Source organism: Dicentrarchus labrax, unplaced genomic scaffold, assembly GCF_905237075.1.
Source record: "Dicentrarchus labrax unplaced genomic scaffold, dlabrax2021, whole genome shotgun sequence".
In the NCBI taxonomy this organism is placed as follows: Eukaryota; Metazoa; Chordata; class Actinopteri; family Moronidae; genus Dicentrarchus; species Dicentrarchus labrax.
The window spans coordinates 16259288-16398330 of NW_026136707.1; the positions used below are offsets into that span (position 1 = coordinate 16259288).

The 139043-nt window shown below is 38.8% G+C and overlaps 4 protein-coding genes across 7 annotated transcripts; all 4 read right to left on the reverse strand.

Moving 5' to 3' along the window:
* Nucleotides 1–3564: 3564 nt before the first annotated feature.
* On the reverse strand, nt 3565–14604 carry LOC127367757 (secretagogin). The gene is made up of 11 exons (XM_051407862.1): nt 14424–14604; nt 13904–13974; nt 12067–12159; nt 9325–9414; nt 8342–8398; nt 7780–7857; nt 6978–7033; nt 6665–6710; nt 6505–6564; nt 4825–4893; nt 3565–4089 (listed from the first exon to the last, which is right to left on the reverse strand). The coding sequence occupies exons 1-11, from the start codon at nt 14491–14493 to the stop codon at nt 3961–3963; spliced, it is 819 nt and encodes a 272-aa protein (XP_051263822.1). The 5' UTR covers nt 14494–14604; the 3' UTR covers nt 3565–3960.
* A 155-nt stretch (nt 14605–14759) lies between these two features.
* LOC127367748 (F-actin-uncapping protein LRRC16A-like) lies at nt 14760–84173 on the reverse strand. Of its 3 annotated transcripts, XM_051407846.1 has the most exons (39): nt 83665–84173; nt 79342–79439; nt 58339–58389; nt 51721–51780; nt 50315–50436; nt 49542–49639; nt 49231–49301; nt 48808–48881; nt 48533–48608; nt 44004–44092; nt 42867–42961; nt 42016–42102; nt 39954–40057; nt 39320–39397; nt 38639–38715; nt 37003–37107; nt 36613–36682; nt 34979–35060; nt 34749–34848; nt 34539–34593; nt 30562–30734; nt 29981–30049; nt 27998–28091; nt 27734–27832; nt 27450–27578; nt 27182–27313; nt 26563–26738; nt 26358–26445; nt 25885–26025; nt 25195–25212; nt 24198–24264; nt 23751–23971; nt 23426–23535; nt 23072–23326; nt 22762–22972; nt 20658–20694; nt 20141–20407; nt 19811–19960; nt 14760–18116 (listed from the first exon to the last, which is right to left on the reverse strand). In XM_051407846.1, the coding sequence occupies exons 1-39, from the start codon at nt 83702–83704 to the stop codon at nt 17938–17940; spliced, it is 4248 nt and encodes a 1415-aa protein (XP_051263806.1). In that variant the 5' UTR covers nt 83705–84173; the 3' UTR covers nt 14760–17937. The 3 variants fall into 3 exon arrangements, with proteins under 3 accessions (XP_051263806.1, XP_051263807.1, XP_051263808.1); XM_051407847.1 differs by lacking the exon at nt 25195–25212 and having other exon boundaries at nt 83665–84172; XM_051407848.1 differs by lacking the exons at nt 48533–48608; nt 48808–48881; nt 49231–49301; ... (4 more) ...; nt 79342–79439; nt 83665–84173 and adding an exon at nt 44852–45036.
* A 580-nt stretch (nt 84174–84753) lies between these two features.
* LOC127367244 (tumor necrosis factor receptor superfamily member 6B) lies at nt 84754–91969 on the reverse strand. Of its 2 annotated transcripts, none has more exons than XM_051406935.1 (5): nt 91724–91969; nt 86980–87326; nt 86580–86759; nt 86386–86467; nt 84754–85729 (listed from the first exon to the last, which is right to left on the reverse strand). In XM_051406935.1, the coding sequence occupies exons 1-5, from the start codon at nt 91951–91953 to the stop codon at nt 85501–85503; spliced, it is 1068 nt and encodes a 355-aa protein (XP_051262895.1). In that variant the 5' UTR covers nt 91954–91969; the 3' UTR covers nt 84754–85500. The 2 variants fall into 2 exon arrangements, with proteins under 2 accessions (XP_051262895.1, XP_051262896.1); XM_051406936.1 differs by lacking the exon at nt 91724–91969 and adding an exon at nt 88296–88451 and having other exon boundaries at nt 86980–87370.
* A 1127-nt stretch (nt 91970–93096) lies between these two features.
* Nucleotides 93097–113041, reverse strand: LOC127367241 (tumor necrosis factor receptor superfamily member 11B). The gene is made up of 6 exons (XM_051406934.1): nt 112821–113041; nt 102966–103193; nt 102336–102480; nt 97016–97213; nt 94565–94789; nt 93097–94478 (listed from the first exon to the last, which is right to left on the reverse strand). The coding sequence occupies exons 1-6, from the start codon at nt 112833–112835 to the stop codon at nt 94084–94086; spliced, it is 1206 nt and encodes a 401-aa protein (XP_051262894.1). The 5' UTR covers nt 112836–113041; the 3' UTR covers nt 93097–94083.
* Nucleotides 113042–139043: the final 26002 nt, after the last annotated feature.

Below are 139043 nucleotides of genomic sequence, written 5' to 3' on the forward strand. Positions count from 1 at the left end.
GTTGAAATGCTCTGCTGAAACCATGGCAACCAGTGACCTGGAAGATCCATACATTGTGAATTATGTTTACAATTCAGCTAATAGGTCCCGTGAACTGCATTTATCACTGGCATTTTGGGGATGGGAATGTTAGGTTTCACCTAGGAGAGGGACAGAAACGCAACCTTAAAGAAGGGCAGAAGGAGAGTTTTAAGGGTTACAATTTACAGCACCTTTCTTATTTGTTGTTTACTTAGTGAGAATGCCAGGAGCGGGAGAAGAAAAGAAGAAAAAGGAGGAAAAAGAATGAAAAAGGTACTGGGGGTCAGTCGTCTCCCCTGTGAGGAGCCTGGTGCCATGGCCTTTATAAATGTAACTACTACACTTTCATTTAACTAAGCACAGACAGATACCAGCTTCATGCAGCAAGACAGCTATTCTTTCATAATGGCTGTAACCCGTTTAACTAAAGGAATTACTGTGCTTAGGCAATACAAATGACGTGGTAACATACATATTTTCTTTTTCCGGACGAGTAGAAAAGTGGTTCTTGATACAGAAACGTTTTAGTATCATGGAACATTTTGTTGGCCATCCTGTATCAAGTTAGCAACAATTGCAAGAAAACAGCCTTTAAATAGTTCTGCAGTCCACTCAATTTAAGTGTTTTTGTTTGTTTTACTGTCATTGTACTTACTGTATTATTAATTTTTTATCAAACATTTAATTAACTGCAACACTTCAGCCTGACCACTAGAGGGCAGCATTAAACAGTAGGACCTTAAATGATGCTCTGTATGGGAGGGAGGGTCTCTCTCTCTCTCTCTCTCTCTCTCTCTCTCTCTCTCTACACACACACACACATACACACACGTAGTTTAACCTTAATATTAAAAGGGCCTCCAGCAAACAGTGATACAGACACATTGTCTGTTCAGGTCAGGTGTTGATATATTCATTCTCCCTTCAGCAATTTACATTACACCAACATGTTTGTGACTACAGAGTCCAGTGTAATACTGTTACCAGGTTCAAATGTAAAACACATCTTTCTTTCCCTTTGTTCCATCAATATTTCAAGGTGCTTAGTAAAATGCAATTCATCAAAGGCAGCACAACTTAATTTGTTAAAAGAAGGAAGAATTTTCTTCGTTTGGTTTTATCCATTGTTCAATTTCTTAGTAAGCTAAGTGATCTATTATTTATTTTTCAACAATGAACCAGAGCCTGGTTTGAATAATTGTTGCAGAATTATTGCAAACTGAATACTAAAAAACATATTAAGACACATTTTATGCAGAAACAAGTATGCATAAAGTTTGAATGTTATTTTTACTATAAATGGATGACATGAGGAGTAGATAGGGAGTGCAATGTAGCAAAAAATAAAGTAGTGTAAAATTCTATTCTTGATCTGGCCTTGCCATTTCGTTTGACCATTTGTAGTTTTTCTTGATTTGGATCATTTGTGCTTTGTTTGTTGCTTCATCTACAGCAGACCATGCACTCAAGAATTTACCTCACCTAACTGCTTAATAACCTGTTAAGAAGGCTTGGAGCAATGCAGGTTCAGGGCTGTTTGACTGCGAGGCCACAGTTCACTAAGGGCAACATCAATACTAAATAAATGGAAGCAATTTTGTAGGCTGGAAATTATTTAAATTGGAAAAAACACGGATGGGTAAAAAAGGTTTGTTGCACATGCAACTATCCTTTTTTAAATAACTGTTTACATTATCAGAAGCTGCTGATGTGCTTTTGGGTATCAGCGAGTGCGTTTGTCTGTGCACCAATCCAATACCACCCTCTTCATTAAACCTGGACCCTGCTACTTCCCAACAGTGCCCAGTTTGCCATTTTCCTTTCCCAGGATAGTGAAGTCATGACCCACCCTACACTGACACTGACAAAGTGTTTAACCTGAGCCAGGCTATACAAGAATGCTAGCAATCATACAGGCTTAGTAGTATGCACTTGTTATAATAATATACTGTGCGTGTGTGTGTATGTATATATGTATATTTGTTTGTATATGTGTATGTACTGGATCTGTACTCAGCTGATACGCAGAAAGAGGAAATTAATATAACATAGTCCAGATTCAGTCCGTTATTCATTTAAAACTGAGCTCAATTTAACAAGAAACGTTTCTCCAAATATAATAAAAACCAGAAAAAGTAACTCCTCACATCTTGCTGTCACTTTGACTAAAATATTATTGATTTCACATTTATTAGAGTGTTTTGAGAGAATTATCATAGAGTATTTTTATTGAAATTTCCTTTCCCACATCCAGCGTTAATGAGGCCTGTGGTAGGGCGGGGAGTGAAGCTTTCAGCCTAAATGGGAAACTGTTTGTTTTGTAGCAGCTGTGTACCAGCCACTCTGCTCACACAAATACACACAATCATAAGCCCTTCACTGTAGAGCACAGTATATACATGCAAACACTCACAGAAATGTACCAATTTACTGCATATAAACACAATGTAAAGTCTCTTTTATGTTTGTAGTTGGGCCTCCTCTGTTTAATGAGCACATAGACAGCCTGAGATAGAAACAATATCAAACCACACACCTCAGCTTTGTGGGGACTCAAAGGGCAATCGGGTGGTCTTAGGCAAAATAAAGCTTTTAGGTCCGCACCATTAGCTCCCTTTTAGTGCCTGGAAGGGTTTCCATCTATTTAACCACGTTTGTTTTCGTTCTCTGTCTTCTACTGAAAAAACAAAGACTCGCCCTGTCAGCTTGTTGCTTCTCACAGGAGAGGAGTCACAGTGACCTGCATTAAGGTTTATCTGGTGGAGATGAAGCTGTTTAGTTTAAATGTTTAGACCCTAAGCTAACCTCTTCATTTCTAGATATACATTCATTCATTCATCAGTCTAGCTTACATGACATGAAGCATTGTTTTTCATTGTAAGATGTGAATTATTATATATTTGTTAAATATGGAAATTTTCAGTTGGCAAAATCATATTACATTATACTGTATGTCCCCCATAAAAAGAACCATCACTGCCGGTGACTCATCGGCCACTTGAAGTGTGTTTGAAAGGGAAATATAATGAGTCATTGAAGAGTTCGAAATCCAAAGGAACAATTGCATTGTATTCATTCCTTGCATTTAAATCAAAAACATCAAAAACAGCATGATTAAAATGAGTGGATGCTTTTTGAAAAGGACTCAAAAATAAAAGCTACACAGCTTTTTAGTTTTGAATCATTTACATGATTTATTTAATATTTCTACAGCATTTCTGCTCTATAGTAAATACCAGGCAATAGAACGGCTTATGAACACTGCGCTTATTCTATTTAAATACTACTTCATAATATATTAAGAAGAATGTTTTTAAATGATACAATTATGATTTGTAATATAGAATGAAATCTTTAGAAATATGACTAATACCAACTTATGTTTTATGTATGTTTCTGTTATATCATCAGATCAAAACGCTACTTCCCTCAGTAAGTGGAAATAGTAGATTCATTTTTTTGTTTGATTTACACATATTTAAAAGAGCTGTCACATTATAGTAACAAAAAAAGAGAAAAAGAAAAAAATAGTATTCTCATCACTTGTCTTCATAGTTTTATTTCCTCAACAGAGCAGTATATTAAAATTACCACAGCATACTATACTTAGGCCTTCTTTGGCAGAGAAACATGCAAACAGCCAAACGTCAGTAATGGCCGACGTACTCCAGCACCAAACTAAAAGAAGAAAACTTTATATTACAATGTTTTCACCATCTAAACTTACATGTTCACTGACTAACAAACTGATTAGTATAGCACATTCCTTACAGCACAGACATACATCATTTCAGCCAAAAAAACATTCACATCTCATTCTTTTCTTTTGGCCTACAGCATGCACAAGAATCACATTAAAAGTCATTTAATGTACATTCATTTAATGTTGTTTTTCATGACACAGCATCAATTTGTGTGTTTCATCATATAACTCTCTAACTAAGGTTTAGGTTTGACTCCAAGACACAGAGCTAGCTCGTTTCTCTGGATCTTCCCGTCCTTGTTGACGTCACAGTGACGCAGCAGAATGCCTCGCAGCGTGTCCAGCTCAGTGCTCGTGATGTCGGGCTGCGGAGGACAGAAGTGGAAGAGGGGACGGAAAGGCATTAAACTCTAAATGTGTTTGTAAGCAGCACAAATGCCTTTTAGTCTTAATGAAGTTAATTCAGTCAGATCTAGTTTGTGTACATCGTCAGTGTTCAATATCGACACACTACCAGAGTTTATACACGTCCACATCCATCAAACTCAATTAACATCCGTCCCAAAGAATATCATCTCTTACTATCTCTTTTAGTTGAAGGTTATACTCGTGACTGCAAAACCATTCCAGTAAATCTAAATTTGAAATAACATGACTTCAGTTTAATCTTGAAATCAGCTGTGGTGCCGCATTGCGTGCACAGCTGAATGGCCTGTGCTTATATCAATATATCTCAGTTTTTCAGTCACAGTTGATGTAGTTGTATAGAGAGTTGTAGGGCTGCAACTATTGTTTAATTATATAATAATTTGCTGATAGTATTCTCAATTATTCAACAAATAATTTTGTCTAAAAAATGTAAAAAAAAAAGAGAGCAAAAGGCTGAGTATGATTTCTGAGAGCCCAGCTATCAGTCCATCAGTTCATTTTGGCAGGTACTCAAAAACTATTTAGTTTTTTTGCCTAGCCAGAGACGGAAGGAATGTTATCAGCAGTGTTTGGTATGTGCACAACAATTTGTGCTAAACAGCAATCTATATATATATCTGAATGTCAGAAAGGATGTTCACACAATACAGTAGCAGCATACAGAGTCTTACCCTGACCAGCCCCATCATGTCTTTGACAAAGCCGTCCACCTCGGGACCCTCCAGTGCTCCTGTCTTACTCTGAACAGAGAAAGAGAGGCAGGAAATAAAAGTGTGGATTATTTAATCTAATTTACATCCTCCTCACATTATTCAGTCTTCCTGTTCAGGGTGTGTTCCTGGGTGTAACACATCCCAGCATGCATTGGGGATATCCATAGTAAGCATTCTGGAGTGTTTGACTGTTAATCATATCACTGCTCACATAACATTTATTTCAAATATCCACCTTCAGGTTACATACAACATGATTTGAAGCAGACGTTCATCAGATACGGTCACACTGTAGGAAAAATATGATGTTTCTGCCCTTCCTTCTCACTGCAGTAAGTAAGTAAAGTAGCCTAAAGCTCTTCAAAGTTTAAATCTTTAACTTTCTGCGTATTTTCACCTTCTCCGGGATCAAGAGATGCTGTGTGAAAGCCTGCTGTTAACTGTTAAAACTATCTGTTAACTTAAAAACTGTGTTTGCAAAACCTGAAACTGGTGCCACTTGCTATGTTGTTAGTTTCAGTGCTTTAAAATGCCGCCATGGTGTGAAACATGTGACTGAGAGACTCTCACTGTAGATCACAATGTTTCAATAGTGTTGATTCTCCAGTCACAGTAAAAGAGCCGTCCTTGACCTTAAAAATTGATCAAAATGATGTGCATATTAAAGAATTTCAACTTTACACTATTAACTATAATGGAACTTGGAGAATTACTTCATTCCCCAACTAATAGCTTGAGGAGCCAGAGTTGGCTGGTATGACTGTGACCACAGGACACTTCTCACAAAGCTTCTATGAACATTAAAGTAAGTGCAGGCAGAATAAAAAGGGTCCAAATGAGCCATTAGTTAATTCACCACTTGACAATGTAGAAGACATAAATAGGATTTTATAGAATAGGGGAAGCTTATCAGTGACTCCTGACTATCTGGAGCTGTACTGTGAATGAGTCTGACAGAGTTAACTCATCCTCCCAGAGTGTGACTTGACAACATAATGGGTACTTTATTTTATTATGTTTCATTACAGAGGTAACAGAACTAATTGGATTTACTGTTGCTGTACCAAGTCCTCTTCTGCACATCACCACACATTATGCAAATTTGTGGGAGTGAACTGGACTGGAAAGCTTGTAAAATATAAAGAATTACTCCCGTTGTGCTATGAAGGAGTGCTGTACTTTCATAAGACATTTACAAAAAACAATTTGAAAAGAGTCTTTTTAAAAGCCATGTGCCAAAAGCGGATAAAGACACAAATATGGAAACAGTCCACTACAACCACAGGCAGTAAAACCTCTAATAAACTTAGCCACTGGGTAGCTTTTTTTGGCACTAGGGGCTGCTTTGACCATGAGCCCCTTGAAAGGAAAATGTTGAGTGCAATTGTTGTCAACATAAAATTTGCTACAGGGCTAGCTGATGACTCAAATCTGCAACTTTTTGATCAGAAGCCTGCTGTGTTAAATGACATGCTGCTTTTACCACCCAAATTACTGAAAAAAACACAACAAAGTGCAGAAGTGCAACTGACTCTAGAACAGACATGTAAATGGGCTGATCATACTACAAACTGATATGATAAGATTATGAAATAGCAGTCATCATTTGTGTCCCCCCCGGTACATTATTGTACTTACAACGTCATAATGGGCAAAGATCTTGTCAAAGTCTCTCTTTCTCTCCTCTTTACTGCAGGCCTTGGGAAAAAAAGAGCGAAGTTAAAAATCAAGAACATGGAGAGAAATTGACTGACTCAGTCAGTCAAATATTAAAGAACAAAACAAATAATATACTTACATCCATTTGGAACTGGAGCAGGAAGTTCTCATCTAAAGCCAAGATCCTAATTGAGAATGAAATACACATATTCAACGAGTATTCATATCATAAAAGAGAAAACAATTCCTTGTGGTGGAATTGCCTCCTTCTTTCTCTTGTGGGAAATTTAAGATACACTATAACACTTTGAATGAATGAGGCACTGAATGTATTTCCATGTGTTTTATGTACATGTCTTTTGATCAAATCTCTTTTATGGCTCTCCAACCATCTGAAAACAGACACATAAAGATGAGTTGTGACTTGTATTCTCCTGTTTTTTGAAAAGTACCTGGCCAAGTCGTTCAAATCCAAACAGCCGTCCTTGTTTTTATCAAAGATTTTCATCTGCAAGAAAAAGAAAAAGATGAAGTGAGAAGCATGAAAATAACTTCAGCCACTGTGAATCTCTCGGCCTGTTGTTTCCTCATACCACCTGAGCCAACTCATCATTCAATCTGACTTTGAGCGTGAACCAATCTCTTACAAACTGAAATCTTTAAACTAGTAGGAACAGGCTATGTCAGACTCTGGGTTTCCAAAGAAGTAACTCAGAGATACAGTCAATTCATTTAGTCACTCTGTCTTGTGACAGCTGCAGCAGCACACACAATCTAAAGAAAATCATATCACCCTCTGAACAACTGTTGGTTTTCTTCTGAAGAACAATAGCAGTTGGCAGTTTGTCAGAATAGTTTATTGCAGCTACTTAAATCTTTTCAGTCTTAAAATGCAAAATGTACAGCTGTTACACACATACTGTTTCATTTCAATTGATGTGAAATATCCTAACTAGCGCTTGCAAGCTATCTAAAAAATTGCAAGATGTAACCGCAAGATGTGAATCCAGCTGCACACAGAGTTTAAAGGGGAAAAGGTTTGGAATAAACATGGACTGATTTTAAGTCACATCGCCACACCAGCTGAGACCTGCGTTAAAACACCACCTCTAACTGTTTTTAAAGCTAGACAAAGTCGTAGTAGCATTGTACAGACACGCATACACTACAGATACTTGCGTGATCATGTGCATACCCGGTTTTACTATGCAGTGTGTGTTTGTGTGTGTTTGAGAGAGTGAATGGTATTACTACCATTGCGTCTGTGTACTCCTCCAGCTTGTCAGATGACACTTCCTTGTGATGCTGTTGGAACAAGTCTTTCAGGAAGGCCTAAGAGATAAACATTTATTATATAATCAGACAACAGAGCAATCAAATCCACTGGGTAATAACAATTTTACACACTTCTCTAACAGAGTCTATTAAAATGTAAAAGAGAAAGGACAGAAAACCACAGCAAAAACATGCTACTTAACTATTAAAAGAGAAAGAGAATGCACATTGCATTATGTCAGTGTGAGGAAGAGCAGATTCCAAAAGAAGATGGATATAACAATAATATTCAAATTGTTCATCCTACTGGTATTTATTTGCTCTACCAAGCATCTCTGTTCTAAGAAAAACATCTAGTGAGGAGCTGAAGCTGAAAAAGGGCAATCATTTTAGTGTGTGACAGAACAGGAAATAGTGGCTGAGGGTTACAGTCATTCTCTGCCAATGCCACCGCTGAATGTTGCTCCTTGAACATAAGAGATGTGTAATTGGTTCTCCTGTGTGAGGGGGAAATGCATTTTGTTCGTGTTGACAACCTTACCTTGAGCTCCTGAGCTGATATGTAGCCACTGCAGTCAACATCATACTTCCTCCATATCTACAGTGGGCAGGAAAGGGCACATTGGCAAATGCTTACATGCAGTGGACAGCAGTTAATGAACACAGCTAACTTAATATGACACCAAAAAAAAAGTCATCATAGCTATTGGTGCTGTTCTGTTGTGTGTAAATTATGAAATATTATAAATTGATGGATATAATAAATACAAACCAACTTGTAATTCAGATATTATCAGAGTTTAAAAGTACTATAAATGTTGTCACCACCACTTGAACCACAGTTCAAATTTAAATGGTCACTGTTCCAGTCAGGTTACAATTCAGAGTTCTGAGTTTTTTGGAAGACTTCCTCATATTTTGCATGTGTTACTCCAAGTCATCGTCATTCCTCTCTACTTTGTTGGCCAGTTGCTGGTTGATCTGGTTTTACCAACTGGGCAGGAAAATGTTAACGTGTTGCATCTTGCTGTTGCATCTTGCTGTTGCTGTTGTGTGTTGCATCTTGCCTTTTTATTTTCCCTGAATATATCTGTTGATCCAGTTCCTTGTTAACGTTACAGACTCAGAATCAATAAACTATTGCCCTACAGCTGAAATGTAATGACCTGGTACTCTGGTTGTTTACTTGTTGTCTGAACTCATATGTGCCTTTTTTGAGTCCCAACCATACAATCAGTGTTACCAATATACAATATACACCAGGGAATAAGCAGTAACATACCACAGTGTTTCTAGTCAAACTATGAATGTTGCACTCACTTCATATCTTAGACCAAAGGCCCACCAGGATATTTCTGTAGTTTTTGTGGTTTTAATGCTACTATATAAATTGACTCTACTTATAACCTTTCATTGAAACACTGTAGTTGACATATTCCCAATAGTTTTAATTATTGGTGGATGTGTCTTGTCTAATGTAGTCTTGTCACCTCTCATTATAATGTTTGTTGTCTGTGACCTCACCTTTATGAAGTCCACACTGTTGTCCAGAGGAGCTTCTCTGCGGAAGACTAACAGGAAGTTCTCATCTTCAGGGAGGATCATATTGGCCAGCTGGAAAACATGTCAGAGGACAGAGGTCAGAGCAGAGAACAGTGATTGGATAAGACATAGTCCATTTTATTTTTGGAGAGAAACAGTTGCCATCAAGTTTATGGTCTGGTCTTGCAGTCTTGATCAGATCAGGGATCAGTTGTTATTAGATCTGTTCTCTACAGAAATGGATCCAATGAAATCATTGACAGTGAGATTTGTGGAGCACCCTGATAAGCTGGGACACTGTATGGAAAGTCTTTGCAGAGTTTTTAAAATAATATTCTTATTTTCATGCACCTTTACTGTATTAAGGTGGCAGCCGCAGATATCTCAGAACCTCTGCAAACTGAAACTACATGCATGGACACAAAGAGTGAGTGAGTGAGAATTTATGTCTTATGATATACGCCAGCTCTTCTTGGCTCCTCTCCAGTTCATGTTACTCTTCTCTTCTCTGTCCTTTTTTAATAGTATCAGCCCTGCATTAGCAGATTAAACTGGTCCCCATCATCAATCTGGTTAAAATACAAGATGATACTGCAGCCATTTTGATCACAAAGCAGAAGAACAGTCAGAAAAAGCGCAATGCACCAACAGAGATGCCAACTCCAGAAGAGCTAGACGTTCACAAAAGAAATGCAGATCAACGCACACAAAGGTCTTGCCTCTCGCCTCAGTTAAAGCAATAAAAAAGGTTGGGCTAATAAATTATATAATTACCTGTTGATTGTTTTCTGCAAATTGCTTCTTTTGTTACACCAGTGGTACAGAGATGCTTGTGTATTTGTTTAGTTTTATGTCTATATGTGTGTGTAGGTGTCTCTGGATGGTAGTTAAAACATGGCGACATGTTGAAACCCTCATTTCATTAAGCATCCACCCACTAAAGTGTCCTTGAGTAAAACAGAGTCCCTGCCAGATCCAGGACTGCTGTGTTGTAAAAGGCTTAATGAGAGAAGGTTTCCCAGGTTTCATAATCTTTACTAGTAAATATGCCAGAAGTACAGTAAATGCATGGCATGCTGCACAGTTGCTTACCTTGCACAAATAATATTGAGTTTGTATGTTTTTTACTTTTTGACAGTAAGTGAACACTGTGTCTAACAGACCAGCCATGTGTGATACTGAGCTAGACGGGTAACAACTCTTCATGCAGCACTCTCATCTCACAGGATACTTTGGCTTACTGATAGGCTTGCTAACTTCCTTCCTAATGCCGCTCATAGGGCAGATTCAGAATACAGTATGGGGAAATGACATTACAAATTACTTAAAAGTCAAAAACTAGTCAGTAGAAGCATATTTGGCGTATACAGTATGTTTACTACTTGAGTCTAAATTCTTACTGCTGGCTGTAGAGATGCACCAATCCAATTTACTAAATTGGTACCTGGTTCGATACTGTCTTCGTTAAATTAATTCAAGTATTGGCAAGATACCAACCCACACTTAATATAGTACTGTATATATTGCATGTACGGTTTCTTTGTCACTGTCATTTAGAATGAGTGTGTTTGTACATACAGTACATAAAAATGATCCAAATTAGTTACACACAGTGAGATATACAGCATTTAAATTAGGAAAATATAGAAAACTGGTATTGGATATAAAAAGTCTGATGAGTGCATCTCTAGTCAGCAGGGTGTGTAGCTTCAAAAGAAGCAGCTGTACAAAGAGTACACAGTTTGAGCTCACTGTCCCTGCACCAGCCACCATAAATGTCTAATGGCCACTTAGGGCAGAGATGTATTGATCTTTTTTCAGTTTTATGAGTAAAAGCTAAAGCATTTGGGGTCTGTGGGTGCATTAAGGTGTTGACCTACTGAATGAGTAATGGGGAGGCACATGTTTCTTGCACTGATTGTTCTGATGAAGCACTGCTGCTGTGTCAAGACCTGCATCAATAATGGACACTGAGAAAGCAATGTCATCAAAATTATGGTTTTAAATTTCTGGGAAACGGCTGCAGCCTGTTAATTTGTCAGTCAAGTTTGATTTAATTAAATGAATTGAATCAATCAGAAAGCCATTTGTAAATCAGCCTTCATTAATTACAATAGATTTGTTTTGGATTTTTGAGAGTCCTACTTGACGGTCTAAAATGATTATTAGGTTCTCTCCCATTTAGAATTATTTTTAATTAAGGTAATGGTTTCAATGTCGCTCTCCTCTGGCTGACTCCTCACTACGGGATGGCTTAGCAGCGCGACCCTCAGCAGTCCCGAAAATTAGTTTCTATTCTGCTTGAATGTAGTACAAGCTGTGTCATGATTGTCATGGATACATGAGATAAATAAAAGATGAAGAGGGAGGGGTAGTGGAAAAAGAGAGAAGGGTGAGGGGAATAGATGAGAGGGAGTGGAGGTGACGGAGAGCAAGAAGATCTAGGATAAAGAGGACTATAGAGCGAGAAGGTGTTCAGTGTGCAGATAGACAGAGAAAGAGAGAGAGGTCGTGTTGTGGGGGAGGTGAAGTGTAGTGTGATGCCACTCTGTGGAACAATAAATATAAAGGAGAAGTGCTCTATAGAAAACTAAAATTTAAATGAATGGTAGGTTAGGAGATGAGTGTATTGAAGTGAATACAATTTTTCAAAACCACATTTTTTGTTCTTAAACAATGATCAAGTGAATGAGGGAGTGATTTTAGACAGAAATTATGTAGTACCTCCTGAATCTGTAGTTTCCCATCAGCAGTGGCATCATAGGCCGACATAAACCTTTTCTTCAGTCTCTGGACTCTCTCTTCAGTCACTTTTTCCTGTTGAGATGCAATAGATTAAAATTAAATTGGTTTTCTGACACCAAAGCCACCATTAGAAATGCATTAGGCGTATTAAATTGGACACAGATATCATGATAGGGCAAAATGTTATGGTATATACAGAAAATTGCAATTAAAAAAAACACAACTTGATGCTTTTAAATCAAGATACAGGTATATTTGTTGATATTGAAAGAGAAATACTGTACTGGTTGAGTCAGTTATTTTAAGAAATGTCACCATGGATACTCTGATCTCTGATTTTTTTTTTTTCCTCAAGGTCTGCTTTCTCAACCCCAGGCTAACTTTTTGTAAAACTCGCTCTACATGTCTCTGGCCTACCCACTCTTTCTAATAAGGAAAATATGATGCATGCTTATCTAAGGGAATCTCATTTTCTTTTCCTGTATAGACCAGTGTCTTTTCTCAACCACAGCCCAGTCTAATGCTCTAAGAAGCAGCTGTTAGAAGTTATTTTAAAATATATTGAGCAGCTGTTCTTCCGCCTCCGTCTCTTCGCAACCCCTCCATTGCTGTATTGTAGCTATAGAAACCTGTTGATCTATGGCGCTGAAGTCTGAATCATTGTTTCATGCAGAGCACACAGGCTGCAGACTACAAGGTGCCACAGCCTTCCTCATTACAGAAAGACAAGCGTTTATCTTCACCATCACCTCACCACACTCGTGTTTGGCCCCAGCAATATCCTGTTGCTAAGCAGAAGTTTTTTTTTTTTTTTTTTTTACGTTATTGACACTATGTACACTCACTGCATCACAAACTCTGTATTCTGTAGGTTTCACTGGTATATTAAACTTCACTATCACATGAAAATTCACTAAGTTGCATTTGAGCAATTGATTAAAAAAATGTATTAGTTTATGTTAGAACATTCTGCATGATTACTGGATGTGTTGCACTAAAGGAGATAAAAGGACCACATGGTTAATGTCACCCAACAACAGCTGAATATAATATAATAGAAGGACTGCACTGTGTTTTTGTAGCTCAAGAGAAATACACAAAACAGTACTTAACCTGGGGGCAATAATGATGGAAAGCAAACATCAGAGGGCAGTGACATATGGTTAGTGGTCTGTTTATTGTAGTACCCCATTAGTATCCAAGGGAGTTCAATCACACACACAAGCACACACTGGAAGATGAACTAATTGTTGCAATAATATTTGGCTTTCCATTATAACTGGTCAAGGAGAGGGCTCCCTGAAAAGTAAGGGATCTTCCTTTGACAGTGACCAGAGTGCTTTAATTGTGTCTAACATCGTTACAGCCACCCCACCCATCCAGATAACTTCATAGAGGTTCAGCTGCCCACACAGCAGACATCACAAGTGCTGCAAAGTCTGTCCAAAGCCAAATGTATCTCCTAGAGGCAGATTCAAGATTTAATTTTGAAAAATAGCATCCTACATGAAGTTATTAACCTAAACATAAAAAGAAGAATCATTGTATGCCAAGCATTGAGTTTAGTGGCAAATTGCAAAATAAATAGTTGCTTGTACTTGTAGAACAGGTGCAACACAATAAATAACATAAAATAAATGAAAGGAAATAATACATCGACACACTAGACACAGTATAGTATGTGTTTGCAACATCATTTCAATCTGATATTGACAATCTGTGGCTTTGTGGCTGTTCAGCAGCCCTTGACATGCACTGTATTGAACTGCTGTCATCACAAGTTATGGATTAATTAATCCAAACAAAGTTGACTTACCTCTGGACCTAGTCTCTTCATCATGTGACGGAAAAATTCATCAAGCTCTTTGCCCTCAATGTAGCCATTATCTGTCAAAAAAACCAAAACAAGTCTTACAAGTCCTCAGGTTGTAAATCCAGTGAGTCAAGTTTGAATTTTCCTCAAAATTCAAATACTGAGTGAGATTTTACAATGAAGTTACTAAGTGACTCTACACAGGTCAAAGCTCAAAATCTACAAATAATTTGGTACTAATAAAGTATTTGTGCTACCTCTTTGCTTTCCTTCTGTATCAAGCCTCTTACTTTAGATTTATATAGGACTTTGCCATTTTCAGACACAGTCAACAAAGTTGTTGTGTAATGACAAAAATAATTAACATAAGACCTTACATTACTACAGGACTTACAGTTATCACCACATATCCGGATTGCATTCTCTCTCTAATGTCTTGTAAAAGCAGGAGATAAATGATAAAGTACTGTACCATCTGTTTTACATATATTTATGGAGAAAAACAGTCATTAACTGTCCTCACCATCTGCATCGAAGTGTTGCCAGATTTCCAGGAACCCAGCTGCATCCAGGTTATCAAAAGCACTGTCCATTTTAACGAAGAAAGGCAAAGTAAGCTGTCAACTTTAACACAAAAATGTGAGAACTGAGGTGACAAACTGTGTTGCACTGTTCAGTTGTCTGCTTGGTTGGCATATGCTTTGTAAAAACCACACCTCCTTTGTGTGTGTGTGATAGTGAGAGAGATAGAGATAGACAGAGAGAGCATACTGTAGCACTCTATTTGCCATCTGGTGGCTGTGTTGTTACACTACAAAGCAGATCTTTAACAAAAGTTACAAAAAAGGGTCAATACAGATTTTGAAGCCTGTAAAATTATTTTAATCAATATTAATATTTGCATGAAGAAATGTCCAACACCAGCAGAATGACTTAGTGAAACATACTGATCCATGACAAAATGGAACAAATCATGTATCAACACTGATAATGAGTAATCATGTCATTTGTATTCATGAATTTTCTTTCCAGCTCAAGGAAAACAGTCATTGTTATGCATCATTTCTTTTTTTTTTCTTGAATCATGATAAAAACATTAAATTGATTACATGTAATAACAAATTAATACATACAAATAATTAATTTCTACATTTATGAACACAATGTACATGTGACAGGAAAAACAACAAAAGGATCAAGACATCACCGGCCACTGTTTGTGTTTTTATTCCAAATAAGTTACAAACAAACCCCTAGTATAGTAGTGTACTTAGTACCAAAACGATATAGGATTTGCTGTGTTCACATAGGCGTGTGAATATATCACAGTGTGTATATTACATGTGCGTATATTACACATACATATACACACACACACACACACACACACACACACACACACACACACACACACACACACACACACACACACACACACACACACACACACACACACTCCTACATGTATGAAAGCACATATATACATACAGTACAACTCACAGCCACATCATGCAGTCACACACACATAGACTCAGGAGTCTAGACTCAATGCTACTGGTTATTTTCACTTTCTCCACTCTGTGCACCAACAGAAATGAAGTGGATGCTCATTTTGCAGAATTGAACAGGAAATCATGACAGAAACACAGCCAGCTGCTTCTGAAATCCCACGCAGGAGAGTGAAAGAAGAGGGTGTCTTTATGATTTCCATGCGTCAGGAAAATGGCTAAAAATGTCTCCAGAATACAGCACACAGCCACGTGTTTGCTTTAAACGTATTGAAAAGTACTGTTTTTTTGTTTGTTTGCGTTTTGGGACTGAGACTGTGAATCAAAGCAGTTGTTGACATCAGAAATAGATTAACTATATACAGCAGAAACAGTGTTATTTCCAAGACATGATTAGTGACAAAGACGCTAAATCTTGATGATCCTACAAAAATACATCGATAGACACCATAGGAAAAGGTGCACCAGTAAGACCTTTGGCCCTGACTTGAATTACACTCTAGCACAGTAAAATACAAGTTCTGCCCTTTTCACACTGCGCATAAAGACCAAGGTCTAGTGCACATTTAAAATTAACTTTGGAACACAGTTTAGCACACAACTCTCACATACAGGTGCTTATGGGATGTAATTGTCATTGTATAATGAAGATTAATGATTTTGAACACAAGATCTGTTTGCTGACTGTGTAGCAGTATGAAAAGGGCATTTCTTGCTCTTGAAAGACAACAATAAGAGGAATCGGCCTGAGACCTGTGTTGTTGTTGTGTAGCATTCAGGTCCTGAAAATGCTGCATACAGAATAGCCTAGAGGTCCATGTGGTCCAAATACAGCTACCCTCAGTTCACTTTCACGTCAGGCACTGCATTCTCAATTATTTTACAAAAGCAATATGATTGCCAACTCCATATAGGTTGAATATCAAAGAAATGTCTCGTTTTGGACAGAATGAAGTGAAAGTGAACTGAGTTTGAAAGCCCTGAAGGTCAAGTCTGTAGGAGATGCTGAGTGTTTGAAAGCTGGAGTTCCCTCAGTGTCGGACTGATGGGGTTATTGTCAAAATACTGAAATGGGAAGCATATGACATTTTCCCCCGTGTTACCTTCAAGCAGTTTCTTTTTGAGTAAGTTCTTTGTTTTTATTACACCTGGGGAATATTATACTTAAGTATGTTGTATTTGAAGATGCATTTGCCTTTAAGAGCAATTCAGAGTGTGTATGACTGTGACAAACACTGGAATACCAAGCTAGAAATTAAGTGTTCGATTTACATTTTTTGACCAAATAACAGAAATATGAGACTACGGTTATAATCACACTCTGTACTGCACTTTAATGATAGACACATACTCCTTTCCCCTATAAACAGCGCATTAATGATATATATTTTTTTTCCATAGTGTATAAACACAGAGAACAGTGTTAGTTAACAGTGCTGAAACCCTATTGATTGGTTATCAGTTAAGTTAAAGTGTACCACAGTCCTCTCAAAGCCACACTTCATATGGTCACTCCAACTCTCTCACACAGAGACAAACTTGAGTCCTGTTGGGGTGTTTGATATTGCAATAGCTATCCTTCAGTCACTCTGTGAAGAGTCCACTTAGTTTCCTCTGGCTGACTGGTAGTTTTACTACAGCAAGCTACATCAAATGTGTATTTGTGATTAATGGTGGGCTGAGATTCTCAGCTGAACCTGTATTTTCCTGAAAAAAAAAAAAAAAGATTTGAACTGCAACAATTGCATAATGGATTCAGTCACCTCTGAAGTCCGGAGAAAAGTTACTTGCATGTACTGAAAATAGCATATAGAAAAATCTATACAAATATATTGAAGGAACAAAATGCCATTGGGTCCTGGTCTGGTCGTATGTTTGAGTTCAAGTACAGTACAGTGATCCTGGTATTATTGTTACATGTGTTTGGTCCCTGGGAAACAAGCTACTGCAACAAATAGCAACAAGACGTTGGATTATTAGTTAAAGAAAGACATAATAGATCTACACTCATAGTTTCACAGTCTCTCTGTCTTTTGAACAAAAAATCTGCTGTTTCCTGAAACCATTGCGTCTCTTTTTTTTGCAGTTTACAAACTTATACTTAAATTCAGATTTCAATATTCATTGGCTGAATTTCCTTAAATCCTAAAAACTTTATTCTTTAGAGACATGAGAACTTCGCCTGACAGCAGAGAGCAGGAACAAAAAAACATTTGTGAAAAGGAAGCTCTTAGGAGACAGTTTGGTTCACTAGGTGACATGATGTGACTGAAACACTGAATGAGGATATTTCCCCCAAGTGTTAATATCAATAATTTCATCATAGACATCCAAATTAAATTAAATTTGAGACTGTGTATGACCTGATACTACAGCAGGTCTTCCTGCAAACCAAACATGATTTGTACTTTGCAGTCAAACAGGACCTGCAGGTACAACCTCTCATATAAACGAAAATATATTGATTAGATTCCCCATTGGTTGCTTTTCTAAAGGAGAACATGTGAGGCTGATCAACGTTTGTCTCACTCATATTAAAATAAAGTCTTTGTCTGCCTCCTCCCCAGAGTCTGATGCCTTCTTGCCCCCTGCCTTGTCCTTATCCAGGTTTGGAGATTGGTCCTTGGTCTTGAAGGAGCCATGATCCTCAGAGTTGGTGCGAAGAGGGCCGGGTCGCTGAACAGAGTCTGACACAGACCCCACCCTCACTGAAAACAAAAGCGAGAGAGAGAGAGAGAGAGAGAGAGAGAGAGAGAGAGAGAGAGAGAGAGAGAGAGAGAGAGAGAGAAAAGATTAACACTTGACAGTAAGTGTTGACAATGCTTAGAGCGAGGGGACGAGAGGAGACAGAAAAGAAAGGGGAGGAAACAAAAGGTGGCGAGGAGTAAAGGGAAACAGAGGAAACAATGAATTATTTATTTGCACATGTAGCTTTTATTAACTATGCTGCTACGGTTGGCTGCCCATCTTCCAATACCAGCCTTACAGTTTTTGGAATAAATAAACTAAAACAGGAAGTTATGTAAAGCACCTCAGTTCTACTTTATCTTTGCATTTTTAGGAAACTCACAGCATTAAGGATACAAAGAGCAGCCCCACAAGGCTGAATGACCAATAACAAGACACATGCAGCCAGCTACCTCTTGTTACCAGCTGTGTGTGTACATATACACAGTAGAGCCTGCTGATGAAAACACCCAGCAAATGTGCAAAGGATGGCATGGTTAAAACCGCAGCAGGAAAGCAAAAGTATAGAAACAATGGGTATTACCAGGGTAAAAATCCTTGCCCAGGGTTTATGTAGGGCCCTGATCTTCTTTGTGGTTTCAGCCCATTCCAGGAGCCCTACATTTCATCCACACTACAAATGATATCCAGTCAGGAAATTGACAAGGATAGGACATGCTGTGAATTTTGAGAATATGCTGATTGTTATCCCTGTGATGAGCTGGTGGTCTGTTAAGAATATCTCCCTACTCTGTGCACAATGCATGTTGGGAGAGAGAGTGACTACTTAAAGGGGATCCTGCTCCACATTCTCTTGTGTATACTGCCACCTTATGGCTCCTGATTTACTATATAATGATGGTAAATTATCCAGGCTAAGTTGATTCGCAAGGGGGTCTTTTTATTTTGCTATGATTATTTGTTAAAGCCCTTTAGATGAAGGAATGAAGGAAAGTTTTACAAAATAATGAAATCTCAAATTATGAGCAACAAAGGTTGTTATCTAGGTTAATGTTTCCCTCTAATGACGCAGAGGTTGTGGGATCGGACTGAGCAGTGCAGAAACTGCCTCTCCAGCTTTTAATTCTCTCTAGAATCATTCAAAATGCATACCAAAAAAAAACAACACAATTTTTAATAATCTTCTATTGAGGATCAACAAAACAAAGAACCAACAAACCAAGTAGCCAGTGGTTTCAAAATGAATTCTCATTTGCCTGAGAGCAAGAATCGTGCTCATGAACGTGAATCAGATGTGAGTACTTCTGACAGGCACCAGAGGGTGTCATTGATAACATACAGGGGGAAAAGGGAAGAGAGGGAGAGACTAGAGCCGAGAGACTAAAAGAGAGAACACACATGAGACAAGAATAATATATAAATATCAGACAGAAGATGGACACTGAGTGAGAGTTGTGACCCAAATCTATCAGCACTCATATCGTACATGTAAACAGACAGCAGGCAGCCTCTACAAGAACAATGCAGATGTATCAGTCATCAAACATCTACCAGCCTGTGTAGGGGAAATCTGCTCTGGCCAAAGGACAGATGTTGGATGAAGGAGAGAAAAAGGCAACTTCAAGTTTCAATGCAGTTGAACATCTGTTTATTTATTAGCATTAACACCATGGCATAAACAGGCTAAGTAGTACTCAAAGATTTTGTGACCCACCATCTTGAGTGGTTTTGTTGGTAGAGCCTCCTGACTGCAGACCGGGCTGACCCTCTTTGTCTTTCTCTGACAGCACCCTCTTCAGCGTGGGAGGAAGAGCTGTAATCTTCGGAGACACACCGCCACTACTGGGGGAATCTGAGCTCTCATCTGTCAGTAAATCACAAACAAATAATATTAACCTAAAGCAAATATTGTCTCATCTCTCATAATATATACTCCACAAACCCAATGCAAACGTAGAATTTCTAACTCTGTAATCTCAAAATAAAGATGTGGCTTAGGAAGATTAAAAAAAGAATCACTACAGATCCAATGCTCCGACTGTACCTATGCTCCTGCTGCTGCTGGGGGTCCTTGGCTTCTGTGGGATGGTGGGTCGGGCAGCCAGAGCAGGCTTTGCTCCCTGTGGCACAGGTGGTTTTGGACTTACTGGTCCCCCAGGGGAACTTGAGGAGGACGTAGCCCTGAGACGAGGGGCCGGTTCTGGCTTGGTCTCAGCACGAGGAGGGGTCTTCTCTGGTGAACTAGGGTCTGATTTATTAATGGAACCACTGGGAGACCTGCTTTCTGAAATGGCGGGCTGGGTCTTGGCAGCTGAATGCAAAAATAAATAAACAAATAAATAAATATTAAAAAGTACCAATTCATAACCAAACTTATCTGTGGAACAGTAGCTGCCTCAGGAAGAACCATGGATATTAGCCAAACTTTAAAACCATTTATAGGTCTCCATAAATCATTAACTTAATTATTCATTAGCTTAAAAGTTAGCTCATTAAAAATTTAAAGTTGCTCTTCTCTCTTTATTTTCCACATGTTTATCTTAACAGATAAAACCGCTTACCTGTTGCATTGCTGTCAGGCCTGTCGGGGCTAGAAGACTGGAGGAGACACAAGGAGAAAACATTCACTCAGTATGAGGGCAGAATGGTAAAATGTATTTGTTTATTATCTTTTAAGGGATTACTGTGTACAAATACAAATTTCAAGCTTTTATTTTAACTGATTGGAGAAGTTTACCTTGTAATAACTGCATGTGTACAGTTAGTTATACACTTTAAAAAATAGTTTTTGCACACCATATTCCTTTTTTACATACTGCATATAGTGTATATATTTTCATTATAGTTTTTATATTTTCTATTATCTTTTTATCTTTATATCAATATATATATATATATATATATATATATATATATCGTTTATATCATTTTATTATTCTTTATTGTATTTTTACACTTCTCTACTTTCTGTACTACATGTGCTGCTGTGTCAAACCTGAATTTCTCCCACGGGGGATCAATAAAGGAACATCTCATCTTAAGTGCTGTGCTGTGATACAAGCAACATTTTAACAGAAGGGGGCGCCTTTGTGATAGAAAATGCAGCTCACACACCCAAGCTTTGTATTAATGACCTGCCTCTTGAATAGTTCTCTCTCTCTCTCTCTCTCTCTCTCTCTCTCTTCATTTTACCTGCATACACAAAGACACACAAGCACACACACACAACTCTGGAAGGCAGCCAGAACAAGCAGATGGCAGGAGAGGCTTTAGTGCCACTGATACAAGGTCAGAAAAAACCCTAATGCTGCAAACACCATAAACCTCTTACTGCACACACACACACACACACACACACACACACACACACACACACACACACACACACACACACACACACACAACACACACACACACACACACACACACACAAACCGTTTGCAGTAACTAGACAGGGACCAATAATACATCTCTTGAACACACACTTACAGGTGCCAACACCAACTCAAACTACTGCACACAAACAGTAGACAAAACATACAATTATTGTCCTTATTTGGTATTTCACTTATTCCATTCCCCTTGACTCACTCTAGGATTTATACATATATATATTATATATATAAAATTAATTAATTACTCTTTCACTTTTTTGTGCTTTTGTGAAAATTCACAAGTAAATGTAGAAATGAGAGGAGGAGGTGGAAGAACTGAGAGCACTCCTAGTTTAAGTTTCATCTTTGTGAATTTGGGCATTAAAAGTAGGTGGAATATTCCCATGACATTTATGTCCTGCTGTGAGTCATGACAGAGAATTTGCATATCAGCCTTCTTTCTTGTCTTCATTCTGTCCATTTGCTGTTCATGCTCCCATCTCTTCCACTCTGCATTTCCCTCCCTCCCCTTTTCACCTTGTCGTCTGGCAGAAAACCAGGGTTGTTTGTGTTTTTTATGTCAACATTCTGACAGGCGCAATTACTAGCCTGAAGATATACTAGCATCTGTGTCTGTGTGTGTGTAGATGTTTCTTATTTTCTGTGTTTTCTCAGCTGGAATCCACAGTAAGTGTGTTGAACAAAACTGTCTTGACAAGTGGAGATTGAACACCGACAGCGCTTTGTCCCCAAAACAAAATCACATGTGTTCTGATTTAAACAAGAATCTCGCTATATCTGACTGCCACACCAGTATCATAAAACCTTCAACCTTATTTATGTAGTTTATCTTTAACAGTCACCTTAAGAAATCAGAAAGTAACTTATAATTAAAGCAATAACTGGCTTAAACGCGGCTCAAATAATGGGGTTTATATCTTCTGTTTTACTAAAACACACTTTTTAGTCTCATATCTACAGATGGAAATCCAAAGTTAATCACTAAACCTTTGAATCTCTTGCAAGGAAAGCAATTACTGAGCTTGAGCTTTTTGGTCAATTGCAGTTTGCAATGTTAAGAATGAACTGGAAAAAAAGCCTTGCAATTTAGGCCCCAACACAAATGTTGCTGGTGCATGACATACTGTATTTAATGTGGGAGTCAGCACAATCATCTTTGAGGTTTGCATCAGGCTCATGATCTTTGCCACATGTTGTCTCCCATCTGTCTCTTACTTTCCCTTGTTTCTTGTAACCCTGGTGCTTACTTTTTAAAATCACACCATCTCACCTTGTGTGCTCTCCTCTCCTGCTTGGCCTTCATCTCTGCCAGGAGGCCGCTGCCCATCATCTGCAACCCCGGGTACCGCCTGCCTCCCTGAGGACTACCTCTGCCGTCCGAACCCTCCCAGGGCTCGTCTATGGAGTCCGGCGTCCTCAGCTCCTCTGAGCGGTCTGAGCTGCTGCTGTAGTCTGCAGGCTGCGAGCGGCTGGAAGTGTCTCTGCATTGAACACCGGAATGATTAGTGAATAAGTGGTTGACCAGTTCATTGGCAGTGACTTAGTGGGTAATCACAAATAATGCTCTTTTTGTTCTTTACCTGGATTTTGTCTCAGGTGCTGGGCTCTTTAATGCCACCTTTGGTGAGGAGGGCTCCTCAGGGATGGTGGGAGCTGGCGTCGAGGCTGCAGATGTACCTAAAGCTGAAGGGGTTGCCTGGTTTTTCTCTGACTTATCCGATTTATCTGATTTGTCCGATTTATCTGATTTGGTAGAACGTTTAATGAGATTAAGGAATCCTCCTTTACTCTTCTTCTTCTCTCCATCCTGAGATTCTGAACTCTTTAGGGAACGTCTGAGAGGAGACAGAAGGACAAAAGACTTATGTATGACTTGCGTATCAAACTTAAGAGATGTAGAGAAGTATAATATATAAATAAAGTATAGTCCTTACTTGGAATCCATCTTGGTAACTTTTGTTGAGAAGAACTCGTCCACACCCTCATCTACCCTTCCCATGAGGCCATTCTGCTCCCCATCCTGAGATGGAGCACTGTTGATTTGCTGAAAGAGGAAGATCAAGAATCTGATACCATGTCTACACCATCTGACAAACAGTAGATCTACTGTTTCTGTGCAAGTTTTTGGTATATAGTCCACTCATGCTTTGTGTCAATCTTTTCAGGTTAATTTGATCTTGCCAGTAAATGAAAGGAAGCCTCTTTGAGGCCTCTAATGTTTTAAACTGAACTTTAAAAGTGCTCTGCCTGCCTACTCACAGGGACTTTGCTGGAATGTGTTTTCTTGTTCCGGCGAGGTCGTAGTTTGGTGAAGTGCTGCAGCTTTTTTTCCTCCTCAGACGGCAGCTCCACCATCGCTCCTGGTGGACGATGCTCCTGTTTTGGCAGAAGGTGAGATGGAGTAGGTGGAGTTCGAGATGAAGTGTCCTCCATGTGGATAGGGACGTCCTCCAGGGCCTTGTCCAGGTCAAACTCCATCTCTGTGGGTAGGACGTTCATTAGGATGTTTGTAATGGTGTACTCTCACCTATCATCAGGTCTAAGTAGCGTCACTATAAGAATTTTTTGAAAGGACAAATACAGAACGATTGAAACCGATCAGGTAAGCTAAATAAAGATAAAGCAGAAGGATAATGTACTGTTTGGTTCTAATAAAGCTCAATGTCATTAAATATAAACTAAAAAAATTTATAATAAACTGCTCACCAAAGGCACGAGACACTGGCCGAAGCATTCTGCTGTGGATACTCTTCCTCTTGGATTTAGGAGTCATCTGAAAGAAGAGCAGATAATCAGATAAAAGGTGGTAATTCAAATATTAAAAATGTCAAAACTGTTATTTATATCATTCAAGACTGTTTGAGCTTTAAGTTTGATAATCCATGTTTATTCTTCAAAAAGAAAAAATCGTGGGAGAACAAATGAACAAACAATATTGTCAAAAATAATACAATCACAAACTGTGGCTGTTGGATTCTGGTTTCCTATTTGGGATTCTGTCCACAGTTTACTTGTAACTACACTTTATTTCATTGTGTGCCAGTTTGCAATAAGACCAAATATGAACCTATTTAATCAAAACACTATAAATATAAATAATTATTAGAATTATTGTATTGATTTTCCCTATAACACACACATTTCCATAAGCTAGAATAACACAGACAACTTGATCTACATACAGACATATAGACACAAGGCACACTGGTTTATTAAATAGTTTTTTCATGATGTATCCTAAAATGTAAAGTGAGACAATTAGGACAGCTGTTGGGTTATTAAGCAAGATACAATCAATTCCACTGTCTCCATACAATGGTAGACAGTAAACACAGTAACACATGTTGCATATTATATTGTGTAAGCTGGGTGATAACAGACGTTAAGTGGATAGGGGCAGTGCAATGTGCCTAAAAGCACAAAAATATACATTTTTAATTATCAGCATTCAACTGTTTTAAATATAATTCTGAGAGTGAGTGAGGAGATGGTAGATAAGTGTGTCCTACTATAGTCATACTGTAGTTTTTCTACACTCTTTACAATCTTTAAAATTAATCATAGGGATCAAGACTCTTTAGACAAAGATACAACACAGAACTGTATAGCAGGCAGGCACAGTGAGGAGGAGAGAAAGCAAGACGAAAAGAAAGTGGAGTGAAAGGAGAGCACAGAGAGAGAGAGAGAGTCCAGAATTACTTACAGTGGTGCAGCACAAAGTCTCCGTGGAGCAAAGGTGGAGAGAGAAGGAAGAACAGAGGAAAAGAAGATTGAAGAGGAAGAAAGACAACACACAGTAAAGCCTAGTGAAGACACAAATAAAAGAGATAGCTGGGACAGTTTGTGTAAAACAGGAGAAAGTAGAGAAGAGAAAGAGAGACGGAGAGGGCACGAGAGAGATGGACAGTCTTTTCTAGTGGAAAATAAAACCCTACACTTCACTCCTACATATATGAAATGACAAATAATCCCATTTTGTCATTCTTCTATCACTGAATTCATAAAGTCTGACACAATTACTCAAGACAGTTGTGTAATACCAAAATCAATCCTCAATTGTCTTTGGTTGTCAATGTCCATTTTCCCCAGTAGCAGCTAATATTAAAAGAGGTGTAAATGCTTGTATTTATGTAATACAAATAAATATATTTATCTTCGGTGGCAAGACTGAATGAACAGGTTATTAATTATTATTACTGTAAATCCAGTAACATACTAGTAGAAGCACTCATCAAACCCACTCCTGGTTACTGCTTTGTTAAGACAACTTGAGCTGATTCTTCACACAAAAAAATCACCGACAGTTATGTACATTGTACATAGTCGTGCACACACACACACACACACACACACACACACACACACACATAATCCGTTACCCATCAAAACCTACCATGCATGTCTCTAGATCCTCCAGCCGTTCAGCCTCCAGTATCTCAGTTGATGCCCGTTTAGGAATCTTCTCCTCTGGGACGTCCAGATCCACCGACTCCTGCCGCACCAAGGGGCGACCTCGCCTCACCAGGTGGTCTGCCTGGGAGGATGGAAGAGAAGAAGAAAGAAGAAACAGAGGGGGTTGTGGGAAGAAGATACGGGGCCAAGGAGGAGAAAGAGAAGATGTCGATAGGCGAGCGGGAAGAAAGGTCAACAGAGAGATAAGGAGTGATAAGATTGGTTGAGAAGAAGGGAGGAATTGTGAGAATTGTGGTAGAAAGAAGAAAGGGACGGATAAAAATACAATAAGGGGTTTTAGAGAGATTTACACAAATAAAAATTATGCTTACGCTACCAAAACGCTAAACTGCAATTTAGAGGGCTAAAAAGTCATTGTAAATAAATCAAGAGCTCTGTTGACTTTAGTCTTACCAGAGTGAGTTGGGAAGTGGAAAGAGCCTCCAAAATCTCATCAACAATGCGATCGGACAGGAAGGACGCTAGACTCAGCTTCACCTCACTGATACACACCAGAGAGTGACGGTCAGCAAGACGTACACAACAAACCCCAAAACAGCCACAGAAAGATCTCAGTGATACATGTGTAGTTAAATGTGTTCAACCCACAAACACACACCTGATCTTGTTGATGATATCCACCCCAGACTGCTCTAGGAGGGTTTTGGTGACAAAGCTTTTAGGTACGACCATCTTGGCTGAGCTGGCTTTCATTAGCTCTGGACGAAGATTACACCTCATCATCACATGAGGGCACAGAGACTCTGCTGCATCCACCATCGACTCCAACAGAGTCTGGAAAGAGTGAAATAAGAGATACATGGACATGAACTTGTGTGTATAATGAGAGAGCGCAGAGATTGATAATAATATACAATCTAATATATTTAATTATTAATTGTATAAAGTCCAGCCTTGTGTGAAGCACTTTATAACTCAGATTTTGAGTGATTTATATTATTATAATAAATCAAATGAAGATTCTATTCCTTTGATTTTCTGGTAACTTTTACAGCTTGTAGGTGGGGCCTATTTTCTAGTTTTCCTTCTAACTATCACAAACAGACAAATGGTGCACTGTACTGTATGTGATGATATGATGTGTATATGATGTACTTTGACTCTTTGGTAGTGTATTTAAGGTAAAAAATAAAAGACAATATAAGTTTCGGTGGCTACAATTTCTAGTTTAATTAACAATCCTTCTGTCATCTTTGCAGTAAAAGTAATGAACCTACCTGTAGCTGCTGGTCCATGACAGTTGTCACTTCTCCAGCCATAGACTCCAGTTTCTCCTGAATGGGCCCCACTGAAGAGCTGTTCACCTCCTCTCTGGCAGCGGATCCTAGGTGGTAGAGGTTGGGGAGCAGCTGGAGGAGACATAGAATGGATGCATGGATCAAATAAAGGATGTAGGAAACTACTAGAAAACTGACCTCCAAATGAGCTTCTAGATAAAACCTTTTAATTTCCTCGCACCACAAAGGCCCGTTTGTCTCTCCTCACCGTTTTAGAGTTCCTGGCATCTTTGATGAGGTTCTCTGCTGATCTGACATCATCCAAGATGAGGTCTGTCTCCGAGTTCCTCAAAGAGTTCAGGTGGTCTTGCACCTTCACACAGATCCTGTCAATCATCTGGGGAAAAAAAACAAGTCATGAACATATAGAAAGATGTTTGGTACAGTCCTACCTACTTTATAAATGATTACAGATTAAGTTTGGTCGAAAATTTAGTTTATAATACATATAAATTCGGTAATCGTTATATTTGCAAATGTTTGTTTACACACCTGTTGTGTGGTTGTGGTTACAATACCCTGCTGCAGCCGATAGGCCTGTTCCTGTAGGTATTTTCTGGTTTCATGGTTCCTGTACAGGTAATTCTCAATCTGGGGAGACGAGCACAAAGCCACCATCATGATAATAAACCAAAGTGATAATGATGTAAATCTGTTCGAAGTTGTTGCATATAACACGTTTTCGACACAATAATCCTGTAACACTATTATAAGACATCTGGAGGCTGGAGCAACCAGTGATAACTCTTTATATACCTTCAGCAAGGCATCCTCTGTTTTCTCAGGGCTGGCCTTCAGAGCCTGGGAGGCATCGATGATGGGGATGGGCATGAAACGAATGGTGAAGTTCCTAATGGAGACAGCCAGAGGACATTATTCCACAGTTAATTCACATTATAGAGGAAAGAAAAGAGTGAGACGTCTATAGAAGACATATTCCAATAAACATGAAGGAAAGTGATGCATTTAAACACACACATATAGTTTACGGTGTTATGATACACAGTTGAGGGTTTGTAATTTTATTCACTGTAGTACAATAGTAAACATAGTGAAATGCATCCACTTATTTTAATTCATTCAAGTCAATATCTGCATATGTCATCATACAATTATGCTTATTGAACTGTAACATATACATAATTAGATGTCATGGTTCAATATTCATAATAGTTCATATATGCTAATATCAGTAACACTGTAACCCCACTGGCAAAAAAAACTGTGTGTGCTGCTCTCACATTGGTCTATTACTGAGCAATAAACCGGCACCATTAAAGAGGTTACTGATCTCGAGATAGAGGTCAGCACACAGTAATAATATGCATATAATGATGGGGGAGAGGAAGGAATGAACGATGAAAGAAAAATAGAAAAAGAAATGAAGATACAGTAGATTGGAAAGCAGAAGGCACGGAGGGATGAAAATGAGGGCGTTTGGAGGCAACACAAAGGCAAGAGTATGAGTCAGATGTTGATGGTTGTCAACCTCAAAGGTAAACCGGTTAATCTCTGCTCAGATATGTATGCTTCACACACACACACACACACACACACACACACTTGACTTCTGTATGAACCCAGCTTCTCTCTTCCCTCATCTCTTCAATTCAAAGATCTGTGGTCAACCTGGCCGAGTTCCTATGAACAGGAATTCTTTTCATTTTACAACTACAACTAAAATGCTGTTTCAATATTGAAACAGAATGAGAAAAAAATACAGCTCAGAAACTGATTTTTTTAAATTGCTGCAACTGACAATAATTTTAATTACTGATTAATTTGCTGATTTCTCAAATAGTAAACATCTCTTCAAATTACCATTAACAGTCTAAAAACCCAAATATATTCTGTTTACTGTCACATAAGATTAACACATAAGATCTGCTAATCAATTAATTGACTAATCACCAGCTCTATTTGGCCATATACGGGATCGACTACACAGTTTGACGCTGCCACATATATCTACAATGCATTTATAATATTTGATCTTAATAACACTATCAAACTTTGAGAGGTGTGTAATGGCATTAAAAGCATTCATAGTGTAACTTTTAATGCTGGTGAAAATCTGTGTATTTTGTGAAATATTGACCTATAAGGAATGTAACGTAACACACACACACACACACACACACACACACACACACACACACACACACACACAAAATTGTTATTTCAATAATGCAATACAGAGACTCAGAGGGGAAATGGGTAGATGTGCTTCTGAGAGAATATGATAAACGGAGAGAAGATGAGAGAGAGGTGCATGTACAGATGTGTCCCAGAAGCAAATATATGGAGATGCACATGTCGTTTCACCCACACACACACACACACCCACACACACACACACACACACACACACACACATACAGATTCACAGACAGAAGAGATGGTAGAGGAAAATCTGATTTATTCAGTCTCGACTTTTTGTCCTTTTTGTCTCTCTTAATCTGTTCTGCTCTCTCCTACTTTCCCTTCCTCAGCATTTTTTCTTCCGCAATTGTTCCTTTGTTGTTTGTCACATTCTGGTTTCCTTCCTCGCATCCTCTCTCCTTCTCTTCCTGCCTACACACACCTCAAGGTTTCCTCCCGCTCAGCACAAATGACATTTATGCTGCAACAGCTAACCATGCATCCATCCCTTCAGAAGTGTTTGTGCAGAACACAAATGTACGTATACAGATAGAATAGAGTCATCATCAGCACACACTGACAGACAGAGCTGCTTACTTTTCCAGAGCAGCTGCGACATCCTGAAGACCCTGAGGGCTGGTGTTGTTCTTATCCCAGATCACAGTCCTGCACAGAGAAATGTGACACAAATGTTTTAAGTAGATATAAGCATTTATTAATGTATTTATCAATAAAATTCCTTATATCAGTACCTACAAGTGTATACTGTAAACAGATAATGAATAACAATAAAGTAAAATGCAGTGGTAGTAACAAAGTATGTCTTCATAGGGTAACTTATATTTTTTAATATATTTTTTTAATTTTATAATAAAATCTAAGTATATCTGCTTACAATTAAATTTTAATGTGTTATAAACAATTTATTAAAAGTAGTAAATGTAAATCATACACACTGTTCCTATTTTTTTGTCTGATTGAAAGTATTTCTTCACCTTATGTGAAGCGCTTTGAATTTCCTCTGTGTCTAAAAGGTGCTATACAAATAAAGTTGCCCAGGGCTGCAGAGGAGCCAATAGAATGTCAACTAGTGATGAAATGTGATTAATTAATTTATTATTGTTATTTATTAATAAAAATCATGTGAAATTGCCATTGATCCTCAAACATATATTCACCTGAGTTTGGAGTTGATCTGTAGCGCCTTGGCCAGCATCTTGGCTCCCATGTCCCCCATGGCGTTCCCGCTGATGTCTAACCTGGTGAGCGAGGAGTTGCTGCCGAGGGCGTTCAGCACGATGGTCAAATCACTCTTTAGTCTGGAGTCTGCTAGAGACAGGGAGGTAAGGGGCTGGGGAGGGCAGGGTTGAGGGAGAAGTGTGCATTTGGGAGGGGGAGGAGAAAAGGTGTGAAAAAGAGGGTTTATATTATGAGAACAATATCTGGAGTGTTTGTGGCAGTGTTACAGTGAAGCAGGGCAAGCATCGGTTTATCTGCCACCTGCAGGCTCTCCAATAAAGTCATAATTGATGAGCTGCCCTCCACTTCTGTGTTTATTCAACTTTGGCATCCCCAGTAAGCATTTTAAAGGAGCTTTCTTGGTCCGTGTTGTATATCACTGCCAACTTTAACAAAAGCTATTATAATTTATGTCACTAGGAGCATTAATATTCTTTTAGGCAGTGCCAGCTTGTTTTCCCATCCAAGTGTCCTTGAATTTATTCACTGTCCATGGATGCTTAATTTTCCTGTATCTTCTATTTATGTGGCTTAATTCTTCCTCTGCTTGTCATATAAATGTAGAGGTTTTTCTACAAATATTTTTCATAAGACATGTATTTGGAAAAAATGTCTTAAGATTTAATGATTTCTAATACCACATTTGGATACCTAATGTATTTCTCATAATAATAAATATAAAATTATAAAAATATAATGTTTTTGAGTTAAATCTATCTATATCTTAGCATAAATTTCTGCCCCTTAAAGTCTCGCCACCCCATGAATGTTTCTCTAGATTCGCCCCTGCTCTATGTTCCTGCTGGGCAAGGGCAATTCCCAATTAAACATTTATCAGAGGACCAGGTGTACTTGCAAGAGATCTATAAAATGTCCGAGATATTATCTTTAAAAACTCCACAGGGCCAAATGAAAAATTCAGCACTAGATCAAGTGGATTTCTTTGTGATGTGAGTGTGATGCCAGAGTTTACAAATGTCCAACAGCGCCCGTCTGTTCACCACAGTTGAGCTGCTCTATGATGCATGCCATTTACACAGCTGGAGACTCCTGGGAACAGTCTTCACTAAACACGCTGAGGCTAAAAGTAGCTCCTAACTGGCTGAGTTTTGAGAAATTCCTTAAAATGTGGGCTATGACAATTCTAATTTTAGGGCTCTTTAGTTTTTGATCAAAGAATAATTAATTTAAAAAATGTTGTGCCTAAAGCAGCTCCTACGTCTGACAGAGGAAATCCAGAGGACTCCTGCCACATCTCAATTTACCAACAAATTGAGAAAATAATGTGGATTTGCAACTACCTGAGAAAGTAACAAAATCCAGTGTGAAGATCACACTTCATATTTTGTACACGTGTCAGCTGGAAGTCACAAGAAAATGAATGGCTTCCTGTGTAGCATCTCCAACAGCACTAAATCTAAATATGAGCAGGAGACTCTCGCCTCCACATGGATTAACACAGTGGATGTCAGGCTCTGACAGTACACAGATAGTACAGAAGCATGCAGCAGTGCAAGAAACACTTAAAGTAAGGCCTGTTATCTGAGTGGTTTTTATAGCTCGACACCAAAGAAATCAAGAGATTAAAGCCAGAGTTCATGAGTTTGTGTGCTTTAGCATAAGCAAGTAGGCAACAGAGTGATGAATGATGTGTGAGTTATGACATTAACTAGTATTTCCCTCTCTAATGAGGCTTTTTTTACTTTGAAGGAGAGTGATGAGTGTGTGGAGGAATAGCATCAACACGGTTATAAAGGCAGAAAATTACTTTTTTATGTGTTGTCTGAGGATGAAGAGAAATTTATTTACTGCCTGCATGTGCTCCTGTGAGGCACAGAGCAGACATTAAACATGCAAATTTAAATAGGTAGTAGTTTATGGACCAGTAGCCACAGTAGCTAATTCTTTCTCCAGTGATGTAAAGTAGAAACAGCTAAATGAGAATAAAAAGAAAAACCTGGGCCAAAATTGTCCTGCTAACACATGAATCCAGTGCACCAATAGAAGAAGTTACAATGGTAGTCCTATCCCTCCCTATGACTGAAGCAAATGACTTTGAGCAGCTACAGCAGCTCGGATTCTCAGCCCTTATTAATCACAAAAATTAGGAAATCATTGCTCTGGGTATGCATACACGTCTTGTTTAATAAAACCGAGAAAATGAGAAATTGTAATCCAAGACACGCAAATAAAAGTGACCTTATAGCAGAGACAAATTAATCTATTTAATGGATGTTCATAAATGATGAATTGTGTTTAATATTCTGATGAAACTCATTTATCCCGCGGTGTGTGTTCAGAAATATAACATCCTGTAGAGGGGAAGAGGCTGCTCTTAGACATCGTTTTCTCTTTCACAGAATCTCCTCCTCTCTCTGCTGTCTGGTGCTTCATTTTTATTGATGTGAAAGTGATATCGACATTCTCATTTAAGTTTCATAGAAGATTTTGCTAAACTATTCCTTTAACGAGGCAGACGTACACCTTCTCACCAATGAACCGCAGAATACAGTTTGTGTATCTGTTTATATTCTGGCAGCCGTAAGATGTCCCAGGTCTAACTGTCTGGACTCAGGCCAGGACACAGAAACACAACAGGGTAAATGTGCTGCCTGGAGCTGTGTCCACACACCTGCTGCTGATTAAAATGTGAAACTTATTATCTCATGTGATGCGTGTGAGCTCTGATTGTAAGGTACTGTGTGTGTGTGTGTGTGTGTGTGTGTGTGTGTGTGTGTGTGTGTGTTTACAGTATGTGCATGTCATCAAGTCTTGCTGCATGTGTGTAAACCAGTATCCAACAAAAAAGTCCAGACTTCCCTGGCCCAAACAAATCTGTGCACCACAGCTTCTAATATCAGCAAGCCCCTGTCTGAGAATAGCTATCCTTGTATGCCACAAAAACCTTTATTTTCTAGCCACCTTCCCTTCCTAACTCCCTTCCTATCCACCCCAACTGAACATCCTTTGACCTACCACCTTTAACCTCTTCCTGTCACTTTTTCAGTAACCATCAATTCAGTTTCTCACGCTTTTTTCTTATCTCTTTGTATCCCACCTGCAAAGCCAGATAACCAGCTCATACACATAGGCTATCATCTCATGCACATAATGACACACACAGACTGAAAGCACCCAAAGACCAATCCAGCACAGAGCAGCTCAATAGGACCATCAATCTAGCACATCCGCCACAGTGGGAGACAAAAAAGGGCAGGCACTGGGGCAAAATTTGTTACGGCTCCCATGATGGAGAGAGAGATAAAATGAGTGAGATTGATTGAGGGACAAGAAGGAGGGGAGATAGTGAGAAGCTGGAGAAAATTTATTTCACTGCAGGTTTTCAGAGCAATTGAAGAAAATGATAGCTTACCCAGCATCTTTTAATAATAAATAATTCCCTCTTTAGACATTGCAGAGGGAGGTAAAATCCAATGGATGGAGGGAATCTAGATGCTAAGCTATTTCCTTACTGCATAATGTTTGAATTCTCAGTAGAGAAGAGACAGTAATACGTCAGGTAATAAAAAGTTACGGTACGTCAGTATAAATACTCGGGCCATAATCCAATGACTTGTTTCCATGATGTGTTATATGTTGGTGGTTTCCCTTTGTGGTGGAATAATTCACCCATAACTCCTACTACTATTTCTAAACTAATTAAATAATATCCAGATATTAGATTGAACAAAAAGTGTTGATCCAACTTGACCCTGAGTGAAACAGCATGAATGTTTGAGAACGGCTCTCATAAACCTGCTGCTGAATCTGACACTTTATTGATTACTGTAGGGAAATTATATTCACACCACCCTCGAAAGGAGGGGTCAGAGTTCAGTTGTAGAGCAGCTGGTGCAGATTCAGTGATTTGCCGTCCCTCACAAAAGCCAGACAGACAAGGAAATTAAAAACTCACCGACTCCTCTTCCTGAATCATATGGACCAGGCTGTCCAACACAGGAGCAAGGTTTCTAAGTCAGGTACAGGAAAAAAAGAATATACAGAAAATATACATCAGGAACATGTTTCTGTGCAATTCCATCTTGAATACAACACTATCTCTGTGGTCATCTCAACTCCCTCGTTATGTAGCAAGTGGCAAGAGTCTCCTATACTGTATTCTTACTTGGACTTGATGTTGTTGAAGTTCTTGCCCAGAGAGAGGTGTCTGATGGATCGGTTCTTGGCTAACCACACCAGCAGAGTGGACAGGTCTGAGTCTAGGCCTGCAGGTAGAAAAACAGGTGAGAAATAATAATAATTGTTGACTGATCTTATAGTTGCATGCTGAGGAGAACTAGGGTTGAAAAGTTCAGTAAATACATTTTACAATATACATGGAAGCAGCCATCTCACCATTGTCAGAGATGTCTAGGCTGGAGATGTTTGGGATCTCTGCAATACAACCTTCAAGGATCTGAGAACCTCCTGACCGCAACTGGAAAGACAGGAGGGCACATTTTAAACACACAACTACACACAACTACACACACACACACACACACACACACACAGTGCATGTGATACAATCTAGAGTACAGTCTGTTCATCTAATAACAGGACAGGTTACTAGAGCTTGTTGCACTGAATATGTGACTCTTTAATTGCCTGCTGCACTACTACTGGAAAAATACAGCTTTCGGAAAGGCCTGCACTAAAAAAGATGAACATAAAAGTCACAGTGCTTGCACAAAGGCTTGCACTGTGCAAATGTTTGTACAATTCAATAAGAGAGTCAAGGACTGTGCATAGTTTAAACCTGTGTGCATAACAAAGCAAGTGGTTTAATATCAACATCTGTATATAGTTCTTGTGAAACATGCATTTAAGCACAGCACGTTTCTAAGACAACAGACAACTAATAATGGAAACATGCAGGACAGACTTATCAAGAGGAATGACAAACATAGTAATGGAAAATGACACCTAACTTAAAATAACCATAGAGATCATTCACAGCAATTGCAGCGGGATGCAGTTAAATCTTTTCATGTGATATGTTAATAGAAAAAAACAGACCACGAGAAGAACAGGATCAGAAGAAAATTATAATATCTGCCAAAACAGACATGCAAATAAAAACGAGGAAGAATGAGATGTTAATTATTAAGAGTGAGCACACTGGTACTTACACAATGGCCAAGCTTACAGAGGCATTAGGGGGAGAGAACAGCATGTCAAAGCCATGCCAACAATTACCAGCAACAAAACACACAGATGCTTAATGATCATACTTCTATTCAAACACACACCCCCCCCAATGACACACATTTGCACAAACACTCTCGACAAGAGTCATACAGGCAGTCCTTATTTTGCATGCCGTCAGCCCACTCAGAGTTTTGGGCTGCTTCCACCAAACGGTTCATTAAGACTTCAAAAAAGGCCGCAACACATCATTTTCCCCCTGCAGCTTCAGTTTGGGAAGATTTCTATGGGAATCTGGAATTGGATTTCCTGTGTAATTTGTATTCATGGGTTATCTTTAGCAATCCCATTGAATCTGCAGCAAGCTGTCTTTTTCTATTTGAGCAGAGGAAGAGATGAAGGCGAGGAGCTGGTGTGTGTGTGTGTGTGTGTGTGTGTGTGTGTGTGTGTGTGTGTGTGTGTGTGTGTGTGTGTGTGTGTGTGTGTGTGTGTGTGAGAGAGAGTTGTGCTGAAACAATTAGAGATGGAAACTAAACCCGACCTCACCCCCACCCCTGAACATCTCTCCCTTTTTACACCCCCACCAGCTGCTTGCCAAGTATTCCATTATACAGCCTCTTAACAGTGTCACTGGCCTGTCAAATGGTTTTGGAGTGGATCCTAAAAAGCTGATTGCATTCAAACAGTATTACCTCCAAACTATTAAAAACCACACTCACCAAACTTTATCTGGAAAAAGGCACTTACATAAATGCTACCAATACTTGAAGCAGGGAGAATAAATGGATAAATATCAATAAACATCAAACCAACCAACGACGATCATGTTCCGTCAGTCTTACCTCACAGCAGCTGAGGTCTAGAGACACGTCCTTCAGATTGAGGTTACTGGCCAGGCCAAGCAGGAGAGCTCTAAAACAATATTATTATATATTACATATATTATATTGTCTCTATTTGTGAGCATAAAGTATATGTTTTGTCAATATCCAAATAATATTAATACCACTTTTAGTAAAAAACATTCAACTGCAGTGTCCTGGTTAGTGCAGGTAGAGCTGCAGCAGCTGTCCTTGCTGTGATATAGGCTGACAAGACACGTTTATTCTTACTGCTTTAAATGGGAATACAGGTGATAAAAGAAGATATGGGGGGGGGTACAGTCACAGAGAATGTGGAACAGAAGGAGCTGCTCCTCAGACACATTAAATGTGAATGAATCGTTCTCTCACTTGAGGGCCTCTGGTGGCAGCTTGGTTCCTGACACGTTGATGGAGCTGAGAGACATGGCACTGCTGAAGAAGTGCTTGAATGACGGAGGAACCTCTTTGCCTTTCCTTCAGAAACAAAAAGAAAGCAGGGAATATCAACAGTGATTCAGTACTATTTACAGTAAGGCTCAATGGTGTTGTTCCTTTTGCTGACCTGAGATTTAAGCCAACATTAACATTTTAGTACTCTTACTTTACTCATGCCCTAAAAGCCTGTGACCCATTTTAGTTTTTATCTACTGTTTAAGAAACTGTTTTAGCTCCACAAAACAAAGGATTCAGAGGAGATTTTCACAAAGGACAATCACTCAAAGTCTCAGGTATAACCTTTAACCACTACTCATCCTCCCTCTCCAATCTCCCCCCTCGTCCCTTGATGAAGTCCCCAACTCCCTAGAGACACACTGGAAAGAGAGATAATAATGGGAAGAAAACTCCACCCACCACCCATCTGTTACACACAAAATCAGCATACACACATGCAGAGGCACACACACTCTCACACACCTACACACACACACACACACACACACACACACACACACACACACACACACACACACACACACACACACACACACACACACACACACACACAGAGGCACTCAAATTCAAACACACCCGAATCGTGCACATTTACAAACCCAAACAAACACACATGCACCTTCATGCCTGTCATCCTGTAGTAGCACTTAGTCACCAGCAGGTGTCACACAGCAGCATACAGACTACAGAGTCTTTGTATTGAACTGTCATTTCAGGTCAAATGTAAATGTTGATGTAGTCAGTACTACAGTGAAGATGGGAAGGAGAATCAGACCTAAGCCTCAGTGGGGTTATAGGCTAAAGAACATTTTTCCAGCAAATACATGATGGATGATGATGTACAGGGGATCCCATTAAAACAGGTTTGGGAGGCGAATCAATATCCAGATTGCATTTAGGTCCTGACTTTACAAAAGGACAAAAGACGGCAGTTGTGGATTAACTCTGGGCTCAACTATGACTTTCAAAGTTTTCAACCTCAGTGCAGACTGATCTAAAACTGCAAAACATTTGAGATGCATGCTTGGTTTTAGCTTTAAAACAACATGTCACTGCATTTGTTTTATGAGAGGAAACAGATGTAAACTCAGTGTGACTCTCTTCATGTATTGAGGATTCAGACTGGGCTGATGGGACAACCAGGGACACAAAAAGATGGCTGGTTCTCATTCAATTATTGAGGTTTAAAGGAAGGGAAATAATGATGTGTTATATTTGTAAGAAAGTTTAAGTACAAATTTACTTTATGAAATTTTATGAAAATAAAGAATTTTGCAAATAAATTATTTTTAACAAAATTATAATTACAGTCTCACTTTTCTAGCTTTTGTTTCCCATTATTATGTAATAATGTTTTTTTTTTTACTGTTATTCCTCTATTGTGCAACTGTCTGTCCCCCATTGTGGCATGTGCTGTACTTCCTGTGGTATTTGGGAAATCTTGGCAAACACACTCTTGATCAACAAACCTTGTAGGAGACAAGCAAATTCATTTGTTTTCCTCATTGTCACTGTGACTGTGACTGTCAGTACAACCCAGATGGGTTCTTACCTGTGAGGGAAGACGCTTTTTGACACGTTAAGAACAGAGAGGTGTTGAACTGAGCCTCGCAGCAGGGCCGAGCAAACCTGGAAAATTCACAGAATATATCACCACCAATTGTCAAGGGGTTTTGAACACATCACGCTGTTATTCTTTGTAACTTCCAACCCTCACTTTTCCCCTCTGACTGTGACAGACAAAGAGAGAAGAAGAAAGCTTTGTGTCTGTGTTTAGAAGTGTGTAAATGTATATATCTGGCTGTACGTGAGAAAGACACAATATGATATACGATCTAATGAATATCTTTAGTGACACACTGACAGCTGGCTACATCTCAGACTAATCAATAAGGTGTATTTGGCTCGCAAACCCACATCAATACATCACATGCATCACATACAGCCTTAACAGCAATGTACAACACAGATTGAGAGGGTGTATAAAATTGGATTACATTCCCTGCAACACATATTAATGGCTAGCACTTCATCTCACAATGCAGTTTAATGAGGCACAACTGTAATTGCATGTTGTTTGTTTTTGTAATTCTCTGATTCTGTAGGGCCTGTTTTTCTTCAAATATGTGTTATCCATGACCATACATCTCTTTACCCAATTATGTTTAAATTTTGCTCCCTTTATCCTGTGAGTACCAGGCAGGATATCATTTGAGTGTTCCTCTTGACTCACCTGGTCCAATGAGCAGTCAGTGTTGGAGAGGTCAAGGGTTGCCAGGCTGTTGGGTTGACCCAGGAAGTGGTAGAAATGCTAAAATGTAAAGCAAAACATAACATATTTTCACATATTTCAAATATTTCATACATCACCACATATGTCCAATCAGTTGTTGGATTCTGATCTTCACACCCAGTGGAGACTCTTCATTTGTAAACTTACAAGGGTAGCTGTCACCAGTCCTTATGCTAAGCTTACTAGCTACTGGTGCTAACTTTAAACGTATTGTACATACATGAGAGTGGTATCAATCTTCTCATCTAAGTCTAGGCAAAAAAGGGAATATGTGTGTTTCCCAAAATGGTAAAATATTCCTTTAAAAAAACCAAGTCCAGCTACAAACACAGTATATCACAGTGAATTCTGATTTGTAACCCCACAGTAGGGTGTTTGTCTCACATCGCTGTTTCTGTGCTCTGAACAGATGTAGAATGTCCTGAATCAATGCTCTCCTACAGAGCGACATGCTAACTGATTTATAACGGCCTGAAAAGGCCCCCACAAAACTGCACCACTGAACTCTTTCAATCAATTAAGTGTTATTGATACTAGCTTTAAGATGGATTAGAAAATGTGTGTGTGTTTGTACCTGCATGTCGTCTCCTCGGAGGACATTCCCTGAGAGGTCCAGATGGACCAGGCTGCTGGGGATGGACGGGTTGGCACTCAGTGACTGGCAAAGGCTATTCACCCCTAAAACACACACACATACACACACACGCAATGTCAGCATTATCACAACCCTCAAATCTCCACTTGATGTTTTGACAGCATATTGAAGGAAATAGCAGAGGAAATGAGCAGTGGGTGAAGACAGGAAAGAACAAGATCAGAATGTAGAATGAATGCATGGAAAGTGAAGAGAGTACACTTTCTCATGGTTTTCTAAATGTAATGCTGCAGCTTTGTCACCGTCATGCTATGTTAAGGATGAGGCATTCTCCTTTTTTATTTGTCATAAGACAATATATGACAATAAACTAATTAAAAGCATGACTGTAATTAACAGTTAACATTAACATCAAGCTCTATACAACCAAATGAAGTGCTGCAATTGTTCAAATATTGGGATGTATCTGAGAGACAGAAAATGTCTGTGAGAGTCAGTGATTTACATTGGTGCATAAAAGTTCAAGATGCAATTACCCCAATTAAAAAAGGTTTCCAACATCTTTGCATTGGTAAAATCAGATTTATTTATAAACTAATTCCTCCTCTTTTTAAGCTGCTTAAAATGATCCAAAGAAATAAAATATAACTATCTGTACCATATTTAATTGCATACCATCATATTCTTTTGCATTCCACCATAACCCGCTGAGCCACATTGGGTTAAATCAAATTGTGTTGAACTGCATTGCAATAGGGATGAATATTGCATTGGTAGTTGCTCCATATCTACCTTTACTGTATCGGATTGTTGGCATTGCATTGTGATGCGTATTGCAGCAGCCTGAGTTATGGAGATGCACATCCCTCGTGAGTTTACAAGTCCTTGCATGCATGGATTTCTATTGCACAGTGTGTGCGTCATATTGACATACTGTGCGTACAAGCACTGACCCATGTCACGTCTATCTCATGGCTGACTCACTGAACTAACACTTTTAGTCTGTCTGCCAGTAAATCAAGGCATGAATGTAAAGTAACTGATTTCACAGAGCTAGACAGAGAAGAAGAGTCGGAAAAAGACAGTAATTAAGTAAAAAAAATAGAGAAATACACAGAAATAATGATGATTAAGAAAGAGAATTTTAAGAAAGAAGATTTTTGTAATAGATTAAAACGTTTCAACATTTTCAAGTTACATTCTGCTGGAATTTAATTTTAAAAGATGAAATGATGATCTGCTAATGTCAGAGCTTCATCAAATAATACCGGTACCAGTTGTCCTCAATCCTCTACGTTTGCTCCAAGCGTTGGGGGCTTTTGGGGTTTGGATTATGGATTGGGCCTTTAGCTAGACAAGCAGGCCGCAGTTTTCAGCAGCACAGCCCTCTCACAATGAAATATGATAGCTCTTTATTGATTGCCTGAGAGCAAAACATGTTTACAGTGGGTCCCTAAGGATGCTGCTTGGTGGTGGAGCGTTTACTTTGGGTGCGAACCAAGAAGAAAATTTACCTACAAGTGATTGCTGACAACGGCCACATTTAATCTAGAAATTATGTGAAGAACGACAACAAATCTTTGCAGTTTTTTTGCACAATCAGTCCCTACAATGTATTTCATTAAAGGCCATTACTACAGAAGGACTTTCCCATACGCAGAGAGGTTACAGCTCTGCTGACTGAAGGGAAATGGTCTAAAGCAGCATTTATGTAAATGAAAACATGCATACTGTTCACAGATTATTTTTGCACACTCACACATTACAAATACACCCTTTTCTTTCCCTCTCTGTCACAGTTAATAGTGTGATAATTGAGTGTCATTAGCATCTCAGCAGTAGGTATGATCAGTTTAGTGGAAGATGTGAATTCATCTGACCACAGGGGAGCATGCAAATTAAAAACTCAACCAGGAAAAACAGCTGTATCACAATATTTATATTTGTATTTTAATCATTCCGACCAACCTCCATTTCAAAATTGCAAATGTTTTTATCCACATGGTTTTAGGAACCGTGTACGAGGAAAGACAGCACATACCTTTGGGTGAGAGTGAGGTTTTGGAGAAGTTTAAATGCTTGAGCCCCATTCGAAGTTTGGCAAACTGAGCACCCAGGGAAGAGATACCTGCAGCAAGAGAGGGTCAATGATTTTCCTCTTCTCTGTTCTCTTTCATGGGTTGCTTTTTTTCACCCAATGTGACCATAACGACTTTTATATTTTAAATACAAACCACCGTGCTTAACTACTATGTACAGTCTATGTTATCACCCAACTTATCACAAGTTTCTGCTGTATTAAAATCTAACTTGCAGTTGCCTATATAAGTTAAGATTTCTGTAACACGCAATAGCCATGAAAAACTGATTATCATTCTATCAAGGAAAAATGAAGCAGAAATGTATTTAAATATGAAAACTATTAACAGAACATTGTGGTGAATTTTACATGAGAACAAATAAGCAAGAGGCTGTTGAGCCCCATAAATCTGTGGTATGTTTACATGCGACTGCCTGAATATTTGGTGGAATGTATCTTTAATTCATGTGTCCTGGATAGACTGAGAGCCCTTAGGACAGAGGTGATGAAATATTTAACTTGTTGCACTCGCTGTCCTGTAACAAGTGAACCTAAACTGTCAATATCATAATACTCTGTATCTGTGACAGGCTGTGGTATATACGATATACAATAAATGAATGTTGCATGTTTACCAATTGGCAGAGACGTCTGACTGCTAAATGAGTACTGAATCTTTAACATATTCAATATTTCACTTTGGTAGAAGAGTTACCTTTGACACCTGATATAAAACAGAGCTGTTTAGAACAGTACAAAGTATAACAGAGCAGACATGAGTACATTAGACAAAATTAGAGCTCATATCTTACCTCTGTCCTCCAGTGGGTTGTTGGCAAGATTAATGGTGGTGAGTCCTGAGCTGGGGTTATGGGCCAGGGCAGCAGCTAGCTTTTGGGCAAAATCACTGTAGAGCGTGAAAGAGTGTATCCATTATGTGGTGTATGACCAATGCACTGCACGTGTGCAACCTATCAAACACTTTAGGCAACATAAATATCCTTTTCTTGCCATGACAGGAAAGCAGAGCAGAAGAGAGGTGATTAGGCCTTTGATATTTGACACTGATATGTCACAATGGGAAAAGCACTGGTCTAGATAATAAAATTAATGATGGCTGAATTCCATTTAGCTGCCTGAGTTTCAGGGTCCTGGTATTGTACATGCTGGCTCATTGTCTACTGGGACACATTCATCAATATGGCAAACTGAATTTTCTTCCTGATTTTTACTAGATTTGGTCTCATCAAACAGCCAACATGTCAGCACTAAACTGATGACAAAACTTGACCCAAAAGTATAATAGGAAATAATTTCCTGCACACAGCTGACATCCAGCAAACATTATTAGTACTCACAGAGCTGCTGAATTTATTAAACAAGTAAGTATAGAACATTTTTATCTTCGTCACTATCTGACAACAGTGGCGGATCTGTAAATTACATTTATTTTGGTTACGGACACATTAAAAACACATTTTATCTTGCTTTGATACTTTGATAAATAGTTGTATTAAAAATATGTTCTGCCAATATAGTTTGACAAAGTATTTTAGAATCTTGTGAGTTAATCATGATTTAATACTGCATTTTCATTAAAGGTTAGGGGACTATTGATAGACAGATTTAAACAAAAATAATAATAAAAAATAAAAAAATGAATGCAATGGGAGAGATACCCAGACTTTTTGTTGCTTGTATGGTCAAGATCTAGAAAGCTTGGATCCTACACCTCCCATAATGCAAGGTAATGTCTTTCATTAGACCTTTCCTGCCTGAAAAATACCAACATCTTTCAAACTCCACACCACGAGTTTGTAACACAGGTTTTATGCTAAAAATAGTCTCCAAGCTGTAGTCATTACACTCGAGTAATTTTCTCTACACTTGACAGAGGCACAGTAATACTCTTCATTATAAGTGACATTAAATAGTTTCCATATTCTCACGTTTTGAGTCCTGCGTTGTCCAGAACCAATTCTTCCAGTCGACTGGAGCGAGACACTACCCGAAGGATCTGCTCGCACACATCTGCAGACTGAAGACACATACATACATGTACACAACACAGATGTCTTATAATATTAATAACTCTGCAAGTAGTATCGTTTCAACAATACAGAAAAACATCTCTATTTGCTATAGTTTTTGTATTTCTACTCTATAAAACAATAAACAGTGAGGGTGATTTGAAATGTGAAAAACTGATATAATGATAATAATCACATATTATGAGTCTCACACTCACTGATCCACAAGTCAAAACCATAAAAACCGAACCAGCTTACTATTAACTTTTATCTAGAACAGCAAAGCTTGGATTGAAACATTCAAGGTCACAAGTATAACACAGGAATTTACTTTTGGGACCCAAGTGTTCCTGCGGTGAAACCACTCATTCATGCTAATTAAAGCTGTACTGCAGAACGTAGCTAATTCTGTCTCTTTCGCTTAAAGACCATTAATGCGTGACAAGAGACTGGGGACAGCAGACTTTAGACACTTTAGAGGGAGAAAAGTTGTCTCGCTTCTGTGGTCTCAACACCACAGGAGACAGAGTCGGGGAAGAAAGAGCACTCACATTCAAACAAAATTAAAAATTCAACAGTTGGACGTCAATGTCCTACCTAGATGTTCACTGACCCAGTTCACTCTTTGCTGCGTCACTACTCAGACTTGGAGACAAACACACATCCTTGTCTGCCGTCCTACAGTTGTATAATAATTCTATTTTTTCTACACTAATTATCTGCACTGATGCATAACACAAACATTTTCCATCAGAACTTTACTGGACCATTGTTTTGTTGATATTCTTGGTAATTGACATTCCTGTTTCTCTCAGCCAGCAGCCCCAGTGTGGCACAAAACACTGGTAACATTGTCCCACACTGTTATCTACAGTGAGGGGGAGAGAAAGAAGGGAGAAAATGAGAGAGGGATAATGGCGAGAGAAAGAGACAACGAGAGGGAGAGACAGAAGAAAGGGGCTGTTGTTCACATGTTTACTCTGTGAAACTGTGAGTATTACAAGAGGAATAAGAATGATGGAGGGCAGCGAGGGATGACACATAATACAGAAAAGGGAGATATGAGGGTAGTGAGGGATGAAATAGAAAAAAAGAGGGGGGAGAGAGAGAGGAGTCGGTCATAGCTTAGCAGACAGAGAGAGGGAGCACAAAGAAGCCTGTATTCACAATAAAACTGTTGGGGACAGCACAGAGGCACTGTCAGCATGTGCACTGCACCATTTACCATTCATTAAATAAGAGCCTTGTCATGCTGTGCTGTTCTAACCCTATGTCCTGCTGAAATATCACACACACAAACACACTGTGCTATCATATCATGAGGTAATCAGAAGGCAAGTCCTCTTATCACTTGCTGTCCTCTCCTCTTATTCTCCTCCTTTCTCATTTTCAGCTCAGCATCTTGATTACACCACAAGACAAACAGCCTGATTGAACTGAGGATGAACAGCATAATATCTCGCTGTGATATTCGACTGCGTGTGTGTGTGTGTGTGTGTGTGTGTGTGTGTTGTGTGTGTGTGTGTGTGTGTGTCTGGGAGAGAGAGGGAGAGGGACGGAGTGTGTGTTTTTAGAATGTGTGTGTTGTATTATCCAGTTCACTTACACTGAGAGATTCCTTATCTCGGTTTGATTGAGATGGTAGATTATAATTTAGACCGGAGGGCTTGTGCTTGTGCTCCATCTGACTCACTTTTTCTTTTTCCTCCTGCTTTATGATCCACAGACAATTCTTTGTGATATTCCTAATGAAACTGTACAAGGTTGCGCAGATGCAGTAGTTCAGGCTGATGGACGGTGTTGCCCTTGAGTTGAACTTTTGCATGCCAATAGATTTGGCAGGAACATCAACTGACTTACTGCTGGATAGTAAAGATGACTTTCCCAAGCTGGAAATGTCACGTTCCTCTTGCTCTGGCTTCATTCTTTAAATCGGATCTCTCTTTCCTGATACCTTCTGACTCATTTCCTTATTCATCGGGCATCTTTCCCATTCACTCTGTCCACTGACCTCTCCACTGACCTTTATGTTGCTATCTCACTGCTCTGTTTGCTGCCATCACTTTCACTCTCTGTTCCCCTCTTATTTTTCTGTCTAACTTGTTATTGTTTCCACTGGCATGGGATCAAAAACAAAATCCATTCCAGAGCACATCCTTGCACCCCTTGTCTCTCCATTATCAACATATAAACCTCCATACAGAGAAAACAAAAGGGAAAATAAGACTGAAGTTTCCTTAAAAATCATCCAATGGATTTTCTGTTGCATTAAACAGAAACCAAACAAAAAATCTGCTTCCCTGCACGACAAACACTGTCCGGAACACAAGAAGTGGTCTATCTGACTAACATTAGTTATGCTCAAGTAACACACAATATAATATAGAATGAACATGCACTGAAAACACAAACACCTTAGGGTCCATTATAATACACACCAACGTGGGATAAGACAGGACACGTGTTCAACACAAGGTGCACATGTGCCTGTGTGAGCATTTGAGCCTAAATATGCACATAGTATGGTGATGGACAGGATTTTAAAATTCAATACAAAAGGAATTGTCTGTGACGGAGGCGTGAGATAATTGTTTGGACTGAGGAAGCTGCATGTGGTAATTGGTGAGACTGAGCAAAGCCATGAGATGGAGAGTTAGTAATAGAGTGCTGCAGGGGGGCAACAGCCTGAGACATTGAGCCCCTTTGTCTGGTTAGGATTAAGAGTCTTATCACACGAGAACATTGGACTGATCCTCAGTCAATAGGCAGGAGTGGAAGATGGAGGAAACAAAGGGAGAAATATTCTGTACAGGCAGATACATACAGCTAGTTAGGCAGAGGTAGAGTGAGAGACATGTACTGTAGTAAATGCAGACAGAGAGCGGACAGCCTATATGTTGTAAATATATGTTACAGGGAGAGAAATCGTAGCTAGCTGTGTGGCTCTATGGATGGCAATTTTAGCCTGTTGGTTGGTGGGTCTGTCAGTCCATCCCAGTCCACCACTTTGGTCCAGGCTCAAAACTTGCTAGCATGCCGACATTAGCATTTAGCTCCAAGGACTGAGTCTATATGCACAGCCCTGCAGAGTTGCTAGCATGGCGGTTGACTCTTTGCCTTGCTTACACAGTGGTTCTCCACGTTCTGGCCAAATCAGCTGGTGTCTGCCCGCCACTTTAGATATGGTATTTGACAGATGGGACAGAGAGACACAGTTCTGTCCGAGCCCTCACCCCACTTTTTAATGCATGGGTATAAAACTAATACTGCTACAGTCTAATCAGAAACTGCTCCAGTGCAGTAAAGAAGTGAGAAGCAGGACCTTAACCTTTATAAAAGTTAAAGGAAGAGCAAACTGGCAGACTGGAAGAGACGTATCCATTTGTCTTAAGTAGTTATTCTCCTAACTATCTACTCTGAGATGGAATTAAATCTGGATTATCAGACTAACACTATTTTTTTGTGAACAACTTTTTATTGTTTTTAAATGTAAACAAGTCCAGCAGTCAGACAACAGTACAGGCACATTGCAATCTACAGACTAACACTATTATACTGTTTATCCACCATAATGCAGTGATGCTTTACAACCTGTAAGTAGACAAAGGAACTACTGGGATGGGAAATTAAAGAGGTAACAAAACAATTCAAAATACAAAATTGCCTTTGTTATATTTAATCGCATAAAGGTGAATCGACAGCTCACAATAATCGGTGTAAATAAATTAGTTTAAATTAGAGCCCGGCCAATATATCAGTCTGCCAATATTGGCCTAGTGCAGACATAGCGGTATTGGCATATGTTATCTGATATGCGGCAATAAGAAGACTGTTTTTTACCCCTGGTATAGAATGAAATTAAGTTTACTGCAAAGTTTATGCAGCAGTGCACTGTGATTTACAATTCTGTGACAAGCAGCACAGAGTAAGAGAGAAGATGTCAACAAGAATTGGTTGATAATGTATAAGTTGAATTATTTAACATGTTAAGGAATATTCGACTTATATATTCTTTGATACCGTATTTGTTTAAGAAAGCAGCCTTTTGAGTGACTTTGTATATCGGTAGACAATCCACATAGAGAAGGTCCATTTTAACTTCAGCTCAAAGTTTCACTAGATCGGCCACCATATCGGTAATCTGTGAGTTTTTCCCTCTAAAATTGGTAAAATCCTATTTTGGTTCGGGCTCTCGTTTAATGGAAGGAGTTGACCTAAAAAGACTACCATGAAGCCCCAAGCAGGGAGCTGACCTGCAGTGACTCCCTGCCATTTTTTCCAAAGCTTAAACACCATTAGTGTAACATGTGACTGAGAATCATCTTGGTCATGGTCTTTCAAGCCTAGCTATCAGAAGACCACAATAATTGTGGTTTTGAGTTTCCCAAACTGAACAGACAGGTTTAGTGTGCAAGCGAGAGAAGGACTTTGAGAAGAGGGGTACTAACCAGTTTATAATCCTTGGTGGAGAGCTTGGTGAACCACTGGTTAAACTCCAGCACTGCTATTATAGCCACCAGATCCCTGAGAAGCAGCAGACAAGGGAGGAAAGACGAGGTCATCTTGGGTTAGTGCTGACTTTTCACATTAAAATTAAATCATGCCACACCTACCTCTTATTTTTAATTTTGTGTAATGTTTTCAGCTACATGGCCTCATCTGTGTGCAACATTTTCCCACATTTTGTCGGTTTTATTTTATCTCTGTAACTTCAAGAACTCACCTGTTCTCCAGATGACTGAAGTCCTGCAGGTTGAGTTCTCTGGTGTCTTGTGTCAAGTAGATAGTGTCCACATCCTGGAAAGGAAACAAAGGAAACACGTCAGTGAATATATATATATATATATATATAGAAACAAGCAATTTCACAGAGCAGATGAAACATAGCCTACAGAGAAAGAGATATTCCATTTTGTACCAGAGGGAGCAAGAGCATGAAAAAGAACTTGAGAAATATAAAGTCTGTCTTATCTTTCTTATATCTTATCTCATATGGGGGGACATGGATAATATATTCATACACAATATATTCATGTGCTGTGCTGTAGAGTTTTACATCATCCAGTCAACAGCACTGATGCTCAGTTCAACCAGGATCTGTCAATGCTGTGAAATTGCACAAAAGAATGTAAATAATCATACTGACCCACTGCACCTCTTCTTTGTAAGGCAGCCCCAACCAGTCACAAACACATCTGTACATCTGCGAAAACCCACCTAGGATTAGACAGAGAACACAACAATGCATATTAATTACAGAAAGGCTTGGGCTGTCCATCTCTCCAAAAAGCTGTGGGATATGGATTGTGCAAAAATGCATGTAATATGCAACTACAACCAGTTCAGTCACAAATGAGTGGCTTTAATTCGCCATGTAAAACAATTATAACCTTGATGTAAACTCACTATTTAACTAACTTTAACAACCTCACACACAAACACAATACAGATTCCTACCACAGGGTCCAGGTTCAGCAGGCTTGTTGTTCTCCCACAGAGTCTGCAGAGAGTTCAGCCTGTCTGGAGGCTCCATGCAGAGCTTCTTCATCACTTTACTAAGAAGAAAAGACAATTAGGAAATAATTTACTCATCCCATTTCTACACTTCCTAAATATTGTGGCTGGTGACATTGTCAAAAGCCTACCCTCACTTTAAAAGATTTTGAAACAAGCAGCTCCAGGCTACTTTCTCACTGTCTTACTTGTCAATGGACACTGTCCAAGCAGGAAGTTGCTGAGTACTAACGAGTACTAACGAGTATTCCAGTGACTTAAAATGAAGTAACTAACTAAACCACGCGATTAATACCTAATGTGAAAAACAACAAAAAACAAAAACAAAAACAAAACATAACCAATGTAGCATTAAATCAACCGCAGCTCAAAAAACCATCAGTCTCTCCGTCAAGTCAAAGACTTTGTCCTGTTCACAAGATATAAATGTTTATGGTTTTACATCTGTGGTCATTTCTGCATTTAGATTCATGCTTCCTGTTCTTAACAAAACATATTCTATGAGATTCACATCCGCATTATAATACCTAAAATAGATGTTAGAGTACACTGAAGATACTTAAATACATACAGTGTAACATGTAAATTAAAAATTTTTGATGTTGTTTTGCTGCTTTTATGTTTTTATGTAAAGTGTCTTTGAGTATTTAGAAATTATTATTAAAATGCATTTGCACACAGACACACAGACACACACACACAGAGGGGGAACTCACCTAGGTGGTAGACCGGGACATATCCTCAGCAGACAGTTTCCTATATGAGCAACCACCTCATTGACCTCCTCTGTAGAGAGCAGCTTCAAAGAGAAGGAGCTACGCTCGTAGTCTATGAACAGCTAAAAGGAGACATCAGATATGATTGATCCACACCAGCATGCACAGTTTCACCTAAACCTGCTTCAACCAACATTGGTGCATTGTGTGTCTATATATGTGCATCTTGTATCTTTGTTTCCATTTCATATTCCACTTTTCTGCCCATCTATCTACTGACTCATCCCAGCAATAATATCCATCAATCCAATAAACCACATCAACATTCCACATCTTTGTATTAAGTACAAATAAAGATTTAATGACATTTACCAAGAGTGGCTAACCATTTCAGCATTCAGCGCAATTATGCAAATGATGATGTAAGATGATACAGGCCTCCTTTATAGGCCAAAATTAACATAATCTTAGCTGATACTTATTAAACATGGGAGACCATCAGTCAAGATATTAAGAGGACTGACATCTCTCGAGATGAGTGGGAGAAAGGCTCAGCTGTAGAAACAGTGTGGTTAGTGACGGATTATCATATTTTGTAGGTAGATCCCGCTGACTGACAGCTACAGGCACCGGTCAAAAAGCCAAATGGAAGCTCTTCCCAGATGGGAAACATCTTCCCCAGAGCTATCATTTCTGGGCCAACACCTCTTTTTGGTGTCTCGCACATATATTAATTACTCTTTAAGAATTATGCAAGCATTCAAGATATTTAGCTGCCCATCTTCTCAGTTTAGTATCTGTTGTGATCACAGGCGCTGTCCTTAAACTGGAAAAGTTGGGTTCAAGTGCCTGTATCAGTAAACATCCATCCTGTTTATGTAAGAATCCTTTAATCTGAATATATGAAACCAGCATAAATGTATACCGTGTGTTACAACACGTTATATTACGGACAACATCAGATTCAATTAAGTACAATTTGAAGGAATAGCTTGACATTTTGGAAAAAACACAGAGATGAGGTTAGCTTAGCATAAAGACTGGAAACAGGGGGAAACAGCTGGACCTGGATCTATCCAAAGTTAACAAATATGCCTACTAACACCTCTAAAGATCATTAATAAACATGCTGTATCTCAGCTCTTTAAGTTGAACACTAACAGAAATGCTTTGGAGGGAGTGAAGCTAGCTGTTTCCCCCTGCTTCCAGTCTTAATGCTAAGCTTAGATAAGCTAAGTTAACTAGTCACCTCTTGGCTCTAGCTCTATGCTTAACGCAGAGAGTGTGGAGTAGATCTTTATATCTATTGGCAAGAAAGTGAGTCAGTCATAATGTGGAACTATTACTTTAATCATTTGTACTTGCAGAGTGTGTGGGACAGTTCATTTTGGTGCAAGCTTCTGTACCTGTGTTGGCTTGTTACAAGCAATCCCTTGGATCTCCAGATAATTAAAGGAGTGTTCCACCTAAAAAAAGAACACAGAAAAGCATACCATTAAATTACTTACACTATGTAGGCCTACTGAACATGTATTTTAAGAAAAATGATGCATGGCAGTGTGCTCAGGGTAATATATATTAACTAAAATAACTTATAAATTATAGTATAGTTATGTTTGAGTGTGCACCAGGCGTGTGGTGCAGATTTAACCCACGTAAACTCAGTTTATCCACTTCAGTGAAATGAGGCTTAGAGTAGAGCTAGAGTTTATTCATCTATTTTCAGATCAACTGTATCAATCAATGAGGGGACAACTCTGTATTTACTACTACACATCCTTGGTGGGTGCAAGTATTTGAATGAATGAATGTGGTGTTCATGTGCTTGTGTGAGAGCATACAGTATGTGTACTGTAGGAGAGTAATCCTGCCTAATAACAACAGTGTGGTACAGTGTCTGTCTAAGGAATGCTGAGTAAAAATATGTCTTTTCCATAATTAGTAGGTTGGGATGCAGTCATTTCCTTTTTCTTTCTCAGCTGCTGTGCAGACTATGTCATCACTCACTCACACATTTAGGTTACATGGTTTTTCAAAGCAGCATTAAAATAGACACATTTGTAGGTTCAAATGAAAACTAAGACTGGGAGCTGAGATGCAGTCACTTAATTGTGGAACTAAATCAGCTCTTTTATCCCACTTATGCCAGAATTTAATCTCTACCAGCTGAGTTCATTTAAAATGCAACCACTCATGCACTGTTCATTTTCTTGCTCATTTGCAAAAAGCATTTGTTCTGAATTGCTAGTAGTTATACATAAGGTAAGACACTTAGAACTCTTACGCATTTGTGTTCCCTTTAAGTGTGTACAATTTGCCTCCTGAATAGTTTTAATTGAAAATGAGTCAATTTCAGCATTCACAATGTAATGTCAATTGAAAAAAGACCCCCTCCTTATTTCTCTAGGCTTTTCAAAAGGCTAAAAACAACCAGAACAGTCTTACATTCTCATTTTCTCTTTGTTTTCAAGAGAGCATTTCAGGACAAAGAAAAGCAGCAATCTGGCCTTTCTATTCCTAAAAAGGACAGAAAAAGATATCCTTTTGTGTGAGGAGGGGGGAATACAAATGCCTACCACTGTATACGGAGCACACAGTTTTCCTTCACTCCCTTTCTATCTTTCTTTATTCTTATCCCTCATACACACACAGACTTACAGTACTGTACAGTGCCTGAGGGCAGGCCAGGGAGCCAGGCCAGACTATTCCAGGTGGGCGCTGTGTTCCTGAGGCTTGGCTCAGAGATGAGAGGAGGGAGAGGATAAGCAGACTGTCTGTCTACTGTCTGACTACAGCTTGCAGTGTGTGTGCACTGCCTGTGGTTACTTCACTCATGTTTACCAGCTAGAAATACTTCCACAATAAATTCACAATAACAGTTCCTTTATTTATGGTACATTTCAAACACACATACACACACAACATTGAGTGGACTATTCAAAAGGAAACGAGTCTAATAGACAATAACACTGTAGAAAAAGAAATCAAAGCTAAAAAACAGACACAATTAGCTAAGATCTTAGAAAAGGAAACGTTGATTCAAAAACAGTAAAAAAGACTCAGGGGTTTTAGCTGTTACAGCCTTACTCTATCTGGTATGCCCAGTTTACAGTATGGTGGCTAATATTGTTGGCAAACTTTAGTTAGATGCTACTGTATAATGGCATTGCTAAATAATGTCACTGACTTTAAGACTTTTCCTATGACTTGTGCTTCTGCAACATTTTAGAATCATCCTGAAGGCAAAGTAACTACAAATTCTCATTAAATCAATCAAATCTATCAGACATTCTATTTGGGGAAAATGTTCACACACCTTTTTCAGAGCGTAGGAGGCAACTAACTTCTGTATAATACAGTTTACAGTATGTGTCATTACACACTCACCCAGGTATGATGGGAAAGTCAGATTAGCTTTTCCAGTCAATCAAATGTTGCAACTGCAACAGTAAAATCCTGCTTTTACACGCAGGCGTAATGATAATCAAACTATATAATATATAATAGTATAACAGTCACAGGGACAATTTCTCTGCCTTGAGTACTTTCACTTTTAATACTTTAAATGCATTAAGACTTTGTGTGGTCATAGTACTTTTACTTAAGTAAAGGATCTCAATACTTCCTCCACCACTGGCTCATACTAAGGTCTGGAATACAGGCTGCTACAGTACTACAGTACATGTTGTTGTACATCACTCTACAGTAACAGCACAAACTAATTGCTGTATGTTACAATATGCAGTTCAACTTGAACTGGATAACTCAGTTCATTTCGTATAGCCAGTAAATGGCATGATAGCATATTGAATGAGCGCCAGCCAATGATAAGTGAGAGTTCTAATAAATATGAGCTCTAGCCAATGGCAAGATTCATGCTGAGAGGTGTGGGGAGGAACCAAACGCCTGAGTAATTGCATCGTTCACTCATTCGTTCACTGTCCGTCTGTCACTTTTCTTTTTGTTGTATTTTCATGGAAAATTCAACTTGTATTTGTGGTCATGCAGAGGATGATTTGTATGATGATTTTATTGTTTCAGTGAGCTACAGTATGAGAGTAAACTGTAAATGTTAGGATTATTGGGATTTATAAACATTTGTCTGTTAATGAGAGTTCAGAATGTAAGACAGCTACATGTTCATGTTTGTTTCTTTGAGATGGTTTGCATTCGATTAAATGAAATGTTCTGCATTTTGTTTTGTCTGTGTATCTTAGTGATGACAGGTATGTTTACCGTAATCTTTTGTTACATAAACTCCACTACTTCTGAAAGAAAGAGTGTACATGTATGTGAAATATACAAATATACAGAAAAAAGAGGCAAGAAGAAACAAGACAATGATGAATGAAACATTGCTTTTTGGGGTGAGCATGTGTGCATGTTTGGGTGGAGACACTAACAGACTGTAAGACCCTGCAGCTTCTAGAGAGGAGCCAAAATCTCTCACATACACACACACGCACAAGCGCGCGCACACACACACACACACACACACACACACACACACACACACACACACACACACACACACACACACACACACACACACACACACACACACACACACACAAAACCCCAGTCAGAAGTGCATGAGAGAGCTAGAGGGGGATACATCTGAGAGAAGAGAGATACATAGTAAAGTGTTAAACTGAGAGTTTACTGCTACTGCAAAACAGTTACTTTAATATTAAGACCTTGGGCTACCCTCAGAAGAGCCTTACTGACGAAATCCCCACCTACTGATTATTCTCTTGTGTGTTTTAGATGGATCTCTTGTATTCCAAACAGATATTCATCTAACATACGACAGATCAAACCCTGAGAGCCTGCAATAAATTCAGATGGCCAGAAGCATAACTCAAGATCCAACACTGCCTCAGCTTTGATTGAACAAAAAACGACTTTAGCAGAAAACTAGACAACTGTATCTACAGAGGACGTATAAAGTCAATAGCTCATGTGTTGGAACAGTGGGCAGAGGCTAATCTTCATTTGCAGTTGACTCATCTCCACTGTAACATAGATTTCACATCAAAAAAATCAATAAAAGGAGAAATACTGTAACAGTCAGCTCTTTTATGGATGTTGGCAAGCTTCAATGACAGTATGCAGCACGAACCAGGAATACAGCACTACAACACTTCTTGTAACACTGTGACAATCTGAACAAAAAAGATCCTTAAGCCATATAAAGTTTGAATAAAATCTGCAATAATAAAATCTGGGAATGATGAGTCAATTAAACATAAAATATATTGAAAACAACTGTAACAATCGATGCATCCCTTTGTAAATTCATTATCTTTGTAAATTGAATATTGTCCATTTTGTGGCCTTTTGGATGCATTTCTGGTTCTGGGAATGTGTAATCTACATTTTTCCCTATTTTCCGACATTTAAGTGATTAATAAAAATATCTGCAGAGTAACTCATATTGGAAATAATCCTTAGTTTAATTGATTACCTTAAAGATAACCCACATTCAATGATTCAATTGGATTTAAGAACACGTAGGTTATCCCTGCTGACCTTTGGCATAGTGGCGAGTGGGGGAGGAAAAACAGATAGATAAATGGAAAGAGACAGGGATGAAGAGAAAAGGAAGTAATCTGGATTGTTGTAAAAGAAGCGAAGGATGAGAGTGAGAAAGCTGAACGGATGGCTTAAAGTAAAGAAGGAGAGGAGAGCAAAGGTGATCTGTGGTTGTTATTTGAGCCAAGCAGAGGAGAAGAGGATGGAGGTGTTCTGCAATAGAAAGATTTGAAAGCCAACAGAGGAGGGATTCTGCTTCCTGTATGGAAAAACAAGGCCAAGACAGACAGACAAACAGACAGACCTACTTCATGATTCATCACCTCACGTCTAAAATAATAGACTTAGAGTCTCTTGCTTCCACAAAATTACCAAAATGCGTCCCCAAAGTAGGGAAGATAAAGTACAACACAGAGACAGAAAGAGACAGATAGTAGAAAAGAGGAGGGTGGTTGAGGGGGGTTGGTTCTTCATAAAGCAGGTGTCTAATCCCTCCAGGTCAGAAGAGAGCACATAGATAGAAAACAGATGCAGAGCCAGCTAAATAAACAGATCCTCAACCTGCAGCTCAAAACAATGGAAACATATGACATCATGTGAAACAGGGTCAACTTGAATGTTTTTTTATAGCTTCTTCTACCCCCCAGTAAACCAATAAATCTGTTTTCAAGCCACCAATCAATCACCTAAACTGTCCCTAGAGGCATCATATTGACTGGGAAGCATACAGCTATTTAAAGGGCAACTGTTAAATATTTCCTGGACCTCGTACAAGATTTGATGTAATGTTATCTCGTGACTTGGGAGAATACTGGGAAGTGCTATTCTTTCCTACCAGGAGGATCATCAGTTCAGGTACTGAAGGTAAAACACTGGTTTGCAGTTTCCATATAGTCACATCACTGTTTGGATTTAATGACTACTGCTGCTGCTGACTAATCATACCATTTAAATAATGAATCATTATCATGGGCAATTTATTTTCTAAAAAACTTGATTAAAAGCTCAAATAATTGAAATAGTTAATAAAGTGCAAACCTATCATGATCAATTCAAATTTGAACAGCTACCACTGATTTCAGTCAAATAAAGTTGCCTAGTAGTTGTGTTCTTTGCAGTTACGATATATTTTGTTTGCACATTAGTTAGAAATTAATATTAATGCAAAGTCTCTTCAGCAGCTGTTCATGAGATTTCTGTGATATCACATGATATTCATCAGCAGATGTTGAAATTGTTGTTTTTTCCAGAGCATTTTAAGGACCTCTCATCCTCAAGTTGTTGCTTAAAAGTTCCATCTGCTGATGAAGATCAAGTGATAAGATTGAAAAGGTCCAATGAACTTTGAAACTCCACTTTTTAAGTCTTTAAAATGCTCAGAAGAACATCTGCATTTCCATGACAACCATGCGATATCCTTGTATGAGACTGTTTTATCAGCTGTTTCAATACAAAAATCAACTTTGAAACCTCTGATACCTACAAGTATAGAGATGCATACAAATATTTTCTTTGTGGACATGTTTTATTAACTTCCACCCATTTTTATATCCACTTATCCAAGTTCAGGGTCACCATGCAGTATCTGAACACATCATCGAAGCTTATAAATTTATTTCCATTTGTTATTGGCTTGTTTTTAAATAGCTACCAGTCCAGACCTGGTGAGTCACAATACAGAAGTTTAAGTCATAATTTTGGCACTGGAGACAGTAACAGTTGTTGAACTGGTGCTGCAGGAAGTTTTCATGAACATCTGCACTGTATTACTGCCCTGCTGCTCTTTATGTGGTAGTGGTGACAATGGTGCTGGTAAAGATGATGACAGATGTTTCAGCGCTGATGATGGTGCAACAGTTACCATCTGCACAGCATTATGTTAAAAATGTTTAAAAAAAAACAGCTGTATAATTGCAATATAACCAGACACACACAAAGCTACTACTTTAACCTTAATCTGCTATATATCACCCTGACCCAAACACACATTCATACAAACTAACAGGGATAGCAAAAGTGCTGAGTTGGGGAAATGTCTAAAAGAAGGCACAAAATGCATATTATTGATAGTCAGTGAAATCTTTAGAAAAATAAAAAAAATAAGAAAAAAAAAAAAAAAAAAAAAAATATATATATATATATATATATATATATATAAGATCTAACACATTCTCCAGTGCTTCGTGTGACAACCACACATTTTGAGTAAATATAATGAAGTTTCAAAGAATTTAAAGGCTGAACCCATTACAGTTAAAGGATGAACCAAGACTTCAGAGGAGAATTCAACAACACAACTTACACATGACAATCACCAAAACTGTTTTAAGAAAAGTTTTCATTTCAACAATGACAGGATGAGGAGATGACATGTCATTCAACATAACTGTGGTGTCAATTAGAGTTGGGATTGCAGGATGAGGTGCCAAATTGTGTTCATTGTAGAAAAAACAAAAAAATGTTGAATTCCACTGAGTTACTGCTCTTACCTTTGTGGGAATGCGTGCTGTCAAGAGGTAGGCTCGGTGAGATGCAAGGGCCTGAGAGAGAGAGAACAGAGAGAATAATGAGTATGTAGCTGTAAATATACACTCTGTGCAACATGAACAAGGGAATGACAAAGAGCACGGAGAACTTGACTGTTGACTCATCAAGATAAAAGGTTTGTGGCTCTAAAGCATCAGTCAGTACGAAAAGAGAGAAAAAACTGAGGAATGACACTGAAACACTTGAAAACAAACATATAAACAGAGAGTGATATTTACAGAAGCGTCCGGTCCACTGAGATGCTTATTACAACATGCCTTTTTATTTATTGGACCACCCCCTGTCTGAGTAAGACCATCATAGGTCAGTGCGTTTTTCTTGATTCTTGTGGCTTCTGCCTGCTGAGCAAACTGGACACCAACTGCCAGTGTTTATTAGAGCACATGTTGAGGTTTAAGCCTGCTTCTGTTGCTGCTCTGTGAAAGAAAAGTCAGGGCTTGAGGAGGCATAACAGGAACGCATAAACTTGACATTCCTATCCAGACGAGCAGCCTTCAAGGGTCATTAGGGTGCTTTATCGAGATGGCTTGCCACAGTATGTGATACTGTTATTGGGATAATTTGCATAACCCTTGCTCTAACAATATCAAATTCTGTAGTTACAATTCTGGTAATGTGGCATAAAAAAATCCAACAGGAGAACAAAGGTCAACACAATGAAAATGTTTGACCCTGTGCAGGACATTATTTTATTTTAGCCGAAATGACACCAACTGTACAGAGTGCTGCTTTCACCTTCATGTGCCATGACACTGGATTTTCTTCTGTCAAACAATATTGCAACACAACCATGGCTGACCTTTAAAACAATTAAAGGGACACTGCCTTTTTCTTGACGAAAAACACCCTGGTTGGCAAAGGCATGTGCCTCCATCATCACAACTGAAATCTCATGACCCTTGTGGCTAGCCATCTATCAGCATGCTGACATAAAACTGTCTAGAAATCCCATGTAAGCCATTTACACAATATAAAAATGAAGGGTAATGGCCACAATGGAAGATAAAATGCCAAAGGATTACACAGGGAAAACAAATAGGAGCTGGGTTTAGAGCAGATGAGACATGGAAAAAGAGGTTTGTTAGGGCAAGAAAGGAAATGAGAAACTGATCAGAGGGAGCAGACAGACTGATCAGAGTTGAGACAAAATCGCAGGTTTTAAAACATAAGAGAAAATAAAAGTAGCACAAAGGAGGGAAGGGGAGATGATGAGTACAGCATTACGAACAAGTCCCAGATAAACAATGACTGGCATGAAGGGGGGGGTGAGAAAGCAGAAAAAGAGGGGGGGAGGAAACACATGAGGAAACAAGATTATGGGAAGCCTGAAGAACAACCACTATCTTTTTAAAAGACATGAAAAAAGAAACCGAGGGATGAGAGACGGGGGTAAAAAAGGATGACAGTGTGTTACAGCCCTCTGTGGCTCAGCTCCACAGGCACGGTCTTTGTGGTTTGATGTGATGGTGGCAGACAGGCAGGCCTGTGTGACCAAAGATAACCTCCCCTAAAGAGCACCAGTCACCACTGCTGTGCTCAACTCTCCCTTTGTTACAGCCCAATTTCTGTACAGTCACTCTCGTCTACATACTGCGTAGGTATGCAGGTGATGGAATCGACGGTTTCTCCTTAAAAGTGAATCAACATTAGTTCAGTTTTGATTATGAAAGGACAACAGACAATTTGGGTAATCATTTTTCTGTTCGTTTTCTCCTCTAAATAAGTTTGGCTAAGCTGGGGGTTGTTGAAGGGGCTCTCCACTGACTTCACACATTAAGTTCAGATTACTCATCACAAGAAGTACAATTTATCGTGTTAAACTCTTCAAGTTATATAAAGTCTGAAAATGACTCTGATGATGTCATTAGGGATATTTTGGACACACTAGATGATATGTATATAGATGGAGTTCTGCATGAAAAAAACTTGTGAAAATAAGAGTCTGGCTGCAGAACTTCTCTCCAGCTGTGTGACACAAGAGAACTTCCTTCCTTTTTATTTTCTTTAGAGGGAGCCCTGCTTGTGTGTGTCTGACAGCATCAAGTCGGGGTTTTAGTTCTACAAGTACTACAAGTGAAAAACACCATGTTTTATCAAAAGACTGTTACACATCAGTGGGTTTCCAGGAGCTGAATAGCTACAGCTGCAGTCACACCCAGTAGCGACCTAGAACCTGCTGACTCTGAGTGAGGGGGAGGCACCAACTGACCACAGGCTTCATATTTTCTGTCCAGTCTTACTACAGAAGGTATTAAATCATTCAATACTTCCAATGCAATAAATCACACTTTTACGACTGCGCGCCAAAATGAATTCAGTGTACTTTGTAACTTGTTCACACAGATTTAAATGTACTCTGATTCATGCTGCCACTGCCTCTCGGATTTCCATTTAGTTTTTCATCCTCCCATCCTCCTCCTGTCAATGCATGACTGCCCCTCTGCACTCAGTGCTCTTTCCATCTGCCCTTTTCAGTGGACAAAGCCATAACACGCCCCCATAACACCCCCCGTTTTTTTTAACTCCCCCTCAACCCCTCTCCATAACTGCTCCCCATCCCTCTCTCTCTCCCTCTCTCTCTCTTAAGTGGACTTAAAGCCGGGAGCCTTCCCATCAGCCAATGATTTCGCAGTGACCACCATCCCGCCTTCAGCTCCACTCAGCCAACCAGATGGCAGCAGCATTGAAGCATGTCTACAAGACCAGAGAGAGCATCTGCTATTACTGTCTCTCTCTCTCTTTTTAACACACACACACACACACACACACACACACACACACACACACACACACACACACACACACACACACACACAGAGAGAGAGAGAGAGAGAGAAAAACTGGAGGCTCAAGATAACTGCCACAGGCTCTGAAGCACCATTTGTCTCCTTGGCCTGCCACACATGCCACACACACACAAACACAGAGCTCTGCTCTGAGCCAAAATCATTGTATTTTATTCATTGTAAATTAACACAGATGTCTTTGATACATTTTTGTAATTAGTTTTTTTTTGTAATGTTATTTTTATGGATAAATAATATTATGTTTAATAGCAATTTAACAAAATATTAAAAACACCCCATTCCGATTTCTGCTTCACACACAGTCAAAACACCATCAGAGAAAGTCGACAAGGTCTCAAATCCCATTAAAGGATCAGCAATAGACGTGTAAATCTGTAAAGTGTACAGTACGTGTGTGTGTGTGTGTGTGTGTGTGTGTGTGTGTGTGTGTGTGTGGAGTCCATTCACTGTATTACTATTCCCAGATTATCTATTTTTTCAATCAACCCCACCTACCCAGCTCCAATCGACCCAACCCACATGTGCACGCTTACACACACATTGTGTTACTATGGCAACAGCTAGCCCATACTGCCCGCACACATTTGTGAATACAAACACACACACACACACACACACACACACACACACACACACACACACACACACACACACACACCGATAGACACTCCCTCACACATGAAAGTAGCACGCTGCAGAGCCAAGTCTTGCTTGAGAATGTCAATGAGTTTTCTCACCCCCCCAAACAACACTCATGCTGGCCTACAGTTACGCTGAATCTCTGTAGGAACTGAAGCAATACAGAGCAGTGTTTCATCTGCAGTCATTGAGCTGTGGCAGCTCTCAGCCACAGGAAATCTGCCCCCACCGAAAACAGTTTTTATTCGTCCATCATGTCCTGGGGTGCATTCATGCTCTATTATATCTATCTATTTCTCATCTATTCCTTTGATTTGGTTTTGTTTGCTCTTTAAAATCTCTGGTGGCTCCAAAAAACATAATTAAAAAGGCTAGCTACAATTTCTTCAAATGAGGTATGGAAATGTATTCATTAATAAAGAAGTTACATGGCAGATAAGTCTAGTATACTCCTGATGTCTTCTCGTGTCTTGCAGCATTCTTGATCGTCTTTTATTTTGTTCTTGCTTGAAGTCCTTTACCATTATAGGAAAAGCAGTGGTTTGCTTTCTTGCTGATATTTAGATGAGTCTATTAATACCACTCTCATTTCTGAACTGCAACCAGGAGATGGTTAGTTTAGCTTAGAATTATGAATGAAAACATAGGGAAATAGCTGATCTTGCTTGGTCCAAAGGTAACTCACTAATTAACACACACACTGTTTAAGGAGTACAAAAAACAAACTGTAAAAACGTCAAATTGTGGTTTTAGGGGCTGTTGTGTACTGGACTATACCCTTGAACTAAGCTAACTGTCTCCTGGCTAGTAATTATAATAATTATCATTTATCTCCTCATCTAATTCTTGGCAGGAAAAACAAAAAATCTCCCAAAATGTCTGCCAATTCTTTTGAACTTTGAACAATTAATGATCTATTGATTAATCACTTGACAGAAAACATGGATTATTCATTTATGAAGGACAAATGCAAAACATTTTCTGGTGCTAGCTTCTTAAATGTGATGTTTTCTTGATTTCCTCTCTTTTATATAATTGTAACAAGCAATCTGAACAAATTTACCTTGAGCTCTGGAAAAATTATGAGGGTAATTTTCCACCAAATGTAAAAAAAAAAAAAAACAATAGAACAAGATGTATTTATAAGGAATATATCCATGTATTGCATCACTAGCACAGTGAAAAAAAACAAAAAAACCTCCAGGATTACATTCATCCCCACACCACTGCTGACACAGACTCTTTATTGCATAACAAATGCCAGAATGTCCTGCATGTGTGTCTGTGTGCAACATTAATGAGTCATGATGTGCTGGCTGCAAACTAAAACTGTCAACGCAGCACAGCAGAACGAGAGTATTTTATGCAGAAAAAAAAGAGAGAAACAGAATGAGAAAGAGGGAGGGAAAGAGAGAGAGTCAAGCAGAATGGACATTAGAGAGTCCGAGTGAGACAGTGAGTGAAGGAGAAGAGATGGAAGGTCGAAGGAAGTGAAATGACTTAATAGATTCTAAGTGCTGTTTTGCTGATAAGGAGCCAAGATTTAAATCCAATCAGAGGGGTAGATATTAAACGAAGGGGAGTGTTTAAAAGCTGTTTCATCTCTGTTCAAACCTGTGCTGCTGGGATGACCCCCATTTTAGCTTTTAATACACTGAAATCAATCAGCTCACCCTGAATCCAATGCAGTTGACTCCTCTTATCCTTCACTTCTTCTTCTGCATCATTTGCTTTTCCTTCCCACTCGCTTCTTACTTAATCTCTTAATGTCCTCATCCTTCTTCAGCCCCATCCTTTCTCACTGCCTAAAAACACACTTACATTACATGATTACAATAGGTGGCAAATGGGGAAAAAAGCCCATGATGCCCATTTTACACCAGTAAAACTGCATGTACTCTATAATGTGAGACTTTACGCTGTGGAATGTATATCTATTGGATAATCGAGCCATCACTGAACAGAGAAATCCATTCTGTGCAAGAAGCCCAGGATTCCCCCCCCCCCACATTCTTGCTCTCTCAGTCTTCCTTATCTCACATTGGATGCCAGGTGGACTGCACCATGAAGAACTGTACATGAGGTACAGACTGTAAAGTGTAAAATGAAATAGTTTTTGTTTTATTTCTTCCTTGTAGTGTTTCCTTCTGTACAATGTCCCTGTTATTGTTTGCCTCTATATACAGTGCATATTAATATGAATGTATTGCATGTGCTTGTGTGTGTGTTGTGTGGGTAAATGTATTAAAAAAGCAGGCAAGCCTACAGACAATGGAGCAGAAGACACACACACACACACACACACACACACACAGAGAGAGAGAGAGAGAGAGAGAGAGAGAGACACAGATCCAGCCCTGCTTTTATCTTTGAATAATTAGGGATGGTGTAACTTTGTGTAAGAGAGGAGCAAGACTCTAACAGCTGCTGTTCAACAGGCAAACGTACAACAGCGATTATACAGGGCAAAAATAGTGTAGCGTAGGTAGATGACTTTGCACCTGTGGCCAAGTGGGATTGGGTCCAAATTATACTCTAATTGGCTGGGGTAGGGTCTCAGGTCTCTGTCAATGTGTACTAAGTATCGGTTCAGATCAAGGTCCGGACTGAGTGGGCATAGAAAATTATATCTTCTATCTCCCAGAATGTTTTATTGTTGGTGCAGAAAGTGAAAATAAGACTCTTACTGTTATTTATATAAACTGGTCTTTGCATATAAACCTTTATGAAAATATGATATGACTTTATATATGTTCTTTGAAATACAACATACTTCTGCTCTTTTTGACCATGGCTTCTTGTTAATTGGTGGCACATAATGCTGCTGCTGGTGTTCGCTCTCTATAGGGTTTGTTTGGGTTGGCTGCATTTTGGATCGGGTCTAATTATCCTCACGTCTCCTTCAGATTGGGTCTCTCTCCTTTTGGAAAATTAGGTTGCATTAGGTTTTCCTTTTCTGTGTCTGTCCTGCGATCCATTTCCAGTTGGGTCCAACCTTTTGTACCCATGAAGATCTCCACTGCAAGGTAGAGATAAAAGTATTGACAATGCTTGAAAAGCCATCTATTGAGCTATTGAAGTCCTGACACAGGTTATTTTAACATCAATAAATGTAAATGAAGCCAGTTTTAGCACACCTTTAGTAGTCTCAGAACTGTATCTTACATATACTTATCAAATATTTCCGATCATACTGAGAACGACCCTGAACACAACTGAAAACTGTTAATCCCCTCAGCTGCAGAGGAAGCCCACTCTTCTGTTTTTCAGCCATACGCCTGCAGTGGGAATTGGCTCCCAAGCCAAAGATAACCACTTATCTGTGATGACAGAGTGGGAAAACTGAGAAAGACCCTCAGTCGGGCTGACACAGAGATCACCATGGTGGGATCTGCTCTAAAACTTGAACTTAATCTAGTTCCAGAAAAAGGCCTCCTGACCGCTCTAAGCTCAGGCAGAGAAATCATTAGTTTTACAAAATATTGATTCTCCGCTGCCAAGACAAGCTGCTGACAGTGCAGCTGAGGTCTAGTCTTGTAATGTCTGCAGACCCACACTGCGCCAAAACTACAGCAAAATGTGAGTTACATGTAGTATTCTTTCATAGTACAGCACAGTTCAGTGATATAACAGCAAACATGACGTGCAGTCTGGTCTTCTTCCGCAGAGTCAAAAATCAGGATATGATTGTCTGGACGGTTCTACAAAACAATATTATACTATCCAGCACAACAGCTACTAGACAGTGTGGTGGTCTGTCTGTAGCATCCTTATACAGCAAGTATCACCTTCCCCTCAAATATTTATTATTTGTTATTATATATATATTATTTAGTTAATAGGATTTATAGGAGGATTACAATATACTACAAAAAACAAAAAAACAAAAGCACACATAAATAACACTGCTTGCAGCACAAATGCTTGATATGTAACATTTTTCTAGGAAAGAGTCCCCAGATAGCCAAGCTGCTAATCAGGATACGTGCCACGCCCCCCCCAAATTATGGATATCCTATTTTGGAGCAAAACCATTCTCTGCAGTGCATATCCTCCTCACACTGCACCAGCAGCCAAGGAGAGCATTAAGAGAGAGACATCAATTTTCTTTTATCACTGCCCTGCTCATCATTATGTGTTTTACTGCTCAGGATATAAGCGTGGTGAGGAACAAAGGCGGCTGACTGTGGTACTTCCTGAACAGATTTGATTGGCTGGTCTCATCAGACCACAGCTGCAGCGAGCTGAGGCATGAATAAATGTGGTGTCTGATTATGTTAAATTTCATGGTTTAGTTGTAATTTTTGGTTTATTGCTACTGTTGCTTGTTTTGTTTTCAATCAGAATATAAGGTATCAGTGAATATGCACACTGTGTTCAATAATAAATGAGACATACAATGTAAGCTTGTTTATTGAAACAGATTGAAATAGCTGCCTTCAGCAGATGACAATTTATCTTCTGAGTGAAAACCAAACCGTTTATCATTAAACTGTGTACAATCAAGCACAATTGAATGCAGTAATTTAAAGCATTTTATCATATATGTAACCTCTGGATGCTGCCCGCTGCCTTAATAACAAGCATGAAATATCAAATAAACCTCCCAAACAAATCTTACACAACAAAGCTGAGGCTGACCAAGCATTCAAAGGGCTGGGCAGAGGGATTAAATGATTGTGCTTTCAGATTAAGATTATAGTCCAGGTTGGCAAAACGCCCTCTAACACTGGATAGATAGAGGGGGTTCCTCGTAGAACGGTGTCAGACTGCAGGGCATCCTCTAAAAACCCTGTGTGTGTTTAAGTTACAGAGATAAGGAATAATCACAAGGGTTCATTCATTCATCAGCATGCCAGCCAGACACAATGGGGAGGAGGTTTGTGTGTGTGTGTGTGTGTGTGTGTGTGTGTGTGTGTGTGTGTGTGTGTGTGTGTGTGTGTGTGTGTGTGTGTGTGTGTGTGTGTGTGTGTGCGTGTGGGTGTTTAGCTATGTGATGGTGAGCCAAGGTTTCTGGGTAAATAGGATATCGCTGCAGACCACAGGGATGAAAAGCGTGAGACAGAGAAAACCAGAGAGAAAACAAACATAATATTTACATTAGTAGTCACATTTTTACAATTAAAGTAACACAGAAAACCAAAGTGGAACAGCTCCTCAATCTGAAGTACAGTGCTTTGTCAAGGAGAGAGACGTACGCAGGTATGACAGAGAGAAAGCGCGAGAGAGAAAAAGAAAGACTGAGACAAAGGCAGAGCGGGGAGAGGGGAGGCGGGAGGAGGGAGGGGGATTTCATTCTGGGCTGGTATTGGCATTACCCATGGTTTCCCTCTGGAGTGGGTAGATAACATCAGGCAGCACTAATAGCACACACAAACACACACAGTGCTGAACACTGATTTCAGTGATAAATACACAGTTAGTGTGGTTTAGATTATGAATGATACTTCCCCCCAAAGTTAAGCAAAGGTCATGCCATGATTAGATTTAAATAATCAAAGTGAAAATGATCAAAAGATGTAGAGGATGTAAAACTAACAGTTTCCTGTAAGGACTCTAATGGGATTCAGAAAAGGAATACAACAGAATCAAACAGAAATCCTGAGGGGTATGTAGCTTTAATTGGGTGGATCATGCTTGACAGGAAAAACTGATGATTTCACAGGAAAAAATGTTTCTCCAACATTAGGTACAGATGGTGATATATCTAAGCACTGTGGTAATCACTGAAGTTACTTAAAATAAGCAATATTACCAAATACCATAATAACCTTCTAAGAATAGGAGAGGAGGGCAGTGCTTTTGTGCATGTTTTACCAATTGCAGGAAACCAGTGTTGAGGAAAGGTATTATATTATATAGAGTAAGGGTCATAGGGTCAAACATCAACACCCAATTCAGCATATTGCTGATCTGTCAAAATCCACATGCATGATGAGCACACCCACACATAGAAACATGGACACACAGGATTGCACACAAAGACCAGAGTGGGTAAAAGGCGGGGTATTTCCTTTACAATGTCATAGAATTTGAACCCGCTACCAGCTCTCTATACTGTATGTAATAACGACAAATATATTATATGTCAACAATAAGATGAAATCTAGCAAAATGGAACAATGAAGGAAAAAGGTAGGGGGTTAGCAGTTTGTAGAAGGTAAAAGTAATGCAACATCAACTGCAAGGACACCATAAAAACCAACCATGTGACAAAAACACAAGACAACGCTGGTAGACAAGTCAGTGCAGTTGTTTTGGTGAGAAATAGCTGCATGTGTGCCAGCAAATGTCTGAAGGCCGAGACAAACTGTCTAATATGACACACATGCTTCCACCCTTTCTGTTATATATAAGTAATATGGGTTCAAAGACAATTTTCATCAGGCAACCAAAATGAGCGGCGAGCCTCTGTGGAAGACACTCATTTTGCAGGCTGGTCTAATTTGTATCACCCAGGCTTCATTGTTTTGACAGAAAAGATCACATAGATTCGACCGTAATGTTTTTGTGGCTGTTTACTATGACATGGTGCACCAATGTCATTATCACCAAATCAATGCTGACTTTTGCTGTGACCTATAAACCCCATTTAAGTACGTCCAATGAGAGCAGACTGACACTGTACCAACCAGGCCATCGCATTCACCAAAGCCACTTTTCCCAAAGTAAGACCAAATAGGACGCACAAGGGACAGGACCAGTCAGATCAGTACAGCATATATGTTTGACAAAAAAATTGCAGATTTAACCAAGACATTGCTTGCTGTCTATTGAAATAGAAAAATAAGTCAAGAAGAGCTCCACAAAATAACAAGTAACAACTAATTTGATCCCATTGTTGAAACCAGACATTGGAAGTCAGCACTATGAGACTATAAAACCAAAACTATCAAGCCAGCGACCTAAGGTAGGGTCAATTATATTACAAAGACTGCCTGAGTGACAAAGAACCTGACCTATGAGATAATGAAGATGAATGACTGTGGGCGGGGCTTGCATGGAGCCAAGCTTTGTGGCTGGTTAATATCTCCCCAGGGAGGCTTTTGTAGGGCATTGTAGGCTGGAAACATGCTACGCCTTGCTATAAAAAAATCCCTATTCAGCTTGATGGGGAGCAATACAACACAGAGTGAGACAGGTAGATACTCAGTCAGTGAGTGAACAGACCATATGACATAATAAGCATGTTCAACCTTATTCTGAAAAACTTCCCACACTGGGAACAGTTTTTCTCCCTCACACAAAAATATAGAGACAATTACTCAATGCATAGACACCACTGTATGAATATATAGAAATAAAATTATACTTTGTATATAAATCCTATGTGGATTTAACTGAGACTCATTTTGAAAGGTGCATGTCAACAATTCCAGTGTTAAATTTTGGTGTTATATAATTACGTTTCCCCATGTTTCTTACAGTGTTGTTGATATTATTGTTATAGAAATAATGTTTTATTTCTTTTACTGGGGAAGTATGCATCTTTTTAGCTTGTTTAATATTCGTGTTTTTATGTGACATTAAGTAATTTAAAACGAGTGTTAAAGGTCCAGTGTGTAACATTTAGGAGGATCTGTTGGCAGAAATGCAATATACTATTCATAGGTATGTTTTTATTAGTATATTTGTTGTATTTTTGTTACCTCAGAATGAGCTGTATTTATCTACATTGGGAGTGGGTCCTCTTCTTCAGAGGCCACCAGGTTGAACTGCCATGTTTCTTTGTTTGTATATAAATGGCTGCAATCTGCAACTTCACCACTAGATGCCACTGAGTCCTACACCCTTGTCATTTCAGTAAACGTATCGATATTTTTACATTTTAGAGCTAAAGGTTTATATATTTTTAAACATAAATCAGCAAATTTTGTCAAGGCATGTGACATCTAGCGACACTACAGTGCAGACCTTCTGTTGAGAATATGTTGACTAATGCGGAGCACTTCATGCATGGCTATTTCTTTTGTTATATTAACACCAAAAGATTTGTTTTGTTTACGCATTCATTTCCTGAGAATTTTATTTATATTTTGTAATATCGCGGTGCATTATATGCATATATAAGTTCATTGCCCAAGAGGGCACATCTAAAAGAGTCCCTGTGTATGTTGTCTCTACAATTGCAGGGAGGTTATACTGTTGCTGTGTCTGGTGCTTTGCACTGAAGTGCTGAAAAACAGTCCGGGAAGTGTACACACACACACACACACACACACACACACACACACACACACACACACAAACATTGTTATCCTCCTAATTAACCGGCTCATTCAGAGTCAGAGTCTTTTCCAGCATGTTACAGAAACCAAACCATTCAGTCTTATAACATGGTGTGGAAAATTAGACTCCCTGGCTAACCTAAACTAGCATCTGCATCCAGCCTGTTCCGAATCACAGCTCTGGCTGAATTGGTCACAGTATGACACAGCAAATCAGCCTCAAGATGAGAGGAATCACGGTGCTTTCATCATATTTAAATGCATGAAGATATAACACAGTGCTCTGTTTGCGCAGAAGCAGAGAAGTGTACCTAATGAGATTGTTTCAGACTGAGAACACTAAATGTTTAAATGGATCTATATTTTGGTCATTACGAGGGAGGAAGTAAGTCCTCACTAATGTCTCACAGCTAGATTGAACCACATTTGAAACTGTCGCCTCCCAGCAAAAGGTGACTTCAATCCTGGGACCTTCCTGAGTTTCCCCTCACATGCTGCAAGCAAAAACTGCCTATGAAAGGAAAGTGGGTTAATTAATGAGTGATTCAAAAATGACATCTAAAAACACTTGAACAAAATTCTCAGTATTGGAACTTCTGTTTTGAGAGGTAACATTGGCCATTTTAAAATCAAAATTCGGACTGAAACAATAACTCGATTAATTCTTGGTGTCATCTGTCAAACATTTCCTGACTCCAGCTTCTCAAATGTGAGGATTTGCTGCTATTCTTTGTTTAATATCATTGTAACTGGACTATCTTTATGTTTTGGACTGCTGGTCTATTACATGCATACTTTTTTGAGTAGAACTATGTTTTGTCTTCCGTTTTGGTGTAGCTGAGCAAAAAAAAGAGTAAAAACTTAATAATTCATTTTCTGTTTCAACTTAACCCTCTGCAGCATTGTAGAGTAAAACATCACTGTTAAATTGCAAGTGCATTAAAGACATCACAACAGTGGAGCGGATACAGGCACTGTAGAATACTGTGTACTCAGCAGGGAAATGGTGACCTATTCACGCATTTTTTCTGCCTGGCTAGCTCACCCTAATTATGTTAATAATCACCACAGTATGGTAGAAAATACAGAGGACTTTGAAGCAGAGTTAACTATGAATATAGCCACAATGATTATGTGCCAAAGAATATTCTAACTGTTTGACCCTTGGTTAAAAGGACAAAGAACAGTATTTCTATGTTCATCTCTACTCAACTATGAGCAAACATTACAAACACATACTGTATATAAAAAAAATGATTCCCAACCTCAAAAATGAAAACAAAACTAAAAATAGATTTATTTAGGCAGGGAAGACCCCAGTAAGATCACTGTGGTTTTTGTCAAACCACAAATCTCAAAAAAGAAACTCCCACTCACTGACTTAGAAAAAAACTAAGAAAGGAGTAGGGAAAGAAAGATCACGTCTCTTCACCATGAACCATGTAGTTTCTTGATATTTTAAAAGGCACAGAAGACCGAAACAAAATGATCTTCTCTTTCCACAAGTGGTGCTTTTAAACATGTTTAACACTATAATTGAATATCTTCCATCATTAACTGTCATTTCAATATAAAAATACTAATGTCTACTTATACTCTCTCTGAAATGATTCTTTTCAGCACTTACTGAGATCATCATTGTGTGATTTCAGGAAAATATACAGCGACCAAACAACCAGTACTAATAGTGCTTAAAATGTAAGCATAACAATACATTTACAGCTATTTTTAAAATATTTCAGTGAAGAAAGTATACCAGCCAAACTAAGACAAACTTCAACAGCCTACAGCAAAGACTAAATGTCATAGTCTATTATCAAAGGGAATTTAAAATGTGACAGATGCTTCCTCTGCAGCCTTCAAGGAAGAGGTTTTAGTACCGCTAACAAAAGATCCTAGAACAGGTTCCCATGAGAGGACATTACAGGTGATCATCAGGGAGTACAGAACTGGGCCACTTCCATTTTCTCACTGCCCCTAATGACAGACCTCGAGTTAAGGAAAAGGACAGAAGGATGACGGGAAAGACAAGTCAGACAAGATTCTAGGCTTTGGTCCGTTCTCAGTTGTAAGCATGACTTTTTAAACATTTCCCCCTTGAGACCATATTACAGTACATTTAGTTTCACTGAGGCGAGCAGAATTAGTAAGACATATTAGTGTTCTTACCAAACATGCAAATGTTTATACAAATTCTGCAATTCATTTGTAATAATATACATTTATTTAGGAATTACTGTTCTTTTGTAAAGGCTTGGGTCCCATCCTTTTGTTAGACTTGGATAGCAGCCAAGCTTTCTGTTGGCATACCATTGTATTATTCTTCAGTAAAATGATTTAAGACCCCATTTTCTTCAGGGCTGTAATCAGCAGAGTCATGTTGGAACAAGCTGGAAGAAATCTTGACGGGAAGAAAAACAGAAGAGTAACTACAATTTCAAGTTTTTTACTTTTTATATTACTGATTTAGTCTTCACAGAGACAAATATGGAAACTGATGAGGGCCAATGTGTGCAAATGTGTAGCCTGCTCCGTCCTAAATTTGCAATTTCCAAACATATCAATAGAATCAAGGTCAAAATCGAGACAATCTGAGGGAGAGAAGAGAAATAAAATAGTTTGTAACTTGTGAAGGGATATAGAGATACATAAGCTACTGTGGCCCTGTGATGCACTGTTAGTTAGTTAACTACACACTGTTTCTTCTTAAATAGCATACAAGTGACTAAAGAGGATTAGAACTGGGACCCTGTTTTAATATGTTGTATGTATCTGTGATCTGTGTGACAAAAAAGGCCCTACTTTTGTGTGACACAAGAGGACTGCATGGCAGATTAATCTGCAGTGTAATAAAATAAAACAATGTAATGTTTCCTGTTGTCAACCTTAACCGTCATCTAAGGACATGTGTTTGGGCGGTGGGACCCAATCTGATTTACAACCAGTAGTTTTATGAAACGTGTGAATGCCAACATCCTGGAGTCAGATATTAGTTTGAGTGACTGTATGTGAAACTACCTGCTTCATCATCTCGAAAGCATAAAGTAAACCCTGCATATTCTGTAACCTGATAGACTAATATAAGCACTGTGTCGTGGCACAGTCAAAATAAGATTAAAATCTGTGCAACTCCAGATTTAATTGTGTTGATGCACAGCAGCTTTGTTTCACACTGTGTCATCTGTGCTGTGTGTGCACTGCCACTCCCACATACAAAGCAAACAATGAGATGCAATAAAGCAGTTAACTATTGGTGACAGTCCCCGGGTAGGACAAACACACACCCATGAACTCACTTTCATTCACACCAAGAGATCAAGAGGAAGTTGGACACTACGCCAGCCCTCCAGTATCTAGTCTTAAATGGGGGCCAAGGATCTGTGAAGAAGTAACACTGCTACATGACTAATGGCAGGACAACAGAAACCACTATGAGCCCAACGCCTGACAAAATCATTGGAGTAAAGCTGTTCTCCTTTCATAATATAGGTTTACAACTGGATGATTTTGCTAAATATTTTTACGTCTGTATTTTAAAATTCAAACCTTCTATAGTATCTTGACATGGCAGTTACAGCATGGTTAAGGTTAGGGAAAGATCATGGCAAATATAACGTGGTTAGGTTAGGCAACTTAAACACTTAGTGGCTAGTGGATACTGTTAATACTGTGAATACGAGTCTACAGCCATACTAACGGCTCTGTGAGGATGCACCTTAGACCCAGTGGTGTTTTGAGCTAACGTAAAATGTCAGCATGCTAACATGCTTACAGTGACAATGCTAACTTGGTGATGTTTAGCAGGTATAATAAGTAGACCACTTTCACCATCTTAATTTAGCTTATTTGTGTGCAAACAATTGCAACTTAGCACTAAACACAAAGTACAGTTGAGGCTGAGTTTTATGATTAGTAGGATTATGATTAGTTTTTGCAGGCATTTGGTCATAAACCAAAGTACATGACACATTAACATTTGACTGGATGAATGAAAACTCGAGAATTCAGAATGTGATTACAGTTCATCCTGAGGGGAACATGATGTCTGTTGGATGGATTGCAATAGAATTTGACACAGTAACACATTTTACAACCACAATTCAACTGTAAAGTCAGGGGATGATCAATGTCGTTAGAATTCATCCTCTAGAAACCATGAATTTCAGTACAACATTTTGTGTCCAACCCATCTCGTAGATGTGGAGATATTTTAGAACAAAGGTCAGGAGATCACCTGTGTAATTAGGGTTCATCCTCTGGGCATCAAAGACATCTGAACCAAATTTCACGGAAATCCATCCAATATTTGTTGAGACATTTTGAATAAATCCAAAAATGTGAACTTCTTGGAGGCACTAGAGAAACGTCTGGGGATCAGCCAGTCAGTATAGGATTCATCCATCGAGGACTGTGGATGTCTGTTTAAATGTTTATGGTATTCCCTCCAGATATTTCAATGTGGACCAAAGTGGTGGAGTCATTAACAGGCCAAACATTACTTACAAGTGTGGATATTGTTTTGAACTCGTACTTCATTTTACAAAGCAATGCCATTAGTAATCTATTGACATTACTACGTTGTGTTCTTTTCAGTGACAATATGTGTGCTGGGTTGTCTCTGTTCTTTTCAGATTTACACTGTGTCACTGATTGTATCTGTCTGTCACTCTGTCTCTGTAGGAGTTTCACAGCTGTTTTTCTTTCTGATTCTTCTATTTTTCCTTCTTCTATCCCCTCTGCCCTGTACAGTATGTCTCATTACCCATTTTCCTCTCTTCTTCCCCAGGGTGTGTTTGATGGACTGATGTTATTATCTCTACCTCCTTCATCCCCCCGTCTTCAAAGGAGGGAGATGACTGTATCTATCAGGCTTTAGTGTGCTTAAGAGATGCCGCAGGCACTCTAGTGCTCCACTCTCAGTCTGAGAAAAGCATGGCAGAAAAAAGAGGAAAAGCCTTGTGTTTATTTGACCGACAAGCAAATTGATAGTGGAAATAACCATATTCCTCCCTTCATTATTTGTGTACTTTACTCTGTAGATGGATGGCCTGCATGGTCTGAAATAAATCAAGTTCTCTACTGTATGTGGCTGCAGTAATCTGACAAGGGAAGTTCAATAAATGTCAACGAAAAACATCATATGTGGACTGTAAGTCACAGTGGGAGATAGATGGGGTATGAGTTTGACATATGATGTGATTTATTCTTGAAAATACCATTTTGACAAGGGCATACTGTCATACAGCTCTTGTATGAGGCTCACTATTTATTGTATAGTGGTTTACACAGATTCTCAGGGAGACTTAATGTCAGACAACTTATTCAAAACCATGAATGTGTTCAGTTGTGTGACAAATACAACCTCAGTGGATTTTTTGGTCAACAGGAGGGACATACAGTGTATGTACAGTGTGAACAAACAACTCTGTTGTGTTAATATGGTCTGAAGTTCACAGATTGAATGCCACACCCACAGGTGTGTGTTACACTCTCAGCCACAGGAAGTAGGTAGCATTATAAGTCAGTCAATTCAATTAGTCACTTTTTATCTCCTATTAGTCACAGATTAACTCGATTACTCAGACAACAGTACTGCTTACACTGCTTAAATTTGCTCTACATCTTTATCTGTTAATAAAGATTTGACACACATTTTGCCCTCCTTTTTTAGTCCTCTGCTCAAACATATTGTATAACCAAACACACACTTTTACTGTATTACACCCGCTGACTCTACAAGTTTATTACCTGCATGATCACAGTTTTGTCATGTTATGTTATTTTATGGCTTGTTGTTCTATCTTTGTTTACCATTTCAAAGAGATTGTATTACCTACTGATCTTTATTCCAGTGTGATTTATATTCTGTGCATACATTTTGTCATTTTGTAATGATCTTTTTATTAGTTTTGCACAGGCACAGTTAAGTCAATTCTAGGGCAGAAAATAAAAAACAAACATGTGCAGTGTCTTTTATGTAATATATCCGTGATATATAATTTTAAATTTACATGTTGTTTTAGGATGTAACATCTGTCCAGGGACTACAGATTTAAAAAGAAAAAACTAATTATGACACATTTTCAGCAATATGTATTAATGAGTACTGTCCGTGTTAAATAAATAAATTCCAGAGTTAGTGTTAGTGTAACTCTGAGTCAGTTATTATTTTAATTCAAAAAGCTTATCCATCCAGAGAAAGAGAAGACATTATACATGTGTTTTCACAGTAAAGTGATCTTCATATATAAAATTGGCTGAATGTTCTTCTAACATTTTGCTGCATTACGCTTGTACGCTTCTCAGAAACACTTGAGACTGTGGCTCACTTACAACACAACGCTAACAATCTGAAACTATATTGTTCTTTCATCATGTCTAACATTAGATACCGTAACAGTCTCAAGCTACAACTCCACGACATGTTTGTGTTCTCTCTGAGCCACTTGCTGCATAATCAGTTTCTCAAACTCTGTTTTTCTGCAGAACAACAAACAGTGGTTTATTTGTTCAGTCCGGTCAAGCAGAACATTTATACAAACTCACCGAGTCATTCTCATGCTCTGCGTCTGGATGAAATACCAGAACCACTCCACTGGAATTCCTCACTTCCCTGTGCTGACTCCCACTTCTTTGCATTGTTTTGTGTGTATGTGCGCACTACCAGCCCGTTTCCAGCACCCACATGGTGACATTGTTGTCACAACCACGTGAAGAGAGTTAACCCCGAACTGAGCACCTGACTGGACTAGATTTCATTATAGAAAAATTGCTTTCAGCTTCAAAAACTGCACTAAAACTAGCATTAAGAATTATAGGCCATACATTATTAAACAATTACAGTCGGTGTGCTGTCCTGCGATTGCAGATCATTGGGTAGAAGCAAATGCTGAATAGTAAAAACATTGTTCAACAAAAAACAAATCAAATCCTATTCGACACTTATGCACTAGTGTACGATCAAGGACACTGCATAACAGTATTCACGTAACATCACAGTTTTCTTTTTTTTAAAACGTATTCTCATAATTGTGGCCGTCCTGACTATGGGTTCATATATACACATACTAGCAAGTTTCCCAGAAGTATTTCCCTGTGCAGTTAGCTACAATTGCTAATCCAGGTCTGTTTACTTTACTGTTTAAGTTTATTTGTAAGGCTTTAGGAGGCTCATGCTGCTTTAGGGTTAGGGTTGCCAAATTTCTTAAACAGAGGGAGATGTCAGGAATAATAAAATATAAATCAAATACTGAAATGTACCTTTGTTTTATGATTAATGATTTATTGGATTTAACTAGAACACTGGTAAATATTAGAAGTCAATATTTCACTATGAAAAAATCATCACATAGAGCTTTAAAGGAATATTTCTGTATATTTTCCTTGCTCATATAACAGTCATAACTCCAGATTGCAGCAGTAATGATGTGTCTCCAATTAATAATCACATTACGTAAACTGACAAGTGTAATTTTCTCGCATAGTAACTCGCTCTCTCCTGCTGCTTCACACCTCAGCATGCTCCCAGATCATTTAGCAAGTACAAGAGATGTGAAGGTAAAACTCATCTTTTCTGTCTTTCACCTCTCTCTCGGCTTATGTCCCTTGATGACATATTCAAGTTCCTGCAGGAACCACAAATGTATTTAAGTCAAATGAGCTCAGGGGGTCTGACTGAGTTCTGTAAATGTCATGCAATATCACATCCTGAAGCACACCAACTTGGTTGTGCGGGTCTATTCACAGAGCTTTTAAAACTTTCTCTTCTACCCAATTTCTTTTGTCTATTCCACACAAAGCTGTATAACTGAAAACTAACTAAATGGCTCAGCCATTGCCACCCATGATCCACATATATTAGACAATGTGCAGATTCATTCACAGTAACTGGAGGCTTTCTGATAACATCAAACTTTATGGACCCTGCTCAGACACCAATTTACTGAGGTAGCTGTTCTGTCTTAATTATCATCAGCTTCTTATCTGTTTTAAGCCCAGAAAGAGCCAATGTGCATTTTTAATGATCTACCAAGTATTAATTATTTAGCATTTAGTGGATTTACCGTGGGCTGCGGTTAATGGTCTGAGCTGCTATTTCCACCTGGCCAATAGACACAATGAGGGCTAATATGGATACACAGTCAGAGGTATGACTGCAATTAATTACCTCAGCATACAGCCAGTGTGTTTATATTTGGCCGCTACTTTTACCGTTTTAGTGTGACTTTTCATTGGGCATGAATAAAGACCTTTGAAAATGGCCGACTGAAAAATACGTTTTTAAACTGTGAGGTTCTTATTTTAGTTTGCCTTCTGATCAACACATTCAGCAGCAGAAGAAGCACACAGCTCATGCAAACAATTAAGTTACTTTAAGACCCTTACCGCCCAATTGCAGCAATTTGCATCAAAACCGCACTCCGTATTTGTAGTAAGTAATAACTAAGGCAAAGTCTGAACACACATACGTAAAATGCACATCTTTAGATTCAGTGTAAATTACACTTTTCACAGATATCATTATCTCTGATAAAAAACTGATAATAAATCTGCTTAGAAATTACAGAATAACAACAGAACTTGCCTGACAATCACCACGTTTTCTTCAGTATCAGAGTAATCCTGTAATAGTTAGATTCTTCATAGTTTTAAATAGTGCCAATTTTCCAAAATGTAAACACATAAAAATGGGGGGAAAGTTGGAGCCTGCAGTGTTACTTATTGAATCCATGACTCATTTTCACATCTGAGTCCGATTCATCAAACATAAATCATGAGACAAACAGAGAAAAATTACAGTCACAATACTGACATTTATAAAACCTGCTTATAAATGAACAAAGATTCAAGTGTATGGAGTATGTTAACAGTCACAATGAGCCTTTTTGGAAACAGTTTTGATATTTTCCCATTACAACTTTACCACAATGCTGCCTCCTCTGAGCTGGCCCCACTCAAACAGTCATCAGACTGAATGAGACAGGAGATACTTAGGGTCAAATCACTTTGATTTGCAGGAAATTACCACAAAATAAAAAAGTATAACTGAATTTGAAAAGACAGAGTAACAATGCAGTGAAGTGATGCTCACTGTGATGGGTGGAATAATGAATGTCTTTCAAGTGATAAGGAGGAGAAAAAAACATGAAGTGTTTTGATTTGATTCTTAAATTAAAACTGTACATTTCAAGATCAGAGAAATGTGGGACAAAAAGACAAAGATTAATTCATTAATGAAGAAGTAGCTTGAAAGCAGCAGGAGTTGACTCACCAAGACTCTGTTCTCCGTCTTGTCTCCTTTGATCTCCAGTTTGACTCTCTTCCTCAGCGACAGCTTCACCTTCCTCCCCACTGCATCCCTTACACTCTCTACACAGAGAAGAGGAGAAAATAGATAAAATGAGGAGAGACTCTGACTCAAATTTGGAACATATCTGTGCAAAAAAGAGAAGCGAAAATAATCGCTGCCAAGTGGCTTATCGTGCATTACAAAAAGTATCTCTTTACTTAGAAGGCTCTGTCTTAACAGAGCACAGATCAGTGCATTTCTTCCACAAGGGAATACTTCCAAGGAGGCACTTGTTATTTTCATTTAATTTGCTCATCATAAATGATTTCTCTGTTTCAGATTTGGGCTCTTTTCACATTGTCTGTGGTGAGATGTGAAACTCAAAAAACTGTGAATGCACACACATTCACTGCCAGTTAGACTAATAAACTGAACAAACTGTGTACAGGTCCTCAGTCTGGCAGTCTTCCCGGGTTGCACATGGGATGCACTAAAGTCTTTCATCAAAACAATAATGCCAATACATACCAACTTATCAATAATAGCCCTGAAAGATGAGTTAGATGAATGGAAATGAATTAAACAAAAATGTTACTAATCAATTAAATCATTTGGGACATTTGCATTCAGAATGCATTTCACTTTCCATTTATCTCTATGTGGGTCAAGAGAAGATGTGCGTATTATTATCTTTGTTCATACATTTGCACAGCAACTGTAGAGACAGTGACAAGGGTTAATGGCACTGTAATGTTTGATAAAATGCTGTATAATTAACAGCTTTGTAGATTGCTGTTGTTAGCCTGCTAATTGCGTTTTAGGACCCATTCCTGCAGCACTCTATCCCTCCAATAGTTCAAAAAATTCTTAACCACAAATGTCAACCATCCAGTACGTCCAATAGCTGTTGAGATGTTTTTGTCTGGCCCAAAGTGTTGGACTGACCTGCCTACAGACAGATCAATAGTGCCATCCATTCTAGCATGGCTAAAAATGCCAAACATTGACAGATTCTTAAATGTAATTATTTGCTGCTTTTCTCTAGCTTTTTTATAATTGTAAAGTGAATATATTAAGGATTTTCACTAGTAGTTGGAAAAAACAAGCAATTTGAAAACATTACCTCAACAGATGAATCAATAATGGAAAAAAAACTTTTGTTACAATGCTGAGTGTGTTGTTCAGATTGATTGTTCACACCCAGTAGTAGCCTCCACTCAGGGAACAGGCTCAGAGAGCAGAACTGGGTCAGCCGCCTCTCCACGCTCCTCATTCACCCACCACACAGCGACTGATGTAGTCTGTGCACATGTGTCTGAGACAGAAAGGGATTCTGTGCGTGTACATCTGTGCTGGCATGCATGTCTCCTCGCCCACGGGCTTCCTCAAACCATCATCAGATCAAAGTGAAACTAATAATTAGGCAAAGTGCAAAGTGGTTGATGTGCAAGCCTTGCTGAATAAACTCCACTGAAAATGTGCACCATTTCCTCCCGCAGTATTTATAAAACTATGGCTTTAGACACCCAATAAGACACAGAAATGTCTCAAGGGGGTTTCAACACAAAATGAAACCTAGTATGTTTTAATGAGCCTGAGCAGTTTTTGGTCCCGGACAGAAAAAGCTCCTGACAGACTCTCATATATCTTTTTTTTTTTTTTTTTACTAATTCCGTTTCTCTGCTCATTCATTAGAACTATGACAGGAGTGGCAATTTTACTAGCCAGCTGCTGTGGTTCGTTTTAGGCATCAGTGGGGACCCGTGTAGAAGGTGGAGAAATGAGACCTATGGCCTAGTAAAAGCTCAAACAAACAATTCACAAGCCCATAAAATTACTCTCCCATTTATTGACCCTCAGCCAATCCAGATGCTTGTGTTGATGATGTCACAGATTTTTTTACTTTGGAGAGCAAACATTTTGGAGGTGTTTAAGATCATAAAAATAACACAATATCATATCTCGTGTTATTTCTAAGTTGTTTGGATAAGTATGAACAAACAGGGGCGGATATAAACCAGAAAAAAGTATACTGGGAAGTTGTTTTATGTGTCTATCAACATGTCTCTGACTGTATGCAAAGGAATCAAGAAACAATGTAAAAACATTGATAGAAAACACAATAGGTTCTTATATTTAACACCAACTATCTGCTTGTTTGGTTGTTCTGAGCAAGTTCAATGACGGAATCACAGAGATGAAGACCAAATTGTTCATTCATTGAGTCAAATGTGCTTTGCTTTGCCCCCCACCTCTGTTTTGACACAACAACACTAAGATACAGTTTGAACTGCCTGTTTCTTTGCCTTATTACTTAAAAGTTTCCCAGACAGCATACAAAACATTATTCAAAATATTGTTGTGTCCATTTTTGAAAAGCTATATTTTATCTATGGTGTTTCCATCTGCTGCATCATGCTGAAATGTCTTGTGTGCTGGATGCTAAGAGTGATCTCGTATGATGCTGAGTCACACGGACCAGTGAATGTTTCCAACAATGGCTGGTTATGCACTCATCCAGACAACACCACATGACAATAGGATCATGACAAACCAAATTCCTTGTGTTGAGTGTTAGGCAAGTTAGTCTGCGACAATCCTGAAAAGTCTTGAACAAAGAGGGTGAAGATGGAGAACTCGCTGACTCTGAGCTTGAGTGGAAGCTGGACCATAAGAAATCTGAAAAGATCTTGGTCTGTGGTCAGAGAAAACATAATGCATCTCATTTGAACAGGTTTTCAGTCTGTCAGCAGGCTAATCATCTTGTTGGAACTGGTTTTGTAGAAACTGATAGCACTGTTATTGAGTTTCCTGGACCTCTCGATTACCTGGATGGTCTGCACATAGCTATAAAAAAGGTTAGGGATGTTAACATGCAAAAACACTTTTCAGAGGAAAGAGAACTCACCGATGTCTGCAACATGGATGGGTCAGACATTTTAAATTCCAATTCAGATCCCAAAATGTTCAGTGATACAAAATGTAACATATGTATGTATGGATCTGGTACTGTCAGACACTGTCAGACATATTATTCCATGTCAGACATAGAATAATATGATTTTAGCAGCCTTAAAATCAACTTAAGGGGAAACAAAAGGTTTATACCAGATGTTAACAGGTTAAAGAAGACACTAAGCTACAGACACTTTGACATTAAAAGGAGTGAAATTCCCACATCTAATTGAAAAAGCTTTGGTTCCTTCTTAACTACTGTAAGAGCTCAAATAACAAGCCAGATAACACAGACACCAGCGCATGATAGAGGATACAGGGTTATAAATGAGACCAAAGCGGCTGACTGGCTGAGAAATTCTGTGACTCAGTGAATGAATGCACGCCTGACCAAGTGACTACGTGACCTAGCATTTTCCTTTAAGCCTCATCTACAGTACAGTATGCAATTGAAGTCTCTTTAAGAAATAAAAGGAGCCAAAAGAACATTGTAGGCTTGTGTGTGCCCACAAGAAAGGAGAGAGAGAGAGAGAGAGAGAGAGAGAGAGAGAGAGAGAGAGAGAGAGAGAGAGAAAGAGCTTGTGCTTGTCCAACATTGCACTGAGGTGTCAAAAACTGAGCAACTTTGCCAAACAAAGAGAGGCTGAGCTTGAGCCAAATAGCCTGCAGGAACTCTAAGGTATGTCCACAATCAGTACAAATAAATCAGAAGACACATGGCAGCGAAAGGGCTGGCAGACTGAGGCTATCAGGCTCAGGGTAGAGATGGTAGTGGACCAAGGTTACTGTGAGGAAAATAATCCTTTTAAGTTATGGATGACTGGGTGAACACTCACATCTAAACTATTTAGCTTTTCTCTCAAATATATACTGTAGTCCACATTACATTAACAGTACAGGCACCTTGATCAACAACAGCAGTGCTTGTGTAAACACAGCTTCAAGTTTTACTGCAGCTAAAGCATTTAAGTCTGGTACAGTTTATACTGTATGGAGTCATGTGTTTGAAATGCTTGATAATAACCCCACTGTATATATAATATGTAATATCACAAGAGTGTAACAAGAAAATGGCCCTTTGGGGTTATGGGTTGGATATGGTATTGGATATATATATATATATATATATATATATATATATATATATATATATGCAGGAGATAGTAATAGCATTGCTATTGTGTCTCAAAACAAGTATGTCTGTATAGTATGTATGGATTATATTTAATTGTATCAGGTCAATAAGGGCACTACAGACTGTGCAGGGGCGCATGGGGCTATGATAGAGGCAGTATCAGTGATTGTTCCAGCATGGACACATGGCTACAAATGATCCGTGTCTGCTCTTACCCAGAAGCTCTTTGGGGACCTCTGACACTTCCTCGCTCATTTTGTTGAAGGTAATATCCAAAGCGACGAGAAGAGTTCAGTCAACGCATCAAGAAGCCTCAAATTATGAGGAAAACAAGGAGAGAGAGAGAGAGAGAGAGAGAGAGAGAGAGAGAGAGAGAGGTGTCAGGTGGTGCCGCCGCCGCCGCTGCCGGTGCGTTTCTCCCGGTTACATGCTCCTCTCCTCCTCTCGCGGTGTCCGGACAATGTATCCGCGGAGATCTGCGCGCATCTCTTTTCGGGTTTAAACAGCGCGGGGTCCAGAAGGGTTGCGTGCTGAAGAAAGAGAAAGAAAAAGCCCACTATAGTCTTCTTAAAATCATGTTGAACGCCAGCAGATTCTGCGCTTCATGGAGATGAAAAGACCACCGCTCGCGCACATCCTCTCCGGCTGTGGCCCTACCGTAAAGCTGTCGGTAATACAGTGGCAGCCAATAGTGGGAACCGGGGCCCCTCCCCGCTCGGTGATGCGACAGCCAGGGAGCCGATGCGATGCCGGGGAGCTGTGGCGTGGCAGGAGGGGGCGTTGGTGGTAGTGTCAGACCGATATTAATGAGCAGGGCTGCACTAGCGGTTCTCAAGCTGGGGACCAGGGACCTCTAGCGGTCCTGAGGGATTCCCATCGGTCCCAATCCCGTACTCGTATTGCAGCACAGGAGCAGGCTGTCCTCCCGATGGATTATACAGATATAACATAGGATATTAGGCCTTACTATAACCAGCCTATAAGAAGATCTCTGTGAAATCACGCCTATACACTCTAAATCCCTGTGGGAACATTATGGGAATGTTAGAGACAGAACTGGTGTTATATAGGCTAGCTACTATTTTATAGGCTATTAAAAATATAATAGAAAATGAATACCAGAAAGTGTACCTGTAGAAATAATGGGAATAATTATGCATTGTAACAATGGGAGATTAGAAATAAATGCACATCTCAGAAAGAATTATTGGAAATATTATTACAATGCAGTTATGCAATTTCAAAACATTTTTTTTAGAATAAGTGTTGTCATTACAATAAAGTATGACACTTTGACAAAAATACACATTTTCTAACTTTTTTAATATTTTAACACAACACAATAAGCAAATTCTTTCGGGTCACTTTAACATTGCATTTGGACCATTATGTGGTGTAATGGTCCATACTGAGTAAGCCAATGAGATAATTTTTATTCTGTAGAAAGAATGAATAAATAGGTTTCAATAACTCACTCTCTGATAGGGTGTGTAAACATGTCAGTATTATTCTCCAATGACCAGAGTTAAAAGAGGAAGATGGCGACACCTTGTGGTTATTTGGTTAAATTACACCCCGCAGGCTGACAGTGGTTATCTTGCTTGAGATGGTTACAGCCATTTTAGATTTCAACATGTACTTTATTTAGCTGCCGCGCATAACAGGTTAAAGTTTCCAGTTCAATATCAGAGTTTTTACAGAACATCATACATTTCAATGATAACATTTAGTTTTAGCTCCCTTTTGTATGACACATATATGTCTCCATGACACTTGAGTCATCCAACAATATTGGCATTTTTTACATTTACTTGAAGGTTCTTCCAAATTTGTAGGCTGCTTTTAGTCATTTTTCCTCTTTATCAATCTGAAGCACAGTTATAGTCTGACTCCAATTAAAGATACACAAATAACATTGATGGCAGTACAGTATTTTTCAACATGTTTTTCATCACAGCCTTTCATCTTTTAGATATTTGTTTTCAAATGGGTAAATAAGAGAAAGAGGTATATATAATTCTATACTGTATCTACCAATCTGTCAGCGTACATTACTGTTCAACTGCTGCACAGTTATGTTGCTTAATCTCATTGAGTCTCCTCTCCAGTTTTTCTGCCATGGAGCTGAGCTGTGTGGCCCTCAGCATCGCTGGCAGTTTTTTCAGCTGCACGTCTGGACTCTCTGCCAGCCATGCTTTGATTTGATCCAGGAGAGGACCTCTCTGTCTGGGGAGAACCGTTCCCCTGATGCGCCTCTCCCCCCCTGACTTATGAATGTACCTGTTGGAGGGAGAGAATGCTTTTATTCCTGTCTACTGTATTAGGTGAATGAATAGGTGAAGAGAGTAGAGGAGTACAGGGTTGGTTGTCACATTTATTAGATCTCGCTCCCTTGAGGGCGCTGTTAAAAAAAGTGGGTACTGAAAATTTCAGAATTGGGGTCAGAGGTCACCAACAGGGTCTTTTCAGGAGTAAGACACGTGATATTGAGGCAAGAGGACTTTTATTTATTTCTTATATCAAAATGAAAATATCCAGCTCTTCTGTGTTTCTCTTCTAGGCTTTTACACAATGGGTGATTTTAAATTAAACTTTAGAATGCCTCCATTTTTAATTGTTCTCCATTAAAATATCAATGGGACCAACCTTATAGCTGTGACTAGCATCCCCACCATGGGACTGTTTTTAATCAACATATTTGACAGTCCATATCTTCTGACCAGAATAAGCTTAAGGGGAGTAAGGTCAGTCCATTCCTAACTGACACTTTAGGATTACATTACACACTGAAATCTATTGAGGATACAGTTTTTGAAGTATTCAAAGCAAAGTAAGTAAAAAGTGTGACGACCAACTCCGTTATCCCCTAGTTGAAAAGAGGCACAAAGAAGATGTAGGAGGAGAGCTAAAGTAATTTAGACAGCATATAAACTCACCTGGCCACAAATTTCTTCATTTTCGACACGCGCATCCTGTGATTACTGAAGAATGCTGAGAGGAATGTCCTGGAAGTCTCACCTGAGGAAGGAAGTTGTAGGTAGTTGAAATCTAAACTTGGTCCCACAATCCGAAAATTCATGTCATAGATGTTCTAATTGAGTATTGGGCAGTTAAAATCAACTGTACTCACCTCCATTGGCAAGATCTGTGCAGGTGCCACACACTGTGTCGTGGTAAACTGAACCGGGGAGGAGCACAATCTGTCCGTTCGCGCATTCCTGATGGATTACGCACGAATCAAGCGCAGATGATGAGCTGGAGAAGAAACCCTGGGCACAACTTACACAAAGAGTGTTCGTTTCTGATGTACCTGTAGAAAACAACAATGCAGCTGGGGTCATTACAATGCTTTTACATACAGCGGTGGCTTCGGAGAGCAAAGGTGTTGTTTTTTTTTTTTCCATGCACTTGTTGGACTTCCACATTAACTCTAAATACAGTTGTGTCAAAGATGCTACTTTTGTAAAATATTGAGCGACTGATGCTTTGTTTATTATATTTCTGTGTTTCTAAAGATGAAAGATAAATACCTCTGGTTAGAACACCGTGTCCTGGCCCGCACTGTGTGTGTTCAACGCAGAAGTCATTGGCATAGTAGAACCCCTCTTTGCACCGGCAGACCCTGTTGTTGACCGCTGAGCACTCCTTCTGTACCTCCTGGTTGTCAAAGCAGAAGTTGCTGCAGTACAGACACCTGGGCAGGTAGTTCCAGAACTCGGTGAACTGCTCGCCTTTGCACGGCGCGCATTGGGTGGGCGTGGTGGCCGTGCAGTGCGCGACTAGATGAAAGCCGGGTGGACACTTTTCACAGATCAGGGTGTCCCCGGTGAGCGGGTCTTCGCGCTCGTAGGTCGGAACTGGGTCCACCGCCGAAGCACTGTAGAGGACACCGGAGAGCAGGAACAGAGCCGGTAAGGGGAGCTGAGGAGAGGACCGTGATTACTGTTCTCTGTGTTTTAATACAACTATGACTGCTACTACTGTTACTACTATTACCTTTACTACAGCTTGTTGGATGGGCTAGTGATTATGATAGCCCAAAGAACAAATACATACAATACAATACTAATGTCACAACAAAATAATAATAGTAATAATAATAATAATAATAATAATAATAATAATGATAAAAAAAATAAAATAATAATAAAAGGGATATCACAGTGATATTAGAATGATACAGAGGAGAACAGTGATGATACCATGACCCCAATATTGAAGTTTAAACTTATTTTTTGGGTGAATCACAGCTGTGTGATGCAAATAATAATTAAGTGAATTAGAAAAGTGTCTACTATTTCATATTTAATTGGAAATTGTTGACAATTGTAAGTGATTATCGCCCTACCTGCAGCAAACAGCACTTGTCCTACAATTGATATGCCACTGTTTACAGCTTTTTACAATATACATGCAGATTGAGTGCACTTCAGCTGTATTTTGAGGTTGTATCACAGACTAATAATGACTTTTTATTTTTTATTTTTTTTGACTTGACCTGAAATTTACCTCCCATAATTACTGTTCAGTGTCCACTAGAGACCTAAATATTTCTATCTTGATCTACTGAAAAAAATAATTTATTCTCTACAAATCGACAGTGCTGGCATCAGATTTAAGACAACAAGAAAGTCCAAGATCAGAGTGATAAAGTTTTAGTCAATTTTCTATTAAATAAATCAAGCAATTTCCAATAAAATAAAAACCAACAAAAATGTAGGGTATTTATCCTATATCAATTTACAGTTTGACTGCTTGACAATTTACATAAAACGTTAAAAACACACAAAATATTATTTTTATCTACTATTCTCTGTCACAGAATATTGTCATGCTTCATACTCACCATGCTCATGATGTGTAATTTCGTCACTTCTGTCGGAGAGGGTTTGACAGAAGGATTTGGTTGATTTTTATACTGTTCATAGGGAACTAGAATTGCGTAGGCATGTGGTTTGTGGTTCATCATTCAGATTAAAAGGTCAACCAGCTTCTGAATGTAGGGTTCAATTTTTGGCTTTGACCTAATCAGTGACATTGAATTATACTGGCTGTTTATGGTCCTCTCCTCTCTGTAAGAATAAACTTATATTTTGACTCCACAAAACCAGCTTCTCCTTTACTAGAATTTATTCAGAGTTTGACACCCTAGTGGCCTAGACATCTGATATGCGGACTATATAATTCCAACACATCCTGATATTTTCTGTCACACTTTACTTAGTACTATTAAATAAACAGAGAAAAATGCCCCCTCAAAATATTTGAGACTTCAAATCCAGACAAAAAGTCTGTGACAATTTTGTTTACATTTCCCTTCTTTTGGTAAGACCAATCATTAAATCAAACGCGATTTAAAATAAATAGTTGAATTTTAGGATAATAGATGAGAAAAGACATTTCCATAAATACCATTTCATGATTTTTGACTTATGTGAGGTAATGTAAATGGGATTGTAAATGTAGCTCTGTAATGTCATTAAATCACAGTATTTCCACATGCCCTTTTATTAATAAAAAGCTTGTACAACTTAACAAAAAGTTTATTTGTACAAAAATTCATCTACATTAAATTTGTATTTATGTAAAGAAATCAACAATGCTAACTTATTATATCAGAGCTCATTACTCAGAGGTTTTGAAACTGTCAAATTTATTAAGTTTCATTTAGGGAAATAGCTTGAAGAAGACCTAATTCTAAAATTTCCACGGAAGCTCCGATAACTGTTATTTGCATAAACGTGCAGGTCATGATTGTGTTACAATGGGTGATTAAAACCAGAAATATGGTTGTGAAACGGCAAAAAATACGGGTCATGTGCCAATAAGTCAGCTTTTGTCTTTGAACGATGTGTTAGTGAATCACTGACTCACTGAATGGCATGCTCAGAATAATGTCACAATGCATGCTGGTTATGATGAATTGTTTTATCCTTATGAGTCAAACATGTATCTACAGGTCTCTCATTTCCTCTTCTGTTTCTACAGAAGACACGGGTGGGGTGTGTTCTAGTGCTGAACACGCAGAGGCTATGGAAACTTCACCCAGTGTACGTTTTAATTGTAATTTACATAACACCAAGGCCAGTTCATGCTGGTTTTGGTTAGGTTGTATAAAAAAAGTATATATAAAAATGAATAAACACAAAAAATAAAAAAGAATAATGTATAAAACTTTTCAGAAGAACATAAGAAAATCCATCAGTCACCAACAACAAAATGTAAAAACAACAAAATTTTTAAATCAAAGACATCATTATTCTAATTGTCCTATCACATAAACATTGACAATATAGAGCAGGGGTCTCATTTGTACACTTAATTGTAAGTGTAACGAGTAAAAAAATGTAAGATTAAGATTGAGATTACAGAACAACCTCTGTGGGCACGTCATAGGCTACTTGCAGGCTACCAGAGGTCCACAGGCACATCTGGTAGATAAGCCTTCATGAAGCCTAAATGACCTGTCCATGGGATGGTATGGCCCACATTCATCACATCACCCCTTGACACTTCAGGGAGAACAAGTTGTTAACCTCAATCTGTACAGGAGACCATTTTCTACCACAAAATATATTTGTATTTTTTGCTGGAGCAAAAGGTTGTAAGGAAAAGAAAAATCATGCTGAACTAGCCTCAGCTTATTGTTCGGGCTGTTGAGCTGACTGAAGAAGCAACTCCACAGGGCAACTACTTCCTCTCTCATAAGGTATGGTTGACTGTGTACTTCCGTGTAGACCTCAACGGCTGGTACATGTGAGGAATGACCATGTACACAAACAACTTGCAACCTGTCTAACCCAAATTTCACATCTCTCTGGGAATGAATTTGGCCTGTGCAAGAGCCTGAGTGCAATCGGTGTCTGACAGTACAGAGATGGATGTGCCCTTTTCTTGTACATCTGCTCTTTTGACATCATTTTCTTCTTTTAAATATATTGCAGTAACCCTGAACTGTCAGCCACCACTATTAACAGTAGCGATCTACAGACCACTAAAACAGTCTTTCCACTTTTTTGGCTGAGTTAATATGATATAATATACATGTCAATAATAAGATATTACGACTTTTTAAATTTATTAGAATGTATGAATTTTATACAGCATGTTTAAGAGTTTTTTTCTGTTGTTGACTTGACTCTCTCAGACCACCACTGTGTATTTTTAATGGCATATCTTTCATTATACTACGCCAATCCCCACAAGGCAAGTGGTTAAAAAACACTGTCTTACTCCTGAAGTGACCTCAAATTTCGTAACACATCTCATCTCCAGAAACCAAATTACATCTACTCCCTCTTCGGCTGACTGTCTCCTCAATGCTTTTAATTAAAAGTTGGCTACAGCACTTGACGCTGTTGCACCACTTAAAATTAAGAAAATAACTACGAAGAGGAACATGCGGTGAAAGAATCATGAAACCACTAAACTAAAGAGAGACTGTCGGATTGAAGAGCTCAAACGGGGCAAAACTAAGTTACAAGAACATAAAGAGATTTTAAAAGAAAAATTTAAAAATGTACAATAAAGCAATTTGGATGGCCAGGCCATTTTACTTTTCTAACCTAATCAATTTTAATGTGAATAACCAAAGAGTACTTTGGACTGCCTCAATAACCCTGCTACAGACCATAGCAATCGTTTTAGTCAAAAATGTGAAGAAACTGCGTTATACTTCAAAGAGAAGACAACCAACAACAGGTCTGTGCGGCCCTTCAGATCCTCTGGCACGAGCCTGCTAATAGTTCCAAAGCGCAGAACAAAAACCTTTGGCAAGGGGGCTCCCTAATAGCTCACATGGTAGAGCTGGCACCCCAAGTACCAAGGCTGAATCCTTGCTACAGCGGCTATGGGTTCTTAATTCATTTTATCTAGTTTTTGGTATAACTTTTATAAAATACTATCGTTATACCTGTAAAATCTGTTTAATTTTTTTACACGCTGGTAAGGTGGTCCGAACCAATAGGCATTTGTTTCTGACAAGCTCATGGCTACAAAAGGTTGGAATACAACAGTGGATTTAGACAGACAGGCCTACTCTTTCCACAGGAAGTTGTAGACATCTGCCAGTCTCAAATATAAGATAATAAAAGATCATTTTAATTTAATTCACATCTGGATTAAAAAAAACTGTATATAGTGTACATCCAACCCTAATTCTATTTTTTTCTTTATATCTTGTTCTTTTTCTAGTTGAACTTGTTCAATAATCAATGAAGTCTTTCTTTCTTTCTTTCTTTCTTCTTTTCTTTCTTTCTTTCATTGTCTACTAACCTTAGTAACTTAGGGTCTCCAGCTGGCACTCTCTGATCCTGTGGAAGTGGTCGACTCGCTCTGGTGTCTTCCATGTCCAACTGGAACTGTGTGAGCTGATGGGACAAGACACTGAACTTCTGTTCCTGTTGTGAAGCCTCTGTCTCCTGTCTTTTGTCTCTTTCCATCTGTAGTAGCTTGACGTTCAGAAACATTGCAGGCACTGTGACTAGACTGGATTCCACAGACATAGTGGCTGATGGTCATCCTAACCCAACTACCCTTGAGGAGCTAAGACCACTTGCTTTCAAACAGGAGGCTCCTCCTACAGACAAACAAACTAACAAAGTTAGTGCACAGTCAATTAAGACAATCAAATAACTTAATAATTTACTTCTATGTTAAAACAACAAGAACCAAAACATTTCAGTTAGTATTGTAACAGAACACATGTTGTGTAACACAGAAACATAGATCGTTTATATATATATATATATATAATGAATATTGACTCTTTCCTTAAACAATGAAAACCCACTTCTGTACTCAAAATGGTTCAGTCCATTGAAAGCATTTACTTCCTTTTTGGCAGTTTTGACCAATGTCCAGCAAGTAGTATGGATAGAAGCTCATGCACATGTGGTTAAGAGAGGTAGCATATAACCAATAAATGAATTTGAATTGAATATATTAATGAATTTATTGAGTCATTATGTTTAGTAACAACATGTGAATGATGGCAGTGTCCATACTGAAATTACCTGAAATGACAGGTTAGCATGTGCTTACTATGCTAACATAACTCAGCCACAGATGCCTTGGGCTACACAACTTTGTAACACAATTAGGACTACAGATCTACTGTGCCAGCAGCATGGAATAAAGTTTACAACTGTAAAAATTTATTAGATTATATCTCTGGGTGTGTTAGATCAATGTTGCAAATCATTTTTTTTGCATTCATGTATTCAAGTATCATAATTTGTCAGGATTTTAAATGATTGGGTTATCACTGTCACATTATTTTATCCATGAACAGTTTCTTAATTGATTCAAAACTTACATATTATAACTTGTTACTTGTGACATCATGAGGAGTATAAAATATCCTCTGATCCAGATCAATGATTTAGTATCCCATCTATAGTAATCAGAGCAAAAAATAAGCTTTTTAAAACTTTTTCAGGCAGTGGTGGCTGGTTACATGTGGAAGTGTTTAGTAAAGTGGACAAAGATTTATTAGCTCCTGGCCAGTAACTGGTCGTAGTCAGCCAGGTTCCTATTGGCTGATGTTGTTTTAAACACGAATACAGAGTTGAGTTTTCTAATCACAGCAGAAGTCAACCGTTAATCTTTTCTGTCTGCCGGTGGATTATTTATGAAGAAACAACACATTTTAACAAACTGATTTTAATCAGATCATTTGACATTAGTGTTCACAAAGTTACACGAGCTTAAAGAGGACCAGTCAGGCATATATACAATAAAGACCATACATTTCATAATATAAAAGTGATAAAACAAAATATAAAACAAATATCACTTCATGAACTTGCAGCATTTGGAATCCAGTATTTCTGATAAAGTAATAAAAACAAGCCTTTACATATTCAGAAAGTAAAATTATTTTTTTAAATAGAAAACACATTGCACTCCTTTGTACATTCATAAAGCTGACAATTTAAAAAAAATTAGATGAGCTTTACTTGCCAGCAGTCCAGAAAAAACCAACAAACAAAGGAAAACTGTAGAAAATACATGTATTTCATTATGAAACCTAATCCTTCCTCTCAATCACCGAGAAAGCAATAATAATAAAAACACAACATCTGCCAGCCTATCTTCCATAAAATAGTGTGCTATTTACATCTTAAATAGTTTTTCATTTTTCACAGACTCTGGTCAAAACGTTCCCAGGAAACATGTTTTATATTTTTTGTTTCAGTTTACCTGGAGTACACAGATGTGTGATTTTTTTTTTAATTTTCCTTTTAAGGCTTATTAGATTCCTCACTGCAGACAGATACTGTAGACTGAGGGGGAATTTATTAGCATCCCTTGTTACCTCATATAATCAAAATGTCCTTATTTTGGTATAGGGTTTTGATAGAAAATCCAAGAGGTAAAGAACAATTTACCTTCCTATCTTGACTTTACGTTACAGTTAGACAAAATACCTCTAGGTACAATGCATAGCTTGACATCATTTGGTGATATCTTAAAGACCTGACATTATCACATGACCCATGTCTGTTTCACATACATTTATCCCCCTGCTCAATAAGTATGTGTCTTTTTATGTGTGCTCCCTATCTCACAATGCATTAGTGTCTGTGTATCCTTTAGATGGCATATGTTCCTGTTTCTACCTCCCAATTTCCCTATTCATTTAATGGCTTATAAGCCTTAAAACACGACTCATCCTGAAGCATACTAACAAACATCTTCTCATACATCTTGTGTGCTGAGGTGGTTCCTATGATGCGGCTGATCTTCTTCAGGCCTTTCAGCAGATACCGTGGTGCCCCCTGGCTGCGCATCACCTTCAAACTGTGAGACAGACCTTTGGCTAGATCCAGTTCATAGTTTGATGACTTCCAGAGGTGAAGAAGCTGCAGGATGTACTGCCTGGGCAAGCAGGTAGAGACCACGGCTCGGACATCCTCCTGCTGAACTTTAACCCCTGGCAGGCTGTTGGTGATCCTCAGAAGGTCATCTAGAGTCAGGTTTTTTAGGCTGTTGCAGCGGGAGACTTTCCTTTCACAGTGGTTCACACCTAGAGGGACAGGGTGCAAACCTTAATACTGAAATGCTGCATTAGTCCCGGATAAAACACACTTAAAGTTCAGATTTAGTTTGTACCTTGTATAATGCCGTACAGCTTGTCCTGGTCTTTGTTCTGCTCCCTCCACAGTCGTAGCAGCTGGAGGACCTGCTGCTGAGGAGAGCAGGCCTTCTTCAGCCGCTCCACGCTCTTACGATCCACCCTGCGGCCGGGAAGGCTCTCCAACAGCCGCTCCAGGGGCACCGAGGACAGTCGCAGCGAGGACAGTGACTGGTAGACTGCCTCCTCACACAGGGTCACATCTTGAATTAATTGTACAAAAAAGAGACAAAGTGGGCTTACAAACATTTTTATTAACATCATCATAACATACAGTACGAATATAGTATAATAATAGAATAAAATGGAATACACTTTACACATTGCCCTATTGTATTATGATTTAGTATTGGAGTTCAGCATGTTGATAACACTGATACAGATCTTCCTGGAAAAAAAACATGACAAAAACCAACTGGTACATAAAGCAAGAAGAAATATCACATTCTTTCTCCTAAAAATGAAATATGCAATAAAACGCAACCTTGGTAAAATCAGCACATACAGGAGTTTTGTTAGTAGTATTACTTAGCCTTACTATGGATTAGCAAATTTTTGATTTACTGACATAAATGACTCATTTTACTGCCAGTTTCCTAGCATTTGTCACTTGTGGTCACAGTGATTGCCATACAGCAAAAAGTGCAGCTACTCTCGACTGAATCTTCTGACTGCTGCCCTTATACGTGAGAATGTGTGGGAAACTTTTGTCATTTATTTTTGCCAGTTTAATCGTAAGCTTAGTGTATAGTAGTTTTATAGCAGAGGTCACATTATGCAATTGGACCAAAGACCAACTTTGTCAAAATGTATTCTTCAGAGAGGTTTCATTTGAGGTACTCAGGTGATGTTTGGACTACATTGTGATTGCATGGTTTGGTCTCCACAGAAACCCATCAGTTTATTATATGTCTGGATTTGTTTATGTTTGTTTGTGTGTGTGACTGTTGGCTTGTAACTTGGCCACAGCAGAAACAAGGGTTTCCTCTCTTTATGTTCCGCATTGACAGCACAGAACCACATTGACATCAGTCTGCATGGCCAAACCAAACTGAATCCATCTGCACCAAAGCAAACAGAGCTGCATGTTGAACTGAAGCAGATCGAAGTGAGCTATGCTGAAACGTGCTGCGCTTTGCTGCTGAGTTGTACTGCGCCAGACATAGACCTACACTATTTCATCATCACATGCCTTACATTTCTTGAAGCCAAGGTCTCCTGGGCCTTCCTTATGAAACTTAAGTATTCTTGTGAGGAACAGTTTCTTTTTTAAACTCTTCTGAACTCTTACACATATCTGCTTTCGTTATCCAAACAGTCAGAGCTGACGACAATGTGAAACTGTCAACATGAAATTGCAACTTTCATACAATTATTATGAAGCATTTCTGTATTCATGAGTGTGTGTGAAAATGTTTTCGAGTGACTTAACACTTAATAACACGAGAGTAACTAGTAAATAAGAAAACATTTAGTGAAACCAGTATCGGTGCAGTATGATGGATTTTAATGTGAGGAGGATATTAGGCATGTTTCTCTGATGTCTGGATGATGTAAGTTTGGCTTAGTCTATAATTCACACTGACATCCTAGTGGTTTCTCCAAATCGCGTAGCAACTGTGGGAATCCCAACTGCTTTCAATTTCACATTTTTCTGTAAAAAAAACTACTAAACTGTTCCAGGATCTGCTGCAGACAATCTGTGGTTGTGTAGTCCGCAGGAAGACAATTTGTGAATGAATGTTTGAGGAGAGCATCACCCTCCCCGAGGGACAACAGCTTTGTGTGTTTCCTTCGATGTGTGGTATACATCATGCATGAGTGTGTGAGGGTCTATACATCTGTATGTGTGTGTTCTTCAGTGACTGCGGTTTCTCAGGCTCTGGGAATTCAGTGTCATATTTGAGGCTTCTCCTCTCAAATTAATTGTCAGCATCTGTCATAGTTTAAATCTGAGTAACAAAGACTTACCAGCTCGTCTTGTGTCTCATTTGTGCTTGACTCAGTTTCCTCTGTTATTGTAGTTTGAGGATATGACAGTTTAAGAAGTAATTGATCCATCATGGGTCATTATGACAGTAGTGCCATAAACATCCCATTAAACCCCTTTGCTCTGGCTTTTCTCTCTTGTGTCGGTTTTCATACACGCAAGAATTTGGAAAAGAATGGAATCTGGACGACGAACCTGACCAAGGAAATCCCCTGCCTTCAGGAATGAAAATGACCCCATGTCTGAAATAATTCAGTTCTGACTGATTTTAAGTTGTTGACAATTGAGGTTTGCTCAAAAATATCATCACATGTGTGCGTTTGTGCTGTGTATACACTGTACAGACAATCGTTGCCATGATTCCACCCCACATTAGTCCTAAAACCATACTATTTCTATTAGCGATTTATTCCTACTGCATTAAGTGTACATGTCTTACCAGTGTGGCACGAAGTGTGATGCTGAGAGCACTCCTGAGTGTCACAGAGGCTGTCTGAAGTTGACGTGCCCCATCTCAGTGTCTTCAAGCCCAAATCTGAGCAGTTTCTGTGGGGCTGACACTGCTCAGTGGAGGAGTCGCCGGTGGAGAAATGACCAGCAGGACAACGTTTACACACAGTGTTGCTCACTGGTGTACCTGGAGGAGATAAACAGGATGACATATAACTCTTATGAATGAAACATGATTTTGACATAAAGTTCAGGTCTTACAATAAAGAGTTTGTTTTTGTTAAGTATTTTTTTGTTGGGAGGCTTGAATGTACATTTTTTTAAATCAATACCAATATGACACAGGAATTTGTAGTTCACAATTATTACATATTTTAAAATTATTTTAAAATTATTACATATTTCAAACTATGACAAAACAACCAACTTTTCCTGTCTATCTTCAGCTGTTACTATAATAAAGGCAATAAAAGCCCAAAAAATATACTTAAAAAAACAACCAACTTTTGGTTTTTCTCAATTTTTTCTCAGTTTCATCTTGCATGTGTCAGCCATTTTCAGAGCATACATAACCTGCAGTATATACTGTAGCTGATCAAAGAAGATGATGTGGTTCCAAGAACTATGACCATGACATGTGACAACCCGTCAGAATGACAGATGATTCTGAGAATGACTACGACATCAGTTTCTATATCTTGTTTTCGAATGGGAAATAGCACATCACTCGATTGATGTAGGAGATGAGCATGAGTACTATTACTATGATGACATGACCGCAGCGGAAGGTGATTTGTAAGCTGATCTTTTAGACTGACTGACAGGAAAATCTACTTTTCATAAAATGAATATTTTCAGTAAGTTTATGGTTGCAAGCTTGAATAAAATGAAGCAATAGAACACAACTGAAATGCTTCCTGGACCTTTAGCTATAATATAATGTGCAATGACATGTACCATACGTACTAACTTATCAAAATATAAATGTAAATGAGTTTTTAAAAAAAAAAGAACTTACGTAACAACATAAGTTAATTACTTATTTAACTAATGTTAAATAACTGACATATTTTAACATAATGAATGTAATAATAGTATTGTCTACTAATATTTAAGCAAAATAAATTACTTTACAAACTATAAATTCATCTATTATTCTATATTCTATGATATAATAATGTCACCAATTTATATTTAACTCAGCAACAGATCAGATCACCTTTTTTTTTTTACCCATTTACAGTTACATGTTCCTATTGTTTGACAAGTTCTAACAACATTTGGCAGTTACCATGATATCATTATAAAAAACAATCAAGCTCTTGTATATGACGTGCACCACACAATAGTGTCCATGTAGTGGAACTAGTGTTGTAATCACATCCTTATTTTATTTTTAAATCTAATGTGCAGAATTGAAAGTGTGTAGGAGGATTTATCAGATTTAACCTTTGCTTGGTTTCCTGCTGTAACAGCACAGTATGATCTTTCTTGAAAATGTTAAGCACAAAAACATAAAACCACAGTTATGCATATGTATGTATGTTTCCTGTTCCGCTGATGACAAAGCATGTACTGTACGTGTAATATGGTTTCATATGCTGGCAATATTTTTTCTCAGAATTTCCTCTGTCTATGCAAAATTTGCACGTTAGCACTTTATTATCATAAGTAACAGCTTTACATGTAACTTGAAGCACAGGTGCTAGTTCTATTGTCTTAATGGATATATTAATTAATAAAACTGTCTGGAAATGCATAGATTAAAAAACACATTTCTATCCAAAGAAGAGCTGAGCCGCTAATCAGTCAATCGACAGAACAACTTTATTATCAATTAATCGTTCTTTTTCAAGCGAAATGATAGAAAGCTTCTCAGCTTCTTAATTGTGAAAATATATTGCCTTTACTACTATTTACTAATATAGTAGTAAATGTATTAATAACTACTAAAGACTACTCCCTTAAAAACAGGTTTCCAACTTTAGTGGGACTAAATAATAATAAAGGTTAAATAAAAAAATATCAACTGGAGCTTTAGGAAATTTCGACAGGTACAAATAATTGATCAATCAAGGAAATAATCGCCAGACTAATTTATTATGAAAATTGAGGCAATAAAACCTTATTTGTACTGTTTTATTTATTCATTTGCTGGTTTTCTCTAATATTATATATGATTATTATTATATTATATATTATTATTATTATGTATTACATATATTATGTTTCACTGTGTTTTTGATGTTTTCCAAAAACACAGATAACCAGATAAAAAGATTTCAGATCTTGTGTTCAGAGAGAAAGAAAAAATCACAACTAGAAACAGACACATTAGGAGATCAAGGGGAGAGAAATGGAGTCATAAAAGTCATGAGCTGTTGTGAGACTGAATCTGTTTTCTAACATCCTGTGGTTTAAAGGTCTTAACCGCGACTCAAGGCATTACATAATGAGTCCTTCAGGGAGGGGAATCCCCTGAAATGCTGTCTCATGACTCCAGACTTCATTAGGCTTTCAAGTCCGATTGTAGATCCATGTTAGAGGAATTTATGGAAAATGTTGTCTCATGTTTGAGTGGTGTCAGTGCTGCAAGGGTCAGAAATAACCAGAATCCATGGAAAATGTTGTTTCATCTATGCAGCGGCTGGATTGTGGTCTCAGGTCTAAGATGAAGTCATGAGAAGTGTAGTGCCAGTTTGTGCTGCGGTTCTAGTAGAAATATCAGATTCTGTTAACTGGAATGTTGAAATTCAGCATCAACCTCTCTTTAGGTTGCCCACAATCACTACTGACGCACTAAGGAGGGAATCTGTAACGAATATTAGGTCAGACATCCACTGTGATAATGACACCCTCGGTTGCATCTGGCTTAATAATTGACTGAATTTGGTGCTGTATTGTGAGGAAAGAAAAAACCCTAACAAAACATTATCTTGTGATAAGAGTTAGAGAGACAAGGATGACATTCTTGTGTGTTAAAATAAAATTTCTCTCATTTTTTAGAAAAAAAACCCCATCTTGTATATAGTACATGTGCATGGATTTGAGTACTGGAGTGATGGGCTCAATTTAAAAGTCAAAGTCTAACTTAGGACTCAAACAGTTCCAGTCTGAGGGATCTGCAGGTATATAAAAGCTTAAAACAAAAGATATCTATCTGCAAAATGCCATCTATTAGAGGGAGGTAACCTACAGTATCTTCACACATTGACTAAGTTAGCTCCAAGAGTATCAATAAAGACCTTTACCGTAGGCAGGGGAATGGTTATGCCATTTTACTGAGATAAACTGTTGATCTGTGTCAAGTTTCCTCTTTCAGCTGTAAAATATGCATAGTCATGTATGAAGAGGAACAAGTGAATGCACATAAAATATCATGTTCTCTATTGCTAATTTTGTAACTCATTCCTTTCTTCAACTGACAGATTTGCACTGGTTGCATTCATTTGACCTTTGTTTAAGGTTTACTGTTGCATAACACATCAACAGTTTAGTATTATCTCTGTTAGAACCCACAATGTGTAATTTATCATAATCAAGTATTGTGGTGAAGGGGAACCGGGAGAGGACACAAAAATGTGAATGGCAATCCCATGACTCTTTAAGGAAGTTTTTTTAAAGCTAAATACAAATTGGTTCAGCTTCTTTTGCTCAAATAAAACCCCTTTAATTAAACACAACATGATTCAAGACAAAATGTTCAGATAAACTTAAAAACATACAGTGTTATGAGGAAGTACGGCTTGGAATGCCAGGAAATACGTCAAAGCTGAAAAGGATTACCCAAAAATAAAATCCCTGACGTTCATTTGATGTATAGTACACACAGATGGAAAATTTTTTTAAAAGTTAATCTCCTAAATGACGCTATCAAATATGCCCTCATGGTGCGATGGATACACTGGATACTCATCACATGGTGCTTACAGTGACAGACGGTGTTCCTCCAAATTAAATGATGCTGTTTAACCGTTTATACATACTAAAAGCTGTATTTGCAAATAATGACGTTCATGGAAATATAGAGGGATCATTTTCCACACTATAACAAAGCAAGGATGACTTTTTATTTCCATAAGCAGTATGGTGTTCTACAAAAGAGAGCAATACTTTTAACTTAGTTTTAAAAACCTTTCATCAAGTTAATTGCTAACCAATTGCTCAGTGTCTGATTATCGATATACACCAATAGAGAAATACATAGAGGAGCTGCGTTGAGAACACTTAAAACAGTAAACTACAGTGACAATAAGCCTGGATGTGTAGTCTTGTGTGTTTTATGGTCACACACACAAACACACATAATTAGAATTGTCTCTCATTGACATGTGTATTCATATATAATTTCTCTGCTAAAAAGACATAGACACAAATAGATATATAGATCATATAAATAATATGGTAATGGGCCATTATACATATATTTCAGTTCTAAGATCTGTGTACCAAACTGTGTTTGTGTGTGAAAGACAAAGGGAGCGAGGGGTTCAAAGAGTCACTTTAAAAAAAGAGATTCTGCGAATAGAGAAGTATGCATCTGGAACAGATCTCATTCACAGAATCAGAGGAAGAAAGAGCGAGAGCGAGAGAGAGAGAGAGAGAGAGAGAGAGAGAGAGAGAGAGAGAGAGAGAGAGAGACTCACAGTGATACAAGGGAGAGGACATCTTAATGTGAAAATACTGATCTGTAACTGATGTGTGTCTGCTTTGGCAGCAAAAGGGTTTCTTCCTGACATGCTGCCAGTTATGCATATCTGGAATTGAACTGATTTGACATAAAGTGAGACAGTGGAATAAAGCATGAGAGGAGAAGATTTAAGGGAAGATGTACAGTGATGGGTTTCTAATCTAAATACTGAAAACACATTTGCACGGCACTGTAAAACAATGTGCACACAGTAAAAAACACACATGCACATACTGTATATTCCCATGAAAACACACACACACACACACACACACACACACACACACACACACACACACACACACACACACACACACTTCAATGTAAGTGATAACCTTGAACCGATGGGACTTTCATTGCGTGAACTCAGACAATGCTTCCTCCTAGGCTGTATGCTGACTGAATTCCTAATTTTCTCTGGTTTTACCACAGATACCTTTTTTTTTTTAAATTTTGGTTCTAAATCAGATTTACTAGCTGACTGGATAGACAGAAAAGCCACAAAATAACTGATCACCCTGTTTATCCAATATTTTATGTAAAATGAAGGCAGTCTGCCAGTACAATTGTCTATAAATAATAACAGTAATGATAATCTTAATGTTAGTCTCAGTCTTACCTGCAGCTACCACTCCCTGGCCAGGGGGGCAGGTACTGTGTGTGATGCAGAACTCAACCACTAGGTGGAAACCCGGAGCACATTCACACAGCTGATCATGGGTGCTGTTGCATTGCTGCTTGACGAGCTGCCTTTCCTTACACACCTAAACACAACAAACCAAGGTCACACATCTGCTGCATGTACACAGTCACATATAGTAAAGGCTGATTTATATGGACATATATGAACAGAGAGCATACTTATTTACAGTCATGATTTGGAACACAGGCTTCTACTAAACCTCATGGTGGACAATGCATAGAGTGGGCCAGTGGTAATATTACATAATTTATCTGGGATGGCAAAACATCTAAAATCTGTGGAAAGATCCCTCACAAGTTTGAGCACGTTCAAACTTTCATTTTCTTTTTCAAAAGTGGAAACACTGGTTTCAGAAAATGATAGAGGCTGCACTAAAATGTAAACAAACTGTAAAGTCATAGACATCTAAGGAAAAGGCATAAGGAAAACCATAAATGAGTGGCATAAAGGAGAAGCTGGAGGATAAAACATTAAAGGGAGCTTTAGCGGAATTCCAAAGAGAACCAAGTATTAAAAAATATGTAAACCTTTTGGCCTCATACATACCGAGGTGCAGTATTGGCATGTATCCCCCCAGTGCCAGTTCTCAGCAAAATGCTTCTCTGGACAGGCCTGGCACTCTGTGGGTGTGTCAGCAGTGCAGTGTCGTTTCACGGCTGTGCCAGGAGGGCACTGGTCACAAACTAGGAGTTCAGACGTCACAGGGTCGCGGTACTGGTACTTTGGAAGTACAGCCGGCTGCTGGAAGGCCCAGGAAAGAGAAGCTGTGAAGAGCTGCAAGAGACAGAAAAAAAGTTTAGTACTGAGTCAACAGCAGTGACAAAATCTCTAATGAAACCCATCTCGTGCACAGCTCCTCTTTGGCTAAAGGTTCAAATATTTTTATATTTTGGAGCACTTGCCAACCCAAAGCTTCCAGTAAGAAAGAGTTGAAAGAAAGGTCAGAGCTGTAAAGTTGAAGCTCCTGGTGGACACACAGTCCTAAAGTGATTTCCTCTGCTTTATAGAGAACAGTTCAGAGTCAGAGGAGAGAATTCAACAGCAGTTTTGTCGATATGGACTACTGCACGCGGGCAACCTTTAAAATAGCAACAATATCTTTTCATTTTTGCAAATCGCCCCTTGCCCCTTTGCCCATTGCTGAGTGCATAATTGTATCCTACCATAAGTCTTGATTAAGGGATTATGTTTATTGTATTACAGTTTTGGCATTTTTTCTCAACATCTTAACTCTTTTCAAAGCTTTTAAATGAATTCAGATGTTTCAGTCATGCCAGTATTCTGCAGATATTAAATGAAGTGTATGACAGAGGATTATAGACAATAATTGAGCAGCCATGTGTTCTCTGACCTCACCAGCAGTCTCATATCCTTGTCAGCAGCTCTGTAAGATAGGCTGCTTTGTTGCTAAAAAGCATCTGATGTGATTCAACCCTAATCTGCAGCAGTTTAATACCACCGTGGAGCAAGAGCACACCACACCCATATATCTTTTTTCCCCCTAAAAAGCATCCCATCCATACGGACACACTGTACAGTGGGTGGCTGTTAGCGAGCCCCTGAGACAGACATATGTAGCTATTGCTTCAAAAACAAGCCCATGTATCATCGCCTGAGCAGGAACTGAAAAGCTTTGGCCGGACCTAAAATCTAAGTTATCGGTTAGTGAGCATGTTTGACATGCAGCCATGCAGCTGGTCGAGGCCACATGCAGACCAGATGTCACACATCTGGCTCGTTCCACCCTAAAGTCCCTCAGCCATTGGCTCTGTGGACTTTCCCGTTGGCCGGGATACATCCTCACTGCTTAGACAAACTAACAATAGGCCGTCCTTGCATTGTGTGCGCTTGTATGCGTGTATGTGGTTTTCTGCTTTCCACCATGTTTGTGTGTGCATATTCAAAAATGAATGAATTCATAGTACAAACAACTACAAAACATTCATGCATGTGCGTGCAGGTCTGCACACATGCAAGAATGTGTTTGATGCTACATGCGTGTGTGTGTACATATTTGTCTGTCTTCATGTCCCATTACCGTCCTCCTCAGTGTTGGTCTGTGTGCTCTGTGGTCGCCTCTCCTGGCTGCTGTTCATAAAGAGAACTGTTGGAGGTTACTGGGCTTTCCCCATTCACCACCAGAATACAAAACACTCACCCACTCTGCTCTACAGTTTACCCGCTACACAACATTGATATCCTTCATGCATGTGTGTATTTGCACTTTTCCCATTTACCTTAAAACTTGCAACCACAAAACACAATACACTATGTGTATGTGTGTGTGAAACAATACGAAAGATTGAGAGAAAATGTTGGTTTCAGTGTGTGTGTGTGTGTGTGTGTGTACATGTCCTTGTGTAGCTCTCATTCAATATATTACAAAATATTTGGCCACAGAAATCTTTTCATCAGATATCTATGTATGTTTATGTGTAGTTGTGTGTGTAGAGGAGACAGTGTGCAGAACAGCCGTCTTCCCCATGTGCTGTATGTTACTGAACATACTGCTTATGTTAGAAACAAATTTTATCTGCTATTCATGTATATTGGTAACTGTATTTGTGTTCTCCCCTAATCTAATACACTTTACATAGTATATTTCTGTTCTGACAATTTTTAACCTGAAATGATGCACTACACAGACCTTGCATCCTTCTATTTCTGTTTCCTTTTGCAATGGAGGTCACAGAAAGAGATAGTAAAAATAGATGAATGGGTTTTACACACCATAATAGAAACCTAAGCTTCAAACAGCATGGCGAGCACAGCGGTTTTCCCAAAATATCGTCCTCTGAGCACCACATTTGGTGGAAGACTTTCATCCACAGCAGCTTGCTGAGCAGTATCATGGCTGCATGTGTTTGTTTGTAGCATGGGTGGCCCCAGCGGGAATCAAACCCATAATCATAGTCTTGCTCTTCAAATTAAGAAGTGTATATACACACTATTAAGCCAGAGACCACATCCAATCAATTCAGGAGGGTGGAGTGTGCCGAGGGGCTGACACTGGGTCACCTGGGTTTTTGCAAATCTGGGTACGGTTACACTTGTTGCTTCGACTTTAATCTTTGGTACGAGTCAGGATGAGTTTACTGGCAGAACTGGACAATCTTCAGTCGAGCCGCTGGGCCTGAGCACATGTGGAAATGGTTGGGTTTGTATTGTTTTTCATATCCTTCATACAGCACAGTAGTTTGGCTAGACTCCAGCTAAATTATACACAGTAATGTTCAGTAGGTCAAATAATATGATATACTCAGAGATGTTGCTTTATGTCATGGCAGCTTTGTGATCAGATGTAAAAATTCCTTTGAAATTATAAAAAAACACAGAGTGGTACGATGGTTTAATGCACCCTTATATATAATACAGATACAGCTTACAATGTTTGCTGCTTGTTATTCACTCTTTTATCCTTCTCAATTTCATCCGCTGTTAAATCTGTACAAAATAAACATGTGTAGTGTGTTTGAAATGTGTGTTGTTTGATTAAAGAGATAGTTCAGAGATATAGTAGCTTTTGTTGTTGTTCCCACTTTCCCTGGACAGACCTTTTGATGTATTTGGTGTAGTTATGACAAACAGTAATATTAGGCTATATTGGCTAAATTCTAGGCTCAATGATCATGGGGGTTTTAGGCTTGTCTGAGGGGAGGCCCACAGTCTCACTAACACCTGTTTTAGATGAAAAACATGGCACATGTCAGGCAGGACCAAACTTCCAAACCAGCCAGTACAGTAGCTTTCTGCTACTGAGGAAAATAAAAACTGTCAACTAACTTTAAGAACTAATTTATTGGGAAGATGTCTTGTGGTGTGTGTGAGTCCGTCTATCAGCAGCTAAAAGAGATATTGAACTTTTGACCCTCCTTGTCCCATATGAAGCTGCCATCTGACGACATCATGGACGACCTCTGGAAACCCAAATTACACAGCAGCTAGGGGCCACTGACAGCCATAATTATAATGTTAACATCATCAGAGCAAAGCTCAGCAAGAGACATAGCGTACATGGAGCACAGCCAGTCAAGAGGAAAGAATGGGTGAAGGTACAAAAGTAATAATAATGTTCCACCTTCGCTAAGGAAGATCCTTGATCAAGAGCAGGGCAGCTATACATAAATGATTGTAACTGCTGAGAGCTGTACATGAAGTTGCTGGTTGGGAAAAAGCAGGCTAATTCACCCCTCTGGCTAAATAATGGTTCACATAAAAACACCATATATTTAAATCTGCTTCATCTGATAGAGTTTGCTTATGTAATCTATGCCAGTAAATTCCATTTGAAGTGAGCTAAGAGAAAACCTTGTGTTTATACAGAGCAAAGACAATCCTTAACAATATAACTTTAACAGAGAACATGTGTTTTTTAACAGATGTTATCCTCTTTTGAGAAACAAACAACAGCACAAGTGTATTCCAGTCTGATGCCAGGCTGGATGAACAATATGGACCACGCTTCCCACAACAGGCAACACAAATGAGACACAGTGAAGAATCCACTCAGATGTTTACTGGCGGTTAGCAAAGTTACAGTTGTTCACAGTGTGTTTATACTTTGACCTGGCATACAAGTAATATCTCTGACATCCAATGAAATAATCCCTGAAACAATGACAGTCCTTTGGCCAGACAGGGTTTATGAGGGTTTTTGTTTTTCTATGACCTGTCTGGTGTCAAAAATACATCTATAGTGAAGTGTGATGAAGACAGATTGCTTTAGTGGAACAGTATGAACTGCACTTTGAGTGCTACATGACAGATGGGATTTAGCAGCATAACTACAGAGTTCAGACACCCAACAGAAATAGCCTTAAAATGATCACACATGCTTTGTGAGCTTGTAAAGAAAATAACATCTACAGATAATTGGCTAGTGATGGGGTTATTGATTTCACACACATGGGTAGAAAAAAATGACTGAACAAATGAATAAATATTCATTTTAGCTAAAAATGCTCTCCATCAGAAGCATTGGACTGAAGATAAAGTAAATACTGTGTAATGAAGCGCAAACCAGACAGCTTGATCATATACAATGAAAATAATGAAACATTTTCAGGAGTTCCCCTCCACTCAATGAACAAGAAGGTAAACTTATCTTCTTGTTCCTACAGTTGGATGTTTTAGCTTAATTGTAGAATATGACGTATGCGCAGAGTATGACACTAGAAGGATGTTTCACATTCATCTGCTGAAAGTGGAAAGTGTGCATGATTTGTGACAACACAAATAGTTTGGAAGTCAATCCTGGTTCAGTTTGCAGCGTATACAAGTGTGATATAGAAAACTTGAAGCCACCAGCGCGCACACACACACACACACACACACACACACACACACACACACACACACACACACACACACACACTGAGAATGGACTTCACAGTGAAGTAGGAGACATCAATGAGGTAGACAGAGTAGATGCCTTTTTAAGGATTGTAATGTAGGAATTGTACTGTTTTGCAGAAAAACCACGTCTTAATTCATGTCTGGAGGGGATCTGTAACCAAATTCAGCAACTCACAATTACATTTTGAAACCATAAACATGCACTTCCTTCTGTAGTTAGTGGAAATATTAAAATGCTTCCAGAACAAATTAGTCGCATTATTGAACTTAGAGTTACAGTATTGATAGGGTTAAGGCTTAGAGTTAAAATTAATGTTGAGCATACTGACATGCAAGGAAAGAGGAGAATCAGAGTTTGTGGAGCCTGAGGTCAGTTTTAAATCTATGGCATGAGGAGAAGAGCCATGGCACAAAGGGACCAAACCACACTACACCAGCTTATCCAGCAGGCACATGGCTTCAGTTAACTGTAGAACGCAGGTGGTCTGAGGGGGGATTCCAGCTATTGGAAGTGTGTGTGTGTGTGTGTGTGTGTGTGTGTGTGTGTGTGTGTGTGTGTGTGTGTGTGTGTGTGTGTGTGTGTGAAAATTGAATCTGTCTTTTTTCATTCATACAGGGACAGAGAGACACATGCTGCCATGCTGCAGTCTATCATCACACAGTTATTCATAATCTTTGATGAAATTCAACATTTCTGCTTAAAACTTGTGATAAAAATGAATTATATTATTTATAATTTGTAAATGTACATACTCTTGAATCCAGCCAGCCTGATGCTGTACTGTAAATCAAACAATTTCCAAATTCACTGTACTCTTATAATGTATCGCCCATGTTGATTAGAGCTAAAACAATTAATCGATACATAAACAGAATTAATCAGCATCTATTTTGATAAGTGATTGATTACTTTGTTGCAAAAATGGGCTTTGGGAAATTATGCAGGACATAAAAAAAATTCTTTCACGTTTTATGAACCGAACTATTGACTGATTAATGATTCATAAAAATGAGTTAAGCATTAGTTGCAGCCCTAATGTCCAGGAATTCAGACCACTGACTCATTCGAAACAAATAAAGAAACTATTCAGAACTATTCACTTTATACTCCACAGCTATATTTAACAGATCAAGACACATAAAAAAAAACTATGATAACCTTACAAAATATGATTCATTGCTCAAGATCAACATCATCAACAGTGTCTGGTAGAGAGTCATGGCCACATTCTAGATGATGCATTAAAACATTGATTCATTAAAAAAAACAGTGTAAGGCCCACAAAAGGTCACATTATGCAATATTTCACATAAAAGATTGAAAAGATTAGAGAAAAGTGAGCAGGACTTTTTTTCTATGTGCTGCCTAATTAATCATCTCATGACCTCCTAAATGTATATTGTGACCTCTAGGAGGGGGGCTGACCCCTAGGTTGGAAACCACTGGACTAAACTACCCACTGAGTATAACGTATTTTAAAGTAGTAAAACTTAACCAGCTACAACACCAAGATGTTACTTACAGATGAATGTATCAGTACTAACTATATAATAATTTCATATAATTATATAATTTTGCTGCATAACAAGTACATTTACTTTTAATAACAAGTAGCCTACAGTTTTCTGATACTACTTAGATATATCGTAGGTCCTTCCTTCCTGCTGCTGTCAGACTGTTTAACAACCAGCACTGCTCCCCCCCCAATCTCGGGTTGACAATAACAATGTGCAATAATTACTGTGCAATACCATACCATATTCACTGTGCAATCTATTGCCCATGTGCAACTGCTGCTACTTTCTGTGTTATCTGTTGTTGTGGATTCTTACTGTTTTTTTTATTATTTCCCAACTCTTACTGTTTGTGTACTGTTTTTTCTCTATCCACTTTGCTGCTGTAGCATTGGAATTTCCCCATTGTGGGACAAATAAAGGAATATCTATCTATCTATCTATCTATCTATCTATCTATCTATCTAAAAAGTACAGTTTTAAATGTAGGATTTGTACTTGTCATGGAGTATTTTTACAGTGTGGTATTGCTACTTCTACCTAAGTGAATGATCTGAGTACTTCTTCCACCACTGCATACAGCATGATAACTTATAACGTCAACTAGATATGGATATATATAAAAAAAAAACTTCAACTGCATTTGTCTGAATACTTTATATATTTAAATATGAGAACTGACTAGTTCTGGCTGTTTACACACTTGCCATGTTCAAACATATGTGTCAGATAAACTTTCACTAGAGAAATTTGCATCAGATCAGTGATGCTGTTTTTAATATGACTCATACAGCTTTAAGATAAAACAGAGGTGAAGGTCAGTGTGTGACTCTGACACTAATACAACAGCTGTATCTCTGTGTATGCTCTTTGTGTCTGTTAATCACTCAATCCTACACACACACACACACACACACACACACACACACACACACACACACACACACTTAGACTAGATCAATGAGTTCATCACAACTGTGCCACACACAACACGCCCACACATATACACACTTCTGCTATCAGTACTACTGTTGATGGAAAAAGGGAAGTTAGGTGTGCGGAAGCAACTTCCAGAGGCAATTGTTGCTTTCTGAATAAACGTTTGTGCTTGTTTGTTTAAAAGATGTTAATCCTGTACCTTCACACACCCTCTGTATGTCTCCCTCCCCCTGTCACACTCACTTCCTCACCCTTTCTCCAGTGTTTGTCCAGAAAAAAAAGAAAGAAATCATGAGTCTGTTTGGCCAAACACCTCTGTGGTTTCTCCTGTCCGCCTGTGAACCTGTTGCCAGGTTTAGGGAAGTTGGTGCATCTAATACCAACGGCCACAACAGAGAGTGAAGGAGAGGAGGCGTAAAGATAAAGAGAGTACAGATAATAATAGAGGGAGATACAGTATTTTCCTACATGGGGCTGGATTATAGTAGGGATGGATGGACTGGCTGGCTGCTGGACTACGTGCTGACCTGACCAGACAAGTAGAAAATCTAAGATTGAAATCCTCTTCAGCTGCATTATTGTACTCATCTCGAACTCATTTTTCTACTGTTGGTCACTGTTTACATGTTAAAACAAGTGTCCTCACAAAAACAAAAAGACTGACAACATTAAGTCCAATTTCATGTGTGTTTTCAGCAGGCAAAACACAGCCACATGTGTCAAAGGCATGCAGAGGAACAGGAAGAGCACACAGGTGCAGGAGGTGCATTTACAGCTGGACTAAACAATGTTTCGGACACTAAATTGCAGAGTGTCCCGTAAACATAGAATTAACTTAAAAAGACAGACAGAGTGGCTGGCTGTCTAGCTGGTTCACAAGCAGGCAGAAAGGGGTATGAGTGCAGATGTTGGATACTGACAGTTTAGAGTGACTCATTAGATGGCTAAATACGTGCTTAGTTGGCTGGCCAAATGACTGACTGACTGACTGAACTGAAAGATAAACACAAGAATGTTACGTCAGAAATTGTAAGAACTAAATATTTGTCTATTTTAGGTCAATTGCAGACTGCTCAGCGGTAAAGGAAATACTCTATATGGATGATATCACATTAAATGGAGGCAGAAAGCAAATGTTTTACTGCCTACTTTACACACAAGGAAGCAACACATCTTGCAAACTAAATTACTGTCTGACCATTCACTTCACAAAATAGGATCTCTCCCTTTCTCTCTCTGTCTCTCTCTCTCTCTCTCACACACACACACACACACACACACACACACACACACACACACACACACAAAAACAGACACGCAAGCCATAAGGACAGATAGTGGGTCCAGTGTTTTGTAACTACATTGTATGATCTGTTTCTTCCTATCAGTTCCATGATATACATCTGTAAATTAACATATGCAAAACCAACAAAGGCCCCAACACAGAACAGCATGCAAAACACACCAAAGGAAATGACTGCTGTTGGCCCAGAGGCATACATTTAAAAATCATTGAGTAGTGCTGTAGAACAAATTAGTACAACAACAGACTTACAGTAAACACCATCTGCTGGCAACACGCCACAACTCTAGTTTGAGAGTGTGCAGTTTCATTCATTTCACACATGCCATATAACGCAATGAAATGTGACCGAAACTTTCATTCATTGAAGGAAATTATATATTTTGTTTGTAGGCAGTACTCACAGCAGTGAACTGAATGTGGGCAAAACATTAACCAGCAAAAGCAAACAACCCCCAATATCCAATTATATTGTCAAACAGAATCTTTTTTATCTACACACAGTAGATTCAATATCACTGAATAAATAAAACTGAATATGGGACTAAATTATATTACCAGGTCCTTCTAAGTCATGATTATATCTGTCTTAAAAAACTAGGTTCAGATCCCCCCACATGCCCTTCTGTTACTTCGCAGTGGAGAATATATGCCAGTGAGACAGAAATCCCTTTTCCGAATGGAAATGGCATGCAAATACTGGAGCCGAATATAGTCGAGGAATTTTACTTTATGAGCTTTTAAAAGCGTCACCCGTACTGTTTTGAATATGACGACTCAAACAGCCACTGCTTATGGAAAACGGTCAACATGGAATAATAATTATAATAATAATAATAATAATAATAATAATAATCATGTCTCTCCTCAAAACCAGTGATTGTGTGATTGTGTAAGCAACACCGACTCTGATGTTGTTGCTGCCACCGGAACCTGACTGCACCTCAGAGGACACAGACTAATTACTGGCACCTGTAACGAGTTGCACACCATAACACTACCTGCACCGACGCACGCTGTACACAGGGAACATAACACGTGATTAGCGAATATGTTGCTTTTTTGTGTGTGTGGACACATCTGGACTAAGGCGACCCGACTTATTCCCATGTATATGAAACAGCTTGTAGCGCAATAATAATCAATGTCTCGCAATAATCCCTCCAAAATAGTAATAAAATTTTTTTTAAAAAAGTGCAATGCCTTCAAAAGAAGTGTCCCTGTGCTCCAGCGGATCATATCGGGTTAGCGGACCAAGGAGAAGAGCGGCAGAAACTCTGGTTACTCACCACTATCAGTTTCATGGCCGGGTTGGATTTCGCTATCCGAGCGCTCGTCTCCACTGCGTAAAAGTGAACTGTGGTGTGATGGGGGTCTCCATCACAGATCTGTACTTATACAGCACAGAGAGAGGGGGGAGAAAAAGAGGAAGAGAGAGGGAGAGAGAAAGAGAGAAAAAGAGAGCGAGAGAGCTTGTGCCCACCCACCTCGTTATCCAGTGCACAGCCCTCTCTCTGTCTGTCGTTGTGTGTTTCTCTCCCCTAGTCCTAAAAATATGGTTGCATCCTTACGAGTTGCGCAAAGTAGTGAATTGTGTAGGCGACAACAAAGGAAACAAAAAAGCAGCATCCAATGAACATCAGATGTGGATTCATTCATAAATTCAATAAGATAGGGTTCACTTTTTAAGATGTACAAATATTCCCTAAAAGGTTCCTATATTGTACATTTTAGAGGGATAGGCTATCAAAACATGACACAGTAGCAAAATATGACCAATAAACTACAAGTGTCTTTCTTTGGTGGGGATGTGAGTTTAATAACTTCTCTGCTTGACATTTTACAGATTACTGACAATGTGTGGTAAAATAATACAGTAATAAGTATTTCCATATGCCTATAATGTAAATTCTACAGGGAGAAGAAGTGTTTTTTATGTGTAACTGACATCCAGTCTAACACACCCAATGTGTCAAAGCAAGTAGCTTTAATCAGTGTGAATAAAGAAACATTTTCCAGGATAAATGTTTAGAGTCCTGGTTTGACAGCAAGTAAATACAATGATTGACAGCTGTTTATTTGGAAGAGCCAAAATTCTTTAGTAAGACTGGTTATGCTTATTTGAACATCGCAAACTTGGAAATGTTGACCACACTGTACATGTGTTAGGAACCTGAGCCATAAGATCTAAGAATCAAAGACTGAAATACATAAAACTGTCATCCATCACAACCCCTGTCCGTCTGAGAGAGCTTTGAGAAACACGCATCCTTTTTATTTAGTTGTAGGACTGTGAAGAAAACACAGTGTATGACATAAAGTGTATTTTCAGGTGCTTGGTCCACAGACTCAAGATGGTTTCATAATTTCATTTAAAAACAAACCTACTTTATGATTTATTATTACATGTCCCATAACTAAATTCACTGGCTATTTGTCTTCACCCTTTACTCTAGGAACTTTCTCAGAGAGTAGCTATTTTACATTATTTTTTAGAAAATAATAAAGAGTTTTGAAAAGAATTTCACTCAAGGTTCACTTAGTAGCTTCACATTTTCAAACAGTGTGATGCAACCACCTGGGTGTGTAAACCTAAAGCTGGCACACCCAGCATAATCATACAACATATCATACACATTTTTTTTGTATTTCTGATGCAGTTGAAATTAATTAGAAAAAACAGAGTAATGGACAAAGAGACTTCCCATCACTCAATGACTATTCACATGAGCGTAGGGTGGGCAGCATTGGTGCTGCCTTCACGCTATTCAACTGGCGGTCAGTGACATATCACAACAAGCTAGCTAATTAAAAAACAAAGTTCTCTGGATAGTTTTTTTTTAAGAGCCATGGTTTGAGAAAGAGGAACAGACAACAGCAATCAAAAAAGAGCTGTAGCACTAATGCTGGCTGAGGGATTGGGAATGCAATAATAGCTTATGAATTAAGCTGAACTTTGTTTTTATGGTTGTGTGGTTACCTGCTATTAGAAAATCTGAGGTGATGTAGTTGCATGTTCAATGCTGCATTTGTTCAGTGAGTAGACCATGACAGTCCAGGTCTGACAATACTTTTATGCAACAGTTGTGCTATAATGTTGATGAACTGAGGAAATCATTGCAGCAATAAATGAAGAAATAATGTTGCAGCTTGCCTCCGCCTCCTTATGTCTTGAAACACTTACATGTTGCTAAGCAACACTAAACACGACCAGTAGGCTGTTATCCCATACAATGTATTCCACTTAATATTTTTATCCCAAGATCAAAAATGTACTTTCACACTGGATGCATGTATTGGATTGCCTTGACTGAAAGACAGACATTTTCATTCTTTCCAGTTAAGTCAATTTCTCAGATATTAGTCTTCCAAACCAACAAAAGTATGTGCACTCTTGGTATAAACAATTCAATCAAAAGATCATTTTCCATTTTCTGAAAGAAAACACACACACACACACACACACACACACACACACACACACAATAGAAGTATACCAGTGGGCTAATCCAGTGATATATACCAGTGACATTTCTGGTTTGAAACTTGTTCAAATGTTGGTTTTCTTTCTCGCCAGACGTTTGTTTAATATCTTAAATAAAGTGTTACAAAAATATTTAAAAGGTGACTGTACGGTAAAACAATACTATTCTACCCCAACTTCAGCAAAGTACTCCCACTTAGAGGTCAGAATGCACAATGGGTACCGGATAACTCACGTAGTGAACTCAAAAGGGCACTCCCACACTGTGATCTTTGTGTATGATGATGATACAGACCTCTGATGTCAAAGGCCTTAAAACAGATCTTCTTTTCCACTTTTCCTTTTGGAGCTGTTCGCCGTCCAGCCCATGCAGAGACATGACAAAACACAGCCCACTGACGTCAAAGAACAGGGTCTCCACGTAATCAGAGAAAATACACACTCACCCACCTATAAGTCTCTAAATCATGTGAGAGAAGTCTCAGTGGTGAGGTCACAGCTGGCCACAGAATGACTGAACACACACACAGGCACAAATACAACAACACAGAAAAATACACACACATCTTTCAGCGTCGAGGTCGGGATACACCACAACAATCGTTGAACGGAAGCTGGACGTCTACCCACTGAAACACACACATGCATTAAGACACATTCACGACCAGCCTTCCTGACGTGTTAGTTGGCGGATGTCTGTAGCGTACGAGCAGGGAAAACGTGGGTGTTAGGAGGTGAACCAAATACTACGTTATGACAATTCCACACACATACACACATTTAACTAGAAAAAATAGCTACTTGCTGACTCGACATATGCACATACATTGTCGGCTGGTTTTGGCCTGTCCACAATAATAGAACATTTTTATTTATTTTTAATATCAAGTCAAGTTCCCTCTGCCATAGCAGATCTGAAACACACTGATTGGGTATGAATTTGGGCTTGCATGTACTATGTATCTATGTGTCTGTTACTGTGTGTACTGTATATACTGCAGATGGCATGAACCAGACACACACTGTAGAATCAGGGACAACAAAGGCTATCTATCATGCAGAAAACTGGTCAAAGTAAAGTCACTCCAAAGGTAAGTATAAATGTGTGATAAACAATTCAAATTCAACAGCAAAGATGTTGAGATTAGTTCTTTGTAGTGCTGTTGCCAACTTGTTTGCATACTACATCCAGATAGCAGATCTCCCACTACCAAAGCCTATCATTGTTCACATCCATGGTAACGTCTGTGTATATATGTGTACAGTATTGTCTGGTTGCGTGGTAGCCGAGATTGTGTGTGCATGTGCTCTTTGCCTTTGTGTGTGTGTGTGTTGACCAGTACCGTACCTATCCGAGTCCCGCTGATTTCCATAACAAACTAATGGAAAAAGGGAACTGTTGAGTTGATGGTGACCTGAGACAACAAGGTGAAAGACACAACATGCAAATCAAGTATATTTGTAGGTAATCTTCAAAGAGAGAAAGAGATCCAAACATCCTCTTAATGGGCTCATAAAATTGCTCTTTATTTGGATGACTGTATTATGTTAGACACTCAAAAAGTGAAAGATATAAAAAAAAGATTTGGTTTTGTCTGCCATACATCTCCCAGTGATGATGTGGCAAAGACTATGAATTTCATTAGGTCCTTGTTGAACTGTACATATCTGACATGCCTGTGGTAGTAACTTTCACATGCCTGTTAATGGTTACTGTAACTGCTACCTCTGAACGTTTTCAGTGCAGTTACAGTGGAAGATTTCTTATTCTATTTCACATTTCTGTACTGTTTAAAGCATTTTTTTTATAGAAGCTTAAATTCCCATCAGATTATTTCTTGATCATTTACTTTGATGAAAGTTATGTAGGCTATAGTGTTTCTTTGCACTTACTGCTCTTCACACCCTGGAGGAATTTTTTTTGTGAGGAGTGTTTTTTCTCATCTATTGAGTGTTTAAGGATTGAGGGTGTTGTACATATTTTAGAGGCCTCTCAGAGAAATTTATGATGGATATATTAGCCATTAGCCAACTTCCAAAGGCTTGTTGAGACAGGTCGGGCAATGCAAGATTCTTGGTCAATGAATGCATGACGGCAGCAACACACTGTAGCCACAATGTAGCATGTAATCCTAATTTTCTACTACTCAATGGCATTACATTTGTATTTTAGATATTGTTAACACATGATGTCTCATTTAACACATTTTGGGACACCCCTGTAGCTTAGGGAGTTAAAGGACCAGGTTGTAGGATTAAGTGGCATCTAGCAGTGAAGTTGCAGATTACTACCAGAACACAGGCTTGCCTCTGTATTTGACGACTTGGGAATGAGAAGGGGCTGTGAAGCATGTAGGAGAAACTACGGGGGCCACAAAACTCAATACGTTTGGTTTGTCCCTTCTGGGTTACTGTAGAAACATGGCAGTTCAACATGGCGGACTCCATGGAAGGCGTCTGTAGAGGAAAACAGCTCATTCTAAACACAATGATTTCTATTTTCAGGTTATTACACACTAATGTAAAAATTAATATTCCTTTTCCACTCTTTGATCCTCCTAAATATTACACACTGGACCTTTGAGACAATTATTATGAACTGTAACAGCCCTTGTTTTAGTCTGGCAAGGAACTTTTTTTGCATCTCATGTTCTTTCATCCATCAACTGGCACTATAAAGGTATAAAATGTCCTGAAAATTATTTTAGAAGACTGTTACTATTTCTAATTTTTTATTCTACAAACACACAATCATAAAAACTGCATAATAAAATTATTCTAAAACAAATGAAAGTTGCCATTCGTTTTTTATTTATTTAAGGTCAGTTTAGTTTTGTTATAAGTCAGAGGGGGTAAGGTGACCTTAGTCCAAAAGGTCCCTTAGGAAACCCAGTCCACACCACTTTATTCTGTGTTGTACAGACAGAGAAGAAGCATGTTGCCTTGTTAAGGTTCCTGACCTTCTCATATTCTGCTCTCCGCCTTCCTGCGGTCCACCTCAAAGTTCTTGTTTCAGGATATTTTATATCTCTCACTGCCTGGGCCCCTCAGATGGAAATCACAGTGGACAAGTCTTTATTTTACTAACTGATGGAAAAGCCTCAACAGGATACTGAAATTATCAACGTGGGGCAAAGATACCTAGAGAAAATGTGGACACATGGAGGGGTAGAAAGGAGAGTGAGAATGATATTGTGGTGTATCTGATGAAGGCCCATGAGATACATATTGAGAGAGTGTGAAGAGAGCAAAAGGGAAGCAGTAGCAGCGAGAAACAGAAAGACAGGCATGAAATAAGGATGAGGTTTCCAGCAGACCTTGTGCCCAGCGTTGGAAGTTTTGCCAGTCAAAGCAGTGAGTCACATGTGACCTTGAAAGAAGAAATAACACCAGAGGGATCCCTGGACTTCCACGGCAGCTGATGTGGTCACTTTGTTTTCTCTGGTGAGGTTTCTGAAATGATTTAAGGGAAACTCTTCGCTTATGAACTGCGTGGTGTCGAGAGTGACGCATGCAACAAGTCTGATTCTCAGGAGATGCATGCATGATGCAGAAGTGTCATTTTTAGAGCGCCCTGAGGATCACTCTTATCAATTAATGGTGGTTTTTATTTCAACCAAACACTACAGCAGGTGAGTTTAAGAACTAGTTTTTAGTTTAAACAAAAAATAAAAAACCCTTCATACTTTCACAAATGGTGTTGTATTTTTATGTTTTGTGCAAAGAATCAGGACCAAGATGTGTCCATAGATAAGGTAGAGGAAGGTGTAGCTACTGAGTTCTTCGAGAGAATTGCATGATAAATGTCTATGTATATTTTGTTCATATTTATATATATGAAGTGAAGCCAACGCGGAAAAGTCTTAAACCTGCATTCTATGTAAAGGCTGGCAGGGGGAGTTCCTTTGGCTGCAATAAAAAACAATACCATGCACTCTTTCTGCGAAATTACCCGAATTCTCACTTGATTTATGAGCTCAGTAAACAGTTTCCTAACAAGTTTATGGTCTTAGTCACGAGTTTGAAGTCTTCTTCTATACATTATGATGTTCATTTAGTGAACAGTGGTCCAGTTTAGAGTAAAATAGATCATAGGCACCCGGTTAGCTCAGTCGGTAGAGCTGGCGACCCATATACTGAGGCTGAGCCCTTGCTGCAGTGGCCCAGGGTTCGAATCCAACCTGCAGCCCTTTGCTGTGTGTCATCCCCTCTCTCTCTACCACCCTTTCCTGTCTATCTTCGGCTGTCCCTGTCAAATTAAGCCAATAAAAAGAACTACAAATTACATAAAAATAAATAAAATAGACGATAAAGCCGGGTATGCTTTTGGGCTTGGCTACCTTGGGATTAACAAACCATTCTTAGTGAGTCCAGCGCACTGCACGAAACTCAAATCAAGCTCAAACTAGGCAGTGCTGATCAAATACGAAGCAAGATTTTGTTATTAAAATGATGACCATGGTAAACATTATACCTGCTTAGCATCTGCGTGTTAACATTGTCCTTGTAAGCATGTTAGCCTTGTGGCATTAGCGTTTAGCTTAAAGCTGTGCAGCACAGCTTCACCGAGCGACTAGCATGGCTGTGATCTGTTAGTCGTGTTGTTTTATTGGCAGGAAGGCCACCCTAACTAAACTGGAAAGCTGATCCAAATTAAGTACAAGAGTACAAGAGTTTTAATATTAGCCCGTAAAACCAATATAAAGGCCATAATTGGATGATAAATTAACCAATACTAATGTTGATCGAATAATTGGCAGGACATCTGTCTTTGTTATCAGAAACATAGTGGCTATTTACGTCATCCATCAGCACTCTGACATAACTGCTACCAGGAAAACTCCCACAATATCGAGGTTAAAAAATGAGGCGGCAACTGTAACTGTTTACTCCTGTTTATTTTCCGGTTAAAAACACCCCTACTGATTAGCAGTGGCTTCCCACGAATTGCTGCACACATACCATATATTCAAATGAATGGACTTCAGTTCAGTGCTTCTCCTGTTTCCAGTTGACCTGGACATTCCCTGGCATGCCCTGCCATCTTATGTCCAACAAAAGATATATTTCACATTCCTGCCACTAGTTGAAAAGCTAATAAGGACTATCTGGCAGTGCAATATATTAAACAATTTGAGTGCCAACAGTGTGTTTCAGAATCAAGTCTTATCAGGCAAAAGACAGATACAGAGAGAGAGAGAGACAGAGATTGCGTAATTAAAGGAAATTGAAGTTGATGTGGCTGAAACAACACAAGTATTGTTTAGAATGGGAAATGTGATATTGATATCTCCTGGCCATTATAAACTTTGCTGTGAACTAGACCGTGAACTATGCACCAATAGGAATTTAGATTCAAGTTAAAAGCAGTGATATTTATGAGGTCAGAAGCCACAAGAAAAGTCAGGTGCACTGTAGCATTGCAGGTCTCACAAAACAGAGGACTAAAGTGCATTTATTTTTAAGAATGAACAGTTTTACAGACAATTCTGTGCTGGGAAACTGCATGCCGGATACTGTAAAATGCATCTTAAATAAACTAATAGTGGAATTACAAGGACACATTTTACAGTGCTTTAATTATTTTGCCGCCAGCAGGGGAAAAGTGACGGTCAAGGAAAGTCAACAGACAAGAGGCAGCAGCCTGGTTCCTTGTTTGTCTAATTCGTTTCATGAAAGGAGCGCTGAATGTGTCTGTTTGTGCCTAATGTTTACCGTCTCAAACGAGCGCGTGGCAAAGAAGTTCTTAGTCATCAGCCACAATCTACAGTGGCGGGGACCCAAAGTAAAGATGGCCTTACTGTGCAACTACTGTACTTACGTTGTATGCTACAAGGCCTCACCCCTGGTGACCTCAGTTACACCTCTGTAAAATAAACCAAGTAAAAATAAAACACATACCATAAAGAGAGAGGAAGATGATTTTGGCTGCAGGCCTCTAATCTGACACATAATTTTGGAATATTTCTGTTTCAAAAAGAAGTATTGAATGGTCCCTGAAGCTAAACCGGTTATTCCCTGGGCAGAAAGGATTTTTGGACCCACCTGATAAACAACAAGTAATTCTACTTTAAAGCAGAGATGTTCACAAGTCATTGTCCAAGCCAAGTCCCAAGTCATTGAGCTAGAGTCCAAGTCAAGTCTCAGGTCTCTTATGGCCGTAATGAATGTTCTCTCATCTGCTGCAGGCCATCCACTTTGAACACTGCGTAGCGACTGTATATTTAAACAGACTATTGCAATGCAATATGAAAAACACACATGAAGGAAGCTTTAATTTGGAGTTAATAACTGTATTTTGCCTTGTAGGATACACACATACAGCTACAGAATAGACCTGTAACCTGTTTGTAGCCGACGATAATAATTAATGTGGTCTTTCTCTCGGTTCAATGTTAGCCAGCAGATGGTGGCAGCAGAATGGGAATGATTACGTTACTTGGCCATTTTTATAGTCATGGCAAAGCCAGCATGCAAACAAGTGTGGGAAGCAAACAAACACTCTCATCTTTTCATGATATTCACTTAACGGCAATCTAATCAAGTTAACCTCCCTTAGCTACAAAGCTAGTCGCAGCCTAACGTTAGATAACTGCTAAACATGTTTGTTAATGGTCCAAGTGACTCACCTGTCCAGGTGCATTTTCAGGTGCTCGAAGTTTGATGTGGTTAATCCTTTATTTTGATAACGTGCATGCTGAATTTAGCAATTGGGCCTTGTGTAAAGTAATTATAAGTTATAGGTTAGGTTATAGGTTATTAAAGGTTATGACAAATGGCATGGCAGCTGCAGGTGTGCTTGCCATGGTGTGTTGCTGCAGAATACAGTCATCTTTGGCCGTGTGGTTACGCATTATAATAAGGGAGGGAATGACTTTCAGCTTGACAGACATCGACAATATTGTTCCAGATCTTGAGTCTTAAGTCAAGTCTCCAGTTATAGTGTGTGAAACTTAAGTGCAACTTGAGTCCCCATCCCTTTTTTAATGTAAGAGGTGATAAGACGATATAGCACCTTTCTTAACAAGGTTGAAAGGTGTAGAACAAGTAAAAGCACTGCATTTATGTCTCTTAAGTAGCATTTCTAAACAGTATATAAGTATTTGACAACACACTATAATATATTAAATATTTTGTTACAGTTGTTATGAAGTGTTTGATGCAGTTGTAATCAACAATAACTCCTCCTGTCAGCACCCATGAGTGAACGTTGGTATATAAACAAATAATGAATGACAATATAGTAAAATACAGTTAACAGTAAAATATGTCTTCCTAGAAGACGTTATACTTGTTTTCATAAACTGTGCCTTAACAAACAGATCAAAATGTCCTCATATCTGCAACCAATGACATTACAGTGTGTTATAAACCATTTAATAAATGTGGGGGACATGGATGCTAGGAGGAGACCTAAGTGGTGGACCAACAGACCGACTGACAGGTGAACATTGCCCTCCTCATCAAATATTTTTTTATAAAGTAAAATAGGTTTTCCAAACAAATATACGCAGACAGCTAGTCCGAGATCTTCCGACAAGCTATTTTTAAAGCTCCTGGGCCCCAGTTAGGCCAAAGCCTTACAACAAACCACAAATGTAGAATTTTTTGTTTGTTTGATTGTTTTTTGCATCCTCATAAATCTAATAAGTTAAATATAAATGCGAAGTGACATAATCAAGACATGACAACGGGGTTTCCACTTGAGACGAACATTTTCGCCTTGTTGTCTTTTTCCATCATTATCTCTGTGAGTATTTTCCACTTGGTTAATCTCCAGCAGTCTCCAGTTACCTTGGAAAAGATGACAAACAGGCCAGCAGCCTCTGAAACAGCAGCATGTTTTCCTGCTCTCTCACCAGGATGCCACTGGCATGCAGGCCACTAGGCTTTCCCAGCACTGGGCACTTAGCTCTGCTCACAGGAATGGCCTGCCTGTCTGCATGCAAGCATGTGTCGGGGAGTGTGTGGGTGGGCGTGTGTGTTGTGCATGCAGTCAGTGGGTAAGGGGTGCTATAGACAGTTACCAGAGAAGGTAAATATGTGGCCTTAATTTGTATGTGTGTAGTAGGAACAGGCAAAATTCTATGTATAAATATTCACTGATGTTGAAGGTTTGGCCCTTATTTTTGTTGATTTGTGCTCTTGTCAATAAGGAATTGACATACAGGTCAGGGTCTCTGAATTAAGAGAGCACACATTTCTGCATTCCTTGACATCCCTTTACAATCCCTGAATAAAAATGTCAGCATAATGACATTGCGCCATGCACAAAGCAAGCCAAGGCTTAATATTCCCATAATCACTGTGATTATCACTGACAGGAAGCAGGATGGTGGGGTGGAGATTGTTAAACAGTGCCTATTAAATGTTATGATGGCAGATTTATTTAGACAGGAGTTTTTCGGGTCTTTTTGGCTGCCAGAAGCCACAAGAAAAGCAACCAAACACATTGTATGTATGCTCAACGATACACTTTACGACCTTATTCCAAAAAGAGAAAAATCTGTCTAGTGTTGGGGGGCTCTATTCTTAACCTTCAGATAGCTTATCAGATCTTATCTATCTATCTATCTATCTATCTATCTATCTATCTATCTATCTATCTATCTATCTATCTATCTATCTATCTATCTATCTATCTATTATATGATTGTACTCTTATAACTGTTTTATGAATAAACCGAGCCGTATTGAAAAATATGTTTGAACAAATGTGTTGATTTTGCTCAGCTATAAAAAATTAAAAAGATAAATGTAAGCAGTTTCATTTACTGTAAGCTGACAATAAGATGACAACATGAGACATTTAATGGAACAATGAGGTGTCAGATATTGCAACAGAAATTCCAACAGAAGCATAACAGTACATGCACAGTTTCATTTAAGTGAGTCACACACCTCCTGTGGGAAATCTCATGTCTGAAAAGTAATCCTGTTAACATCATAAATTACCTGACTCTTTATAAAGTCCTTTGTTGCTCAAAATTAATGGCTGTACTTATCGACTAAACATACTGCCCTAAGAACTATACATTGTTTAAACCACCCATGCTAAATCTGACATATCATCAAAATGTGAACTCTTATTGTGAAAGACATATCGTTATATCATTATATATTATATTACTTAGGTTGAAAACAGGCAAAAGGTCAGAACCAGGCATGCAGGGGAGATGAGGTTAACTGATTTCTCATCAAGCTGTAGACAAACTCAGGCAGGTAGGCAGAGAAAATGGCTGGATGACTGAGACAGAAGCATAATAAATAATATGACAGGAAATGAATGGAAGTGGGCTGGTATATATGCTACTGGGCTGATGGAAGTGGGAAGATGTGCAGGTCATGTAATGGGAAATGGAGGGGACGGAGGGGGGTTACTGCAGGATAGGTAGGAGTGGCAGGATCTCAAACAACAGCATAGTTAGTACATGGTAGGGGGGAAAAGGGGGAATGTGACACTGGGAATTGAGAGACAATTATAACATTTTATATTCATAGAAAAATATTTATTATATATTTATTATACAGACCTATTTTTGTTATATCCTAGGTACTATTTTCAGAGTTTGGGACATCATTCCTATCAGCTATGATATTTTACTCACCATCTTAATTTCTCAAATCTTGGAATACAGCAACATCATTACAGTGGTTACAGGTTATTTGTCCTATTGATTGGTTGCTTCTTATAGAGAATGTGGGTCCTATCAAATATTAGCCTGTTAGAAGCCACCAAAATATAATGATAATAATAATAATGCTTCATTTTTGGATAGGGACAGTGCACATTAATGAACATTGATATTAAAACATCTCTGTAAACATGCCGGATTATAGCAAAGCTGCTAATTTGCATCCGCAGTCCCTAATAAAATAAAATAGAAAAAATACAAATAGAAGACACAGCAAATAAATAGATAGATAAATATAGATAAAATACAAATAGAGGAGACAACACACCCAGCACAATACATTACACAATCATAAAAATACCAGACTCAGACAGGATATAACAATGTATTAAAAAGTAATGTAAAAATATAGAAAGAGAGAGAGAATAAAGGAAACATGAATGCAAGAGAGCTGGCATATACATGTAGCAAGGAAGTTGTTGAGATTGGATGGATGATGAATAATGCCCTAATCTCAGAAGGATTTTGGTTTAGGTTCTGTCTGCATTCACATGTTAACCTAAATTAACTGAAACCAACACTGAGATCATGGTTCCTGTGCCAGGACAATCAATAATTGAGTCCAACAACAATGGTAAGTGTAGTAGGTCAAATTTGGACCAGGAGGTTGAAATTGAACATTCGCAGTGGACAATTTGGGGGTAATAAATTGACTTTGTTTTTTCTCCAAAACAACCAACAATGGGGGTTGTTAACAGTGTTTTATTTTCTGACTACTCGTGCTACTTACCTTATTAGACTCTCTTCCAGAAATGTCGTCACCTTCCCCAAATCTCAGCAGTTAAGTTGGTGAGTAAAACATTATCACAAGCGTTAGGAAAATAAGAGCCAGGTTGTAAAAAAAATCCTTAAATTATGTTCCCTTCCTGATTTAATTTGCTTATTCCTACAAATATATATAAATTCAGGAGGCCCAGGGGCTGACACAGGACTTCCAGTCAACCTCTCTCCATCATTTACAGCCAATTATACATGATTACTTTTTCTAACGAGACATACTTATGTTCCAGCTAATTTTACGGTGACCCATTGCAGAGTGAATGAAGAACACTACTAGATTGTACTGTATCACATGGCCAGAGAGATAGACAGACATATGCTTTTTGTATATGAAATTGCCAGCCAGCAAGGAGCGTGTGCTAAATCCACTGATGGGTTCATTACCAGTAAATGGGCGTTGAAAACTATATTTGTCTGAGCTGGGGTCTGACTGACTGGAAATGGCACAGAGGAAACCGTTGAATCCTGCAGGAGAGAGAAATTGATAGGTGCAGTGATGGAAAAATGCCACAAAAATGAGAGAGGGAGAATGGAAAAAAAGGGGGTCAGCAAAGGAATTGGAGAAAAATAAATACAAGAAAAGTTAATCTGATATATAGATAGAAAAAATGACAAATAATAAAAAAAGAGATCAGTGGAGACAGGGAATAGATAAATATCAATCAATGTGTTCCTCTGGGCCTTCTCCACACCGTGCCATATTTGTTTAAGAAAGGTTGTCAGGAGGAGAATTTTGGTAGGCTGCGCCCCATCCATCCATGGGAGGTTTTCTTTTCACCAAGGTCTCCCTCTATGACCACAGCAGTGGGCTGCTGACGGTCACACCGCGGCCAAACCCTTGGGCTGCTCGACTTTCTTGGAAGCGTCATCCCAACCACATGAAGAGAAAGAGGGAATACCATATATTGTTCTGTTAAAAGAAGAAGAGGACCTGTAAGCATGTGTGTAGGGCAGGCAGGAAACATTTATACACACACATACACACTTGCGTACACACAAAACCTGAGCGGACAAATGACCTCTTACGCTAGCAAAAAGAGGTGGGCTGGAAATCATCACCAGAACAGCTGCCTGCCAGGAATAGTATCACCAGTGTGTGTGCATGTGTAAAAGAGAAAGGGAGAAAGCGAATGGATGTGAATGCATGTGATCCTGTCCCTCGATTGTCAGTTGTTTGATTGCTGTTATTTACTTAATGGGTTAATGGCTTTGAATGCTGTTGCTAACTGGTTTAATTGACAGCAGATGTGAACTCCACCTGTTTTCAAGTGGATCTCACAAACAAAAACAGGTCGACTGTTTCTACCCTATTTTCCTGAAAGTAACCAACCATTATCATAACAAATACAATTAATTAAATGATGATTAGAACATACAGTGGGTACGGAAAGTATTCAGACCCCTTTAAATTTTTCACTCTTTGTTTCATTGCAGCCATTTGCTAAAATCAAAAAAGTTCATTTTATTTCTCATTAATGTACACTCAGCACCCCATCTTGACAGAAAAAAAACAGAAATGTAGAAATTTTTGCAAATTTATTAAAAAAGAAAAACTGAAATATCACATGGTCATTGGTATTCAGACCCTTTGCTCAGTATTGAGTAGAAGCACCCTTTTGAGCTACTACAGCCATGAGTCTTCTTGGGAATGATGCAACAAGTTTTTCACACCTGGATTTGGGGATCCTCTGCCATTCTTCCTTGCAGATCCTCTCCAGTTCTGTCAGGTTGGATGGTGAACGTTGGTGGACAGCCATTTTCAGATCTCTCCAGAGATGCTCAATTGGGTTTAGGTCAGGGCTCTGGCTGGGCCAGTCAAGAATGGTCACAGAGTTGTTCCGAAGCCACTCCTTTGTTATTTTAGCTGTGTGCTTAGGGTTGTTGTCTTGTTGGAAGGTGAACCTTCGGCCCAGTCTGAGGTCCTGAGCACTCTGGAAGAGGTTTTCTTCCAGGATATCTCTGTATTTGGCCAAATCCATCTTTCCTTCAATTGCAACCAGTCGTCCTGTCCCTGCAGCTGAAAAACACCCCCATAGCCTGATGCTGCCACCACCATGTTTCACTGTTGGGATTGTATTGGGCAGGTGATGAGCAGTGCCTGGTTTTCTCCACACATACCGCTTAGAATTAACGCCAAAAAGTTCAATCTTGGTCTCATCAGACCAGAGAATCTTATTGCTCATAGTCTGGGAGTCCTTCATGTGTTTTTTGGCAAACTCTATGCGGGCTTTCATATGTCTTGCACTGAGGAGAGGCTTCCGTCGGGCCACTCTGCCATAAAGCCCAGACTGGTGCAGGGCTGCAGTGATAGTTGACTTTGTGGAACTTTCTCCCATCTCCCTACTGCATCTCTGGAGCTCAGCCACAGTGATCTTTGGGTTCTTCTTTACCTCTCTCACCAAGGCTCTTCTCCCATGATTGCTCAGTTTGGCTGGACGGCCAGGTCTAGGAAGAGTTCTGGTCGTCCCAAACTTCTTCCATTTAAGGATTATGGAGGCCACTGTGCTCTTAGGAACCTTGAGTGCTGCAGAAATTCTTTTGTAACCTTGGCCAGATCTGTGCCTTGCCACAATTCTGTCTCTGAGCTCCTTGGGCAGTTCCTTCGACCTCATGATTCTCATTTGCTCTGACATGCACTGTGAGCTGTAAGGTCTTATATAGACAGGTGTGTGCCTTTCCTAATCAAGTCCAATCAGTTTAATTAAACACAGCTAGACTCCAATGAAGGAGCAGGACCATCTCAAGGAGGATCAGAAGAAATGGACAGCATGTGAGTTAAATATGAGTGTCACAGCAAAGGGTCTGAATACTTATGACCATGTGATATTTCAGTTTTTCTTTTTTAATAAATTTGCAAAATTCACTTTCTGTTTTTTTCTGTCAAGATGGGGTGCTGAGTGTACATTAATGAGAAATAAAATGAACTTTTTTGATTTTAGCAAATGGCTGCAATGAAACAAAGAGTGAAAATTTTAAAGGGGTCTGAATACTTTCCGTACCCACTGTATAAGAAGCATTTTGAAATATGACTTCAGCCAGTGACTGGGGGCAGTACACCTATACACCCCTCTCCTCATCCCCTTGGATCTTACTGAAAAAGAGGGGCTAAAGCAGCTCTAAGACTGCATCAGATTTCACCAATATTTTCTTTTTTTCCACAAACAAAAATTTTGGCTTTATTGTCAAGTCACACATATCTCTCTCTCTAATGCCTCACATTCCTTTTGTTTCTTGAAATGTTAATCTTGGATCAGGTTATAGGTGGAGAAACTGTCCTTAAAGTTGTGTAAAACTAAGAGAAATTGAAGCTGCAAGCAGTGATGATCAGGCCCTCGCAGTTGGCGTGTGTCAGGGGCATGCTGTGGTCATCTTATACACCAGCATATTGTGCGTAGACCACGCCATGAAAAGTTCACATAAATGAGAAGATGTACTTCCTGTTTCCAGTAGGTGGTGCTATGAGTATGACTGAATTTTAGCCCATAGATGTGTTCAGGGCGGGACTTTTATGAAACATGTGAAGTTTATGTTAAGTTCCCGTTTGTTGGCGAAACATTGATTTTTTACATATGAACAAATATTATATATATTACAACAAATTTGAAGTCGATCTGATTAATTCCCTAGGAGGAGTTTGTTACATACAACGTGTGCAAATTGCCATAAATGGCTGCCAAATCCAAAATAGCAAACTTTGCTGAAGTTTTCTAGGGGGCACTATGGAACCATTTTGCCACACCCATGCACAAGACCCATCTCAGATGTAACATTTTACTATTTGTCTTGTGTGCCAAGTTGAGTTTGAGCATGTTTAATTGGGTTTCCAGCAGCTTACAAAACACTTGTGTAGAAAATAAAGAGGTATAAAATACAGTATAATATAAACAATAAACTCTTTGCTAAATATAGGAAGTAAACAATAAACAGTAAACATTAAACTCTTAGCTAAATATAGAAAGTAGACAATAAACAGTAAACAATAAACTCTTAGCTAAATATAGAAAGGAGAGATAAGAATAAAAGTAAAATAAAATTCACGGAAAATCAAATAAAACAAAATAAAAATAAGACTAAAAAAAAAAACTGTATAGAGGATAAATATAGATAAATAAAGATAATTATATAGGACCGTATATGGCATTGTGTTATTATACAGTGGGTAAATGACATTTAGCAGAAATTAGCAGTTAAATTAAATTAAATTATTGCACTTAAGTGGTGGATCAAGTTATTGCACAAAAAAAAGAAGAAAAGTGCCCATGAGTAGATTATTAATCGCACAGTGAGTGGCTACCACTCCTTCCTTTCTGTCCTCTTTACCCTATTTCCTCCTCCCCCCGAGTGAGGAGCTGTAGAGTATGATGGCATGAGGGACAAAGGAGTTCTTGAGTCTGTTGGTCCTACACTTGGGAAGGAGCAGCCTTTCACTGAACAGGCTCCTCTGGTTGCTGATGACGATGTGCAGGGGGTGGCTGGCATTGTCAATAATGTCCATCAGTTTTTCCAGTGTCCTCCTCTCTGCCACTGTCACCAGTGAGTCCAGCTTAATGCCAATGGCATCCTCCACACTAACATCTGGCTGGTACGCAAACTGCAGGCGGTCCTGGGCGTATTGTACCTGGGGTCTGAGGAGGCTGTGAGTGCCACCGGTCGGAAGTCATTCAGCTCGCTGGGCCTGTTCTTCTTGGGAACCGGAACAATGCAGGATGTCTTCCAGAGGGTGGGCACTCTCCCTAGCTGCAGGCTAAGGTTGAAGATCCATTGTATATTGGAATATTGGCATGTCAGTGTGTTCAGGGTGGGGCTCTTATCAGACATTGGTGTTTTGGTGCAGATTGGACACAGATGTTATGACAACGTCCTGTTCATGGCGAAACATCAAAATTTGGTGCCATGCCACGGACACGATTTCTGACGAAAAACGGTTTTGGTAACTTTTCACTGAAACTTTCACTGACTAAATTTGAAGTTGATCTGAACAATTCCCTAGGAGGAGCGTTCGCTGCTCGGGCTCTAACTATGTGTCAGTTACTACACTTTAATGTACTACACAAAATCTTAAATCAATACTCATCTAAGATGCATACAAACAAACAACACAAAATGTTTGCAAAGTTGTATTTTGAACTGTGGGGTGGGGTAATGAGACAGCTGTAATAGCTATAATGTTTTACTTAGTCAATGCAATATTTTCAGTGTTGTTTCTTTTCAGACTTCCAGACAGACTCATTTAATTCATTTATTTATTTTAGGACACATGTTTCAGATTATTTGTCACATGCTTAATACCAGAAATAATCTGAAACACATGCATGAACTGAATGAACTGAGTGTCTTACATTTCAATAATCATTAAATCTTAATTCTACACTACCAAAGACATAAATGTACCTGTCACTCTCGTGCAGTTCAGTTTCCAGAGTTAGCTCTCCTGTGCCTCCGTGTCTCCGGTCTCTTTTGCCATTTCACCTGTTACTGCTGTGGCCGCCCTCATCCCCCCGTGTGTGTGGAATAAAGCCCCTTAAAACCGTCCATCCTGTCTATGTGTTTGCTCCTGGGTCCAGTCAAAACACTAGCCCTGACATGATCGAGTTTATGCTACAGTCAAGAAAATCTGTGGCACAACTTATACTACAGGGGTACTTCAAGTAACTTTAGTTTTTTTAGTGCAACATGACAACAAATAGAAAAAAAACACACAAATATAAGTGGACTACTGTATATTTTCATTCAGTAAAATTTCGTTTCCCTTGCCTGAAACTAGACTAAACTGACATAATTGAATGTCTAAATTGTGACTACTACTAATAAATAATTTTGTCAGACTGCTAAAAGTAAATCAATAACATATGCCGAAATGAGAACTGCTTCTCAATGAGTTGCACCCCCCAAAAACATTTAGGCCGTCCTATTTTATGTTTTTCATTATGACAGATGTTCAAAGGGTGTGTATGTTTGGATTATCCCTAATTGTTAGCAAATTTCCTGTTAGTTTCTACGTGACCTTGGTTGTGAAAGTAAAAAACATGTCTCCATATTCAGAAGACATTGTTGTTTTAAAGGAAAAGTATGTAACATTGAATAGGGTCTATTGGCAGAAATTGAATATAATATTCATAGGTATGTTTTCATTAGAGTATAATCACCTGAATATAAGAATCTTTGTGTTTTTGTTACCGCCATGTTTCTACCAAGCCAATTTGACGTAGTGGCCAAACCGTGTAATTACAGCAATGGCGTCCTTTACGTGATGAACATTGGCCCAAAAACATTTTTTCCCATAATGTTACATTGTGAAATAAGCAGCTGTAAACCCCCGTAAAATGACTCCTTTCACTATTATGTTGTCACTAATATGATCCAGTCAGTCCGATAACCTTTCTGGATGATTCCCAAGATCTAGTTATTTATAACCATTCAACTTAATGGACAGCTAAACCGGATCCGACTTGCCACTGTGTCCCATAGAAAATGCTTTCATAGCCACTTTCATAGGAACTTTCATCCATGGTCTCAGCACAGTACAGTTACACTAGCTCAGAAGGGACAAACCAAACTCTGGTTTCTAATAGGGGCGTTTGCATTTTTATACTGTAAGATGCCACTAAATCCCACACAGTGGACCTTTAATTCCAGTTCTGTTATGAAAGCAAATTAATTGTGATTTCATTCACAATAATTCAAGCAAATATTGAAGTGTCTTTTGATAAGATAACATCTTAAATTTATTTTTCAGGTACGAATTGTAAAATCACCTGTAAAAAGGGCATTGTGAAGATGCAATAAGATTTTTTTTCTATATTTCTCTGAGTTCTACATTCACACCAGTCAAACAGTTGTTCTTCTCTCTCTGCAGGCTCTGATTAATATGAAGGCCTTGAATTACAGACAACTATTTGGGGTATTTCCCTTAATTTGCTGTCATCCACTCTCACATCCTCTTATTAAATATGGCCAGTCTGACTAAGTGCTCAAGAAGAAAACTCAGAATCCTTTCTCAACATACAGTACGTCAGACACCTCATTTTATGGAGTCTAAGGACAACTTGAGGTTATTCATTGCATTCCTATTGCGGTAAATCAGTGTAATCTTATTGTTTTACCATCTATTCTATCATCTCCACAAACCGCACAGAGAACATGAATGACGCTGGGAAAATACATAGCATTATGTATAACTGTAATATGAGCTAGTTATGAAATTCTTCTTCACATATGTCATCAATTGGGCTAAGTTTATGGATTTATACTGAGACTATTTTGTTTTTTCCTCTTTGTTGCCCAGAAGTGATAACCAAATAGGACTGATGTTGTAACAAGGAAATGGGCCCTTAGGATTCGTTATATGGAGGCTTCCTGTGAAAGAACATGTCTGTGCTATAAACAGTTAAAAATCAGTTTTTTCGTCCCTGTGTAAATGTAGCTTTAGAGGCCATAATCAGCAACGCTCTGGTGATGCCTCTAAAAACAGTTTAGCGATCCCTGTCTGGTCGGAAACTATTTATTTCCACATTCAAAGGCAATAGGAAAAGGAATGCTCTCCAGTGGAATCACATAGTGCTGGGAAGATGGTGTGGGCCAGCCAGGAGAACAGACTGGTCATGAATTGGTGTGTGGGCCAGCCAGTGCCTCTGCTGGTAATGCTAAACAATGGGTGGTAGAGTGGTGGAGAACACTTACAGTATGTGTCAGGGGTGAATAAACAGTGAGGTCTGCTGCTGTAATGGTTGGCAGAGGTTCTCACAGTTAGAATCACCTTTATTAGCTGCAGTGTATCACACGTGAGCTAGAATTAGAAGGGAGTAACCACAGTAAGTAGCTATTGATTATTTTCTTGTAGCAAGGCATCCTTCAGCCAGCATGGAAATTCTCAAATGCTAATATATAGGAGACACTGTCTTTAGGGATGACAGCCTACAGTATAAAGGGAACAAAATATTTGGACAAAATACCTTTTGGATTGTCATGTGGTAAGCCATTCATGTAATTTATGGAATAACTTTGGTGATCCCCTGACATTTTTATCTCTTCGTGTAGTCAAGTATCCGATTGCAATCCAATCACCCAAAAGACATTTTAATGCAGGGTGTAAAGAGGGTCTCAGTCTTGTTGCAGTATACTTCCCAGAAATCACTTTTGTCACATGTCAGTAATGTCTTTAAATTGTGCTCCTGTCTTTCTCTTTTTGGCCACATTCTTGTTTCTGATCAACTAGTCTAACGTTTCTGTTTTCTCTCAGCAGATGTGTTTTTCTTGAGCCATAGGCTACCTGACAGACAATACTGTAGCAAGACAGTAGTGTGTTGTAACATTTTTAAGAAGACAAACATAGCATGCTACATTATTAGTCAAAGGAAAATTGCAGCTTGCTGTTGCTGATGCAACCTTAATTAATGTTTAAGTAAAATGCCTTAGCCTTAATAACAGGCAGTTCAGAGTGGCCTCATAAAGCACGGTGTGGGCACTAGCTGGCATGATAGCTCGTAACAGTGGTAGTGTAATAGGTGATTAAATGAGGGTTTGCTACTGTAAAAGCTGGCATAGCTGTGTGGCCTGGATCATATAATGGCTGGTGTGTGTGTTATACAGTACTACAAACCAATAAAACTAAACCACAGAACATTAGTTTGTACCCCAAGAGAAGATCCAATGAAGTGTTGTTTTCTAGGGCAGGATTTTTCAAACTCACAATCCATTCAATGACTACAGAAGATTTCGAAAGTCGCAGCTTTTTCTTCTCAAATTTTTTTCCAAACGCGTGACTTTGATTAAACTGAGGTTGGGCTTTTCGAGATTAAAGTCATGGTGGACAGATGTTACAGATGTGGAACAGTGTTTGGCGTAGCTGACATGGGAGTGACTATCGCTAAAAGAAAGACAAGATTAGGAAAAAAGAAAAATGAACAAGGCCCTCGCCTCCCTGAAGAATCAGTGTCAAACTTCTCCTGACCAAGACGCCTAAGCCTCCAGCAGTAACTGACAGTAGTACATGAACTGCGATTGATTTCAATGCTGAGAAATAGCATGTATGTTTAGCAAAGGTTGAACAGAGGGCTGCATGAAATATTGTGATTAGTTAATATTGGCAGTGTCTGGAGAGGCAGTGAATTGCTGAATTTGATCGAAAGTGACAAGGGTACAAGTGATGAAATGTTTTGATTTTATTTCTCTTATCAAGCAATCAGTGTGTAACAAAGGCATTACAAATAAGGGTTTGTTTTAACGTTTTGAATTCTGCTACACTTCCAATACTCACAAATACTGTTATTATATCTCTGCATGCATTTTAAAAGTATTGTACACGATTATATTCACAAAGATTCTGGATTTCTCTGAGATTATGTATCAGAAGTACTTCTGCAATTTGTAAAATAGTCAAACTGAGTAGAGCTGCCGTACTGGGTAATTAGGAAAAAATTTAAATTTCCCCAAAATTCCTAATCTTCATTCAAATGCATTTACTGTGCATAACATCCTTATATGCCATCTTCAAGTTTAGTTTTAGTGATATCTGGCAGTTGTGAAAGTATACAAATGAAAAAAGTGATCACACCACATGCAATATCCTGCTTTAACATAGCTACAATACGCATGTGGACACACCTTCAACAGATCTTATGACAACTACCATGTCAAGCCCAGCCAGTAACTACTGTACGTACCCAACCCCTTTTTCTGAGCACAATCCTACTCCTTATTGCCCACAATCTGAGTCACAGCAGTTCTTTTCACACCATTGCACAATTTCTGACATGTTTGTTGTAATTACTGCCATGTCTGGGTATGTTTTTAAGTTTTGGGGTTGAAAATCACCTCAAATCGTTTTTTTTCCCCCTGGTAAGTGCATTTTCCTAATTTTGTTGACAGGCAAGGTGTGTTTATGACACATCAGATTGTAGCCATGGAAATTTAGGACTTTTGACAGTGATTGATTTCTGCGAGACTCGACTAACCTAAGATTTTGCTTCCTGAAGACTTGACTCAAAAGAAAACATAGTTAAATCATAGTTGTGACCTAATAAAATACCAAATCAATGATAATGTATGTCAGACAGCCCTGGGCGAGCTGTTCACAACAAATTAATGCAGCTTATGAATCATTATGGGATCACTCACCACAGAAGTCTACTAATTGGTGCTAATGGTAATTTATGAGTGCAAGTCGCTACAATTTACACTTTTAAAAGCATCCATTTTTCAAAAGGTCTGGTTGTCAGTAGATAGAATGTGCCAGTGGTTCACTCACTTAGCAACAGCCTCAATTTAAAAGTTTTTATACACTTGGTGACATGCTTTCAAAGTTCACCATGTGATGCAAAATGATTATCACTGTCCAATGAGTGGATGACAGCAAACCTAAAATACAAAGATAAATACAGAATTAGACATAGTCTTAGCTTACAGTTAAAACTCTGCTTTGACATTGTGTGCATTCCTGAATTTACTTTTATTTAAAATATAATATTTTACACTATTCTATTGATATGGTCACCAGACAGTATGATTTCACTTGTGTGTTCACATAATTAAACATAGGAGCCAACCCATGGAATCAGCACTGCGGCACAGCTACTGTCCTTGAGCCACTGAGATGTAAACTACATGTTAAAATTACAAATAGGAATAGTTGAAAATCAACTTTCGCAACTGTAGCTATAGAGCCAAAAAGAAACAGAGTGAGTACCAACAGTCTGCTTTCACTGAGGTGACAGAACTCTCACTTCTCTGTAACCTACGATGAGGCATCAGCATGTGAAATCTCCAATAAGTGTATTTATATCTTTCAAAGCTTAAACAAGACCCTTACTGCTGTGACAAACACAAGAGTCACAAGTGAAATATTTAATGAAGGTTATGAAGTGTAAGGGAGTGGTAAGTCTTCCTACTGAAACCAAAATGATCATAGTAATACAGCTTAGAACAGCCTACATATGTGTGTGTTAGGGTGTGGTTCTTTCAGGGTGTGAAAAACACAAGTTAACCAAACAGCATGATTCACTGACATCAACTCAATGATCTGAAAGTGTCTATTCTGTCCATGAACCAAATCAGGCAGGATATCATGGTGAATGACTGGACTGAGACGCCACATATTTATAGTGTGAATCATGAGTTTCTCTGTGGCTGAGCATTTTCACACTGTGATGTTAACTGATCCTTGTTTCTGTTGTATTTCCCAAATTGTGGCAACAACTTTGGGTAGCAAGACACACTGGGCTGGGTTCAACTTTACCCAGTTAGATTTCACCTCTTCATCTTCAGCTCATTTAGATCTACCAGTCCCATTTAAAGAAATAGTTTTAAGTGTTTAGGCAATACGCCTGTTTACTTCATTTTCCGAGTTACATGAGAAGATACCAGTGTTGTGTTTGTGCCCTTAGTATGGAACTGGTGACAGACAGAGGCTAGTTTAGTATAGAGGCTGGAAGCAGTAACCCACCAACCAGCACCTCTAAAGCTCAGTAATTTACACAATTAATCTAATTTCTTTAATCCTTACACAAACAGAAATGTCAATTTTACAACTTGTTGTTTTAAAGGGAATTAAAAGATGTAAGGGTGCAGTCGCTTCCTGGAATGCTGTTGCTGTCAGGTGAGGTTGCTAGGCAACCAGTGGAGACGCTGCACAGTAGTGCTGTGTGAATGTATAAATGTTTGTTGTCAAGAAATATTTACACCACATCATTACCTCTGCTGGATCAATTTAATTTGTCCATTTTGGTCAGACTCTCTTATAACTGCTGAGGGTCAGAGAAGGGACTGGAGCCTTCACAGAATGTTTTGGGAAAAAGCCAGGAAAACACCCTGGACAGGTTCCCAGTCTACCACTACATTAACAGAGAAATACATTAACACCTATGGGCAATTTAGAGTGTTAAATTCAGCTTCCTCTGGACACTTGAAAGAAACTCACATGATCAGAGGGAAAATATACACTTATCTACCTGTTGATTTATCATGCGTGGTGCTCTTTTGTGACCACGTAATTACTGTGGTGGCAGAGTCGTATGGAACCCATGTTTGGGTTAATCATGGTCGGCCATCACCCAGTCCAATAGATGAAGGTAGTCTATGTCTATGGTCTTCAGTCTCAGTAACATTTCATTATGATGTAGACTTTGGGAACATCATTAACAATCTACTTTTGTCCAATCTTCACAGTGTGGATGTAAAAGTATTAATTGGCCTAGCTGGTTTATCTTATGATAACAAACTTACAATTAATGACATTCTCCGTCTGTGCCAATTGTAGTGCTCACCAATGGCCCAGTGTAGAAAGGCTGCTTAGTCTTAAGTTGTACTTGGTCAGGCGCTTGTATATTTTGCTGTTTTTTTATTTTAAGTTGAAGTTTATTGTTGGAGCAGTTATTAACAGAAACTAGCTATTAAAATTGGATGAAATTTTGTTGACAAGGTTTGTTTTCCTGTAACATATAACCTTTATTTCTGTTATATTCTGATTTCCATATGTTCAAGATGTTCTACAGTTCTCCTGAACCTATTTCTTGGCAAAAGCTGTATTAAAGTGAAATCCTTCCTATAAATTACTGTGTTATTGGGCAGGTTTGCAAATGAGATGCCACCACAGAAACTGAGGCTTGTTAACTTACAGCTACAGTTCAGATTAGTCTTTACAAAGTCCACCTCGAATGACCATTTGACATTGTAGAACCATCTTGTTCAGAGACAACACTGAAACTCGATGAGTCATAGTTAGTTTGTCTTAAGTTGCAATTGTTTCCATTTCTTGATAAGAAATAAGCTTCACGAGAATATGAATCCAGTGAAGGGGCATTCCCTGCTTTTTTGCAACCTGCCACACTACAAAGAGCTTTGCTCAGCCAAGCCTCGACTGTCAGGCAGCTGCATTGGGCCTCTGAAGGCAACATCAGAGAGCAGAGTGTGGTTGCTAGTGGCTAACCAGTAACCATATTATGAGCTGAGCTCCTAAGTCTTTCTCTAAACCTTCGAGAGGTTCAAAGCAGTGGTGAGGTTTGGGGAGAAGGCCACTCTGTCATGCTCCCATTCAGATGGCTGACTATTGTGGTCCAGCGTGAGTGGATTGACCAAATCGGGTCCATAGTTTATCAATGAACATCTGGAAACTGGGTTTGCGTGTGGATGTAGGTTCAAATGGTCAATGATGGTCTTACATAATCTATCAATCCTCATGTTCTGAGGCAATGAAACAATGAAAAAAATTGCCTTTGATCTGAATTTCTGAGATTACTTTGAGGTTTAAAGTTCGAATGAGATAAGGAATTGTAAGAACTGAGCAATAGTGTGTGAGATTGTTCCCTGAAGAAAGTTATATCAAGAACGTCACTTCAGACCTATGATCCAAACATCCTTTCCAATTTTAACAGATTTTCTGTTTTGGTATAGACAGCTCTACAGACAACATGGAAGAAAGATAAAGGTGTTTACAGTGTGTTGTGAAAGTTATGAGCTCTATCTGAAGTATTACCCTTAAACAAAAAGAACAACCCTGGTTTTGTTGTGGGGACATTACCAGTAAATACTAAGAGATACTGGTCTTCGTGGTTAAGGTC

Coding starts and splice junctions, on each gene's coding strand:
- LOC127367757 (XM_051407862.1), bottom strand. CDS start 14,493: ATGGACAGTGCTTTTGATAACCTGGATGCAGCTGGGTTCCTGGAAATC. Junction 6,711..6,977: donor GATTTGAACGACTTGGCCAG/GTACTTTTCAAA, acceptor ATTCTCAATTAG/GATCTTGGCTTTAGATGAGA. Junction 6,565..6,664: donor TGCTCCAGTTCCAAATGGAT/GTAAGTATATTA, acceptor TTTTTTCCCAAG/GCCTGCAGTAAAGAGGAGAG.
- LOC127367748 (XM_051407846.1), bottom strand. CDS start 83,704: ATGAGCGAGGAAGTGTCAGAGGTCCCCAAAGAGCTTCTGG. Junction 79,440..83,664: donor GGTCCCCAAAGAGCTTCTGG/GTAAGAGCAGAC, acceptor TTCTCTGTGTAG/AGAGTGTAAGGGATGCAGTG. Junction 26,739..27,181: donor TCATGGACCAGCAGCTACAG/GTAGGTTCATTA, acceptor CACTCTTTCCAG/ACTCTGTTGGAGTCGATGGT.
- LOC127367244 (XM_051406935.1), bottom strand. CDS start 91,953: ATGTCTGTGGAATCCAGTCTAGTCACAGTGCCTGCAATGTTTCTGAAC. Junction 86,760..86,979: donor ACACGGTGTTCTAACCAGAG/GTATTTATCTTT, acceptor TGTTTTCTACAG/GTACATCAGAAACGAACACT. Junction 86,468..86,579: donor CACAGATCTTGCCAATGGAG/GTGAGTACAGTT, acceptor TTCCTTCCTCAG/GTGAGACTTCCAGGACATTC.
- LOC127367241 (XM_051406934.1), bottom strand. Junction 97,214..102,335: donor CCAGGGAGTGGTAGCTGCAG/GTAAGACTGAGA, acceptor TATCTCCTCCAG/GTACACCAGTGAGCAACACT. Junction 94,790..97,015: donor TCACACTTCGTGCCACACTG/GTAAGACATGTA, acceptor AATTAATTCAAG/ATGTGACCCTGTGTGAGGAG.